This window comes from Hyperolius riggenbachi, chromosome 11 (genome assembly GCF_040937935.1).
Source record: "Hyperolius riggenbachi isolate aHypRig1 chromosome 11, aHypRig1.pri, whole genome shotgun sequence".
Classification (NCBI taxonomy): domain Eukaryota; kingdom Metazoa; phylum Chordata; class Amphibia; order Anura; family Hyperoliidae; genus Hyperolius; species Hyperolius riggenbachi.
In genome coordinates, this window is record NC_090656.1 from 231,841,761 (window position 1) to 231,985,939 (window position 144,179).

General features: G+C 46.8%; 2 protein-coding genes and 1 long non-coding RNA gene across 3 annotated transcripts in view; 2 read left to right on the forward strand and 1 right to left on the reverse strand.

Moving 5' to 3' along the window:
• Positions 1–16,488: 16,488 nt before the first annotated feature.
• LOC137537768 (uncharacterized) lies at positions 16,489–32,955 on the forward strand. The gene is made up of 3 exons (XR_011024669.1): positions 16,489–16,716; positions 18,277–18,405; positions 32,867–32,955. It is a non-coding gene; the product is annotated as an uncharacterized lncRNA (long non-coding RNA).
• An 8,893-nt stretch (positions 32,956–41,848) lies between these two features.
• PRDM11 (PR/SET domain 11) lies at positions 41,849–78,239 on the forward strand. Its single transcript, XM_068259692.1, has 8 exons — positions 41,849–42,055; positions 48,453–48,574; positions 51,539–51,642; positions 58,834–59,096; positions 61,947–62,014; positions 65,772–65,959; positions 74,596–75,234; positions 75,940–78,239. The coding sequence occupies exons 2-8, from the start codon at positions 48,459–48,461 to the stop codon at positions 78,102–78,104; spliced, it is 3,543 nt and encodes a 1,180-aa protein (XP_068115793.1). The 5' UTR covers positions 41,849–42,055; positions 48,453–48,458; the 3' UTR covers positions 78,105–78,239.
• Positions 78,240–107,208: 28,969 nt separating this feature from the next.
• SYT13 (synaptotagmin 13) overlaps positions 107,209–144,179 on the reverse strand; it is a 75,258-nt gene continuing 38,287 nt past the window's right edge. Inside the window, exons 3-6 of the mRNA XM_068259695.1 lie at positions 135,426–135,560; positions 124,447–124,760; positions 120,453–120,579; positions 107,209–111,791 (exon numbers count right to left, since the gene is read on the reverse strand). Coding sequence (XP_068115796.1) covers positions 111,484–111,791; positions 120,453–120,579; positions 124,447–124,760; positions 135,426–135,560 — 884 coding nt within the window. The 3' untranslated portion in view covers positions 107,209–111,483. The remainder of the gene's footprint in view (positions 111,792–120,452; positions 120,580–124,446; positions 124,761–135,425; positions 135,561–144,179) is intronic.

Genomic DNA, 144,179 nt, shown 5'->3' on the forward strand with positions numbered 1-144,179 from the left:
AAATTTGGTCTGAATTTTCTAAAGTCCCATCTCACAAAAATTGAGAAAAACTGAAAATTCAATCAGATTTTTGATAGAAAAAAACCAAAACAAACCCCTTTCAATCTCTCGGTACAACTCATTGTTTTAATCAAATTGTGGTAAAATTATAACCTGTGAGGCCACCTTTAGGCTAAGTTCAAAGTGGGATCTGCATTGCAACATGACCGCAATAGAGGGAAAAAAACTGCATTGCATGCTATGCACTCGTTGCTTTGCATACAGTGAAGCATACAGTCAATGAAAAGTATGCTTCACTGCCACTGTTAACGTTGGGGTTATGTGGTAATGCACTGCATGCCCTGTGCTGGGATACTGGAGTCCATTGGATTGGATTGCATCGGATGCTCTCTGTATGCTGCATAGATTAAGGTTCGGTCACAGTCTAGTCAACGCAGGAAGCAGATACTAACGTTAAAAGTAGAAAGCGCTTTGTTTGCCGCATTGCGGTAAGCGGAGCGCAGCGTCCGAACTTTGTACATTTTACCGGAACTGTACAGGGAAAATGTGTGCAATGAAAGCCTATGAGAAAGGACAGTGTACGTTCTCACTTGCCTATTCACCGCGCCTTCTTCTCTTGCTTCAATCACCGCCGTGACGTAAATACACGTGTCTCCCTGGTTCTGATGTCCTCGGCTGCTCCGCTTGGTCCCTCGAAGCAGATTGGTGTCGGGCAGAAACATAGGGATCCCGATAGGGTTGCAAAAGACCGATGGGAATCCTCAGGTTTGGAGGATTCTCATTGGTTCATGGTGGGCCAATGAAAATTGCCCCTGTTGCTAAGGAGTAAAGCCAGATCATCCACAAGGCAATCCAAGGCAGTTACCCAGGGCCTGGAGAGAGTCTAGGGGCCCCTACCAGCCTCCGGGCTGTGTACCGAGGGACTGAGCGTCCACAGGACACGTGAGTGGCTATCACGGGCAAAGCAGATGGGCGGACGCAGACAGACCAGACTGGTGCAAGCGGATGCAAGATGGACACAGCATGCGCTTACCTGCCCAATTTGTATCTGCTCTAGTGTAAACCGGCTCTTACTATTGCAGTGCGATACTGTGAGTTAATATGTCGCTGTTACAATGCACTGGAATCCCTCACTGTGTACTTAGCCTGATGAATAAACAAGAGACAGAGAATGAAAGCATTCCAGAACTCATCTTAGCATTGTCTAGAGAAATCACAAGAAACACTTGGAAAATTGCAAACAGACTGCTAAGCAATTGTAATCTAAGCATGACCTGAGTGCAGAGACAATCTAAAGGAGAGGAGAGAATCTGGGGAGAGAGAAGGAGGGGGGGGGGGGGGGGGGGGGAGGGTAGAAGAGGGGGGATGAGAAGGCTGTTCATTTGAGATGCAGAAATGAACAAGGCAACAGTGTCAGCTCATGATAAAAGCATAATAAATGTTAGGGCCCATACACACAATTTTGATTGGATCTTACCTCCATTTCATGTGAGGGTCAACAGATACTGAATACTATAAGCAGATTGCGTAGGTAAATTATCATAGGTACTTATGTATTGTACCGTCTACTCAATTTCTCTGCCCCATTTAAAAATGTGTACTATCCTTTGCATATTGTTGGAAAGTCGAGAGTTTTGGCTTTCGTTTGCACTATGCCCCGCGTCGGTGCGACACACCAATCCTGAGTTAGGGGGTGTTGAATGAGAAGTGTCCACTCCTTTCAAAGTAAAATTCCCTACTAGAATTATTGTGCCCTTGCCCGCTCGCTAGGGGCCCCTAGGGGGCGCTCTTACTGTGAGATGGAACGCAAGAACAGGAAGAAGTAAGGAAATGCAGGGCGTGGATCGCGGCGAAGTGAGTATTTGATAACTGCTCAGCCGCTGCTGGTCCTGCTGCAGCTCCCCCCTCGCCTGGCTACTTATACTGAGGTACCTATTCCTGACTATCTATACTGAGGTACCCATTCCTTACTATCTATACTGAGGTACCCATTCATGACTATCTATACTGAGGTACCCATTCCTTACTATCTATACTGAGGTACCCATTCCTGACTATCTATACTGAGGTACCTATTCCTGACTATCTATACTGAGGTACCCATTCCTTACTATCTATACTGAGGTACCTATTCCTGACTATCTATACTGAGGTACCTATTCCTTACTATCTATACTGAGGTACCTATTCCTGACTATCTATACTGAGGTACCCATTCCTTACTATCTATACTGAGGTACCCATTCCTTACTATCTATACTGAGGTACCCATTCCTTACTATCTATACTGAGGTACCCATTCCTGACTATCTATACTGAGGTACCTATTCCTGACTATCTATACTGAGGTACCCATTCCTTACTATCTATACTGAGGTACCTATTCCTGACTATCTATACTGAGGTACCCATTCCTTACTATCTATACTGAGGTACCCATTCCTGACTATCTATACTGAGGTACCCATTCCTGACTATCTATACTGAGGTACCTATTCCTGACTATCTATACTGAGGTACCCATTCCTTACTATCTATACTGAGGTACCTATTCCTGACTATCTATACTGAGGTACCCATTCCTTACTATCTATACTGAGGTACCTATTCCTGACTATCTATACTGAGGTACCCATTCCTTACTATCTATACTGAGGTACCCATTCCTTACTATCTATACTGAGGTACCCATTCCTGACTATCTATACTGAGGTACCTATTCCTGACTATCTATACTGAGGTACCCATTCCTTACTATCTATACTGAGGTACCTATTCCTGACTATCTATACTGAGGTACCCATTCCTTACTATCTATACTGAGGTACCCATTCCTGACTATCTATACTGAGGTACCCATTCCTTACTATCTATACTGAGGTACCTATTCCTGGCTATCTATACTGAGGTACCCATTCCTTACTATCTATACTGAGGCATCTATTCCTGGCTATCTATACTGAGTCACCTATTCCTGACTATCTATACTGAGGCATCTAATCCTGGCTATCTATACTGAGGCATCTATCCCTGGCTATCTATACTGAGGCACCTATTCCTGACTATCTATACTGAGGTACCCATTCCTTACTATCTATACTGAGGTACCTATTCCTGACTATCTATACTGAGGTACCCATTCCTTACTATCTATACTGAGGTACCCATTCCTTACTATCTATACTGAGGTACCCATTCCTGACTATCTATACTGAGGCATCTAATCCTGGCTATCTATACTGAGGCATCTATTCCTGGCTATCTATACTGAGTCACCTATTCCTGACTATCTATACTGAGGCATCTAATCCTGGCTATCTATACTGAGGCATCTAATCCTGGCTATCTATACTGAGGCATCTAATCCTGGCTATCTATACTGAGTCACCTATCCCTGGCTATCTATACTTAGGCCCCTATTCCTGGCTATCTATACTGAGGCATCTAATCCTGGCTATCTATACTGAGGCATCTAATCCTGGCTATCTATACCGAGGCACCTATCCCTGGCTATCTGTACTGAGGCATCTATCCCTGGCTATCTATACTGAGGTACCTATTCCTGACTATCTATACTGAGGTACCCATTCCTTACTATCTATACTGAGGTACCTATTCCTGACTATCTATACTGAGGTACCCATTCCTTACTATCTATACTGAGGTACCTATTCCTGACTATCTATACTGAGGTACCCATTCCTTACTATCTATACTGAGGTACCTATTCCTGACTATCTATACTGAGGTACCCATTCCCTACTATCTATACTGAGGTACCTATTCCTGACTATCTATACTGAGGTACCCATTCCTTACTATCTATACTGAGGTACCTATTCCTGACTATCTATACTGAGGTACCCATTCCTTACTATCTATACTGAGGTACCCATTCCTTACTATCTATACTGAGGTACCCATTCCTGACTATCTATACTGAGGTACCCATTCCTTACTATCTATACTGAGGTACCTATTCCTGGCTATCTATACTGAGGCATCTAATCCTGGCTATCTATACTGAGGTACCCATTCCTTACTATCTATACTGAGGCATCTATTCCTGGCTATCTATACTGAGTCACCTATTCCTGACTATCTATACTGAGGCATCTAATCCTGGCTATCTATACTGAGGCATCTAATCCTGGCTATCTATACTGAGGCACCTATCCCTGGCTATCTATACTGAGTCACCTATTCCTTGCTATCTATACTGAGGCATCTAATCCTGGCTATCTATACTGAGTCACCTATTCCTGGCTATCTATACTGAGGCATCTAATCCTGGCTATCTATACTGAGGCATCTAATCCTGGCTATCTATACCGAGGCACCTATCCCTGGCTATCTGTACTGAGGCATCTATCCCTGGCTATCTATACTAAGGCACCTATTCCTGGCTATCTATACTGAGGCACCTATTCCTGGCTATCTATACCGAGGCACCTATTCCTGGCTATTTGTACTGAGGCACCTATCCCTGGCTATCTATACCGAGGCACCTATCCCTGGCTATCTGTACTGAGGCATCTATCCCTGGCTATCTATACCGAGGCACCTATCCCTGGCTATCTATACTGAGGCATCTAATCCTGACTATCTATACTGAGGCACCTATCCCTGGCTATCTATACTTAGGCCCCTATCCCTGGCTATCTATACCGAGGCACCTATCCCTGGCTATCTATACTGAGGCACCTATCCCTGGCTATCTATACTGAGGCACCTATCCCTGGCTACTTATACTGAGGCACCTATCCCTGGCTATCTATACTTAGGCCCCTATCCCTGGCTATCTGTACCGAGGCGCCTATCCCTGGCTATCTGTACTGAGACACCTATCCCTGGCTATCTATACTGAGGCACCTATCCCTGGCTATCTATACTGAGGCACCTATCCTTGGCCACTTATACTGAGGCACCTATCCCTGGCTATCTATACTTAGGCCCCTATCCCTGGCTATCTGTACCGAGGCGCCTATCCCTGGCTATCTGTACTGAGACACCTATTCCTGGCTATCTATACTGAGGCATCTAATCCTGGCTATCTATACTGAGGCATCTAATCCTGGCTATCTATACTGAGGCATCTATTCCTGGCTATCTATACTGAGGCACCTATCCCTGGCTATCTGTACTGAGACACCTATTCCTGGCTATCTATACTGAGGCATCTAATCCTGGCTATCTATACTGAGGCATCTAATCCTGGCTATCTATACTGAGGCATCTATTCCTGGCTATCTGTACTGAGACACCTATTCCTGGCTATCTATACTGAGGCATCTAATCCTGGCTATCTATACTGAGGCATCTATTCCTGGCTATCTATACCGAGGCACCTATCCCTGGCTATCTGTACTGAGACACCTATTCCTGGCTATCTATACTGAGGCATCTAATCCTGGCTATCTATACTGAGGCATCTAATCCTGGCTATCTATACCGAGGCACCTATCCCTGGCTATCTGTACTGAGGCATCTATCCCTGGCTATCTATACCGAGGCACCTATCCCTGGCTATCTATACTGAGGCATCTAATCCTGACTATCTATACTGAGGCACCTATCCCTGGCTATCTATACTGAGGCACCTATCCCTGGCTACTTATACTGAGGCACCTATCCCTGGCTACTTATACTGAGGCACCTATCCCTGACTATCTATACCAAGGCACCTATCCCTGGCTATCTATACCGAGGCACCTATCCCTGGCTATCTATACTGAGGCACCTATCCCTGGCTATCTATACTGAGGTACCTATCCCTGGCTATCTATACTTAGGCCCCTATCCCTGGCTATCTATACCGAGGCACCTATCCCTGGCTATCTATACTGAGGCACCTATCCCTGGCTATCTATACTGAGGCACCTATCCCTGGCTACTTATACTGAGGCACCTATCCCTGGCTATCTATACTGAGGCACCTATCCCTGGCTACTTATACTGAGGCACCTATCCCTGGCTATCTATACTTAGGCCCCTATCCCTGGCTATCTATACTGAGGCATCTATCCCTGGCTACCTATACTGAGGCACCTATCCCTTTCTACCTATACTGAGGCACCTATCCCTGGCTATCTATACTGAGGCACTTATACCTGGCTATGTATACTGAGGCACCTATCTCTGGCTATGTATACTGAGGAACTTATCCCTGGCTATCTATACTGAGGCATCTATCCCTGGCTATCTATACTGAGGCACCTATCCCTGGCTATGTATACTGAGGCACCTATCCCTGGCTATCTATACTGAGGCACCTATCCCTGGCTATCTGTACTGAGACACCTATTCCTGGCTATCTATACTGAGGCATCTATCCCTGGCTACCTATACTGAGGCACCTATCCCTGGCTATCTATACTGAGGTACCTATCCCTGGCTATCTATACTGAGGCACCTATCCCTGGCTATCTATACTGAGGCATCTAATCCTGGCTATCTATACTGAGGCATCTAATCCTGGCTATCTATACCGAGGCACCTATTCCTGGCTATCTATACTGAGGTACCTATCCCTGGCTATCTATACTGAGGTACCTATCCCTGGCTACCTATACTGAGGCACCTATCCCTGGCTACCTATACTGAGGCACCTATCCCTGGCTATCTATACTGAGGCACCTATCCCTGGCTATCTATACTGAGGCACCTATCCCTGGCTATCTATACTGAGGTACCTATCCCTGGCTATCTATACTGAGGTACCTATCCCTGGCTATCTATACTTAGGCCCCTATCCCTGGCTATCTATACCGAGGCACCTATCCCTGGCTATCTATACTGAGGTACCTATCCCTGGCTATCTATACTGAGGTACCTATCCCTGGCTATCTATACTGAGGTACCTATTCCTGACTATCTATACAGAGGTACCTATCCCTGGCTATCTATACTTAGGCCCCTATCCCTGGCTATCTATACCGAGGCACCTATCCCTGGCTATCTATACTGAGGTACCTATCCCTGGCTATCTATACTGAGGTACCTATCCCTGGCTATCTATGCTCTGGGAAGAGAAATCCACATGGCTAAACAGCTTAGGCTGTGACATCACTGGGAGGGCGGGTTTACACACCAATATACAGCGATATTTAGATACAGGATGTGTTCCTGAAACCAGGAGAATGACTGTAAAAGTGCATATCCTGAATAATTTACTGCATGCTATTACGCTGAGTGGGCAAAAAGAGACACCCTCTAATAACGAGTTTTCCACCCTTAGCTCTGATTACAGCCGATATTCTTCTTGGCATGGATTGAACAAGATGCTGATACCGTTGCTGAGGAATGTCGGCCTATGCTGACCTAATGACAGCTCTAAGTTGGGTCGGATTGGATGGTGGCGTTTCCAAGCTTTGAAGTGATCTTTCGACTTCGTCCCACAAATGCTCAATAGGATTGAGGTGGCAAGGGCCCACAACAGGTGTCATTTCCTATTTTTCTGTGAAACCAAAGGCACTCTTGATGGTCTTCTGCTGCTAAAGCCCATCCTTTGCAAAGTCCCTCTAGTTGTGCGTTGGGATATGCTTTGTGATGCACTTGCATTGAATTCAGCTGTAATTTGTCATGTTGTTGCCCTTATGTTGCTGTGGACCACTGGCGTAACAACTGAATGAATTGTGTGCCCCCTCCTACACTGCGCCCTGAGGCTGGAGCCTCTCCAGCCTATGCCTCGGCCCTGGCAGGAGGGGTTGCAGCATGTGGGGAGAGCTTTGCACATCACCGGGGAGGGGGGACAGTCCCCCCCCCCCCCTCACCTCGGGCTCTCCCCTCTGCGCTCCCCTCCTGCATCTATATAAGTGTTAGCAGCGGCAGCAGCTATAATTATCTCCATTCACCACGGAGGTTGCCGATCTGCAAGGGCTTCAAATTACTTCCTGTTAAAACAGGAAGTAATGTGAAGCCCTTGCAGATTGGAGAACTCTGGCCATGAGCGGGCCCCAGGGGACTTATAGTTATGCCCCTGCTGTGGACTGTGTGTGTTTACTCGCCTTTCCCCTCTCTCGTTCACCAGCCTTTTATCAGAATAGTCCTTATTTCTTGAAGTTCTTCTTGAAACTGATACTTTCTAAACACCAGAGATACTGTTGGGAGAGAAAATCCTGAGAGTCATGGTTTCAGAGATGTTAGCACCTGCTCTTCTTCCACCAACCGTCATCCCTCATGCAAAGTCACTTAAATCTTTTGTCTTACCCACTTTGACATTAACTTTCCTGATAATGACGTCATCCAAAGTTGAGCGTTCCTTATATAAGCAACTCTGTGTTGTTACGTCACTCTACGTCACTGTTGGACTGGTTTACTTTCAAATAAGAGGTGTCTAATTTTTTTTAGCGAGTATATATGTTAATACAATGCATCGTTAATCAAATAATCGCCGTCTGCAGGTAAATAAACGATGATAGCAGAGCACCAATCACGCCCTCCGCTCCTCTGCCGAGATTTCATGGAAAATTAAAACCGTGCTTTGTGGTTCTGGAACTGCAGTTGCTTAGCTACATCCCTTGTCTACGAAACAGGCAGGGGGAAAAAAAGCAGAATATTCTGGAGGTCTGGGAACACTTTATTTTTAGAGTGCTGGATGCAGTCATCTGTTACATATTTTATGGAAACACTTTCTCGCCAGGCGCTTTTCATTTTAGGTGCCGTCAGAATAAAAAACAGCAGTTTACTTTCGCTGAACACATGTTTGTATCTGGCCACGGATCGGCAAACGTTTTCCTATGTAAAGCCGGCTGTACTTTGGATTCAGACAGTTCTGGAGCAAATCCGCCACATAGCTTAGCTGGGTCAGAACAAAGCGGGTCTTTCTGTGCTCTGAACAGATGCCAACGTAAACAGCAATCTTTACAGTGTACCCAACAAAAAGACGTGCCTAAGAAGAGAAAAGCCTCTGGATCCTATAGAGTAGGAGTGTCCAAAGTCTGTCCTGAGTACCAAATGCATCTCCGCCAAACCTTTTCCATAATTAAAGTTTTTTATTGAAATTTTGAACAATTGTTAACATACAGTACAACTGAACATATACCGTATTTTACAGACTATAAGACGCTCATGACCATAAGACGCACCTAGGTTTAGAGGACAAAACCAGGGGAAAAATATATATACTAAACCTGGTGCATCCATGGTGAAGGGGCATCTGGTGGATTATGCCCCCTTTGTGCCTCTTGTGTCTCCCTGTGTCCTCCTCTGTCCCCCTTCTGTCCTCCGGTGTCCCCCATGTGACCACCTCTGTCCTCCTTGTGTTCTCCTCTATGCCCCTTTGTGTCCTCCGTTTGTCCCCCTGTTTCCTCCTCTGCATGGGCACAGTACAGTGAGTCCCCGACATTGCGGCAGGTTGGAGGTTAATATTGTCAGGCGTTCACAAGTCAGGAACTCCCTGCATTGGGACTATAAGACGCAGTTACTCCCCCCCCCCCCCCCCCCCCACACACACACACACACTTTTGAGGGAGCAAAAGTGAGTCTTATAGTCAAATAATACAGTAATCAGTCATCATAGTCTTGATCAGTGATGGCCTTGGCACTCCAGCTGTGGTGGAACTACAAGTCCCATGAGGCATTGCAATACTCTGACAGCTCTAAGCATAACTCGGAGAGGCAGAGGCATGATGGGATTTGTAGTTTTGTCACAGCTGGAGTGCCAAGGTTAGCCATCACTGGTCTAGATAATCAGACATAGCTAGACTTATTTAGAAACATGGATGACTTATAATGACATTCATAGAAAGAATAAAAAAAACAGAAACAAAAACAAAGATCATCAAGTACCAGGCTTAATCAGTCATACATAAACTCCTTTGGGCTATGTCAACACCATAAGCACAATTAATACCTAGTCTTGATGCCGTGTTGCTACCTATCTCAACCATTGAAGAAGAGCAACATGTGACAATTTAACTGAGCATTAAACTAATGGTAACATTGAACAATAAGAAATATTACTGGGCAGCACGGTGGCGTAGTGGTTAGCTCTCTCGCCTTGCAGCGCTGGGTCCCCGGTTCGAATCCCAGCCAGGGCACTATCTGCAAAGAGTTTGTATGTTCTCTCCGTGTCTGCGTGGGTTTCCTCCGGGCACCCCGGTTTCCTCCCACATTCCAAAAACATACAGATAAGTTAATTGGCTCCCTCGAAAAATTGGCCCTAGACTACAGTACTTACACTACATAATATAGACATATGGCAATGGTAGGGATTACATTGTGAGCTCCTTTGAGGGACAGTTAGTGACAAGATATATATATATATACACTGTACAGCGCTGCGTAATATGTCGGTGCTATCTAAATAATAATAATAATAATAAAATATTATGTTGGTAGCTTAACCACTTCAGGACCACAGTCTTTTCGCCCCTTAAGGACCAGAGCCTTTTTCTCCATTCAGACCACTGCAGCTTTCACGGTTTAATGCTCGGTCATACAACCTACCACCTAAATGAATTTTACCTCCTTTTCTTGTCACTAATACAGCTTTCTTTTGATGCTATTTGATTGCTGCTGCGAGTTTTACTTTTTATTATATTCATCAAAAAAGACATGAATTTTGTCAAAAAAATGACTTTTTTAACTTTCTGTGCTGACATTTTTCAAATAAAGTAAAATTTCCTATACATTTGAGCGCGAAAGTTATTCTGCTACATGTCTTTGATAAAAAAAAAACCATTCAGTGTATATTTATTGGATTGGGTAAAAGTTATAGCGTTTACAAACTATGGTGCCAAAAGTGAATTTTCCCATTTTCAAGCATCTCTGACTTTTCTGCGCACCTGTCAGGTTTCATGAGGGGCTAAAATTCCAGGATAGTACAAATACCCCCCAAATGACCCCATTTTGGAAAGAAGACATCCCAAAGTATTCAGTGAGAGGCATGGTGAGTTCATAGAAGATTTTATTTTTTGTCACAAGTTAGCGGAAAATGACACTTTGTGACAACAACAACAAAAAAAAAAAGTTTCCATTTCTTCTAACTTGCGACAAAAAAAAAATGAAATCTGCCACGGACTCACTATGCTCCTCTCTGAATACCTTGAAGTGTCTACTTTCCAAAATGGGGTCATTTGTGGGGTGTGTTCACTGTCCTGGCATTTTGGGGGGTGCCTAATTGTAAGCACCCCTGTAAAGCCTAAAGATGCTCATTGGACTTTGGGCCCCTTAGCGCAGTTAGGCTGCAAAAAAGTGCCACACATGTGGTATTGCCGTACTCAGGAAAAGTAGTATAATGTGTTTTGGGGTGTATTTTTACACATACCCATGCTGGATGGGAGAAATATCTCCGTAAATGACAATTTTTTTATTTTTTTTACACACAATTGTCTATTTATAGAGATATTTCTCCCACTCAGCATGGGTATGTGGAAAAATACACCCCAAAACACATTATACTACTTCTCCTGAGTACGGCGATACCACATGTGTGGCACTTTTTTGCACCCTAACTGCGCTAAGGGGCCCAAAGTCCAATGAGTACCTTTAGGATTTCACAGGTCATTTTGAGAAATTTCGTTTCAAGACTACTCCTCACGGTTTAGGGCCCCTAAAATGCCAGGACAATATAGGAACCCCACAAATTACCCCATTTTAAAAAGAAGACACCCCAAGGTATTCCATTAGGAGTATGGTGAGTTCATAGAAGATTTTTTTTTTTTGTCACAAGTTAGCGGAAATTGATGTTAATTGTTTTTTTTCACAAAGTGTCATTTTCCGCTAACTTGTGACAAAAAATAAAATCTTCTATGAACTCACCATACTCCTAACGGAATACCTTGGGGTGTCTTCTTTCTAAAATGGGGTCATTTGTGGGGTTCCTATACTGCCCTGGCATTTTAGGGGCCCTAAACCGTGAGGAGTAGTCTTGAAACCAAATGTCGCAAAATGACCTGTGAAATCCTAAAGGTACTCATTGGACTTTGGGCCCCTTAGCGCACTTAGGGTGCAAAAAAGTGCCACACATGTGGTACCGCCGTACTCAGGAGAAGTAGTATAATGTGTTTTGGGGTGTATTTTTACACATACAGATGCTGGGTGGGAGAAATATCTCTGTAAATGACAATTATTTGATTTTTTTTACACACAATTGTCCATTTACAGAGAGATTTCTCCCACCCAGCATGGGTATGTATAAAAATACACCGCAAAACACATTATACTACTTCTTCTGAGTACGGCGATACCACATGTGTGACACTTTTTTGCAACCTAGGTGCGCTAAGGGGCCTAACGTCCTATTCACAGGTCATTTTGAGGCATTTGGATTCTAGACTACTCCTCACGGTTTAGGGCCCCTAAAATGCCAGGGCAGTATAGGAACCCCACAAGTGACCCCATTTTAGAAAGAAGACACCCCAAGGTATTCCGTTAGGGGTATGGTGAGTTCATAGAAGATTTTATTTTTTGTCACAAGTTAGTGAAAAATGACACTTTGTGAAAAAAACAATAAAAATCCAATTTCCTCTAACTTTTGACAAAAAATAAAATATTCTATGAACTCATCATACACCTAACAGAATACCTTGGGGTGTCTTCTTTCTAAAATGGGGTCACTTGTGGGGTTCCTATACTGCCCTGGCATTTTACGGGCCCAAAACTGTGAGTAGTCTGGAAACCAAATTTCTCAAAATGACTGTTCAGGGGTATAAGCATCTGCAAATTTTGATGACAGGTGGTCTATGAGGGGGCAAATTTTGTGGAAGCGGTCATAAGCAGGGTGGCCTCTTAGATGACAGGATGTATTGGGCCTGATCTGATGGATAGGAGTGCTAGGGGGGTGACAGGAGGTGATTGATGGGTGTCTCAGGGGGCGGTTAGAGGGGAAAATAGATGCAATAAATGCACTGGGGACGTGATCGGAAGGGGGTCTGAGGGGGATCTGAGGGTTTGGCCGAGTGATCAGGAGCCCACACGGGGCAAATTAGGGCCTGATCTGATGGGTAGGTGTGCTAGGGGGTGACAGGAGGTGATTGATGGGTGTCTCAAGGTGTGATTAGAGGGGGGAAATAGATGCAAGCAATGCACTGGCGAGGTGATCAGGGCTGGGGTCTGAGGGCGTTCTGAGGTGTGGGCGGGTGATTGGGTGCCCGCAAGGGGCAGATTAGGGTCTAATCTGATGGGTAACAGTGACAGGTGGTGATAGGGGGTGATTGATGGGTAATTAGTGGGTGTTTAGAGGAGAGAAGATCTGCGGGCGATCTATTGGTGTGGGTGGGTGATCAGATTGCCCGCAAGGGGCAGGTTAGGGGCTGTTTGATGGGTGGCAGTGACAGGGGGTGATTGATGGGTGGCAGTGACAGGGGGTGATTGATGGGTGATTGACAGGTGATCAGTGGGTTATTACAGGGAATAACAGATGTAAATATTGCACGGGCGAATTGATAAGGGGGGGTCTGAGGGCAATCTGAGCGTGTGGGCGGGTGATTGGGTGCCCGCAAGGGGCAGATTAGGGTCTAATCTGATGGGTAACAGTGACAGGTGGTGATAGGGGGTGATTGATGGGTAATTAGTGGGTGTTTAGAGGAGATAAGAGATGTAAACAATGGATTTGGGAGGTGATCTGATGTCGGATCTGCGGGCGATCTATTGGTGTGGGTGGGTGATCAGATTGCCCGCAAGGGGCAGGTTAGGGGCTGTTTGATGGGTGGCAGTGACAGGGGGTGATTGATGGGTGGCAGTGACAGGGGGTGATTGATGGGTGATTGACAGGTGATCAGTGGGTTATTACAGGGAATAACAGATGTAAATATTGCACGGGCGAATTGATAAGGGGGGGTCTGAGGGCAATCTGAGCGTGTGGGCGGGTGATTGGGTGCCCGCAAGGGGCAGATTAGGGTCTAATCTGATGGGTAACAGTGACAGGTGGTGATAGGGGGTGATTGATGGGTAATTAGTGGGTGTTTAGAGGAGATAAGAGATGTAAACAATGGATTTGGGAGGTGATCTGATGTCGGATCTGCGGGCGATCTATTGGTGTGGGTGGGTGATCAGATTGCCCGCAAGGGGCAGGTTAGGGGCTGATTGATGGGTGGCAGTGACAGGGGGTGATTGACGGGTGATTGACGGGTGATTGACAGGTGATTGACAGGTGATTGACAGGTGATCAGGGGGGATAGATGCATACAGTACACGGGGGGGGGGGGGTCTGGGGAGAATCTGAGGGGTGGGGGGGTGATCAGGAGGGAGTAGGGGGCAGATTAGGGACTTAAAAATAAAATAGCGTTGACAGATAGTGACAGGGAGTGATTGATGGGTGATTAGGGGGGTGACTGGGTGCAAACAGTGGTCTGGGGGGTGGGCAGGGGGGGGGTCTGAGGGGTGCTGTGGGCGATCAGGGGGCAGGGGAGGGGGAAATCAGTGTGCTTGGGTGCAGACTAGGGTGGCTGCAGCCTGCCCTGGTGGTCCCTCGGACACTGGGACCACCAGGGCAGGAGGCAGCCAGTATAATAGGCTTTGTATAAATTATACTTGTTACATGCGGCGATCCGGGTGCTAGTAACCCGCCGGCGCTTTCGAACGGCCGGCGGGTTACAACGAACGGTGGGCGGAGCCAGTCCCCGGCGGCTGATCGCGTCACGAATGACGCGATCGCCGCACAGCCACTCCCGCAGCCGCCCCCGCCGATGGGCGTATTGCGGTCGTTTGGGCCCGGTCTTTGCCGCCGCCCATCGGCTGGGGGCGGTCCTCAAGTGGTTAAAGAGAATCTGTACCTTAAAATTCTTACAATAAAAAGCATACCATTCTATTCATTATGTTCTCCTGGGCCCCTCTGTGCTGTTTCTGCCACTCCCTGCTGCAATCCTGGCTTGTAATTAACAGTTTTAGGCAGTGTTTACAAACAAAAGATTGGCTTCTAACCAGAGTATCATAGGCTGAGAACAGCTTACTGTGTGACTGATGCAGAGCTTGGAGAGGGTGTGTAAAGCTTCTGCCAATGACAAGCAGTGCTGCACATTCCACACATTCCAGCCTCAGCTCGATAGACACGACAGAGGAAAGGAGATAAGATTTATTACAGAGACAGTGCAAGTAGGAAAGGCTGCAGTAAGACAGACCACATTAGAACAGTAATAGGAACTTATAGGACAGAAGAAATAAGGCTAAAATTTTGTTACAGAGTCTCTTTAAAATACCAAACTTGAAAAAGGGCGAAGAATAGAGAAAAAAGTAAAGGGGGTGATCCTCTAATAGCACGAAGAGAAAGAAAGGACCAGTAGTGGTGGTCATTTTATTTTAGGACATATTAGGAAACCTAAACCGAAAAAAAAATGTGTTTCATTTACCTGGGGCATCTACCAGCCTCCTGCAGCCGTCCTGTGCCCTCGTAGTCACTCATGGCTCTTCTGGTCCCCCATTGCCAGCTCGTTTCGTTTTTTGCCGACTGGGAGTCGGACGGCTGCCATGTGTACCATTTTACGCATTCCCACGGGTGCAGAAAGCTATAGTGGACATTTACAAATACAATTACGCGTTAAGGGTGAAATGCGTAAATTTTACACATTGCTTCTGTAATATGTACGTGTTAATGTCAGCGATAGCTTCCTGTACCAGCAGGAATGCATAAAAAGGTACGCATGGCAGCCGTCCGACTCCCAGTCGGCAAAAACGAAACTAGCTGGCAGTGGGGGATAGGCCTGAACGATTTTAGGAAAAGATTGAATCGCACGATTTCTGTCAGAAATTGCGATTTCGATTCGATTCACGATTTTCTTCAAATCAAGCCTAAGCACTAAATTCACAATGTACACAGTACCATTTACAAACATGCGCTGACAAAAAATGACATCATACTATCAAATTGATGTTTGTAACTGTCACTGCATTATGTGAATTTATCAAAACAAATAGCTATTAATCTAAAATGCAGTGATGAAAATTAAAGCCAAGAATTGCTTTCAATGAGGTATTTATGAAACATGCAGGAGTGTGGGCGGAGTCTGCTGGCCATGTTACATAGTTTGATTGACATACATGCGGGTGGAGTCTGCCGCTCGCCCAGCAAATGATGTTAAAGCACTGGGAGGAGGGAGTTGCCAGGTGAGAGCCTGCTGCTCAGTTGATACCACAGCCAACAGTACACCTTAATGATGATACCCAAATCTGAGTCTCTGCTGTTCTTACCAGCAGCATCACACATTACAGTTGAAGACACACTGTGTAGAAGTTGAGCAAAGCATACCTTGGACAAGGCAAAAAGTTATTTATATTACTGGGGATTCTTCACCAGCTTATGATGTGGAGGGAATATTGAGCCGCCGGGCCGTGTGAGAGCCTGAGAGACTGCAGGTCGGGGTGGGCGGAGTCTGCCATACGTACTCTCGTAGCACTCAGCGATTGACAGCCATGCGGGCGGAGTCTGCCGCCCGCCCAGCTAATGTTGGGAGAAGGAGTGTGAGAGCCTGCGGGCGGAGCCTGCCGCCCGCTCCGCTGATTGGCTGCACAGTGGGAAGTTGTGGGAGAGAGTGTCCCGCCTCCACTCAGAGAACGAGTGTGTGCAAACTGCCACTGCACAGAGCGGTAGAGGGGACCGCTGGACGGGCTGCAGAGGGGGGGTGAATATCGTTGCCATGGCGATCCCGGAATCGGCATTTCCGGGATCGCGATTTCGATCCGAAAACGATATATCGTTCAGGCCTAGTGGGGGACCAGAGGAGCCATGAGTGACTGCAAGGGCACAGGATGGCTGCAGAGGGCTGGTAGATGCCCCAGGTAATTGAAACTCCTTTTTTTTTCGGTTTAGGTTTCATTAACAAGCAGAAATGGCACGAAGGCTATGATAATTACATATCCAAGTGAGTGACAGCAGTTTATACTTGAGGTGCAGGGTCAGAAGACGTCCAGGGTGGCTGGTAGACATTTATGTCATTTGAGCTATAGAATATGAATCTAATTAGTTTCTCCAATAATAGGTTGCTTTCTGCTTGGTGATGCATTTGAGTGATTGGAGGTACATCTTGTGATCTCCACAAACCAAGTCAGGCACGGATTTACATCACTGGAGCCTATAGGCACAGATGTCCTGGCACCCTAGACGCCACCCTCCATGAACCAGCAAACCCCCACTGAACCCACACTGCAAGTGTACTGGCTGGTCTAGCTGTCACTTCTCCTTTGCCAGTCATAGGTGTCCCTTAGTATTAGGTAGACAGAGGCATTATCCTTCATTATTAAAGGATACCCGAGGTGACAAGTGACATGATGAGATAGACATGTGTATGTACACTGCCTAGCACACAAGTAACTATGCTGTGTTCCTTTTTTTCTTTCTCTGTCTGAAAGAGTTAAATATCAGGTATGTAAGTGGCAGTTCCTGTCTGAGTCCGGACTGGGTCTGACTACAGTGAGACCCTCACTGATAAGAAATTACAACTATAAAACACTTTCCGTGCAGAAAATGGCTTAAGTTCTGAGAGCGGGAAAGAGATAAAAATGGTCAATAGTTCATAGATTTTAGCTCTGGTATACTTCATTGATTGTGTCATTGAGCAAAAACAATAAAATAGTAAAGACATAAAGTAGATTTAAATATAAAATAGAACTGTGGAATATCTTAAAAAGTAATTTTTAGGAGAAGGAGGATAGATACAAGTGTTTATTTCATTAGTTTATTTTCACCTCGGGTATCTTTTAAATAGCTAGAGATGCCCCTGACTGAAGGGAGATCTCGTCAGTGGAATGCAGAGAGCTGGCTGAGTAACCTCTCCTTTTAAATCTGCAAGGGACTCTGCAAAGAGGAGGCACTTGGTGAGCAGAATAAGCTGCCTTTCCATCATCAGGCGCCTGTAGGCACGTGCCTAAATTGCCTTATGGTAAATCCATTACCTGGCCATGCACATAGTATTGAGTGTCTTGCCGCCACTAAGATGTGAAAGGCCATAAGTCTAAATTTCATACGGATGTCATTAATGCCAACATTCAGTATAGTTGGTTGGTGTTAGAGTGAATGTGGGTATACCCAAATTTCTGATGCCGCCTTTTCCAGTGGGCCCCCCAACACTCCTGTGAGTGTTGGGGGGCCACTGTGCACAAAGCCACTCATGCTCGTCCGCAGGCGTGCACTGTACTTGCGCACGTGCAGTATGACCACGCTCTTACATGCACGGGAGCGTGACCACGAGAGCAAATCTGACAAGGCCTTGTCTGATATGCTTCACAGGGTCCCAGTGCTCAATGGGTGGGCTGCAGGAGGATGGGGAATGCCTCTGGACTATCCTGAGGCTTCTCCCTACTGAGATATCCATCTAACGTGTACTTTTTTTCTCCTAACAGGTTCACTTTGAGGCAGCGTTCACACTTATCCATGCAAGTTCCGCCTGCAATCTATCGCATATCGGATCAGGGATGGGACTAGCAACAATGGAACTCTGGGAAAAGTAAACAAAAATGGTCTTCAGAAAGGTTGCTGCAACTTTACTGAGAAGAATATGTTTTTTGTGTTTTTTTTTTGGGGGGGGGGGGGGGTACTCATACCTTAACCTCTTGACGACCAGCTAACGCCGATTGGCGTAAACTGGTCGTCTGCGGGTTACCATGGAAACGGCCGCTCGATCGAGCGGCCTTTCCATGTCAGTTCACGGAGGGTGTCTCCGTGAACTGCCGGAGAGCCGCCGCTCGCGGCTCGCCGGCAATATGTAAACAGGCGGGGAAGAAATCCCCGCTGTTTACATCATACGGCGCTGCTGCGCAGCAGCGCCGTAAGGCAGATCGGCGATCCCCGGCCTCTGATTGGCCGGGGATCGCCGCATTCTCATTCACCGGCATCTGTTGTAGGCGGCGCAGGACGGATCTCCGTCCTGCGCTGCCCATAGGAGGAAGGGAAACGCCGGAGGGGGACGGAGGCGGAAAATGGCTGCGGAAGGGGGCTTTGAGGAGCCCCCCCCGCCGAACGAACAGAGCCGGCGGCGATCAGACCCCCCCAGCAGGACATCCCCCTAGTGGGGAAAAAAGGGGGGTAGTCTGATCGCTCTGGCTCACTCCTGATCGGTGCTGCGGGCTGGAGAGCCCAAGCAGCACCGATCATTGCAGGAAGCCCTGGTCGGCAAGTGGTTAAAGAGGATCTGTAACATCAAAAGATCCCCTGGGGGGTACTCACCTCGGGTGGGGGAAGCCTCCGGATCCTAATAAGGCTTCCCACGCCATCCTCCGTCCCTCAGGGATCTCGCTGCAGCCCTCCGTACAGCCGTGACGTCAATATTTACCTTCCTGGCTCCTGCGCAGGCGCTCTGACGGCTGTCGGCTCCGAACTACACGGAAATACCCGATCGCCGTCGGGTCTGCTCTACTGCGCAGGCGCAAGTTTCCGGCGCCTGCGCAGTAGAGCGGACCCGACTGAGATCGGGTATTTCCATGTAGTTCGGAGCCGAAAGCAGCCACAGCGCCCCCCCCTGGAGCCTGCAAAGGTAAATATTGAACTGACAGTCGGCTCTGTCGCCAGCTGTTCGGAGGGCTGCAGCGAGACCCCCGTGGGACAGAGGACGGAGTGGGAAGCCTCATTAGGATCCGGAGGCTTCCCCCACCCGAGGTGAGTACCCCCCAGGGGATCTTTTTGACATTACAGAGTCTCTTTAAACCTGCAATTAGATAATGTTGTGCATAACTGTGCATTTGTTAGGTCCCCAGATGCTGCCTGGCCCTTTATTGTGCCCGATCTCCCCTCCTTGCTGCTGCTGTAGTTCCCATTCTTGGCTCCAATGCTCTGGCCACTCCCTGCGCGCACTATGTGCGTGCTGCTGCACGGCTGTGTTGTGCCGTTGCCCCCAAGAGTGATGTGTCCACATCAGAAAGGACACAGGCTCTCTGTTGAAATTAATAGTGAAGGCTTCTGCTTTCTACTCAACAGCGCCACCTAACAGTCAGTCGATTTGAAGTTGGATACTATCAGCAGTGACGTTTCATTGGGATTTTTATGCAGAACCAATCATCATCAAGTGCATTGGCGTCAATTCAGTTGAAATGTTCTGACCTGTCCAGTCAAGTTTGCAAATCGAACAGAGAAGAATTGATGGGACGTAATCGATCAGATTTATGGCAACACATATTTTTGACTCACCTAAGTCCACTTTTAGTAAACCTTACAAAATACAGCACTGGTGTCCATGACTTATACACTGCCGTATGATTATTTAGTATTTATATAGCGACAAGATTCCAAAAGCACTTTTACAGAATGCATAGTTGTGACACTAACTATCCCTCAGAAGGCCTCACAATCTAATCACTACCATAGTCACATGTCCTTCATAGTCTAGGGCCATTTTTTAACACTTTAGCAGCCATTTATTTAGAGGCCTGCAAGTGCTTAAAGGGAACCAAAACGGAGAAGGATATGGATTTTTCCTAATAAAATAATCCCAGTTGCCTGACTCCCCTGCTGATCCTGTGTCTCTAATACTTTTAGCCACAGCCCCTCAACAAGCATGCAGATCAGGTGCTCTGAATGAAGTCAGACTGGATTAGCTGCATGCCTGTTTCATGTGTGTGATTCAGATACTACTGCAGCAAATTGATCAGCAGGAGAGTCAGGCAACTGGTATTGTTTAAAAGGAAACATCCATATCCCTCTCAGTTTAAGTTCCCTTTAAAGTGAACCAGAGATGTAGCACCCTCATGTATTTTACCATATATATCAGTGGGAGCATTAGAGAAAACACCTACCCTGCTCACTGTTCCATCCTTCACTGCTCAGCCTGCTTGTTATCAGCCCTGATAAAATCTCTGACTGAGCATTCAGTCTGGCTTTGCTCAGGAATCATTATAGCTGAGTCATTATAGCAGAGCCAGAAGGGGGCAGGCTTGGGCTTGAAAAGACATCAGAGAAGACAGACTCAGCTATACTGATTCCTGAGAAAAGCCAGACTGAATGCTCAGTTGGGGATTTTATCAGGGCTGATAACAAGCAAGCTGAGCAGTGAAGGATGAAACAGCGCGCAGGGTAGGTGTTTTCTCTAATATTCCCACTGATATATATCGACTTCAGCCTAACTGGACGAAATTTCTCGTCCGATTAGGCTGCGCGCGCTCCCGCGCCAGAGCCCCCCCCCCCCCCCGTGCGCACTCCCGCTATCAGCCGTACAGTGAAAGGGATTATAGATCCCCTTCACTGATCGGACCTCCCCGGAGAAAAGCCGACAGCGTCTCTCCAGACGCTGCAGCTTTTCTGCGTTCCAAAAAGTTCCCCTGCTTTAACCTCCTTGGCGGTAATCCCGAGCTGAGCTCGGGGTATGCCGCCGGAGGTCGCCGCTCAGGCCCTGCTGGGCCGATTTCGTTTCTGAAAAAAGCAGCACACGCAGCCGGCACTTTGCCAGCCGCGTGTGCTGCCCGATCGCCGCCGCTCCGCGGCGATCCGCCGCGTGCAGCGGCGAAAGAGGGTCCCCCCAGCCGCCCGAGCCCAGCGCAGCCGGAACAAACAGTTCCGGCCGGCGCTAGGGGCTGGATCGGGCAGCTCTGACGTCAGGACGTCGACTGACGTCCATGACGTCACTCCGCTCGTCGCCATGGCGACGAGGAAAGCGAAACAAGATAGGCCGTTCATTGCGGCCTATCTTGTTACTTTCGATTGCCGGAGGCGATCGAAAGTACGCTTCCGGAGCGCCCTCTAGTGGGCTTTCATGCAGCCAACTTTCAGTTGGCTGCATGAAATATTTTTTTTTTAATTAAAAAAAAAACACATTGCAGCCTCCCTGGCAAAATAAATAAACCGCCAGGGAGGTTAATCTTCTTCCTGGGAGCGAGCGCAATCGCTCCCAGGACTATTTGACTGTGGCCATCTTGTGGCCAAATAGTAAATCTACACCCACATACATTTTACATTACACAAATACACTTTTTTACATTAAAAAATAACTGTTTACCTCCCACACCAAAAATTACCCACATACAATTTTTAATTAAAATTTTTTTTTTTTTTTACAATAATAATAATAAAAAAAACAAACATAAATAGTTACCTAAGGGTCTGAACTTTATAAATATGCATGTCAAAGGAGTGTATTAATATATTTTTAAAAAATTATGGGCTTGTAAATAGTGATGGACGCAAATTGAAAAATTACACCTTTACTTCCAAATAAAATATCGACGCCATACATTGTGATAGGGACATCATTTAAATGGTGTAATAAGCAGGACAAATTGGCAAATAAACTACATGGGTTTTAATTATGGTAGCATGTATGAATTTCAAACTATAATGGCCAAAAGCTGAGAAATAATGATTTTTTTTCCATTTCTTTCTTAATATTCCTGTTAAAATTGATTTAGAATAAATTAATTTTCAGCAAAATGTATCACCCACAGAAAGCCTAATTGGTGGCGGAAAAAACAAGATATAGATCCATTCATTGCGCCGAGTAGTGATAAAGTTATTGCCAAATGAATGGGAGGTGAAAGTTGCTCAGATGCAAAAAAATTTCAACCCTGTAGGCTGAAGTGGATATGGTAAAATACATGAGGGTGCTTCGTCTCTGGTTCACTTTAAGGGCAATATATTTTAGCCCTTTTTTGACATTTCTTTATTTGTTACATTTCCTAGCTACTAATAAGTACTGCTGTAATGTGTATTTATGGCCACTTGTCACTAGGGAGCAGTGTGAGACAATAACAGAGGACTTCTACTTTCAGTTTCTATATCCTCTGCTAGCAGAGAGACATCAAAGCATTCCAAGAATTTACAGCACAAGTTGTGCCGACTAATGTTAAAAGCAGTGCACTTATCTCAAACGGGATAACTCTATTGAAACTGCTAATGGGTTAAGGGAGAGGCTAATTAACTTATCTCTTTGTTTTTGAGATGTGAGAGGAAACTGGAGTGCCCGGATGAAACCTGCGCAGACACTGGAATATCATACAATTTCCGTGCAGATAGGGCCTTGGCTGGGAATCAAATAGGGGACCCAGTGCTGCAAAGCGAGAGTCAGTCCCGTAGCAATAGGCAGTGCAGAGGTTGTAACCACCCCGGGGCCCTTGGGCCAGAGGGGCCCCGTAGGGCCCTCCCTCAACTGCAGTATTAGCTCTTTATTGGTCCTGTGCTGGTAATAATCACTTCTATAGATGCTTTGAATAGTAGTAATCATTAACAAACTGCTCCCCACCCCCTTCTTGCACTTCTGACACTGGGGTTGCCATTGGCAGGTTTTGGTGCGCATATCAATTGTTATGTAGAGAGTGCTCGGGAAGGGGGGGGGGGGCATTGTAAAAGTTGCACCGGGGCCCAAAGCTCCTTAGGTACGCCACTGGTGAGATTGCTATCCACTACGCCACCGTGTCATACAGAACTACTTCTCGTTTATCCAGTGTAGTCCATAAAGTAAAAATTCTGTTTTGTGCGCCATATGCATTAGAATATCTGTGAAACCGCTTAATCCATCTGCTGATAAATCCTGCCTAGAATAACTACGTGGCGTGAGTTTGGGCCATAATTACCCGTCTCTTAATAAACACTTCAGACCCTATGGGCACCCAACAAGCAATACAATACTAAAATAAGGTGTAAAATGTATTCTTAAGGTCCGTACACACGCCGGACTGGAGGCAACGACGGGTCCGTCGTCACCTCCCGCTGAGTGGGCGTTCCAACGACAGTCCGGCGTGTGTACGCACTGTCGGTGGACTGATACGGCTGCTTCTGAGCGATCCGCCCGGCGGGAGGTGACGACGGACCCGTCGTTGCCTCCAGTCCGGCGTGTGTACGGACCTTTAGTGTCAAGTTAAAGGGAATCTGAAGTGAAAATAAACTAACAATATAATGAATTGTGTGTGTAGTGCAGTTAAGAAATAGACCATTAGTAGCACAGATATGAGTCTCATATTGTTTCCAGTACAGGAAGAGTTAAGAAACTCCAGTTGTTATCTATGCAAAAGAGCCACTGAGCTTCCCCTGACTTTCAAAGTGGCAGAGAGCTCTGTCTTCTGAACCTTATCTCAACTGTCAGTCACTGTATTTTTGTGAGGATCCGCGTAGCTGCCTGCGCAGGCAGGTAGCCTTTTGAACAACTGTTCAGGTCTGCATTCTGCAGGTCTCTGGAAGAGAGACCTTTTGTCAGTTGTGCAGCTTGCTGCTGAGGAATTTGCATACGTTTGTCATGCAGATTGCCTAGCCACATCCTTTGTGGGCTTGCTCTATAAAGAGCTATGTTTCCCGCAGTAAGTTGCTGGTCATAAGAGTTAGCTCCTGTGTAACACTCGCCTGGAGTGTCAGCCTTGCTCTTTGTTTGAAGATTAGCCTAGAGTCATTCCTGGAACTGTACTAGGCAGTTTCCCTAGTGCAGTTAGGATTGCATTATTTGTATTGCCTGTTCTGTCTGTCTGTGGGGTGCTAACCAGAGCAGCGGTTGTTACTGGTAGGCCCCTCTGTTCTGTTACGTATTCCTGTTTTCGTGTGTCTGTCTTGTCTGCTACGAACGCTTGCTGGAGGCTCGGTGAGGTAACCGTTAAGCAAGCGCTCGCGTCCCCTGTTTTATGTTTGTCTGTCGGTGGTTAGTTAGGCGTGCTTGTCTCTGTTGTGCTTATTACGCGGGGACCGCGCATAAACGCGTACACTGTTGCGAATGAGTGCGGTGTTCGCGTTTAGCTAGCATTTGTTATTTTCCTTATCTTCTCATTGTATGATTTGCTGTGCCTTTGCTACTCTCGTGCTCTGCCTTGCTAAAGCCTTGTGTCACCTCTGGCAATCGCCTCTCTCGCGATTGCGTTTCTACTTCATATCTGCTGTTGTGTATGCACCGTCGCGGGTTGGCGACTAGATTGGTGCACACACATACCATCTGTCGTTTTGCTTTCTCTCCTTCAGGGCTATCTTGCCCTGCGCTTCTTCCCTTCGTGCAATTCCTGTCTTGCGTCTGTGGCAGGGCAGAGGAGCTGTTCCTCTGCACTCCACAGCTCCACCTGCCGACAGGAATTTCCCTCTACAGATGCATTGCACCTTTTGCTGGGTTCCCTCAAATTACATGTTTGTGGAGGATTTCCGCAGTGTCAGCGCACGTCTTGTGCGCTGATCACGGAGAGAATTCCACAATCGTTACAGTATGACCAGCCAAACCGAAATTCCCAGTGTAGAGGGAATTTCCGATTTGTACGATTTGGTCAAAGATGGGTCCTGTACCTTTAAGAGGTTTAAGATACTGGACTCTGAAACCAGAAATAAGTTTATATCAGAATGTTCCAGATTCTTGGCAAATCCTGAATTTCAGGCCACTAATATTTCCACTTGGAGTGCTCAGATTGCTTACAATCTTTTCCAAGGGGATCTGTTTGTGTGGGCGGATGAGTGTGCTAGACACGTGAATCTGAGACATAACCCTCACAGATTGCTGAGTCATGTATTTTCTCGTAATCTTAGAATTCCCCTGCCAGGTTATTTCTTTGAGTTTTTTCCTGCAGAGCATGATGCTGATCAGATTAGGTTATGCAACATTTCAGTGTCATTACCATATGTTAATGAATTGGTGCTTGCAGGCCAATCTGCTGATTTGGCTTGTCAGTCAAAAGATTCGTTGCCCATAGCAACTACAAATAAAGTGGTTATTTCTGTCAAGTCTGAAATGTGCAAAACCATTCAGTATGACAATGATGTTTCTCAGTCTCCGGGTTTTTTGCCCCAATCCAAAGCTTATGTGGATCCTATTATAGGTAGGATCGCACACTATATTAAAGCAGTTAAAAAGTCTGTTCTTGTTCCTGAACTCCACCCATATGGAGATTATCTGGATACTGGCCTGTTTGAACCTCCATTTGCGTCATGGGACATTGGGGCCTTGATGGAGGAATTTGATTTTGATTGGAAAGCCTTTTACGATTTTTACATCGCAAAAAGCGAAGATGTCTTGAATGATTGTCTCAATTCCGTGTACACTTTGATAGATTCTGATGAGTGTGACAGGTGTTTTGTGGGTCCAGTGTTGTATGTGTGGCAGACGATTTTGGATGAGTTGCACACACACCAATCAATTGATTCCAATAAAGAGACATCGTTGTCGGATGATTGTTCCTGCCTTTCTGGGGTAAAGCATGTGAGTCATGACATTGTGCGATCTGAAGTGAGTGGGTGTGCCACTGTGGTTGATTCCTGTGCGAATCCTGGAGGATTCTCTCCTGACTGTGTGCAGTTTGAATCTGTGCGATCTGATGCCTGTTTCTCTGATGTTCCTGCGGATTGTGATCGCCATGGATGTGCCAGTTTTCTCAAGGATGTGTGGGACCCCTTGTCATTTAGAGACAGATCTTTAAGATCTTCCATCTGTGATCCTGCTATGGGGAAAATTCCTAAATTATGACATTGTTAGCCGAATCTAAAAGTGAGACAGCGTTTCGGTTTTGCGAATCTGACTCTGAAGCATCTTTGCTGGGTCCAGAGAAAGTTTCTCTGAGCCTGCCCTGTACCATGAATAACAATATGATTTCCAATCACATTGACATTTGTGAGTCCCTTTCTTGTTCTGAGGAAAATGCTGATTCTGCACCCTGTACTCTGGATGAGTTACTATGGCCTTCTTTAGAGACTCCTGCAGTGTCCCTAGAGGCTCGTCTAGGTATTGCTACTATACTCACCTGTTTTTCTGCAGTTTTGGAGTTGCAAGCTAGTTTGACTGCTATGCAGAATTCTGGGTGCAGTGAGATTAAAGTTAGGTAGTCAGTGTGTGTTCCAGTAAATATTCCTGTACATTCTGCTCATGATGACGAAATTCAGTCTCAGTTTATGGTGGAACCTTCCCTGGGACATCTGCCCTGTCCACAAAATAAAGTTCCAGTTTCGCCCTGTAACATGGATATTTCAGAATCCTTCTTAGAAAACTTGAAAAATGATGTTCCTGAGGTCTTGTCTGATGTCCTGGAGACCTCCGAGTTCCTCCCAAGGGGTGCAGAACTTGTAGGAGATGTCTCCTGCCCCCCAAGTCCTTCTGAGGTGTTGCCCGCTTCAGTAGGCATTGCTGCCTTGCTGGCTACATTTTCAGCTCTGGTGGAGCTTCAGTTATGCGTAGTCAATGATGAGTTTTTGTCAGATACCATTACAGTCACTGAGACTTCTAAGCCTGAGTCCGAGTTTTTTTTTGAGAGTCCAGTGCTTGAGACCACTGCTCATGATGATTCTCTGCCCGGTACTGGTTTTGGTCCTGTCGTGCCGGATTCTGAGGTTGGCAGTTCCCCGACATGTTCTGAGGTTTCTCCTGTGCAGATGTACCCCGATGTGCTCTGTGACCCAGAAAGCCCAAGTGTGCCTCGGTTACCAGCATGCTCAGATGCTTCCTCGGTGGAGACATGCTCTGATATGGCCTGCCTGCTTGCATGCCCAGAAGTGGTCCGTGAAAGTCTTGATCTTGATGGGTGTCCTCGTAATTCTGAATCCAGAATAGTCATTGGTTCCATAGGAGGGCTTGATAGTTCTCCGTGTGAGCCTGGTGATTGTTCTGCCCTCTTGGGATCTCTTTGTAGCTTCAAAAGGTTCTGGGAGATTCCGGGAAAAATTTTGCTTGGTACCCTGGATAACATCAACAGTGGCTTTTGTGTTGTAAGGGACACTTCGAACAGGTATTGTGGCAGATTTGGTATTTTCGGGCGCTCCTTGGAAGGTGGTGGGTATTGTCTGGAGGGTGTCGATGGCTTCTTCTCTGGCGTTCACAGTCCTGATGGGTGTTATACTGAGACTGGTAGTACTGATGGATATGTCTCGGTGGCGTTTGCTTCCGATGAGGTCGGTTTCGGCTGTACTGAATCTGGAATTGGGCCTTGTCGGGCTGCCCCGACCTTCATGAGTCTTCAGTTAGAGTCTTTTGTTAATATCAGTTTAGAGGCTCGTCTGGAATCCGACCCTAGAGGGGGGGGGGGGGGGTACTGTGAGGATCCGCGCGGCAGCCTTTTGACCACTGTTCAGGTCTGCATTCTGCAGGTCTCTGGAAGAGAGACCTTTTGTCAGTTGTGCAGCTTGCTGCTGAGGAATTTGCATACGTTTGTCATGCAGATTGCCTAGCCACATCCTTTGTGGGCTTGCTCTATAAAGAGCTATGTTTCCCACAGTAAGTTGCTGATCATAAGAGTTAGTTCCTGTGTAACACTCGCCTGGAGTGTCAGCCTTGCTCTTTGTTTGAAGATTAGCCTAGAGTAATTCCTGGAACTGCACTGGGCAGTTTCCCTAGTGCAGTTAGGATTGCATTATTTGTATTGCCTGTTCTGTCTGTCTGTGGGGTGCTAACCAGAGCAGCGGTTGTTACTGGTAGGCCCCTCTGTTCTGTTGTTGCCTTACTTGGATCGCACTCGCTCTGGCGGAAAGAGCAGTGGATCGTATCTCTTACGTATTCCTGTTTTCGTGTGTCTGTCTTGTCTGCTACGAACGCTTGCTGGAGGCTCGGTGAGGTAACCGTTAAGCAAGCGCTCACGTCCCCTGTTTTATGTTTGTCTGTCGGTGGTTAGTTAGGCGTGCTTGTCTCTGTTGTGCTTATCACGCGGGGACCGCGCAGAAAACGCGTACACTGTTGCGAATGAGTGCGATGTTGCGTTTAGCTAGCGTTTGTTATTTTCCTTATCTTCTCATTGTATGATTTGCTGTGCCTTTGCTACTCTCGTGCTCTGCCTTGCTGAAGCCTTGTGTCACCTCTGGCAATCGCCTCTCTCGCGATTGCGTTTCTACTTCATATCTGCTGTTGTGTATGCACCGTCGCGGGTTGGCGACTAGTTTGGTGCACACACATACAATCTGTCCCTGTGCTCATTCTCTTTCGCAATCGCTTCTCTTGCGATTGCGTTCTCACTTGGTTTCCTTTGTTGTATGTCCGCCGTCGCAGGGTGGCGGCTAGATTGGTGGACATACATACATTCCTCATCTGTGCTTATTCAGTCTTGTGTTGCTGTTAGCAATCGCCATCTCTGGCGATTGCCTTCTCTCCTGTCCTTCATGGTTGTGTGTGCACTGTCGCGGGTTGGCGACTAGATTGGTGCACACACATACCCTCTGTCGCTTTGCTTTCTCTCCTTCAGGGCTATCTTGCCCTGTGTTTCTTCCCTTTGTGCAATTCCTGTCTTGCGTCTGTGGCAGGGCAGAGGAGCTGTTCCTCTGCACTCCACAGCTCCACCTGTCGACAGGAATTTCCCTCTACAGGTGCATTGCACCTTTTGCTGGGTTCCCTCAAATTACACGTTTGTGGAGGATTTCCGCAGTGTCAAAGCACGTCTTGTGCGCTGATCACGGAGAGAATTCCACAATCGTTACAAATTCTTTTTCTCTGCAGAGGACAGTTCAAAAGTTTACTGGCCTGCTCTGTAAATTTTTTTGAATGCTGAGTAGTGTGTAAACTGCAAATATAAGAGAATTATGCAATGTTATAAAAAACACTATTTAACTGAAAATAAAAATATGAGAAGATTTTCTTTGCTACTAATGTTCTAGTAATTATCCGTACTACACAACCAATTCATTATATCATAATTGTTTTTGCTTCAGTGTCTCTTTAATCAAAGTGAGTTTATTTTTTTATTGGAATGTATTGAAGTTATAGGGCCTGATTCACAAAGCGGTGCTAACAGTTAGCACACTGGTGAAAAGCCCTTTATCACGCCTAAACTTAGTTTAGGTGTGATAAGTTTAGGTGTGATAAGCTTAGGCATGATAAGTTTAAGCACCAACTGGGTTAGCACAGCTGATCAAAAGTTTTGCGCTAGCAAAGTCTGGTGCACTTCGCATAGAGTTTAATGGCGCTGCTTTGCGTGCGAGTCTTTGCGCACGATCTAAATTTGCCTAAACTTATCACGCCTAAACTGGCTTTTCACCAGCGTGGTGCAATGGTTAAAATGCCTAAAGTCTCTAACTGGGTTAGCACCGCTTTGTGAACCATGCCCATAATATTGATAACATTAAAGATAAGTAAGGCAAGATAAATCCTGAGATAAGTTTTTTGAATCAGCCCCCTATGGCACTGTGCTGTACAAAGTGAATTGTGAACAAGGGCAATCATTCTCTCCCATAATGTTTGACTATTCCTCTGCACAAATACGTGTCACTCTCTTAACCACCACTAGGTGGCAGCTCATTAGCGTTTCATGACGGGGAAATGGCCTTTCTTCAGCCAACAATATAATTAAATAGGTAGGAATTTTGAGCTTTCAACTACAACTACTGGCTGAAGTTAATCTTTTTGGTTTTGACCTTTGTAGGGCTTTTACCTCCGACCTATGACCTGCTGGGGTGAGTTTTCTTTTCTGTGGGCTCTGAAGAAAGAATAGGAACAATAACTCCCAAGACATCAGGAAACTATCACATAAGAAAACAAAAAGAGTTATTCATTAGCAACCTGCCCCTTTAACTGTCTGACTGCCTTTTCCACCATCTCAGCACTGCAGGTACACACAAGTACAGGAGACAGCGGTCACCTAGCTACCAAAATGAAACTGGTGGTGACAGGGGGGGGGGGGGGGGGTGTGTGTAACTAGAAATCACTGGGCCCCCCGCGAAACTTTGGATGGGGCCCCCTCCCGCCAAACTGCACCCAGCCTCAGCTTATTACACTCACTCTGTCCATCTCTGAGGGAGCAGAACTAGCTCCGCAGACTTCTCCAGCCTCACTACAGTAGACAGCCCTTGGGGAGGGGTAGATAGCCTGGGGTTCGGGAACTGTACACAAGAGCCTGCTGCACACTGAATAGGGACTGTCTACAAATCTTTGTCTGCAAAACTTTGCACGATTGCTTATCAATGGCTGAGCAGATGCAGTCATTAGAACAATTGTGCAGAGAGCAGAAAGTTTTCTCTCCTTAGTTGTCAGTCTCTCCGGGCAGGGCCCGCTGTGGCTTCAGGGCCCCCCTGCGGCTGCATCCCTTGCAGGGTCTATTGTTATGCCCCTGGGTGGTGACCTGAGCTTCTTCAGGCCCATACACACATCAGATTTTTCCGAACGACGGGTTGTTAGAACGTCCCGTCGTCCGCACGCCAAATTGGGCGTGTGTACAGACTGTCGTTCGGGTGATAAGACTGGTCAGTCTTATCACCCGAACGACAGTCTGTACACACGCCCGATTTGGCGTGCGGACGACTGAACGACGGGATGTTCAAACGACCCGTCGTTCGGAAAAATCCGACGTGTGTATGGGCCTTTCTTGTCTCCATTCCCCATTGTCTTGTCTGCTGTTATTGCAGTTGTATTCACTCACCCAATCATAGATCAACAGATACTGAAGGATTTAACAGATCCAGGTGAAGAGGAATAAAGAAAAATGTTTGGGCAGGAGATAAGCTTCGACTGGGAACCTAGAAAGCGGCATTCCTGAATAACGCTTGTGCAGAAATATTAATCCAATAATAGCTTCAAACGAGATGCTTCACGTGAAAGCTGCTTGTGCGCTGAGAGCCTCTGGCGGCATATGTCGTTGCTAGTGCAGCCAAATGAGTGTGTGGCAGTAAGAAGTTATATGTACGTGTTCCGGACGGCTTCTTTGCCTCCTCCACCTACGGCTCTGGACTTCTGACAGGTCTTCTGGGTCCTGATCACATGATAGGACAGGTGGTCGGGATTCAGGAGACGGTGTCAGCGTTGACTCTTCCATCACCCCTCTTCCACCACAGGGTGGCGCTGTAACGCTGACATGGACCCCTGGATCCCGATAACATCATGTGATCAGAACCTGAGAAGACCTGTCGGGAGTACATCGCTGCCACGGTGGAGGAAGAAGTAGCCGATCCAGCTGTCCGGAAAGGTATGTACACTACAGAGCCGGGACAAGGTCCTCCAGCACCCAAGGCTGAGACACCAAAGTGCGCCCCTCCATCCCCTCCACCCCAGCCGTCACACACTGATTGCGATTAGACTAAGAAGCACCCCCCCCCCCAACACCTTAAAGTGAACCAGAGGCGAAGCAACCTCATGTATTTTACCACACGCACACACACACTCTTAGAGAAAACACCTACCCTGCACTCTGTTTTATTTTTCCTTGCTCAGCCTGCTTGTGTTATCAGCCTTGATAAAATCCCCCACTGAACATTCAGTCTGGCTTTTCTCAGGAATCATTACAGCAGAGCCAGAAGGGGGCAGGCTTGAAAAGACATCAGAGAAGACAGACTCGGCTATAAAGATTCCTGAGCAAAGCCAGACTGAATGCTCAGTAGGGGATTTTATCAGGGCTGATAACAAGCAGGTTGAGCAGTGAATGAAACCGAGAGCAAGGTAGATGTTTTGTCTAATGTTCCCACTGATATATATGGTAAAATACATGAGGGTGCTTCGTCTCTGGTTAACTTTAATCTCTAGTTATCTGGCTTGCAGTCACTGCCATGTATCCCCTTTTCTTATTTATCTCTGCTTCAAACACAATAGGGGAATGATAGCTGAGTGAGCTTTTGCGCCCTGCACCCTGAGACTGGAGCCTCTCTCGCCTCTGCCTCAGCCAGGCCCTGTGTGCGCCCCCTCCTACACTGCGCCCTGAGACTGGAGAATCCCTCGCCTCTGCCTCAGCCCGACCCTGTGTGCGCCCTCCTCCTACACTGCGCCCTGAGGCTGGAGCCTCTCTCGCCTCTGCCTCAGCCCTGTGTGCGCCCCCTCCTACACTGTGCCCTGAGACTGGAGAATCCCTCGCCTCTGCCTCAGCCCGACCCTGTGTGCACCCCTCCTACACTGCGCCCTGAGGCTGAAGCCTCTATCACCTCTGCCTCGGTCCGGCCCTGGGTATGTATGAGAGCTTTCTGCTGCCCACTGTGCATACCCTGCTGCCATATACTCTGCTGAGCCTGCCCTGCTAAGGGAAGCACACTTACCCAACAGCAGGAAAAATTCAGCCTTGCAGCTGCTAGAGGGTTAAAACGTTTTTTTTTTTTTTTCCTTTTTTTAGACAACTGAGAAATCTGATCAAATTTCCTGTTTTTTGTTGTTGTTGTTTTTTTCAGATTGAACATGTTGGAAAATTCAGACCAACTTTATCAAGAATTGTATGGTGTGCAAAAGACTGAAAAATGTATTCAACCTTAATAAAATTGTATGCAACTATTTAGCAAACTTCATTTATTGTTTGTATAAACAACAGATAGGATGGAGGATGGAAATAGTATGGTATGTATTGTGAAAATAATATACGGTATATGGAAAAGTGACTGTTTAAGAGAACCTGTAACAAAAAAAAAGTTCCCACCTCAGGAGCGGGAAGCCTCAGGGTCCCAATGAGGCTTCCCCCTCCCCTGTAGCTGCAGGCAATCCAATGCTGGCTGCCCCGAAGTGTCCCGGAATCCTCCCCCGACAAGCGCTGATTTATTTGCCTTCCCTGGCTCCAGCGGGGGCGCTGTTGCGGCTCTCAGCATGGAGATAGGCGGAAATAGCCGATCTCTGTCGGGTCTGCTCTACTACGCAGGTGCAGGAAACTTGAACCTGCGCAGTAGAGTGGCCCAACAGCGATCGGCTATTTCCGCCTATCTCCGAGCTGAGAGCCGATACTGCGCTGGAAGGTAAATATTTACATCCCCGCCGTTCGGGGAGCTTTATCGCCGCCACCGTGGGACCGAGGAGGACGGGGGAAGCCTCAATACGATCCGGAGGCTTCCCCCACCCGAGGCAAGTACCCCCTAGGGGAGGTTTTTTAGTTACAGGTTTTCTTTAAGTAGAATTATATGGGTAGAATTATAATAAAATGTAACAGTGTTGTACTTTATTTTAACCACCCTGGCGTTCTATTGCTTGCGCCAGGGTGGCTGCGCAGCACTATTTTAATCTTTTTTTTAAAATCATGTAGCTAGCCTAGCGCTGTGCAGCGGCATCCCCCCACCCCTTCTGATTGCCTCCAGCGATCAGAGCAAACAGGAAATCCCGAATGGAATTTCCTGTTTGGCTTCCCCCGTCGCCATGAAGTCATCGACGTTAGAGGAAGTCCCGATCCACCCCTCAGTGCTGCCTGGCACTGATTGGCCAGGCTGCGCACGGGATCTCAGGGGGGGCCCTTTTACGCGGCGGGTAGCAGCAGATCGGCGGCGATCGTCCCCAACACACAGCTAGCAAAGTGCTAGCTGCGTGTTTAAAAAAAAAATGAAAATCAGCCCACCAGGGCCAGAGCAATCCAGCGCGGCGGTCATGGACGAGCGGAGCTCGTCCATACTGCTAAGCAACAGAAATCAATGAGCAGTTACTGGGAATTAAAAAGATTCTAAATTAAGTTTTAAAGGACCTGAAAGCAGCAGATGATCAGTGGGACAACTGGTATTGTTTGAGGGTAGGAGCACACATAACATACCATAAAAGGCTGTGTTTTTTGTCGTGAATATTTTTTGTGTGCGTTTTTGCTGCTTTTTCTGTGCATTTTCGTTAGCGTGTTTTGTTTTTTTCCGCAGATGCATTTTTTCAAGCGTTTTAATGCGTTTGCGGTTCGCATATATAAAACGCATAGGCATAAAATCCTTCTTAGCATTCTCCCATTTTAACTTTGGCTATTTTGAAGCCAATCCTGATGTTATTTCCTCCCTTACTCTCCTTTGCCTGATTGTGTATGTATTGCCCGCCCTCTACTATAGAAAGTGCATTTGTCTCAGCATGAGAAATATTGGCCAATCAGAGAGGATCAGAGGTGTGGGAGGGGAAAACAGGAGGGAAAAAAGCTTCAGCCAATCAGGCTGCCTTAGTTAAGTCTGAGGGGAAGTAGAGAAGGAAAAAAGGACAACCCAGCATGCCCTGCAACTTCCTTTTTGCGTACCAAATTTTGTGTGTACCAAATAAGAGTCAAGCAAACTGGGGAATGATCATTTAACAACAAGAAAAGTAAGGGCCTTTTTCCACTAGCCTGCGATTTGCTTCTGATCGCAAATGGCAAGGTACATTAAACTAATGGAAACTGCAGCAGCATTTTCCATTAGTGCGATCCGATTGCGATGCGATTTTGGTCAAAGCGCAATCGTCGTCCTGCCGCGTTTTGTATGCGATTGAGCTGGACTATAATGAATATAGTAGCTCAATCGCATGGTGGAAATTGAAACGCGATTGCGGTCGCGATCGCATTTCATAGTGGAAAAAAACCCTAAGAGTGATTTTAGCTTTTGGATTGCCTGGTTAGCATCCTTATTACCAGATACAAATAAAGAATTGATTTTTTTATTTTATGCCTGACAGTTACACTCTGAAAGGAAATAAATACGGCAGCCTCCATAAACCTCTCACTTCAGTTGCCCTGGACCCTGAGCAGCGGCAAAGAAAGCAAATCTGGACTTACCTGGGGCTTCCTCCTGCCCCCTGTAGCCCGCGAGGTCCCCCTGGTTTCCCCTGGATCCCATCCATGGACCCGCTGGCAGCTCCTTAAACCTGGCAACTTTGGCTGAAGTCGTGCATGCATTGCCCATCCAGTCACCTGGCTCATCATCGCGCCCGTCGCCGTAAGGGTCCTGCGCATACACAGTACTCCAAAGACTGAACCGCGCATGCACAGGACCCTTACGGCAATGGGAGCTATGATGCGCCACGCATGCACAACTTCAGCTGAAGTCTCCAGGTTTATGGAGCCGCCAGCAGGACCACGGAGAAGACCAAGAGGACGCCGAGGGACCTCGCGGGCTACGAGGGGCTGGGAGAAACTTGCTGTTTTTTTTTACCTCTGTTCGGGGTCCCTTTAACAATAACACAAGCAGAAAAATACAGCCCTCACAGGAGCCAAGAGACCAAGCAAATGCATGGTCATCACGGAACCGAACATTTGCCTGCAAACATTACCCCAGCACTGGAAGGGTTAACAGAACCTTCCCAGCACTGTAAAGGTTAATACACAGCCATCATAAGTGTGACAGCAGGTGCCGGACAAGCCTCCCGCATGCAAAGGTTAATCCTGAGGCACGCAGCACCGTAACCTTCACAGGACAACATGTGGCTGGTCTGTCCGAGATCAAGAGCCACTGAATCAATATGGCAAGGGTTAATAATCTACCAGCAGAGAGCCAGAGTCCACAGGGCTAGTTTGGGGCCAGACTGAAAACAGATGCTGCCTGACACAGCGAGGGGGTAGGGCCCAGGACCACCATGACAGGGCCAATCAGCAGGCCACAGGACAACCATGACAGGGCCAATCACCAGGCCACAGTACCACATTGAGAGGGCTAATCAGCAAGGCACAGCATCACCATGACAGGGCATAGGACCAACATGACAGGTCTAATCAGCAGGGCCCAGGACCACCATGACAGGGCTAATCAGCAGGGCCCAGGAGCACCATGACAGGGCCAATCAGCAGGGCCTGGCATCAACATGAAAGGGCCAGTCACCAGGCCACAGGACCACCATGACAGGGCTAATCAGCAGGGCCCAGGACCAACATTACAGGGCTAATCAGAAGGGCCCAGGACCACCATGACAGGGCTAATCAGCAGGGCCCAGGAGCAACATGACAGGGCCAATCAGCAGGGCCTGGCACCAACATGACAGGGTCAATCACCAAGCCAAAGGACCACCATGACAAGGCCAATCAGCAGAGCCCAGGACCACCATGACAGGGGTAATCAGCAGGGCCCAGGACCACCATAACAGGGCCAATCAGCAGGGCCCAGGATCACCATGACAGGGACAATCAGCAGGGCCTGGGAGCACTATGAGGGGGACAATCAGCAGGGCCTTGGACCACCATGACAGGGCTAATCAGCAGGGCCTGGGACCACCAAGAGGGGGACAATCAGCAGGGCCTGGGACTACCATTAGGGGGACAATGAGCAGGGCCTGGGACCACCATGACAAGGCTAATCAACAGGGCCTGGGAACACCATGAGAGAGCCAATCAGCAGGGCTCAGGACCACAATGAAAGAGCCAATCAGCAGGGCCCAGGACCAACATGACAGGGCCCTAAATCCACCAATCTTAATTAAAAGGGGTGGGGCCAAAAGACGCCTCTCAGTGAATTTTGTACAGAACCCCACATTTTGTTAATGAATTTTGAATCAGAAAAATCAAATCACTCCCAATCAACTTCGAAAAAGAAAACTTTCGATTTTTCTGTACAAATGATTGCTTTAAACGCAATGGCATATATTGGAATATTTTTATTGTAACGTATGTGGCCAGCTTCAGGACTTGTTCCCGCTAGTTGCATTTCATCTTATTTGCATGAGGTTTGCGTTCTGCACTCGACAAAACAAGATTAGCGTCCTCACGGGTGATGTGTAGCGCGCGGCGCGTCCAGTGTAATGTGCATAAAAATCGACTCTGGAACGAGGTCACACGCGCGGTAGCAGGGCACTCCGGGCGAGAGGAGGTCAGCCAAGGGTCACATTGTGCAAGAGAGAGCATGTGACCGACCTGATGGCAGATATCACCTTGGCCCAATCGCCAGCATGTGTCATATGGGTGACAGACTCACAGCATGCAGCGAGTCACAGCTACAAATATTGATCAGCATATCGGGCCTTCAAGAGGAGATTAATGCGAACTTTAACCAAGGACTGAACTTCATCCCAATCAGTACCTGAAACCACCTTTTCCATGAGAAATATTCACCTTTTCCCTAATAGAGCATCAGGGGAGGCTTTATGGCTGATATTTTGGTAAAACCCCTCCCACATTGTGATGTCATGACCATGGTGCTGACAGTTTCCTGTCTGTGAGCCTTGCTGCATTGTGGGAAATAACAGCCTTTCCCAACTGCCAAGCAAGCAACGCAGCATAGAACTCTCAGCAACGAACATTCCGTACAGACCACCGGGCAGAACTAGAGATGTCACCACCAGTGATACATTTCAGAATGTATATCAGGGAGAGGAAAGATTTTACAATGAGCGAACGCTGGCTAAATAATGTATAAGTGAATACTGAGGCGCTAATCCTGTTATTACAGATATCCTGTTGTCCCCATTTTTGCCTGATGAAGCGGGCTCGACCCGCGAAACGCGTTGCATTCCTGTTTTGGGGTACCGTATAAATAAATGTGTTAATTTACATAAAAACAGGACTTCTCGTCTGCTTTTGGGAGGCAAGCTCACCACTTCCTCCAAGCACTTTTAAAGGTTTTACGAATTTTTATCCTACTGGCGCCTCTGTTCCACATTTAAATACATTGTGTCCACCTCTGGTGGAGGGGAGTACAACCCCCGTTTCTTGCTTCATTACTACAGAGAGCGACTTCTTAGCCCTGAGTGAGGACAGGCCTAATCTCCTCACCTGCCTTTATAGTGGTTGCCTGATCGGTAACCCATGTTTGTGAGTATTATTTCTCGCACCTAATCATTTGACCATATTATCTTAACATACTGCACCATATTGGGCTCTCGGTTTTCCTTTTATTTTATTTTCCTTACAGTTCCTCTTAACCTTCTTGGCGGTAACCCCGAACGTAGTTCGGGGTAAGCCGCCGGAGGGTGCCGCTCAGGCCCTGCTGGGCCGATTTGTTTAATTTTTTTTTTGCTGGACGCAGCTAGCACTTTGCTAGCTGCGCCAGCACCCTGATCGCCGCCGCCGCGCGCCCGATCGCCGCTATACGGTGCGGCACGCGCCCCCCCCCCCCCGACCCCGTGCGCTGCCTGGCCAATCAGTGCCAGGCAGCGCTGAGGGGTGGCCCGGGACTCCCAATGACGACCCGACGTCAGTGACGTCGGTGACGTCATTCCGCCCCGTCGCCATGGCGACGGGGGAAGCCCTCCAGGAAATCCCGTTCTTTGAACGGGATTTCCTGATCGGAGATCGCCGAAGGCGATCGAAGAGGGCGGGGGGATGCCGCTGAGCAGCGGCTATCATGTAGCGAGCCCTGGGCTCGCTACATGATATAGAAAAAAAAAAAAACTGCCGCGCTGCCTCCTGGCGTATTTTTTTATACCGCCAGGAGGGTTAACTACTGGATCTATCCAAGTTTGCAGCCAGATTTAAATTTACAAAACTGTCGGCAGCTGAAATTGTTCTTCCATGCAAAATTAAAATCTTCACTCTTCTGCTGGAGTACAGATGGCCCAGAAACTTAACATCTTGCCACAGAGTAGGAGCCCTTGTTACTCATTTTACACATCAGGGCTGAGGCCTCTTTTCCACAGGCAGTTGAACTGTGTGCTAAGCAGGCAGCAGCGAGCAGTTACCAGGCAGCAGCAAGCAGTTACCAGGCAGCAGTGAGCAGATACCAGGCAGCAGTGAGCAGATACCAGGCAGCAGTAAGGAGTTGCCAGGCAGCAGCGAGCAGTTGTGAGAGTTTGAGAGGCATTTCACTGCCTATCAACTGCCTGTGGAAACGAGGCCTAAGGGCCTTTTCCATGAGCAGTTGATAGGCAGTGAAAAGACTGTTTAAGGCCTCTTTTCCACAAACTGTTGAGCTGTGTGTTCGGCAAGCAGCTACCAGGCAGCAGTAGTGAGCAGTTACCAGGCAGCGACAAGCAGTTACCAGGCAGCAGCGAGCAGTTACCAGGCAGCTGCAAGCAGTTACCAGGCAGCTGCAAGCAGTTACCAGGCAGCTGCAAGCAGTTACCAGGCAGCTGCAAGCAGTTACCAGGCAGCAGTGAGCAGATACCAGGCAGCAACAAGCAGTTACCAGGCAGCAGTGAGCAGATACCAGGCAGCAACAAGCAGTTACCAGGCAGCAGTGAGCAGATACCAGGCAGCAACAAGCAGTTACCAGGCAGCAGTGAGCAGTTGTGAGAGTTTGAGAGGAATTTCACGGCCTATCAAGTTCGTGGAAAAGAGGCCTAATGGCCCATACTCACGGGCTACAATTGTCGCCCGTGAGTATGAGGCGTTGCACGGGCGCGCACCCCGAACCGTCGCTGCTGTCGCCAGACGATTGGCGCGGTCAATCGCCTGGCGACAGTTGCCGCCGCAACTGTCGCTAGTCCGCGTGAGTATGCGGACTAGCGACAGCAACCTCCATAAAGAACATGGAGCTTCTGGCGGGGGGAGGAGGAACGTCGGCGACAGCTTCCGTCGCACCGCTGGTCCCTCTTCCACGTGTGTACGCGGAGGGACGTGGGGACCAGCTGTCGCCGAACTGTCGTGCACACACTCCCGTGTGCTAGCGACAGCCCCAAAAAGTTGCCTGTAAGTATGGGCCATAACTCTCACAACTGTGTGCTACTGTCTGGTAACTGCTCACTGCTGCTTGGTAACTGCTGCAAACTGTGTGCAAGTTATAATGGGAGCAGTAAAAATCGCCAGGAAATGCATTTGGTTGGTGCGGTCCTAAGGCCTCTTTTCCAAGGACAGTTGATAAGCAGTGAAATGTGTCAAAATCTCACAACTCAACAAAATCACCCACAAAACACTTGTGCAATGAATGTCTATGAGAAGGTTCATATCAGTGTGCTGTGCGTTTAGCAAAGCGGTGCCTGGACCATTTTTGGGGCGATTTTGCCTCAATGGAAGGTATAGAAAACGCAAACACTCACAAAACCGCTTTGTGCAGCGATTGCATTCGCGTTTTTAAAAATAAATACATTGTATTTATTCTTTTCCGGGTCAAAGAGTTCTTCACTTCCTGAATTGTGTCAGGGAGTGAATCACAAAACTGCTCTGGAAAAGCGCTTACACCAGAGACGCAGCGTGCAGTGGAGCGCCGCGAGGGAGAACCCCCCCCACATACACACACACCCACCCACAAAAACGCTTGCTTTTTCAATTTTAAGTGAGAATGAGGCCTAAAACTGGGGTTAATGCGCTGCCAGGCTCTCCCCGGCACAGGAGGGGTTAATGCTCTGCCAGGCTCTCCCCAGCACAGGAGGGGTTAATGCTCTGCCAGGTTCTCCCCGACACAGGAGGAGTTAATGCGCTGCCAGGCTCTCCCGAGCACAGGAGGGGTTAATGCTCTGCCAGGCTCTCCCCAGCACAGGAGGGGTTAATGCTCTGCCAGGCTCTCCCCAGCACAGGAGGGGTTAATGCTCTGCCAGGTTCTCCCCGACACAGGAGGAGTTAATGCGCTGCCAGGCTCTCCCGAGCACAGGAGGGGTTAATGCGCTGCCAGGCTCTCCCCGACACAGGAGGGGTTAATGCGCTGCCAGGCTCTCCCCGGCACAGGAGGGGTTAATGCTCTGCCAGGCTCTCCCCAGCACAGGAGGGGTTAATGCTCTGCCAGGTTCTCCCCGACACAGGAGGAGTTAATGCGCTGCCAGGTTCTCCCCGACACAGGAGGGGTTAATGCGCTGCCAGGCTCTCCCCGACACAGAAGGAGTTAATGCGCTGCCAGGCTCTCCCGACACAGGAGGGGTTAATGCGCTGCCAGGCTCTCCCCGACACAGGAGGGGTTAATGCACTGCCAGGCTCTCCCCAGCACAGGAGAGGTTAATGCTCTGCCAGGCTCTCCCCAGCACAGGAGAGGTTAATGCTCTGCCAGGCTCTCCCCAGCACAGGAGAGGTTAATGCACTGCCAGGCTCTCCCCAGCACAGGAGAGGTTAATGCACTGCCAGGCTCTCCCCAGCACAGGAGAGGTTAATGCACTGCCAGGCTCTCCCTGGCACAGGAGGGGTTAATGCGCTGCCAGGCTCTCCCCGGCACAGGAGGGGTTAATGCTCTGCCAGGCTCTCCCCAGCACAGGAGGGGTTAATGCTCTGCCAGGCTCTCCCCAGCACAGGAGGGGTTAATGCGCTGCCAGGCTCTCCCCGACACAGGAGGGGTTAATGTGCTGCCAGGCTCTACCCGGCACAGTGACAGGAGGGGTTAATGCGCTGCCAGGCTCATCCGGCACAGGAGGGGTTAATGCTCTGCCACGCTCTCCCCGGCACAGGAGGGGTTAATGCTCTGCCACGCTCTCCCCGGCACAGGAGGGGTTAATGCTCTGCCACGCTCTCCCCGGCACAGGAGGGGTTAATGCTCTGCCACGCTCTCCCCGGCACAGGAGGGGTTAATGCTCTGCCAGGCTCTCCCCGGCACAGGAGGGGTTAGTGATGCCGGGAGGCGGCTGGCAGGGCGCACGGGTCGGAGGCAGGCAGCGGTGGGGCCGGTAGAGGGGCAGGCTGGGGCCGGTGCAGGAGACGGGGGTCTGCCCCGCGCGCCGGTGGAGTGACGTCACTTCCGGTGCTGGAGGAAGATGGTGGTCACAGCTGGCAGCAGTGGCGGAGGGGAGAGGAGGCGGCGGCGGGTCTGAGGGGAGCGCAGAGCGGCCGGAGGGGCTTCCCGGGACCCCCAGCCAGGGGTGGCCGCTCCCGCCCGCCTGGAGAGGTGAGTGGCCCGTGCTGGCTGGTGAGGAGGGTGACCCGGCGGACGGCTCCGGAGCGCACAGCTGCCTCTCCCGCAGCGGGGCCCGGACCTGGGGAGGGGGGCAGTGGAGGCTGCGGGTGTCGGGGGTCTCCGGGTGTGCGGGGTGAGGGTGGGCTTAGCTGCAGGCGGGAGCGCGCATCGCTTCTCACAAAGCGCGCTCCCGCCGCCGCTTCTCACTCTCTGGCTACATTGTATCTCCTGCAGGCCACGCCCCCAATGCAAGGACTGGCGGCTCGGGCGGCCAATGAGACGTCAGCGGGCGGGGACATTTCCGTTCATGTCCATTGCGTGGGGCGGTGACAGACTGAGGAAAGGGCGTGGCTACAGGACAGGTGGGGTCTGGGTGCAGCTGGAGAGGGCCTGTGAGGTCAGAGAGTCACCAAATCCCCGGGCCTCAGCCAGCTACAGCTGTGTGTACTACAAGAGCCTGCACTGCCAGCAGCACACTGCAGTGATCACTGCTAGAGCCTGAGCTGCCAGCAGCACACTGTAATTATTATTGCTAGAGCCTGCACTGCCAGCAGCACACTGTAATGATCACTGCCAGAGACTGCACTGACAGCAATACACTGTAATGGTCACTGCTAGAGCCTGTAATGATCACTGCTAGAGTCTGCACTGCCCCTAATACACTGCCATTATCACTTCTAGAGCCTGCACTGCCATTATTACTGCTAGAGCCTGCGTCGCCAATAATACACTGCCATTATCACTGCTAGAGCCTGCACTGCTACTAATACAATGCTATTATTATTGGTAGAGCTTGCACTGCCACTAATACGCTGTCATTATCACTGCTAGAGCCTGCACTGCCATTATCACTGCTAGAGCCTGCACTGCCATTATTACTGCTAGAGCCTGCCCTACCACTAATACACTGTCATTATCATTGCTAAAGCCAGCACTGCCACTAACACACTGTCATTATTACTGCTAGAGCCTGTACTGCCACAATACACTACCATTATCACTGCTAGAGCCTGCACTGCCATTATTACTGCAAGAGCCTGCATTGCCACTAACACACTGTCATTATTACTGCTAGAGCCTGTACTGCCACAATACACTACCATTATCACTGCTAGAGCCTGCACTGCCATTATTACTGCTAGAGCCTGCATTGCCACTAATACACTTCCATTATAATTGCTAGAGCCTGCACTGCCGTTATCATTGCTAGAGCCTGCACTGCCCCTAATACACTGCCATTTTCAATGCTAGAGCCTGCACTTCCACAATACACTACCATTATCACTGTCAGAGCCTGCACTGCCATTATCACTGTCAGAGCCTGCACTGCCATTATCACTGTCAGAGCCTGCACTGCCATTATCACTGTCAGAGCCTGCACTGCCATTATCACTGTCAGAGCCTGCACTGCCATTATCACTGCCAGAGCCTGCACTGCCATTATCACTGCCAGAGCCTGCACTGCCATTATCACTGCTAGAGCCTGCACTTCCACAATACACTACCATTATCACTGCCAGAGCCTGCACTGCCATTATCACTGTCAGAGCCTTCACTGCCACTAATACACTGCCATTTTCACTGCTAGAGCCTGCACTGCCACAATACACTGCCATTATCACTTCTAGAGCCTGCACTGCCACCTATGCACTGCCAGAGCCTGCACTGCCACTAATATACTGCTGTTATCACTGCTGGAGTCTGCACTGCCACTAAGATGTATATGCAAAAGATGGGTGCTGTGGCTCTCTGCCCAGGTGCTCCCAGCGGCTGCCAGTGCCCAGCAGATCCATGGGGCAGCTGGCGTGCAGCGGTCTATTTTGTGGGTGGTCCTGGGGGATCCTTTTTTTTTTACTTGTGGTTCTTCCACCAAAGGCTGAAATGCGGAGCAAACTTGTCCTTTCATTTTTGCAGGTGGTTTACGGCGCTTTGCGATAACGATTATTGCACTTGTTCACGATTTTTTTAGATCGTGGCAAAATACATTATCGCTGTAAACACACACAATGGGCTCTATTCTCAATGATTTACCGCATGCGGAAATGCACTTGCGGTAAATTCCTGACTGAAAAAAAAAACATCTTGACATTCACAAATGTTTACGCATGAAATTTACCGCATGCGTAAAATTTTACGCATTAATTACCCGCATGCGTAAAAATTGCGATAAAAGTCCGCAAAAGTCGGTAGTTTCCGCAAAAAAATCCAAATTCACAAAAAAAAAGAGGCGCCTTATTTCTGTCTTAACTACCGAACTTTTATCACCTACTAGTACTTGGTGATATATTTCGCTTCCCATTGACTTAAATGGAGTCTGGAGCCCTGAGTGCCGTGTTTGGTGGACTTTAATTTTTTTTTTTGGACAAGTTTTTTTTATGCAACTTTTTTTCCGCATGTTTACTATGTAATTACGCGTTTCCCAAATTTTTTACGCATTGTTCCCGCATGCGGGAAACATGCGGAACATTTTTAGTGAATGTGGAAATTTTTCGGTGCTTTCCGCAGGCGGTAAGTTTACGACCAAAAAAACATTACCGCACATGGTTTTGTGAATAGAGCCCATTGTGCGGAAATAAGCGGAATTCTGTCCTAAAAATGTGCAAAAGGAACACAGACGAATGCAAATAGAAATTTTCCTGAGCAGGCCAGCCATAGACTTCGCTGGCCAGTTTCGGTTTCGTTGTGCGCTGCAAATGCGCACAATTCAAACTAATGTGTTCCCTGCCTTAAAGGAATACTTAAGTCTAAAATAAAAAAATGATCTTTACTCACCCGGGGCATCCCTCAGCCTCCCGAAGCTGGATGGTGCCCTCGCAGCCCCGCTCCGATCCTCCTGTCCCCGCCGGCGGCCACTTCCGGGTTCGGCGACAGCCCCCGACAGGCTGGGAACGCGGCTGATTTTCCACGTTCCCAGCCGCTATATTATCCTCTATGCTGCTATAGCGTATAACATATACGCTATAGCAGCATACAGGGTGATATAGCGGCTGGGAACGCGGAAAATCAGCCCCGTTCCCAGCCTGTCGGCGGCTGTCGCCGAACCCGGAAGTAGCTGCCGGCGGGGACAGGATGATCGGAGCGGGGCTGCGAGGGCACCATCCAGCTTCGGGGGGCTGAGGGATGCCCCGGGTGAGTAAAGATCATTTTTTATTTTAGACTTAAGTTTTCCTTTAAGGCCTCTTTCACACCAAAATCCACATTCACATATAGTGGCTGTATAGTGTAATGGTTAAAGTAAATGGGAAAACGCACGCACACACCCCCCTACCTTACCTAAGGAGGGGGAGGGCTCTGGGGCCTATAGAGCCTTCCTCTCCTCTCATAGTCCCCGCATTCCAGCACTGGCCCCTCCATTTGGATCCCCCGCCACTGGCAGCTTCGGAAGTCTTTGGCTCTGTTCTGTGCCTGCATGAGCGTGCCCGAATACAGCTACGGGGGCAGCCAGTGCTGGAATGCGGGGATCATGAGGAGCGGGAAGCCGCTATAGGACACAGAGCCTTCCCTCTCCTTAGGTAAGTATCTGTTTTGATGATTTTTTTTTTCTGCTTCCCATTTACTTTAAGCGCTCTGCCTCTGACACAAGAGACCAGGTTTCAAATCTAGGCTCTATTCTGTAAAGAGTTCTTGGGCTAGAATCCCTAACACTGCTACTGCCTACTGAGCGTGCCCTAGTGGCTGCAGCTCTGGTGCTTTGAGTCCACCAGGAGAAAAGCGCAATATAAATGTTATTTGTCTTGTCATGTATTCGTTTAACCACACATACGGCACACTTCATGTGCAGTAAAACACACATGGCAACAGTATTATTCATTTTATGCAAAAATGTAGATGTGCATGCCTTCAAGTTTCTTTTTCTGCATGCACGAGTTCAGCTCCACTTTAAAGGACAACTGAAGCAAGAGTTATATGGAGGTTGCCATTTTTATTTCCTTTTAAAGTGGATCCGAGATAAACTTTTACTCATTGCATAATTGTGTTCCTTTCATATAGTTTATAGGGCATTCCTCAAGCCAAATACTTTTTTTGTTTTATTACTCTAATTCCCTATAAACTAAATAAGCCTCGCCCACAGCTTTTCAGAGTGCCTTGGCATTTTCAGACAGTAGCAAGGGCTTATGGGAGCTCAGTCTGGGCAGGAGGAGGAGGAGGTTACTAGCCATTGAGTTCAGAGGCAGAGGGGAGGAGGAGAGGGGACTGAATTTACACACAGGCAAGCTGATAGCATCTCCAGCCCTCAGCCTGTGACAATGTGACAAACAGAACATGGCTGCCCTCATTGTATCACAGGAATAAATAATCATAAAGTTTTGATGCTAGATATGCTGTGTAAACTATCTAAACTTTAGATAAGATGTATAGACAAGTTAATAAAACCTGTTGGTTCTGTCAGATTTTAACTGCTTACTTTTTTCACTGGAGTGGTCCTTTAACCTCCCTGGCGGTATTCTCGAGTGTAGCCCGGAAGCTCTATGCCGAGTATAGCGCCGCGGGTGTTTTCACTCACCTCCCGGGGGATCCAGACATCGCTAGCTGTTCTCCTTCCTGTCTCTGGTGAGATTGACGTCATCAATCTCACCACAGAGTTACAGCACCACCCGGAGGACGGAGGTAAAATTGCAGCGCTGGAGCCCAGGGAGGTGAGTGAGAGCAGGGGCTGCTGCAGGCATTCTGGCGGCATGATTTTGTCCTGATTTTAGGGTCTGAAACGTTTTAAAAGACCCTAAAATCCGGAAATGGAAGTTAACAGGAAATAAATATGGCAGCCTCGCTTTAGGTTCCCTTTAAAGGCTAAAAGCAGATTCTTGGTCGTTACCAGAAGCCTCTGTAGCACAAAACATTGTAGTGGCTAATCCATACACTAGCAGCTTGCGCCACTACGCCCGCGGCAGAGATCCGTACTCACAAGCCGACTGTCAGTGTAGTGATTGAGTCAGCGGTGTGGTTTGTGTTGTGACCGCCTCACCGGATGGCCAGCCATGACCTAGAGACCTGCCATGCGGTAAGCTCTACGAGGGTTAAATGGAGAAGCAGGTCAGATTCTGAAACAGGAAACCCTGTGTGGCTGAACGTGGACAGGCGCGCTAAAACAGGAAGTTTTACTTTTTTTTGTTTTTTTCACACTGGGGACTATCCAGAGAACTTTTCTGTAAAAAGCTGCTTTAGATTTCACAGCAGAACCTGTTGTTTCAGCTTCTGTACAGCACAGAGGCATCGAGTCCTGACCCTTGTGGGTAGCAGTAATTGTGTAAATGTACGCACCTTAAGGAGGAGGTTCTAGCAAATTGGAAAAAGAAAAAATGTACTTACCCAGAGCTTCATCCAGCCGCCACTTGCCGCAGCTCTGCTCCCAGATGGTGGCACGGGGTCCCCTCCGTCGCAGATGCCGTCCTCACCAGTAGTTCTGATCCTGCGCAGGACACTCCAGACCACGTCAGCACGACCCGAGCGGCTGTCACGCAGGCGCAGTAGCAATCTGCAACGGAGGGGTCCCCAGGCCACCGGCTGGGAGCGGAGGTGCGGCGTGGGCACAGGATGACTGCCAGGGACTGGAGGAAGCCCCAGGTAAGTAGATTTGTTTTTTTGTTGTTTTTTATTTGCTTGCATCTGTCCTTTAAGGCTGGTTTTACACTTCAAATGTGCGTTTGCTATGCCGTAACGTACCGCTGCGCACAAGAGGACTACCACATGACCCTGCGGCAGAGTGTGCTGACAGAATCATATGCATAGAATCAGGCTCCAAAAGTGCTTAGTAGGCCATCCTGCAGTGTTAGGGAGTATTGCCCAAGGCCTCCTTACTGAATGGGTATTGGCTTGAGCCAGGATACGAACTTTGTCTCCTTTGTCAGAAGTTTTAAATCTGTGTGTGTGTGTGTGTAGTGTGTGTGTGTAGTGTGTGTGTGTGTGTAGTGTGTGTGTGTAGTGTGTGTGTATGTGTAATGTGTGTGTGTGTGTGTGTGTGTGTGTGTATGTGTGTATTGCCTCTTTGGGATGTGCATTTCCTGTTAGCAGTGCCGCTTGTAGCAGAGGCTCGTTTTGTTGGCAGGGTCACTTGGTGTTCACCGGAGCTTCGGAGGACTTGGCGCTCAGTAGAGACAAGTTCAGAGCTGTCTCGCTCGGGAGAGAAGCAGAGGGCCACATTCCTGGGCTTTGTGGAGAGGAAAACTGGTCTTGCCGCTACTTGTCACATACCAAACTTTAGCGGTAACCGCTCTCCACGTCTGGTTCACTGACTGTACACAATGTCTGCGTTGTACAGCTAATCAGGGGGCCACCGCCGGCTGCTGCACCACCACCATGGCTAGTCATTCTCGTGGTGCTCGTTCTTTAGGACCTCTTGTTAAGTCTTATTCACTAAGGCTCTCATTTTTGTTTTTTCTGTTTATTTTAGGCCGTCATGACTGAAAGTGGCAAGGAGTGCCGGGTGGCGTTCAGCCCCAGCCTTGGGGACATCGTGAGGGTGAAGACAGAAGTGGGGACTGAAGTCGATGAGCGAACTTATAACCAACAATGGTGAGCATGGTGTAAAACAACAAAAGTCAAGTCTAGTTTAGAGGACCCAGCAGGAAACCTCATAGGGAACAGTTCTCCAATCACAGCCCCCTCCAGTGGCCTCACTAGGGAGGTGCGGTAGGTGACACCAGCAGATGGGGGGGGGGGGGGGGCACCAAGCTCCAGGCTAAAAGAGAGAGGAGTAAGTAATATAAATATAGATCTTTATAACTACAACAAAATATTATTGGTTTTACTTAGTCTGGTGAGGTTGGAGGGTCAAGGGGTTAAGAGAGGGGTGACACCATGAGTTTTTGCACCGAGTGACACCAACCCTAGTGACGCCTCTGGCACCCTCTACAGGACGAAGTGCTGTCATTCTCCAAATAGTATAGGTGTAGTTTACTACAACCTATCTGAAATCTAAAAGTGGCAAAAGGCGACAAGACCGCCAGAGAACGCATTGGCATGAGACCATCAAAGTTGACACAGGATTGTGTTTAGGGCAACTGGCGGAAATGGTACAAGATTGGACAGCATGGAGAGAGCTAACCCATAGAATCGCCAAGAGTTGGATACGACTGAATGGATAACATCATCATCATATCAAATCTAGCAGTTTGAGAGGCAGTGCTGTCCACCCAATCACGTTAGTAGAATTTTCCTTTCGAGGTTTCCTGCTGCATCCCCTAAACTAGGCTAGCACCTTAAAACGTATCACTGGATCAAAACAACACTCTTTAAAGAAGCCTCTTAAAATTACACTGTTTATCCCCTTCTACACTATCACCCCATGTAAAACGCTGCTATCCCGTCGCAGAATGCTGTTTTTAACCTCCCCAGCGTTTAATTTACCCAGGATTTCTGTGCAAACAGTGATAACATTTATTTTTAAAACTTTTTTTTTTCCTGTAACTTGCCAAAATGTGTCAAGCAAGGGTCTAGTATACAGTGCAGGAGAGTATTGATGTGTATGCATGTTTATACTGTTCACAGCATGTTTTTTTTGAACGGACATTTCTGTCCATACCGCTAGGGAGGTTAAAGCCCTCCCCCAAATCCCCGGGGCAATGTTGGGGGAGCGCTTCCTTGTAGAGGCAGAGCTTACCGCTGTGGCTCTGCCTCTACTCGCGTCAACCGCCGCCTCTCCCCGCCTCTCTCAGTCTTCTTTCACTGGTCAGTGGTGATTGGTGCTAATGGAGGCAGAGCTGCAGCTCAAAGCTCTACCTCCCTGGGCAGCAAAATCCACGACCAGGAAATCGTGGATGACTGGTCAGACTGGGAGAGGGGAGGGGGTGAAGGAATGGAAATGAATGAAGAGTGAATGTCCAGAGTGTAAAGTATACATGTGCTGAAGTGAGCAATCCAGAAACAAAAGAGTCACAGTCAGATCGCTCACTGGGTTCTTGCCTAAAATCAGAGCGGCAAGGATGAAGGACGTGAGGTGACTGTAAAGGTAGCCATACATTGAGCGATTTTGCATTGAGCGGTTAAGCGATTTACTTTATTGGGCGGTTAGTTTAATGGATTGAAATTTAATCGACTAGTGGCCCACCCACGTCAAGTGATACCCTATGTGGTTCACCTTCACGGATCAATATGAACAATGGTGTGCCTTTATGCTCTGACTCCAAAAATCGATTCTTTGTGGATCTAAATCATGCTCGATCGACAAATCAACGGGATACACCCAGATATTGTTAATTGGCAGGTTGCGCGTACCGGAACACACTTGATTCTCTCGTGATTGGACTGCCAAATCGCTAGATGTATGCCCCCCTTCATACTGTGACTCCTAGTTATCAGCTTAGCATAACAGAACCATCACACCGGGAGAGGGGAGGGGGTGAGGGAATGGAAATGAATGAAACGTGGATGTCCAGAATGGAAAGTATACATGTGCTGATGTGAGGAATCCAGCAGCAAAAGAGCTACAGCCAGTTCACATGTATGGCCTGAATCATATAGGTCAGCAGGATCATGTGATAATGCGCTGATCTTTGCAGTGTGGATGCAGCAGGGAAGAGTAACGCAGTGTGACGTGGCGTGCAAGGGCCCTTAACCATATTACATTTTAAAGAGAACCTGTAACAAAAACAAGTTCCCCTGGGAGGTACTTACCTTGGGAGGAGGAAGCCTCGGGTCCCAATGAGGCTTCCCTCTCCCCTGTAGCTGCAGGCAGTCCAGCGCTGGATCCCCCGGAGTGTCCTGGAAACCTCCCTCGACAAGCCTGATAAGCGCTGATTTATTTACCTTTCCTGGCTCCAGCGGGGGCGCTGTTGTGGCTCTCCCCACGGAGATAGGCGAAAGTAGCCGATCTCTGTCGGGTCCGCTCTACTGCACAGGCGCAGGAGAGCGGTCCGACAGTGATCAGCTATTTCTGCCTATCTCCGAGCGGAGATCCAATACTGCGCCTACGCTGGGGCCGGGAAGGTGAATATTTACATCCACGCTGTTCGGGGAGCTTTATCGCCGCCGCCGTGGGACCGAGGAGGACGAGGGAAGCCTCAATAGGATCCGGAGGCTTCCCCCACCCGAGGTGAGTACCCCCCAGGGGAGGTTTTATTTTTTTTTGGTTACAAATTTTCTTTAAAGGAGTACTGTAACCAAAAAAACAAAACAGAGAAATCGGTTAACTTACCTGGGGCTTCTACCGGCTCACCGCAGATGTCCTGTGCCCGTGCCAGGACAAAGAATCCACCAGTCACCTGCTGCGGCTCACTACATCGCAGATACCGGAAGTGAGCCGCGGTAGGTGACCGGAGGATCATTTTGTCCCGACACGAGCACAGGACGTTTGCAGGGGGCCGGTAGAAGGCCCAGGTAAGTTAAACTCTTTTTTTTTTTTTTACTCTTTTTTTTGGGGGGGTTACAGTACTTCTTTAAAGAGTTGTGCATCACCGCATATTTTTAAAAATAAAGATGGAATTTCAGATCCGTGCCAGTAACCCTTAAATGTTTGTCTTTGTCTTTATTGCCTTTTAGCTCTGCAGGCTCCAACTCCCGCTGCATGGACGTAGAACCCAAGAGAATGAAAGATAAGCGGGGGGCTGCAGTGACCAAGAGTCTCCAGCAGGTGGACTTCTGGTGTAAGTAGAACTATAGCTTCAAGGACCACTATCGCAAAACACTTTGTTTTTAAGTACCCCCATAGTAGTTACTGCAGAGACACGGAGCTGACTGACTCGGGGAGCTCTCTAAATAAACCATTGTTGTAACTGTGGCGATTGGACTTCCGTAAGGCTCCAGCTCTGGACTGGATTTAAGCCAAGGCCACATAGGCCATGGCCTAGGGCACAACAGGATCAAGGGCGGGTGGGCAGCAGGCTATACTGGGGGGGGGGGTCACCTGTCTACCTAACCAGGCTATCTATACGAAAATGCCGGAGGGTCTTCTGGCTTCTAATACTAGAGGGAAGGGGCTATCTAAACTTGAGGGGGGGAGGGTTATCTGGCTACCTATATTCGAGGGAAGGGTCAATGGGCTACCTATACTGGAGGGAGTGAGAAGGGGTCATTTAGCTACCTATACTGAAGTGTGACGGCTGCTGACAGTGGCCTTGGGCGGTAAAGAGTACAAATCCGGCCCTGCTCCAGCTGCAGAAAGCTGCCTTGAAGCAGCAACTACTGTAGAGAACTTAAAAACAAAGTGTTACGCAATTGTGGTCCCATAAAGCATACCAAAGCCTAAAAGTAGATGAGAAACGGGGGGAGCAGGCATGTATGGTAAGCTGTCCTGATGCTCCCCTCACTTCTCCTATCTGTCCCCTGCTTCACCTGTAATTGCCCTGGTGTCCCCGTCTTCCAGTCGGCTTGTTCGGGATCATTACGCGTTGGCTGGCAGGGCTGTGGGCGTACTACAGCACGCGTTCGCTGGCCGGGAGCGCTCTGAGCATGCGTATGATGTCTCAACGTCACGTATTTGGAAAGAAAGGTGCATTTTTCAGTTTTGCTTCCATGATTAATTAGAAGCCCATAATTTCAAAAGTAATAGTAATATACCCTCTTGACATACAAATAACATGTTAAAAAAAAAAGTTCAGTCCCTAAGGTAACTATTTATGTTTTTTTTTTTTTGTTTTTTTATTGTGTATTTTTATTTTTCCGCAAAAGTTTTATTTGTGTAACTTTTGAGGAGTGTGGAAGGTAAGGGGTTAATTTTAAAGGTAAATATAGGTCTTAAAAAAATAAATAAATAAATTGTGTAGCTGTAATTTTACTACGGTATTTGGCATACTATTATTATACAAACAGTAAGTAATGTCACTTCTAGCAAGTAGTAGAAATATGTCATTACCAACAGATTTTGGACTAGCCCATCTTCTCATAGGGGGGGTTCTCAGAGTTTTCTTTATTTTTAAAAGCGCTTAGTGAATGGCATTTGCTCTGTCCAGCTGCCAAAAGAGTGTGCAGCGAGCAAGGAGGCTGGCCAGCATCTTTTTATACATCTTTTTCAGGGAATGTCTTTATAAAAAATAAAGGTCATGCCACGGGCTGGAGGAAGCCCCAGGTAAGTGGAAATTGATTTTTATTTTTTTCTCCACCCTCCCTGAACCTTCCCTTTAAGAATTTCGCAACAGTTCCTCTTTAAAGAGAACCCGAGGTGTGTTTGAAGAATGTTATCTGCATACAGAGGCTGGATCTGCCTATACAGCCCAGCCTCTTTTGCTATCCCAAACCCCCCTAAGGTCCCCCTGCACTCTGCAATCCCTCATAAATCACAGGCTCGTTGTGCAGGCTGTGTTTACATCTGTAGTGTCAGTCTCGGCTGCTCCCCCGCCTCCTGCATAGCTCCGGTCTCTGCCCCCGTCCCTTCCCTCCAATCAGCAGGGAGGGAAGGGACGCAGGCGGGGACCGGAGTTCTGCAGGAGGCGGGGAGAGCAGCAGACTGACACTATAGAGATAAACACAGCCTGCTCTGACAAGCTGCTTGTCAGCAGCGCTGGCTGTGATTTATGAGGGATTGCAGAGTGCAGGGGGACCTTAGGGGGGTTTGGGATAGCAACAGAGGCTGGACTGTATAGGCAGATCCAGCCTCTGTATGCAGATAATATTCTTCAAACCCACCTCGGGTTCTCTTTAAGGCTAAAAAAAAAAAAAACAGTTTAACTCACCTGGAGCTTCTTGCAGCCCCCTGCCGTAATCCTGTACCCGCATCATTCTTCCACGAGTCTCCAGCAAGCAGCGGCGACCCCCTGACAGCTCGCTGGTTCCGGCCAGTTGGAGGCTGCTACGTATGCGTGGCCCCCAGCAGCGCGCACCCTTGCTGAGAGCGTTCTGTGCATGCGCAGTAGTGATTCCTCGTATTGCACATGCACAGAATGCTGCTGAGCATGGGGACGTGGTGAGGAGGCGCATGGCCAACCAGCTTTCAGGGGGCTCGCCGGAGGGTCTCGGAAGGATGACGTGGGCACAGGATGACTGCCGGGGAGCTGTGAGAAGACCCAGGTAAGTTAAACGTGTTTTTTTTATTCAGCTTTATATTTCCTTTAAAAGCGCTACAATTAGTTTCTTTGCCATCATTCTACAGACCGGACATCTACAGTGCTTCCGTAAAAGTATTATTTTTTTTCCACATTTTTTAAATTGTTACAGCCTTATTCCAATGTGAATTAAATTAATTTTTTCTCAGAATTCTACACAGAACACAACCTATAATGACAACGTGGAAAAAAAAAAAAGTTTACTTGATGCTTTAGGGCTCTTTCACATCAGAGCTTGCGTTGGAGAACGCTCAAAGCATACATTTTGTTGTATGCGTTTCAATGCGTTTTGATATGCGTTGCACTGCAGTGAGTGTGCGTTTTTAATCCGTTTTTAATGTGTTACAGCACATAGAAAAACGCAGGTAATTTTTTTTCTTTTAGTTTTCAACTTTCTACATTGTTCCTCTGTTGCATTCTGGGACTGATTGCCTGCGCTAACGGATTAAAAACGCGCATAGTGTGCGTTTTACATTGACTAACATTGTAACGCATAAAGCTAGCATCGGACGAAAAACTGCGCCTGGGTGCAGTGTAACGCAACACACAAAAAGGCTGCGTTATATGTGAAAGCTAAAATGAAAGTCTATGGACTTTCATTTCACCTTGGGTAACGCAAACTTTACCCTTTCCATTGAAACGCAGAAAATCTGCCCTAATGTGAAAGAGCCCTTAGCAAATTTATAAAAAAAAAGAAAAAAATATGAGAAATCACACATATTCACAGCCTTTGATCAATACTTTGTTGATGCACCTTTGGCAGTTATTCCAGCCTCAAGTCTTTCTGTATATGAAGCCACAAGCTTGGCACACCTATCCTTGGCCAGTTTCGCCCATTCCTCTTTGCAGCACCTCTCAAGCTCCATCAGGTTGGATGGGAAGCGTCGGTGCACAGCCATTTTCAGATCTCTCCAGAGATGTTCAATTAAATTCAAGTCTGTGCTCTGGCTGGGCCACTCAAGGACATTCACAGAGTTGTCCTGAAGCCACTCCTTTGATATCTTGGCTGTGTGCTGAGGTTCGTTGCCCTGCTGAAAGATGAACTGTCACCCCAGTCTGAGTTCAAAAGCGCTCTGAATCAGGTTTTCATCCAGGATGCCTCTGTACATTGCTGCAGTCATCTTTCCCATGATCCTGACTAGTCTCCCAGTTCCTGCCGCCAAAAAACATCCCTGCAACATGATGCTGCCACTACCATGCTTCACTGTAGGAATGGTATTAGCCTGGTGATCAGCAGTGCCTGGTTTCCTCCAAACATGATGCCTGCCATTCACACCAGAGAGTTCAATATTTGGCTCATCAGACCAGAGAATTTTGTTTCTTGTGGTCTGAGAGTCCTTCAGGTGCCTTTTGGCAAACTCCAGGAAGGCTGCCATGTGCCTTTTTACTAAGGAGTGGCTTCCGTCTGGCCACTCTACCATAAAGGCCTGATGGTGTATTGCCATGGTTGTCCTGGAAGGTTCTCCTCTCTCCACTGAGGATCTCTGGAGCTTTGAAAGAGTGACCATCGGATTGTTGGTCATGTCCTTGACTAAGGCCCGTCTATCACAATCGCTCAGTGTAGATGGCCAGCCAGCTCTAGGAAGAGTCCTGGTGGTTTTGAACTTCTTCCACTTACAGATGATGAAGGCCACTGTGCTCATTGGCACCTTCAAAGTAGCAGAAATGTTTCTGTAACCTTCCCCAGATTTGTGCCTTGAGACCATCCTGTCTTGGAAGTCTACAGACAATTCCTTCATGCTTGGTTTGTGCTTTGACATGAACTGTCAACTGTGGGACCTAGGTGGACTTCAGTTAAACTGCAGAAGGATGATCGGGGAAACCGGATGCACCTGAGCTCAATTTTAAAGGGGAACTGAAGAGAGAGGTATATGGAGGCTGTCATGTTTATTTCCTTTTAGACAATACCAGTTGCCTGGCAGCCCTGCTGATCCTCTGCCTCTAATACTATTAGCCATAGCCCCTGAACAAGCATGCAGCAGATCAGGTGTTTCAGTGGTTCAGATTTATGAGTCTGATCTGAGAAGACTAGCTGCATGCTTGTTTCTGGTTTTAATCAGATACTACTGCAAAGAAATAGACCAGCAGGGCTGCCAGGCAACTGGTATTGATTAAAAGGAAATAAACATGACAGCCTCCATATACCTCTCTCTTCAGTTCCCCTTTAAAGAGAAACTCCAACCTAGAATTGAACTTTATCCCAATCAGTAGCTGATATCCCCTTTTACATGAGAAATATAATGATTTTCACGAACAGCCCATCAGGGGGCGCTGTATGACTGATTTTGTGCTGAAACCCCTCCCACAAGAAGCTCTGAGTACCGCGGTACTTTGAGGAAACTGCCACAATATAACAATGTTCACAGACAGGAATTCGCTGTTTACAGCTGTCTCTAACAGCCAAAACAGCTAGGAGCAGCTACATAACCTGCCCACAGTAACAATGTCACCATGTAATACATGTCAGAATGTAAATCGGGGAGAGGAAAGATTTTACAATGCGCAAACACTGACTAAATCATTTATACATAATTATGGTAAAAAATGAAGCACTTTTTTTACTACATTATTTTCACTGGAGTTCCTCTTTAAGCTTTGTGGCAAAGGCTGTAAATACTTATGTACATGTGCTTTGTCAGTTTTTTATTTTTATTACATTTTCCAAAATCTCAAGTAAATTTTTTTTGTCATTATGGGGTGTGTAGAATTCTGAGCGAAAGAAAATGAATGTAATCCATTTTGGCTGTAACTTTACAAGGAGTGGAAAAAGTGATGTGCTGTGAATACTTTCTGGATGCTGTAACTTTAAAAATATTGGATAGTTTTTATTTCAGTTTTAAATCCATATAATTCCAAAGGGTTCCCATACTTTTTATTGCTACTGTATTTATTTCCTGAATAAATTGTATCAATGTGGTGTTCAGTAGTGTGATTGTAATGCTAAACAGAGAATGATGATGGCAGGAGATACTGATAGATGTACAGAGATGTTACATCCCCCTGTAAGTAGCAATGTGGTGATCAGTGGTGACTGTAATGCTATACAGAAAATGATGATGGCAGGAGATACTGATAGATGTACAGAGATGTTACATCCCCCTGTAAGCAGCAGTGTGGTAGTCAGTGGTAATTGTAATGCTAAACAGAGAATGATGATGGCAGGAGATACTGATAGATGCACAGAGATGTTACATCCCCCTGTAAGCAGCAATGTGGTGGTCAGTGGTGACTGTAATGCTATACAGAGAATGATGATGGCAGGAGATGGATAGATGCACAGAGATGTTACATTCCCCTGTAAGTAGCAATGTTGTCTTCAGTGGTAGTAATGCTAAACAGAGAATAATGATGGCAGGAGATACTGATAGATGTACAGAGATGTTACATCTCCCTGTAAGCAGCAATGTGGTCATGCAGTGGTGATTGTAATGCTAAACAGAGAATGATGATGGCAGGAGATACTGATGCATGCACAGAGATGTTACATTTCCCTGTAAGCAGCAATGTGGTGGTCAGTGGTGTAATTGTAATGCTAAGCAGAGAATGATGATGGCAGGAGAAACTGATAGATGCACAGAGATGTTACATCCCCCTGTAAGCAGCAATGTGGTGGTCAGTGGTGTAATTGTAATTCTAAACAGAGAATGATGATGGCAGGAGATACTGATAGATGTACAGAGATGTTACATCCCCCTGTAAGCAGCAATGTGGTGGTCAGTGGTGACTGTAATGCTAAACAGAGAATGATGATGGCAGGAGATATGGATAGATGTACAGAGATGTTACATTCCCCTGTAAGCAGCAATGTGGTGGTCAGTGGTAGTAATGCTAAACAGAGAATGATGATGGCAGGAGATATGGATAGATGTACAGAGATGTTACATCCCCCTGTAAGCAGCAATGTAGTGATCAGTGGTAATTGTAATGCTAAACAGAGAATGATGATGGCAGGAGATACTGATAGATGCACAGAGATGTTACATCTCCCTGTAAGCAGCAATGTGGTGGTCAGTGGTGTAATTGTAATGCTAAGCAGAGAATTATGAAGGCAGGAGATATGGATAGATGTACAGAGGTGTTACATTTCCCTGTAAGCAGCAATGTGGTGGTCAGTGGTGTAATTGTAATGCTAAGCAGAGAATTATGAAGGCAGGAGATATGGATAGATGTACAGAGGTGTTACATTTCCCTGTAAGCAGCAATGTGGTGGTCAGTGGTAATTGTAATGCTAAACAGAGAATGATGATGGCAGGATATATTGATAGATGTACAGAGATGTTATATCCCCCTGTAAGCAGCAATGTGGTGGTCAGTGGTAATTGTAATGCTAAACAGAGAATGATGATGGCAGGAGATACTGATAGATGTACAGAGATGTTACATCCCCCTGTAAGCAGCAATGTGGTCATGCAGTGGTGATTGTAATGCTAAGCAGAGAATTATGAAGGCAGGAGATATGGATAGATGTACAGAGGTGTTACATTTAAGAAATCAATATTACAAATCAAAAAGTTTTTTGAGTGAAATGTTTTTCAAACCAACCAACATTATTATTATTATTTTTTTTGTGAAATTTTGCGGCAATCTCTAACACCCATGTAGGTAATACCGCCAACAGCTTCCACAGGACTTTCAATCAACCAAAAAATTGGATTGGTTTAGTCGAATTGAATTTTTGAAAAAAATATTGTAATGTTTGTGGTCACCTTGATTATTGCAATAAATTTTTGTCAGCAGAACCGCTGAGGATTTTTCCTGTAGGCAGTGCCTCCAGTAACTCCTCTGTCTCCCCTGCAGTCTGCGAGTCCTGCCAGGAGTACTTTGTGGACCAGTGTCCTAACCATGGGCCACCTATCCTTGTTGTGGACACGGTCATCCCCATGGGAACACCGGACCGGGCGGCGCTGACGGCACCGAGAAGGATTGAGGTGGTGAAGGACAGCAGTGGAGAGAGTGAGGTTCGCTGCATCGACGAGGTCATTCCCCGAGGTCACATCTTCGGCCCATACGAAGGGCAAATCTCCCTGCAGGACAAATCATCCGGCTTCTTCTCCTGGCTGGTATGTGCTTGCTTAACCACTTCCCCACCACAGCTTATTTTCCCTTAAAAACCAGAGCAATTTTCACACATCATGCGCTTCCTATTCATTCACCAATAACTTTATCGCTACTTATCACACCAACATGATTTATATATTGTTTTTTATTGCCACAAATTAGGCTTTCTTTGGGCGGTACTTTTTGCTAAGAATTCTTTTATTTTATATGCATTTTAAAGGGAATAAAAGAAAAAAACATTGTTTCTTATTTTTCATTATAATTTTAAAATAAAATTTGCTGCTGTGGATAAAACCCACAACTTTTGTTTGTCTCGATTATTACAACGTTTAAATTGTGTCCCTAGTTCAGTGGATGGTGACAATATTTTTTTAAAGGTATTATTTTTCTGTTTGTGTTTAATATACTTTATCAATAATTGCAAGACCTAATTTGCAAGAATAACAGTGATATACTCTCATGTCATACATATTAAAAAATCCCTAAGCAAACGATTTATGATTTTTTTAATACTGTCACTTTTTTTTAAAAAAAACAACGTATCTATAGCGGAGGGGTAACTAGGGGGTTAAATTAATGAGGATTTTTTTATTTTAACATTTGTATGTGTATTTTTATTTTTGGCCACTAGATGTCCCCACATTATCCTGTGTACACAGGAAGTAGTGTAAAACTATGTCTTTTACTTTCATTTTGTAAATCACCACCGGCATCTCATTGATGCCAGATGATCATTCACTATTGGCACTCTGATCGGTGGAACCCATGTTCCTTTTCCCAGTTCAGTACTCTGCCACGGGCGCATGCACGGGGCGCACGCTGCTGTAAACTGAAGGATACGTGTATCTACGCCCTTGGTGCTGGAGTGAAGTCAGCAGGGTAGTAGATTCACGGTAGCTGTGTGATACCGTGTGAGCCGTGATACACGGCTGTACAACTTGAAGGGCCACCGTAGTGAAGATTCTACCACCCCTATAGCCATTTATGTAACAAAAGCAGAATAACATATTCAATACATTTTGTACAAAAACAAAAAAAAACAAAACACTCAACACACGTAGTCCCTGTATTATGAACGACTTACCAACGGCCTGAAAATGTGAAATTTTATTCTGTGGGAACAAGTGAAAACATTTTCATTCAAAAAGGCTGGATCCTAGGGAGGAGGATGCTGCAAAAAGTTACTGCGAGCTACACTCAGCTGAAGCTCGGGTTCAAAATCTAACACTTACTTCTTAGGGAGGGAAGCCTCAGGATCCTATTGAGGCTTCTCTCGTTTGTTCTAAGCTCCCTGTTGCTGAGCTTGAACCCCCCACCCCGTTGCTGAGCACGACCACCCTTCACATTCGGACCACGCAGCTCCTTTTTGTGGGTCAAGTGCGCGCAATGGCCATGTGAGCCCGCAGGCGCAGTAGCACCGAACCCATGGCTCTATGCTACTGCGCATGCATGGTCGCGCTCAGCCGGCCATTGCGCTCACTTGACCCAGGAAGAGGAGCTGCGTGGTCTCGATGCAATTAGCGACAGCGATGGGGGGTCCACGGAGTAGCGAGGGAAGCCTCAATAGGATCCTGAGGCTTCCTTCTCTTAAAGCGGTATTGTCACCATAAAAATTAAATTTCAGCAGCAACTGGTCTGAGTGTATTAAGTGATAAAGATGCTAATCCTGCACTCCAAACTTTCAAAACTTTTTCTGCTGTTATGGTTTGGAGTTATCACATATTAGCACTCTGATCAGTGGAGCACTGGCCCTTTAATAGTCAGTGCCAAACAGTTGCATGCTGGGAGTTCTTTTTATCTATAATTTATTCCTCCTCTTCTATTTATTTCCCTGCCTAGCTGCTTATCTGAAACACGGTCCTCTGCTCACTTGTGTTTACAAGGAAGGCTGAGGTGACTCAGAAATTAAAGGAGAAAAGAAAAAGAAGTTAAGGACAGAAATGACATCCGAATTTAGCCTCAAACTGTGGGCAAAAGACATGGTTCCCACCAGGAACAGAATTCTGTTCATTTACCATATAAAATTCATTGAAATCAAAACGTGGACAGTACAATACATGTGTTATGCAAGTAGATCAAGTACTTATCTACTTATGTGTTTTTTTTCCCTGGCATAGTATGCTTTAAAGAGAGTCTGAAGCGAGAATAAATTTCGCTTCAGACCTCATAAATAGCAGGGGCATGTGTGCCCCTGCTAAAACGCCGCTATCCCTCGGCTTAACGGGGGTCTTTGATCCCCCAAATCCCCTCGGTGCAGCGGGGAGCGCTTCCAGGTTGGGGCAGGGCTAACCGCCGCAGCCCTGCCCCACGCGCGTCTGTCAGCGCGTATCTCCGCCTCTCCCCCGCCCCTCTCAGTCTTCCTTCACTGAGAGGGACGGGGGAGAGCTGGCGATGCGCCGCTGATAGACGCAACTGGAGGCAGGGCTGCGGTGGTTAGCCCTGCCTCCAGGAGCGACCAAATGTACGACCAAGTCTTGCGGGGGGGATTTGGGGGTGAAGGGACCCCCGTTTAGCGGCACGATAGCGGCGGTTAACTTTGAGCTCTGAAGCGAGATTTATTCTCGCTTCAGAGTCTCTTTAAGGTAAGTATCTGATTTTGTGTACCTGAGCTTCAGCACTGGTACATTTAAATACTCAAGGGCTCTGCATACTCTCACTGATAACTAATTAGGGGTCATAAAACTCTGTGTGGCAGAAGGTGCATACACACACGCACACAATCACCTGCATGGACTGCGACACAATCCCTCGTGTAAAATACATTTCGAGATGACCTTTTAAATTTCTCTCTGTAACAATACTGGAGATTCCATTTCTGGCGTTTCAAAAATGTTATTCTTTTTCCCTCGCAGATAGTTGACAATGACAATCAATATAAATCCATTGATGGAACAGATGAGACCACTTCTAATTGGATGAGGTGAGTGCCTGATTATGTACTGTAGGTGGAAAGGGTCACCCATCAACCAATCAGAATACTTGTTTGTACGAGCTTCATCCAGATAGTAACGGCCCTTTGCTTTTATCTGTCACGCAAGCTATTCTTTCAGTGTCATGTTTCCTGCATCTGTCAGGCCGACCTCTTCTTTCTGTCAGGGGTCAACGTCTACACTCCCTGCACCACTTACCACATGACTGCAGAACACCAGTAACTGTTTGTTCAGCAGCATTAACAGGAAGCCCCACCCCCGATCCCTCCAACCCATAGGTGAGGAGTGTGAAAAAGCCTTGTTAAAAGATACGCTAAATGTTTAAATATAGGAGGTGATTATGTGGAGAAATAATCAAGAGATACAGTGGGCCTGATGCTCAAAGCAGCTGTGAATTTGTCATGCCCTGTGGGCCGGATCCAATTCAATTTTTCTCCAAAGTTTTTTTCCCAGGTGATATTTTCACACCTAATCAATAAAATGCCTTGTAAGCCACCAGCAAGCAAGAAAAATTATTTTAAACAGAAGATAAAAAATGATCTCCTAGGAGACAACTTAAGCTGGCCACTAACGCTCCAATTTCTAGCGAAAAATCGTTTGAGCGATCAGAAATTCTGATCGGACGAAAAATCGTTCACTACACCATCAACTAACCAAATCTTTGCTTCCTATCTATCACGACCAACAAGAAAATACAAATTTTGGTTCGACGAAAATTCATTCGGGCGACATTTTTTTCACTCGTTCATAATCGATTGTATCCACCAATGGAGATTATTTCAAACCAATCCGATCAGAATTTCTGATCGCTATAACGATTTTTCGCTAGAAATTGGACCGTTAGTGGCCAGCTTTCGGAGAAAAGTAAATTGGATGGTACGAACACTGGCTTACAGTGTTACATTGTTACAGAGATAAAGTACTCTTTAACACTAGTGTCCATACTTCATAATAACTAGCCAGGCCAAACTTGTTAGCGTGGCGCGTACTAACAAAGCCTTCAAAAATGTATTAAAGAGAACCAGAGATGAAGCACCCTCTTGTATTTTACCTTATAAATCAGTGGGAACATGACAGTAAACACCTAATCTGCTCTTTGTTTCATTGTTCTTTGTTTAATCTGACTGTTATCACCTCTGATAAGAATCCCCGACTGAGCACTCAGTCTAGCTTTGCTATGGAAATATTATAGCTGAGTCTGTCTTCTCTGGTGTCTTTTCAAGCCCAAGCCTGCCACCTACTGGCTCTGCTATAATTATTCCCTGCAAAGCCAGACTGAATGCTCAGTCCAGGATTCTTATCACAGCTGATAACAGACACTTTTAGCAGTGAGGATGAAACAGAGAGCATGATAAGTGTTCTCTCTAATGTTCCCACTGATCTATATGGTAAAATACACAAGGTTGCTTCGTCTCTGGTTCCCTTTAAATCTATAAATCAAAAATTAAAATCAATATGCATTCCTCTCAATTACAAGATGTTTAGACATATAGGGCTTGATTCACAAAAGAGTGCTAACTGTTAGCACGGCCTTTTTTCGTGTAAATTTTCTCGTTCGCGCGCAACATTTTCGGGCGAAATCGTTTTTTTTTCGTGCGAAAACGGTAATGATTTTGTGCGAAAATTCGGGTTTGCGCGTGAAAACGATAACGATTTCGCATGAAAACGTTTCATTGCACGCAAAAATTTGCGTGAAAAACGGCCGCGCTAACAGTTAGCACTCTTTTGTGAATCAAGCCCATAGACATAATATTTCCTAAAAATGAATATATATATATATATATATATATATATATATATATATATATATATATATATATATATATATATATATATATATATATATATATATATATATATATATATATATATATATATATATATTATATAAAAATATATATATTCTGAAACAATATAAAATAATCGTGCCTTTCATTGAATTACAAGTACGATAGTTCCTGATTAACAATAAACAATATGGGGACTGTGGGTTTGTTAACCTAAATCTGTCCATGAGTCGAAACACTGTGCTATCTCTGTCCCCTGTACCTCCTCCATGCCCCCCCCCCCATGCCTCCAGTGTGCCCCTTGTGTCACCTCTGTTCCCCTGTGCCTTCAGTGTCTCCCTATGTCCACCCCACTGTCCCTGTGTCCTTTGTGTTCTGCATTTTACTGGTTTGAAAACTATTTTTTTTTTATTGTTCCCTTAGAATAAAATTTTACATTTACAGGCTGTTTGTATAGGTAGGTTGTTCAGGTGTTAGTAAATTGGGGGCTACCTGTATAGCATACCATGATGTAATACTTTTCTGAGTACAAAAAAAGGTTTTAAAACAATTGAATTTTTAAAGCTAAAGCTGAGAAAACAAAAAGGAAAAAAAATACCTATCTTTAATTATAGGATTAAGACCTATAATTTTGTGATTAGACATATGATTTCTGATTGAATAACTTTTAAATACGAAAACTTTATGAATGTATAAAAAATTGCAGGGTGAAGGCTGATTAAATATTATGTATTTTCCTGGCAAAAAAAAAAACAAAACAGCGTTTTGGTGGCCACACGATACGATAAAATGATTCCATGTTACGTCAATTTGATTTAACCACTTGCCGACCGCACACTCATAACGTGCGTCGGCAAAGTGGCAGCTGCAGGACCAGCGACGCAGTACTGCGTCGCCAGCTGCAGCCTAATTAATCAGGAAGCAGCCGCTCGTATGAGCGGCTGCTTCCTGTCAAATCACGGCGGGGGGCTCCGTGAATAGCCTGCGGGCCGCCGATGGCGGCTCGCAGGCTAGATGTAAACACAAGCGGAAATAATCCGCTTTGTTTACATTTGTACGGCGCTGCTGCGCAGCAGCGCCGTAAGGCAGATCGGCGATCCCCGGCCAATCAGCGGCCGGGGATCGCCGCCATGTGACAGGAGACAGCCTGTCACTGGCTGCACAGGACGGATAGCGTCCTGTGCAGCCCGGCTTACCAAAGGGGGCCAGGTAGGAGAGGGAGGGGGAGCATTTCGCCGCGGAGGGGGGCTTTGAGGTGCCCCCCCCGCCAGCCACTCGCAGGCAGCAGAGATCAGACCCCCCCAGCACATCATCCCCATAGGGGGGAAAAAAGGGGGGCAATCTGATCTCCCTGCCTGCACCCTGATCTGTGCTGGGGGCTGCAGAGCCCACCCAGCACAGATCAATCAAACTAGCGCTGGTCCTTAAGGGGGGGTAAAGGGTGGGTCCTCAAGTGGTTAAAAAAAAAAACAGACAGGTTGTACAGAAAAATGTAAAACTTTTTTCATTTGACAAATCTGATCAAATTTCCCATTTTTTTTAAAGATACCGTAAAAGTCGATTGTGAGAGGCGGATGTTTCTGATCAATCTTTATGGAAATTGTACAGTGTAGGGTAGATTGTCAATTTCTTAATTTAATGGCTCAAGCAATTTTTTCAGCGTTTCTCAATACAGTAATTTATTTTCAGAACTGGAGAACTGGAGAAAAATTTAAGACGTGGCACATTGGTCTCATTTTTAAAATGTTACAGTAAATAAGAAAAAATGATTATTGATCTCAAACTGAAAAGAAATATAAAAAATTGCATGGTGTGTGACCCCCTTTAAAAAAAAAAATTCAGTTAAAATTATTCAGTTTAAATAAATAAAAGCCATCCCTGTTAATGAGATGAATGAGGCGGACCTCTCGTAGCATTGGCGTGGAGGCTGTTTTATGATGCGCCGTTTCCTCCCGATCAGATATGTGGTGATCTCCCGCGAGGAGCAGGAGCAGAACCTGATGGCCTTTCAGCACCGCGAGAAGATCTACTTCCGAGCTTGTCGGGACATCCAGCCAGGAGAGAAGCTGCGGGTCTGGTACAGCAACGAGTACATGAAGCGGCTCCATAGTATGTCTCAGGAGACAATCAACCGCAACCTCACCAGAGGTAATTCATTGACATACAACGCCGACTTCATTTCCAGACCCCCCCCCCTCCTCTCTCTTTCAGTGTCTGCTTTTTTTCCAATTTTTTTTTTATTGTTTTTTTTTTTTTTTTGTTGCAATTACCTTATATACTCGGCTATAAGTCGAGAAATTTAGGACTGACTCACAGTATAAAATTATACCAGTCGTCTTATCTGTGAGTCAGTCCTGCGGCACTTGATTCCAAGTGGGCTTGTTTTCTTAATGATCTGAGAGGGATCTATCTGTTGGCCACATTGGCCAGTGTATGGCCACCTTTACAGAAGTAGCTATTCAGTCAACTAAACGGATTCAGAGGAAGCAGCAAACAGATCAGTTTTCCCTGATTGGCCGGCTGTACAACTTGAGAACTGGCATTACTTGAACAGAAACTGAAAAATGAATTTTATCTTTTTTCCCCCTTGTGATTTTCTGATGATCAAATAGTGGGGTCCCTTTTTAACTTCTGAGCCTTTCATAACTGCCTCCCCCCACCCCCCCCCCCCCTCCTTTCTCATGTACATGCTTAGTTTTCGTTTTTGTCTGTTAGGTTATAGTAAAGGTCATTTCAAACCACATTTAACTGCACAATAATTTGTGTATCCCTATGTATTAGTAATATGCAATATTTATATTATTATCTGTAATATTAGTATGTTACATTATTGTTATTGATTAGTGTTTTTTTATAATCTTTATATTTTTGAATGTGCCTATAAGCTGAATTTTAAGGTCCTAGATTCACTGTTACGATTACAGAATAATAAGTCTATGTTGCCTTTCGCTGTTCCTTTTCTTGCTATTTATGCACCATGTGTTCCTAGTACAGTATTGTGTTGCCTAATGGTACCTATATATTCATAGAAACCATTCAATCTAAAAATGTTACTGTAAAGCAAACGGTACATAATATAAAGTTCTTTGATTTATTGATCTAAAGAGGTTTCTGAAGCAGGTAGTTGTTAATCGATTTATTTTAAAACATTGCAAATACATTTTTGTGGTTATGATCAGAAGATAACATAACTCGCATATCAAAATTCTGGCAATAAGCGATGACTGTAAAACATTGAACAGTATGGCCACTGCTCAAGTGATGTTCTGCTCTGTCATCCAATCGTATTGTGTACACTCAGATGGGTGTCTGTGTCATGCCAGCTTGTGGCTTCATTCACAAACATCATCCTTTTGACACTGAAGCGAAAAAAACGTATGATATAATGAATTGTATGTGTAGTTCGGATAATTAATAGAACATCAGTTGCAAAGAAAAGTCTCGTGTTTTTATTTTCAGTTTTATATAGTGTTTTTTTTTGTTTTTTTTTTATAACATTGCATCATTCTATAATATTTGCAGTTTATACACTACACTCTGCATTTCAAACTATGAAACAGAGCAGAGCTCGTGACCCTTTTAACTTCTCTGCCGTGAAATCTTATCTGAAGTTGTTAGGGCCTGTTTCCACTACACGCAGATTCTGCATGCAGAAAACTGACTCTAATGAATGCCTATGGGAAATCTTCATCAGAAAAATCGTGTTCAGTGGAAACAGGCCCATAGACATTTATTGGAGTCAGTTTTCTGCATGCAGAATCTGCGTGTAGTGGAAACAGGCCCTCACTGTTTCTATGATGTATAAGTGCTTCAGAAAATAGCACTGTAGCCAACCAAACTTGGTCTGAGAGTTAAAGAGATGGTTTCTTCAATTGAGACAGCACCAATGGATAATGATGTGCAGTGATCGCCCCTGAAGTGCACAGGGATATCTCAGCAAATAAGGTATCAGGATCCGCACTAGGCCTGAACCATTATAGGAAAAAAATTGAATTGAGCTATTTCTATCTGAAATTGCGATTTCGATTCACGATTTCCTTCAAATCAAGCTTTGTTCCCCCTCTTTGCCTATTTGTTCCCCCTCTGTCTCTCTTTGTGCCCCCTTTGCCTCCTCTGGGTCTTTCTCTTAGGGCTGTGGAGTCGGCACAAAAATCGTCCGACTCCTTAGTTTATTAAACCATGACTCTGACTCTGGGTACCCAAAATTGCTCCGACTCCGACTCCTTAGTCTAATACTTAACAGGGCTGTGGATTTTGTACAAAAATCATCCGACTCCGCGACTCCGACTCCTCAGTTTATGAAATCACTACTCCGACTCCGGGTACCCAAAATTACTCTGACTCAGACTCCACAGCCCTGCTTGCTCCCTTTGTGTCTCTGTGCCCGCTCTGTCTCTGTGCCCGCTCTATGTCTCTTAGCCACCTCTGTTCCATGATGCCATCTATCCACTTCGCCTCCTGCAGGCTCTAATGCACGGCATACTTCCTGTATGTCATGTGACATACAGGAACCCGGAGTTTTGCCAAGCACAAGAGCCGGCAGACGGTGATAGAGGGCGGACAGCTTTTCGACTCGTGCGGAAGGTATGTCCAACATTGCGGCCGCACGTGCCGGGGACTTTGGGGAAGTTTGAAGCCGCTTCTTCAAACTTTCCCCATGTGGAAATGATGTGATCGCGATAATCGACGATTTGACGATTCTGAAATTGTGATCTTGGTGATCTCGATTTTGATTTAAATTCGATTTATCTTTCAGGTCTAATCCGCACCATCTAAAATCTTCTTTTATTTATAGCTCATTAAAAGCATCACACAAGGCAATAAAAGTATGTGTATAACACCGTCATGATGCACGGCGTTTCAGAGTAGTGCTTTCCTCAGATAGTTGAAGAAGATTTTAGCTGGTGCAGATCTTGAATATTTATTTGCTATTTTTACCTTCTAGTTCTCTTCAGTACTCTCATTAGATGTAAACCGCTGCATCCCCACCGCAAAAAAGGGCTTTAGACCCCCCAAATCCCCGGGGGGCAATCCGGCCGGCGCTTCCTGAGAGAGGCAGAGCTTTCAGCTACAGTTCTGCCTCTACTGATGTCAATCGTGGCGGATCGCCGCCTCTCCCCACCTCTCTCACGCTTCCTTCACTGAGAGGGGCGGGGGGAGAGGCAGAGATCCGCACGGCGATTGACGTCAGTAGAGGCAGAGCTGCAGCTGAAAGCTCTGCCCCGGGATTTGGGGGGTCTAAAGCCCTCGTTATGCGGCGGTTTACATCTACTGAGACTACTGGAGCAAACTTCCAGGTAAAAATAGCCATTTTGTTCGCTGCAGAGTCTCTTTAAGAGACGCTCTATTGCAAAGATAACAACTGAAGATTCTTAACTCTTCCTGTACTGGAAACAATATGTATCTGTACTACTAATGTTCTATTTCTTAGCTGTACTACACATACAATTCATTATCTCACAAGTGTATTAGTTCTTCGGATCCCCTTTAAGCCTGTTTAGTGCCTCAGTTCTGCTCTAGTGGAAACTGAATGTAGAACTCTGCAGCTGCAAGTGGTTGTATATTTAATTGCTTTTCATAACCTAGGCCATTGTTTCTCAAACCTGTCCTCATGACTCCTCAACAGTGCATGGTTTGCAGGCAACCTCACCTATGCACAAGTGGGGTAATTAGTGTCTGAGCTAGGTGGATTCCATGTATCTGAGACACTAATTACCCCACCTGTGCATAGGTGAGGTTGCCTGCAAACCATCCACCGTTGGGGAGTCAAGAGGGCAGGTTTGAGAAACGCTGACCTAGGCCCTTCCTGGAATTCTCTTCTTACACAAGCTCCTCCCCACCGTGCTGCATGACCTAGCAAGCTTAGACAACCCAAACATACATCTTCCACATAGGATATATTATGTCTAGGCCCAAACCTTCCACGATTTCAAAAAGTTTTCTTTTTTAAAAAAAATTGCCTGCTGCACCAATTGGTGAGGCTTCAGGCTTACAGGGCAGCCTCCCACCCTTTCACCCCACATGGCTAGGTAGGTCACTGATAGAGGAGTGCTTCAAACCAATTGGGACTGAACAGAGAGACGTAGGCCACTTAGGATCTACAAATTAGTGTGTTGGCTGTTTTTCTGCAAAAACTACTTTTTTAATAACAATAATATATTATTGTTATTAATATTTTAACATAATGTATTTATATGTGCATAAACTGAGGTTTTAACTAAGAGGCATCGGTTTTTGAACTTGGCATTCAGCTGTCAGTGAATCATTTTATAAAGTCATATTCAGCGGGATTATGAAAGCCAAAATTAAGGTGATTTAATCTCCACATTTGCTAAATTGCTTCCGCCTATATTCACTGACCTAGAAAATACAAACGAGGAAAATGGTTCCCTCCGGGCAGAAAAGGTTGTGCTTTGTGATTTTGGTTAGTGGCCTGGGAGGAGTAGGCCACTTGAACCCTGTGAATTCATTTTCAACATTTCTGTATAAATAAGAACTAAAACATGATTTATTTATTTTTTCATGCAAGTCCTAAACACAGATTTAGAGAACATTATTAGACAAATAAGTTCCAAACATTACCCTTGTTTAATCTTTATCTTTGAAAACGGCTGAAATGTTTACTTAATTGTATTCTTTACTACTTTGTAACCTTTGGAGATTATTAAAGAGGAAATTAGTCGAGTTTCAGATAATGGGATGATCATCGGTTACGATTGGGGAACTTTATTTTAAGAACAGAAATTTGGGTCTTCTTAGCGTGAGATTGTGGAAACGTCTCAAGGCCCACATGGAGGTGACTGATGAGGACCTGTTATTGATGTTCACCGGACTGTGAAAGGTCACAAAACTATTACATTTTGGGACACCACCTGTCCACTGTGAGGCAGATCATAAACTAATGGAGGCAAATATCATGGTTACCATAATTTCAAGCACAATGTTGTTACCCAGGGAGTGGGCAACCAATAAATGATCATACCAAGATCAAGTCGTATAATATTCCAGGTGTGCCCAAACTACCTCAGGCTAAAATCTGAGGATCAAACAACCTCTCTTTCATAGGAAAATGTCAATGTGGATGAAATCACACTTGGTGGAAACAGTGGAGAAGGGTGGTATGTGTCATGGGTTTCCACAGAGAAGACTACTGTCATAAACCATTGATGTCCCTCTTCTGAAGGCCACTTCAGATCAATGTTTTGTGGAAAGATGTGACAAAAATGGGACTTCTTGGCTCGGATGTAAAGTTCTGAGTTTATTGAAAGGCACACACTGCAGTCCAGAAAAGGAACCTTATCCCATCTGTGAAACATGGTGGTGGTAATATCATGATTGTTTGCGCCCTGTTTTAAGGCCTCTGATCTAGGATGGCATACCATCATCTGTGGAATTGTGACCTTTGAAAATGTCAGAATTATCCATCCATTAAGTGAAGTTCAAGATAAATTAGTTTATGCAGCAAGATCATGACCCTAAACATCCTGGAAGATCTACCAAAGACTGGGTAAAGTAGAAGAAAGTTATTGGTTTGGAGTGGTTGAGTCAAAGTCCTAAACTTAATCCTATAAAGATGTTGTGAAAGAACTTTGGGAGCAGTTTTTTCAGGAAACTTCAACATTCCTGACTCTCTGTGGAGGACTGGGCCAAAAATCTTCTAAGTTCATGTGTAGGCCTGTTTGACTGTAATTGGTAATGTTTGGGCGCAGGTATTCCTACCCAAAGGGGGAATAATTTTACTCAATAAATAGATGGACAAGGGTAATGTTAAATCGTTTACTTAGGTGTTTACTCTTTCTTTGGATTTAGGACTTGCCTGAAAAGGGATGACTTCTTAGGTCACATTTATGCAGAAAAACTTAAAGCGGATCCGAGATGAAATACTAACTATAACAAGTAACTTGTCTATATATCTTAACTAAAGTTTAGATAGTTTACACAGCAAATCTAGCTGCAAACAGCTTTAATAGAATATGATTATTTCTTCCTGTGATACAATGACAGCAGCCATGTTGTTTGTAAACATTACACACAGTCAAGCTTATCTGAATCTTCAGCACTCAGCCTGTGAAAACCTAATCCCCCCTCCCTCCTCCCCTCTGCCTCTGAAATCTCTGGCTAGTAATACCTCCCCCTCCTCCTGCCCAGACTGAGCTCCCATGAGCCCTTGCTACTGTCTGAAAGTGCCTTGGCTATCTGAAAACTTGTGGGCGTGGCTTGTTTAGTTTATAGGGAATTGGAGTATTCAAACAAAAACAAAAAAGTATTTGGCTTGAGGAACGCCCTATAAACAATAGGAAAGGAACACAATTATGCAATGTGTAAAAGTTCACCTCAGATCCACTTTAAGAACCTTAAAAAAACAAAAAACCTTTTAAATACCACTGTTTGGATATGAAAAGCACACAACATGCTACGTGCATACCCTACTTTTTCCATCCTCAAAGCAGCCTGCAAAGTAGTTAAAATGGTACTGAATTCACCTTTTTATAGGCTTCTTGGAAGACAAGTTAAAGGGAACCTGAAGTGAAAGTGAGAGCAATATGGATTCAGCCATATTAATTCTCTAATAAGCAATGCCCGTTGCCTGACATCTGTAGTGATGCTCCGCCTCTAATAATATATACAACTAAAAGATAGAAAGTATCCCTATGGGCAAAAATAATGAATGCAGACTCTAAAATCCTAAAAATATAACACATTTATTGAAGGAACATATCCCAGAGTAAAAAAAAATCAAATATATTAAAATACACGGGGACAAGGTACGGAAAGGTGGACCTAATCAAATATCACTATCTGATCCAATCTGGGCAAGGTCACACACTACTCAACAAATTTTGAGGTCAGTTCCCCTTTAAATGATACCTGACCTGAGGTAAAGCTAGCTAAGATAAGCACAGACATATGTTCATGCTTGATTCACATAGCTCTGTACGTTGTCCGTTCCTCTCCTGGTTCCCCCCATCCCCCAGAAGCACGTCTTCAAAAATCTGACTTTTGGCTAGGTCAAATTTTCAGACAGAAAGAGGCAGGCTTGCTGTGATGTTCCTTCCTCCACCCTCCCCTTAAGAGGAAGCTGAGTGAATGGGTGGACACATCGCGGCATGCCTTCCACTTCTTGTCTGAAAATGTGACTTAGCCAAAAGTCAATTTGTTCAAGGAGTGGTTACAGGAACCATGGAAAGAGGAATGGACAATGCATAGAGATATGTGAATCCAGCATGAACATATGTCTGCGCTTACTTAATATAGCTTTGCTTTGGATCAGGTGTGCTTTAAGGGTTGTTGCTTCAACCACTTTGGCTTTATAGTTGAATGCTTCAAAAAATCAACACCGAGAATCTATGGTTTGGACATCAGATCTGAAGCTAAGGAAACAAATGAGGACAACGAAAGGTGAGTATTAACTAAGGATAGTGTAAGGGGAGCTTAGCCTTATTAGCTGGAGGTAAAAGGTTAAAGCGGAATATAACCCTGCATTTCAACTTTGCTCTAAAACATTATTTACAGCATATTATATGCAAAAAGCATTTTTTTTTTACTAGACCAGCATTGGAAGGGTTAAACACGGAGGTTTAAAGTTCCGTGGAGAGATATGCAGAAGTTCAGATTGTTACATTCTATTTAGTTAAATGTATCTATTGAGAAATGTTACACACACTTTGGCTGTCCTCCAGCGCCTTCTCAGTCAGAGAGAGTGTGTCACATTCAACACTTAGATACATTTATGTAAACAAAATGTATCTATGTCAGCTTCGGATGCGTCTGCAGAAATCTCCAGGAACTTTAAAGCCCTGTGTAACCCTTCCAATGCTGGTCTAGTAAAAAAAAAATGCTGGTTGCATATAATATACTGTAAATAATGTTTTAGAGCAAAGTTGAAATGCAGGGTTATATTCCGCTTTAAAGTTGGGCATGATGAAGGGAGGTTTTTTTAGGGGAGCTTGAGTGTCAGGGTTGTAGTCAAGGGAGGAGAAGGTTATGCATTGTAAAGGGGTTTTCCATTAATGGGAGGGGTCAGAATTAGGCAAACAATAGGGAGACCAAAACTGGTAACACAAATAACGTCACATCAGACTCAACATGCTAATCAATCCTGGATCTCCTTGTCAAAATGCAAAGTCCAAATGTACTGCCTTCAGCATCCCCACCATGTTCTAAAATTACCAATTTAAGAGTTACAGACTTTTGCCAACTAATACCAGAAACTTTTATTTACAAAATCTGATTAAAGAAACTCTGAAGGCTCCATAAAATGAGGTTTTTAGTTTAAAAACCTCATTACCGTTATTGTCCGACCTAAAACGCCGGAGCCCCGCGGCTGAAAACCCCCTCGATCACCCCAAACTCACGGGGGTACACGCAGGCAACTTCCGCATAGAGGCAGCGCGGCTCTGCCTCAATCGGCGCCGGATTGCCGCCTCCCCCCGCCCCTTTCAGTCTTCCTTCACGGAGAGGGGCGGGGGAGAGGCGGGCATACGCGCTGAATGACGCGCATAGAGGCGACAGCAAAATCCATGACCAAGAAAGTCGTGGATTTTGCTGCCCTGTACCCCCGTGAGTTTGGGGTGATCGAGGGGGTTTTCAGCCGCGGGGATGCTGCGATTTAGGTCGGACAATAATGGTAATGAGGTTTTTAAAATAAAAACCTAATTTTAGGGAGACTTCAGAGTCTCTTTAACTAGGTCACTTGTGTCTTCAGCTTTAGTAAGTAAATCCTTTTAAATGATTGACTTGGGAACATGTACCACACTGGTAACACAGCTAATTTTCCCTTCTAGGAGAAAAGGGTTTGTTGAGGGAAAGCAATGACAAACTCTTGGAAAACCAAGAAGATGTGAAAGGCCATTTTCCACTAACTGCCCTTAAACAAGGGAAGAGCCTCTACAAACGCAGCTGTGAGGAGGGGGACTTGAACCCTCACAGCAAGAAGAAAAAAATAGACCTCATCTTCAAGGATGTCCTTGAGGCGTCTCTGGAGTCTGCCAAAGTGGAGGAGCATTCTCCAACAACAAGCAGCCCACTACCAGGGAAAAAGATTTCCAGGTATCACTTAGAGGACAATGAGGATAGATGTAAAGCCAACCAAAAGTGTTCTCCTTCCAAAAACCAAACCAGAACATTGATGGAGTGGAAGGTGCCTCGTAGCTCCAGCAAGCATTTAGACAGGGAGACCAGCCTTCTGGAGAATGAAGTAGAAGATCAGTCCTCTATAAAGATAGAGAGCCCCGATGAATTCTGTGCCCTCGGAGACACCGAGGAAATCCCCACTACTTCCTTCTGTCCCAACTGTATCAGGTTAAAAAAGAAGATCAGAGAGCTTCAGGCTGAGGTGGAGATGCTGAGGTCTGGAAAGGTTCCTGAAGTCCCACAATTGCTGCCTCAGAAAATCGAGGTTCCTGAGTATTCTGATACCTCAGGTAAGAATAATAACGCAAAGTAGCCTTTATATTATGTTTGCTACAACTTAGCAGTCATGATTGTAGTCAACCACAGATAGTTAGTTGTATTGTCATCTAGAGTACACTTTGGGCCGTCTTCAATTCACATTTTCGCCTTAGTTTTCTCCTAGGAAATACTTTATCATCTTCTCTTTCAAATAACTTTTTAGTGCTCTGCAATTGAAAAAGTACCAAAAAGTAGGTGGAATAGTACTGTCAAAATTATGCTGAGTATTTTGTTGCTCGTTGGTGGCTTAAAGGGCATTTTGATGAAGTGTAAAAATAACTCCTAGGAGAAAACTTAGGAGACGTTGGGAATTGAATAAGGGTCTTTCTCTTTTAATCAGGTAGCACAGAAGAAATGTTAAAAATGTATTTTACGTTTCAAGTGCATATATATATATATATATATATATATATATATATATATATATATATATATATATATATATATATATATATGTATATGTATATATATATATATATATATATTATTTTTTCTCTGTTCTTAAAAACAGTACAATTTTTATGAGCTAGGGTCACATGGTGCATAATACATCCTAGCATGTTCCTTCCTTTCTTCACTTGTCCACTCTTCTTCCTCTTTTCTCCTCCAATGTTTTTTTGACTTTGCTGTAAACGTTCTCCATATGATGCTAATGTGCACATTTTTTATGCTTCTAGCCCCAGAGAACATGTCCATTGCTCCCACCATGATGGAAGACGATGACCAAGAAGTGGACTCTGCTGATGAATCTGTTTCCAATGACATGCTGGCAGCAACCGACGAACCCTCAAAGATGTCTGTTGCTGCTGGAAGGAGAATCCGTCGCTTTAAGCAAGAATGGCTGAAAAAGTTCTGGTTCCTGAGGTATTCCTCTACCCTGAACGAGATGTGGTGTCACGTTTGCAGGCAGTATACCGTTCAGTCCTCCAGGACTTCAGCCTTCATTATTGGCTCCAAACAGTTTAAGATTCACACAATAAAGCTTCACAGCCAAAGTAACCTCCACAAGAAATGCTTGCAGCTCTATAAGCTCAGGATGCACCCAGAAAAGACAGAGGAGATGTGCCGGAACATGACTCTTCTTTTCAACACCGCATACCACTTGGCTATGGAAGGCAGGCCTTATTATGACTTCCGTCCTCTAGCGGAACTACTGAGAAAGTGTGAACTTCGGGTTGTTGACCAGTACATGAACGAAGGCGATTGTCAAATTCTGATTCATCACATTGCCAGAGCACTTAGAGAAGATTTAGTGGAGCGGATTCGACAATCTCCTTTTTTGAGCATCATCTTGGATGGGCAAAGCGAAGAGCTTCTTGCCGATACTGTAGCAGTCTATGTCCAGTACACGAGCAATGATGGTCCGCCTGCCACAGAATTTCTCTCGCTCCAAGAGTTGGCTTTGCCTACAACTGAGAGTTATCTCCAAGGAATTGACCGGGCTTTCTCGGCACTTGGAATCAGGTTGCAGGATGAAAGGCCAACTGTTGGGTTGGGAGTTGACGGCGCCAACATCACAGCTGGGCTAAGAGCGAATATGTACATGACAATCAGGAAAACCTTGCCTTGGATACTGTGTTTACCATTCATGGTACACAGGCCGCACTTAGAAATTTTGGATGCAATTAGTGGGAAAGAACTTCCTTGCTTAGAAGAATTAGAGAACAACTTAAAGCAATTACTTAGTTTCTATCGGTACTCCCCCCGCCTGATGTGTGAGCTTCGGCTCACGGCTGCAACACTCTGCGAAGAAACTGAATTCTTGGGAGACATCCGGGCTGTAAAATGGATCATCGGTGAGCAGAATGTTCTTAATGCCCTAATTAAGGACTACTTAGAAGTTGTTGCACATTTGAAAGATGTCAGTGGGCAGACGCAAAGGGCTGATGCCTCAGCAATTGCATTGGCCCTTCTTCAGTTCTTAATGGACTATCAGTCAATTAAGCTGATCTATTTCCTGTTGGATGTGATCGCAGTATTGTCCCGCCTTGCGTACGTTTTCCAAGGGGAATATCTCTTGGTATCCCAGGTAGATGAGAAAATAGAGGAAGCCATTCAAGAAATCAGCCGATTGACCGACTCTCCTGGTGAATACCTTCAGGAATTTGAAGAAAACTTCCGGGAAAGCTTCAATGGTATCTCCTTGAAGAATTTACGTGTGGCGGAAGCAAAATTTCAGTCCATCAGGGAGAAAATTTGCCAGAAAACCCAACTTACCTTGGCCCAGAGGTTCGATTCCCGTACCCGGTTGTTTGTTAAAGCTTGTCAGGTCTTTGATCTCTCGTACTGGCCAAGGAGCACAGAGGAGCTCATAACTTACGGTGAGGATGACATGCTACACATATATGAACATCTAGGTAGCATTCCTTCTCTCCTTACCGATGTTTGCAGGGAAGGAGCTGATGCAAGGGGCAGTTTGCAGATGGAATGGAGAGAACTCAAGGCAGACTACTGTACCAAAAACGGTTTCAAGGACTTAATTGGCCATATCTGCAAGTACAAACAACGGTTTATTCTTTTAAACAAGGTGGTTCAAATCTTAAAAGTTCTTCCCACATCCACTGCCTGCTGTGAAAAAGGACGTAACGCACTTCAGAGACTACGCAAAAACAATCGCTCTCGACTGACATTGGATCAGTTGAGTGACCTCTTAACCGTAGCGGTGAACGGACCTCCCATCACCAATTTTGATGCCAAGAGAGCTTTGGACAGCTGGTTTGAGGAAAAATCAGGCAACAGCTACACGCTGTCGGCAGAGATGCTTAGTAAAATGTCCTCTCTAGACCAGAAGCCAATGCTTCACTCGATGGAAATTGGCTCAGAGTACTACCAAGATATTTAGGATTCTACAACCATGAAACTGTTGGGTCTGTTTTTTTTTCTATCTATACTCAAGTTTTGGTATATTATAAGAAAATATAAAAATAAATATATATATTATATATATAAATATATTAATAGAAAATCCCACTAAATATTTACAGAGGACTGAGCCTTTTTTTTTTTTTTTTGCCTTTTTATAAACCTCTCAAAAAAGTAACAAGTTATCACTTTATGGCAGCTGGGATTAAGGAGCATGGCTTCCTTATGGCCAGAATAGGACTTAACTCCTCATTCTCCAAACCTTCCCCCGTATCACCTAAAGCATGGTAGAAATCATCAGGTACCTATATATATTTTTTGTTTCCCCAGGGCAAAAAAATATGTTTTGCCCCCCCCCCCCCCCCCCCCCAAAAAAAAAACTCAGAAAAGAATATCGGAGAGGATTTTAATTTTTATTTAATCGCAATGGTTCTTTTTGTTTTATTTTGTTTTTGTAATTTGAATTATCACTCTTAAATACTTTTATTATGTTCAGTAAGAAATAAGATGTATAAACAATATCAGTTTAAAGCTAAGCATCACTGAATAACTATTTTACTGCCTCTGAATCCAGGGTACACTGAGGGTCTTTATGGCAAGGCTACGGGAGAGGGGTTTCCAAGTTTCCCCTTCCACCGCTAAAAGTTGCCCATAATCGATTGTGAAATCATTTGCTGCTGTTCAAAGCTAAGTGATGGCTTTAGTTGGCTGTTTGATGATGTTTTGCATCATAAAATATGTATATAAGGATATAGGGAAAAGAAAAAAAATCTATCTTTGGTGATTGTTTTCTTCCTTCAAAGAAGGCCAGCTGAGAAACCGTACAGACGTTCCCCCTGATCCAACCATAAATGTTAACATTGGATGTCAATCTGATCAGCTGGCAAAAATCCTGTAACTGTACATAGCTTAAAGGGAATGTATGTTTTTGTTTTTTTTGTTTGTTTATTGTGTTTATTTAGTTTTTTTATTTTTTGCTTATTTGTTTTACTATTCCCTCCCCCCCCCAAAAAAAAAAAAAAATACCCATACCTTTTCAAAGTTTTGTACGCTGAAGCGAGTGCTGCTTTATTGCAGTGGTAAAGGAGTCTCTCTGAATACAGAATCAGGGTCTCCAATATCCCAACCAGCTACATTTGAGAAAGAATTTGAACATATCAGAGCCCTTAACTGGCTCTCAACTAGTTAACTAGCAGTTGGTTTATTAACAAAAGTAGAGCACTTAATTGGCTGAATTTAATTAGAATTTAGACAGTAGAAACTTGCGCGAGAGGAGGATTTTTTGCTCATCACTGTGGATAAACAAGCCCATTTGAATATGTCTCTGTTTAGAACACATTTCGAACTCCAGGCCTGGAGGGCCAGATCCATGCTAGTGTTTAGGATGGACTGAGAAAGGCCTAGTGCACACCAGAGCGGTTCGGCAGCGTTTTGCGATCCACTTGTGGCTGCGGATCCGCTTGGGTAATGTATTTCAATGGGCTGGTGCACACCAGAGCGGGAGGCGTTTTGCAGAAACACATACTCCCGGGCTGCTGCAGATTTTGGATTGCAGAGGCGTTTCTGCCTCAATGTTAAGTATAGGAAAAACGCAAAGCGCTCTGAAAACGGCACTTCAGAGCGGTTTGCCAGGCGTTTTTTGTTACAGTAGCTGTTCAGTAACAGCTTTACTGTAACAATACATGAAATCTACTACACCAAAAACGCTTCACAAAACCGCAAAATGCTAGGCGAAACGCTACAGAAAAAGAAGAAAAAGCGTTCCAAAATCTGCTAGCATTTTGCGGATCTGCTAGCGGTTGTTGGTGTGCACCAGGCCAAAGAGAGGAATGTGTTCTACATGATGGACCGCACCTTTCCTGATTCAGACCCATCAATTCATTTGAGCTGTATCAAAAATGTGTGAGGATTTCGGCCCTCGTAGGACCGCTTTGACATACCTGGTTTAGAAGCATAATCTTTACTGCACAGCAGCCAAATGAGGCCTTTCTTCAATTTACAGAACTTGCCAGCCAAACCAGCCGCTCAGGCGCTAAACAAATATCACATATATATTTCTTATAGTTTAAATATTTTTTTAGATTTGAAAAAAAAAAAGTGAACAAAAACACACTTTAAAAAAAAAAGATCTAGTTTTTTAAACTAACCTACAAAATTCAACAAGAAAATAAAAAAGCACTATAAATTCCTTTTAAAGAGGAGCTGTCAGCCATACTATCTCAGGAAAAAAAAACAAATATAAGTAGATAAATACTTGCTCTACTTACATAACATATGTATTGTACTGTCCATGTTCTGATTCCTGTGAATTTTATAAAGGAAAAGTAGAGAATCCTATTCTAAACAGTTTCCATATTTACTGTGGCTATTCTGAAGCCAGTCGTGATGTAATATCCGCCCTTAGTCTCCTCTGCCTGATTTGCCCGCCCTTCACTATAGAAAGTGCATTGTTTCAGCCTGAGAAATATTGGCCAATCAGAGAGGAACAGAGGTGTGGGAGGGGAAAACAGGAGGGAAAGAGGCTTCAGCCAATCAGGCTGCATTAGTTAAGTCTGAGGGGAAGTAGAGAAGCAAAAAAAAAAACAACCCAGCATGCCCTGCAACTTCTCTTTTATGTACCAAATAAGAGTCATGTGAACTGGGGAATCATCATTTATCAACAAGAAAAGTAATAGTGATTTTAACTTTTGGATTGCCTGATTAGCATCCGTATTACGTGTTTACCAGATAAAAATAAAGAATTGATTTTTGATTTTATGCCCGACAGTTACTCTTTAAAGGAGTGCTCCCTAAAAAAATAAAAATGTAAAAATATTGGATTGATCGCTTTATGAAAAATTAACAGTATCTTTTTTTTTTTTTTTATTTATTTACATTTTTTTGTTCTGCAAAAATTGTGTGGTGCAACATTTTTTTTTTCAATATTCCAGAAAATTGTCTCTAAAAGTCTGTCTGCCTTTCTGGGAAGTTCTAGGCTGATATCTCAAATTCTAATTTGACGCCTATGAGCAAAACAGGTGTGCTTATGCTTTGCTGGGAAGCACAAAAGAGGCGCCCCAGTGTGAATAAAATTGGATTAAAAACAAGATAAAATAAAAAAAATGAGGTGGCTTACCTCAACGACGAGATCTTAGTATAAATAAAAAAATAAATAAATATATATATATATATATATATATATATATATATATATATATATATATATATATATATATATTATCATACATTCGTGCATGCATGTCAAATTTTACATTTTTTAGCAATAGTGCTTGTTTAGAGGAATTGCTGATTGATTTGCGCAGCCACAAATTGATGAAAAAACCATCTCAGCTTTTTAAAGGAATACTGTAGGGGCAAAGGGGGAAAAGAGTTGAACTTACCTGTGGCTTCTAATGGTCCCCCGCAGACATCCTGTGCCCGCGTAGCCACTCACTGATGATCTGGGCCTTGCCTCCGGTTCACTTCCGGAATTTGCGACTTTAAAGTCGCAAAACCACTGTGCCTTACTGCGCCTGTGCAGTACGCTCCTGTGCCATCAGCGGGAGCGAGGAGAAGGCCACGCAGCTGCAGTGGGATATTTCGGAAGGGGACCGGAGCATCGGTGAGTGGTTGGACAGGCACAGAACATCTGCGGGGGACCATTAGAAGCCCCGGGTAAGTTCAACTTTTTTTTCCCCCCTTTGCCTCCCTACAGTAGTGCTTTAAGGAGATCTGGTTACTTCCCAGAAGGTATTTTGACTATTTGAAATGTTTTATTTTTCAAATAAATGCACTACAGACTCCCTTCATAACAAACAACAACAAAAAAAAAAAAATAGAGAAAGAAAACAGCCTAGCAAGCAGACACATTTCACTTACAAAATCGGACCTTACCCTGAAGACAGGGGAGCCTCAGGATCCTATTAAGGTTTCCCTCGCTTGTCTGAAGCCCCCCGTTTCTGAGCACAGCCCCCTCCACATCAGGGCCACACAGCTTGTCTTCCTGTATCATGGCCACGCAAGCCCGTGTGTGCAGCAGCACGGAGCCCTCTGGCTTAGGCCTCGTTCACATCAGGGCCGTTTCTGTGCGCTTTCCACAGCGCACTGCCCTGTGCGATCAGCAAGGTATTGATTTTTCCATGTAACTAAATGTAGCTGGTTCACATCTATGCGCTGCGCTAAGCAGCGTTACAGAAACGTAGTGTTGCAGGCATTTCTGTGCGTTGAGCTGGAAAGCGCACAGCAATGCAAGTGAATGGGTCCGCTTTTTTAGCGCATAGAAGCGCATGCGTTTTTTACCCCTAATTGGAGAAAAAAATACATTTACATACAAAAACAAAGTTTTATTGACAACTGCTGCTGCTACAGTAAGCAAAACGTGCTTTAAAGAAGCGCAGCGCAACGCATAGAAACGTGGACTAAAGCGCGCACAAGCGCATGCGTTTTTTACCACGCGCTTTCACACGTTTTTCAGCGCAGCAGATGTGAACGAGGCCTTACTGCACGAGCTGTGCAGCCCCGATATGATTAGCGATACAATGCCTTGTCACTAATCTTTGGGGGGGGGGGAGGGGGGCGATGAGGGACATCAGGCCAATGAGGGAAGCCTCAATAGGCTCTGGAGGCATCCCTCTCTTTAGATAATGTCTCATTTTGTACCCGAGGCTTTGGCTTTCGGGAAATACTTTAAATCTTATCCAGGTTTGCCAGATCGTTTATGACATCCTCACTGTAAATACTTGTTGGTCCCTGCAGATGTCTTAAGGTGGCTACGCATGATACAATAAAATGATCTGATTTTATGGCAATTCCATACATATGATCGAATCTCCTGAAAAATCGAAAGCTTTTTTTTTTTTTTTTTCATTCGACTGAAACATCCGATCGGATTTCCAGTTTTTCCGATTTTTATCAATCCGGAATGCTGGAAAATTTTCTTCAATTTTTCTAAAGATTGTATGGTGTGTGTTGGATTGTCAATTTATTAATATACACACCCTGACAATTTTCTCAGAGTTTCCAATGCATATCCATATCCAGTTTCCAATCCATATTTTTGAAATGTTACAATCAGTCAGAAACATTGATTGCAATTCTTAAAGCGGATCTGAGATGACAAACTAACTGTAACAAGTAACTTGTCTATATATCTTATCCAATGGTGGCCTTACATGGTACCATTTTTTTATATATTCTTACCATTTCTATGTAGTATAAGGGTAAATTAGTCACCTCTCCTCCTCACCTCTGCCTCTGAAATTTCTGCTTAGTAACCTCCTCCTGCCCAGACTGAGCTCCCATAAGCCCTTGCTACAGTGCCAAAGCACAAAAGGAGCTGTGGGCTTGTTTAGTTTAGTTTATAGGGAATTTGAGTATTAAAACAAAACAAAAAAAGTATTTGGCTTGAGGAATTCCCTATAAACTATATGAAAGGAACACAATTATGCAATGAGTAAAAGTTTATCGGATCCACTTTAAATTGAACAGATATTTTAAAAATTGTATGGTGCGTGGCCACCTTTAAGATGGCCACACACCATACATTTTTTTTTTATTTCTTTTCAATTCATGGATCAATTTTTTCCTGATTGATTGTAACATTTGAATATTCTGACTAATTTACCACACACGTGTTACATTTTCCCCCAATTATGAAAAAAAAAATGATTGAAAAATGTCTTTGGTGTATATATTAAGAAATCGACAATCTACCATACACCACTCAATTTTCATACAAATTGATCAGAAAAATCCACCACTCCCGATCAACTTCTATTAACAAAAAAAGGGAAATCCTATCTGATTTTTTGCTCAGATAAAAAAAAATATATATATATATTTTTTTTTTTGTTTTGTTTTTTAGAATTGTCGTAAAATCAGAATTTATTGTATCGCGTGTGGCCACTTTTAGTAAATCGGGCTGTTTCAGACCCCCACTACAGGTGAACACTATGTTTTGGCGATTGAGCGCAGCGTTGCGAGATTGTGCACATTCGCTGGTGGGTACTTGTATACTAAATCTTATGAGCAGTCTTGGAGGCTCCCAGTCCCAGGTAACCACTTACCACGGCCATTCCAAAATCGATTGTGAGCAATTTTTACTTCAATGCCACCGAAAATCACACTTCTAGCCATGCCAGCAGGGGCCACACCTGATGTGACAGCATTGCATTTACAATATGAAGAACCAGGGCATACAGTACACTGAAGAGGTTACTCACTTTTAGCTAAATCACTTTTTTTTTTTGTTACACCGTTTAATAATCACATGTAATCTATACTTCTGATTTTTGTTTTTATTTTTTTTCTACGACTGTGGACAAATTTTTTGTTGCAGAATTATTATTATTATTTTTTTTTTTTTGGATACATATGGATATGTTTATTATGTCTGTCTCATTGCGTTATTATTCACAAGAGGAAAAAAAATATGTCTGTCTTATATTTTATTGCTAATATAATTACTGAAAAGAAAATAAGCTAGATTGGTGCTTTCTTGGGTGGAGAAATGTGAAATTGGGAGTTTTACGACCTCGAAAGATTGGCATTGCAGAATCCCAAGTCCATTCGCATTTGTTCAGTGACCAAGATGCTGTCACTCATGTTAATACTGAAGATTCTGATGTAACGGTGTTCTAGTTCATATAGATCAGGACATAATCCAGTGAACAGGGCTTAGGGCCCTTTCACACTTAATCAGTTGCTCTCAGTTATATCTGAAAGAAAACTGATTTTCAGAGTAATGCTCATGTTTTCCTATGGCCTCTTTTACACTTAACGCGTTTTCACTGAAATCTTCTTCCCAATACACTGCAATGGAAAAAACGCATACCAACGCGCACTAACGTATACTAACGCACACTAACGTGCACCAACTGATTAAGTGTAAAAGGGGCCTTAGTGTGTGTACAGCGGATGTAAGACTTTCATACCATTAGCTTAACCACTTCGCATCCGGACCTTGTTTCCCACTTATGGACCAGAACAGTTTTGACAGTTTAGCTATGTCCTTATTTAATAATAATATTATAATAATAATTAACTTTATCCCTACTTATGACACAAAATGAAATATATATTGTTTTTTTCAAGACAAACTAGGCTTTCATTATATGCCATTTTTTCCCTCTAACAATTTTGCTTTCTATGTATTCTAATGGGAAAACGAGGGAAAAAATAGAAAAAACACATTATTTCTCAGTTTTACCAATTCCAGTTTAAAATCAAAAATGCTACTGTAGATAAAAAACACAAATTTTGTTTGGCTATTCTTACCGCTTATCACAAAACTTAGATTATGTTCCTGTCACAATTTATGGTGAAGATATTTGATTCTGAAATAAGGCTACAGAGTGTATTTTTCACTATGAACTGAGAAAATAAAAGTATTTTTAATGGTAAAAATCAATCTCATTAGCTCAGGAAACATATATTCCCATTCACCAATTAGCGCTGCATCAGATAATGCCGGAAATGTGCACAGGAGCAAGCCCAATCCTGCACAGCACTGCTTCTGCTACAAGACGTATATCTACTGACTTGGGGCTTAGATGAAGTCACAGAGGACGTGGAAATGCTGTAGTGGTGGATAAAGTGGTTAAAGAATCAAAAAGTAGGTCAGCCATATTATCCCAGGTAAAAAAACAAAACACAGATGTAAGTAGATAAATACTTTTTACTTGTCTACTTACATAATATATGTATTGTACTGTCCACACTTTTATTTCAGTGACATTATATATAGTAAATAAAGAGAACTTTTTACAGGTATTTTCCATTTTTACTGCCTCTTGCTGAAGCCAATCCTGGTGTCACTTCCTCCTTTACTGGTTTTTTTTCCCCCCTCTTAGAAACTCCACTGACATATCTAGCTTGCTTTGTAAACATGTGAGCACAGCATAGACTGTATTTCAGCAGTTTCTGCAGAGGGGTGAGGTGTATTTCCCTTCTCAGCCTCGTGTCACACTGAACTGCCCTCAGCCAATCAGTGAGGAGCAGTAATGTGGGAGGGGAGATAACAAGCTTCCCTCTCCCTGGCAATGTACCAAAATAGAGCCAGGCTGACTGAGATAAGATTAATTACAGCAGAAACATTTATGATTATATTGGAATGCTTGCAGTGCAGGCTCAGGATGTAGACTGCATAATAAACACAGAGCAGTGGGTAACAGGAATTTGATTTTATGGCTGACCATCCCGCTTTAAAGTAAACTTGAGGTGAGAATTATATGGAGGCTGCCATATGTATTTCCTTTTAAGCAATAGCAGTGGCCTGGCTGTCCTGCTGATCCTCTGCCTCTAATACTTTCAGCCATAGACCCTGAACAAGCATGCAGCAGATCAGGTGTCTGTGACACTATTGTCAGATCTGACAAGATTTCCCTGCTTGCTTGTTTCTGGCGTGCTTCGGACGCTAGTGCAGCCACATAGACCAGCAAGGCTGCCAGGCAACTGGTATGGTTTAAAAGGAAATAAATATGGCAGCCCCCATATCACTATCACCTCGTTTTTCCTGGAAGCCTTTAAAACAGAGCTGAGATCTCTTTATTGAATTTACTTAAACTTTATCTCCTGCAGTAATGTAGCTGTAATTAAAAATCATTCCATATCCTATTTTCACCTCTATAGTCGACACACAGACGCCCGTGCAAGCGCTGCTATCCATTCAGTCTGTGTGCGCGTCCTGCAGGTGCCAGGAAGACATCAGCTGTTACCGTATCCACATTCTGTAATCCTTCCAGATTCCTCACACTGACCTCACTGGTATACAGGAAACACTGCGTGCACGGAATACACCTTGCTCAATACCTCTCGGTGCCTACCTCTGATCTGATATTTTCTAAAGGAGTAAAGCCAGAGAAAGTGGTGTCAGGAGGAGAGAGAGCTATCGATGCGGCCATATTTATTTCCTGTTGAACAATACCAGTTGCCTGGCAGTCCTTCTGATCTCTTTGGCTACAGTAGTGGATGAATCACACCCAAAACAAGTATGCAGCTAATCCAATCCCACTACAGTCAGAGCACCTGATCTGCATGCTTGTTCAGAGTCTATGGCTACAAGTATTAAGGTTCATACACATATGCAACTTTTCCATCCAACTATTGTCTAAACCTGGTCTGTTGGGCATGTTTACGTATGAGAAACGACTAGACTAACGACTTATAACCAACTCACACAACTGTTGGGGTGATATCGCGCAGTTGGCCGCGTGTGCCCAAGTCATTTGAACAACTAGTACTTCTTTATACGCAGCCATCTTGTGCAGTCCGTCGTTTCACTTGCATGCGCAGTATGCAAATGAGTTGGCCGTTCAGTGGGTTGGTGTACAAAAAATAAGTTGTGCAATCGCTTGGTCGTGCGGTCGGTCATGTCATCGGGTTGGTCGTGCGCTTTGGTTGCACGTGTGTACGAGCCTTTTAGAGGCAGAGTATCAGCAGGGCTGCCAGGCAACTGGTATTGTTTAAAAGGAAATAAATATGGAAGCCTCCATATACCTCTCACTACAGGTGTCCTTTAAATATGAACATTTCAAGATGTATCATAACAAATTTCTAAATACATGAGGTGACTGGACATACATTTTTAAGATTCGGGCTTGAATCTCCTCCCTGCCCATCCCTTTCCATAGAAACAGACGTGTTGCTAGCCTGGAGGCTAGCGATCCATCTGTAAAGAACTTTGCCCCGAATCTGAGTAATGCGCAATGCAACTTTTATGTAGCACCGTTGGGATCATATTGCAATGCAGCCTACACAATGTGAAAGGACTCAACAGTGTTAAGTGTAGCTTTTAGTCATATTAAAGCACCAAGGCAGCCATACTATCCCAGGAAAAACCCCACATATATAATTAGATAAATACTACTACTACTTACATAACATATGTATTGTACTGTCCACGTTTTGATATCAGTAAATTTTATATAGTAAGCAAAGAGAAAACTGTTTCATTCATTTTCCATCTTTACTACCTCACTGAAGCCAGTCCGGATGTCATTTCCTCCCTTACTCTTTTTTTTTTCTTATAGAAACTCCACTGTCATACCTAGCTTGCTTTGTAAACACATGTGAGCCCAGCATAGATTGTATTTCAGCAGTTTGTGCAGAGGGGTGAGGTGTATTTCCCTTCTCAGCCTCCTGTTACACTGAACTGCCCTCAGCCAATCTGTGAGGAGCAGGAATGTGCGAAGGGGAGATAACAAGCTTCCCTCTTCCTGGCAATGTACCAGACTAGAGCCAGGCTGACTGAGGAAAGATTAATTACAGCAGACACATTTATGTTATATTGGAATGCTTACAATGCAGACTGCGTAATAAACAAGTGGGTAAATGGAATTTGATTTTATGGCTCACAATCCCACTTTGAAGTGATTTTTTTGCCATCCCGGATGTGTCTGAAAATGGATATTTTAGCAGTTTCTCCCGCGCTGATCTTTCGCCACATCCGCCATATGAGACTCGAGTTTCTGCAATGCCGTATTTTGACCTGAGTTTGAGTTCGTGTTAGACTTGACACATGGAATAAGACATACCCCTGTACTTTTTATCCAATTCCTAATGCATTACAATTTATTGTACTATATTATCCCCACTGTATACTGTATCTTCATCCAAAATTGCTCTGTCTAGAAATGCAATATAAAAGGATTACGCTCTTTATTAAAAAATGAATTTACATTTTGAACTCTGGATGTCAGTTGTTTTTTTTTGTTTGTTTGTTTAACTCTTGGTCAGAAACTGTTGCTGGGAAGAGAATTGGTCTTTCCTGTGCGTGAAATAAAAACCCAGCTGCATGAGGTTTAAAGGACCACTCCAGCGATAAAAGTAAGCAGTTACAGAACTGACAAGCTTTGGACTAGTCCATCTTCTCGTGGGAGATTCTCAGGATTTTCTTTGTTTTCAAAAGCATTTACTGAAAGACAGCTTAAAGTGGACCCAAATTAAAAATACAAGATTTCAGAAATAAAATCTATTTTCTAAATTATAATAATAAATAGCAGACTTTTTTCAGCTGCATGATGACAAATATAAAATATTTAACATTTATTGGAGGAACCCCTCCCTTCCTTTCATATTGCCGGGACAGAATCCGGCAGACTGGGTGGAGTAGATGGTCTCCAGCAAAGGAGGAATTGCTAATGGCTGCCACCTGTATAACCCTAGTTATGAAAAGAGGAGGGTGAAAAGCATGCACTGAAATGCTCATAGGCATGAAGGAGTGTTTATTTATCTTTGTGTCAAAGTGGTGCAACTAAATGTTTTGAATTAAAAACAATTTTGGTTTGGGTCCGCTTTAACAAACACAACACAGAACATTTATATCGCGCTTTTCTCCTGGCGGACTCAAAGCGCCAGAGCTGCAGCCACTAGGACGCGCTCTATAGGCAGTAGTGGTGTTAGGGAGACTTGCCTAAGGTCTCCTACTGAATTAGTGCTGGCTTACTGAACAGGCAGAGCTGAGATTAGAACCCTGGTCTCCTGTGTCCGAGGCAGAGCCCTTATTTAACCATTACACCATCCAGCCACCACCACCAGTTTAACTGCCAAAGCAGTAAGATACCAGCCAGTCTCTATACTCCCTTGCTTACTATTTTGCCATTCAGGAAATGCTTATCAAAGCAAAGAAAATCCAGAGGATCCCACACGAGGAGATGAACAAGTCCAAAACCTGACGGCTCTGTCAGATTGTAACTGCTTATTTTTTCTTTTCCCTAGAGTGGTCCTTTAAGCTATGCACACACTGTCAGTCATTATTGGCTAATCACTGACCAATTTTACCCCCTCCATGTACTATGAGGGGCAACAGAGTGTGCAGAACACTATGAGCAGGTAAACCTTCATACTATATGGAGGTGGCAAAATTGACCAGTGATCGGACAATCATAATTAAAAGTGTGTACCAGGCCTTAGACTTGCTTGCAAATGTAATTCAGTTGGGGTCCGACCAATCTTCCTGCTGATTTTGACCTGCCCGTGTTTCTAACCTATATAATAATTTGCATACAAGTCAGAATGATTTGCATCGCAATGACCATCTCTAGTCAGTGAACACATTTCACGTCATCCAGTTGGAATTCAGCTGCCCCAAATGTGGTAAGAACACTGAAAACTAAACAATACCAGTTGCCTGTCAGATCTGCTGGTCTATTTGGCTGCAGTAGTGTCTGAATCACACCAGAAGCAAGCATGCAGCTAATCTTGTCAGATCTGACATATAATAATGTCAGAAACTATACAGTTCCCTGGTGTCTAGTAGCCCCCCTCCCTCCCCCATACAGTTTCCTAGTGTCTAGTGCCCCCCCTGCCCTATACAGTTCCCTGGTGTCTAGAGGCCCACCTCCCTCCCCTATACAGTTGCCTAGTGGCCCCCTCCCTCCCCTATACAGTTCCCTGGTGTCTAGTGCCCCCCTCCCCTATACAGTTCCCTGGAGTCTAGTGGCCCTTCTTCCTACACCATGTGGCTCCATAGCCGTATAGGCTTAGAGATCAGGTGCTCACAGCCAAATATGATGTAAAGTGGGGAAATCGGTATCGGTTGAAAAGGGCGCCTGAGATGCCTGTATGAAAAGGGTGCCTCCATAGACATCAATGTTATTTCTGGAAATATGGGCTACAAGGTGTAGAAAAGGGCGCCCAAGTTTTGATATAGGCTACAAGCGGGCTCCCCTTTGTAGCCCATATTTTTTCGGCTACAAGGTTTTCGGCTACAGTAGGGCGCCCCTTTGTAGCCCATATTATTGCCTTTTTTTGTAGCCGAAGTTTTTATATGGGCTATAAGCGCTGGAAGCCGAATTATTTCATTCCCCCACTATCCATGGCGGCCTGGAGGGGGAATAGTAATTAACACATCCAGGAGTTTTTTTGTAGCCGAAGTTTTTATATGGGCTACAGCAGGCGCCTTTTTTGTAGCCGAAGTTTATATGGGCCCCACCAGGCGCCCTTTTTTACCGGCGCCCTTTTCATATAAACCCGGGAAACCACTTGGGGCAAAATTTGATGTCACTTTGACCCATGCACCAGAGTTTGATATGTATGAGTTAGTGTAAGCTGTGGGCAGGTGTTAGGGGAAGTTACTGGGTAGGTTAGTTTTAGACATAAGAAGAGGGAAGGTTAGAGTTAGGCGTAGTTAGGGGGAGGTTAGTGCTAGGCCTGCATAGGGGTGAGACAAGACAAGACAAATAACATTTATATTGCGCTTTTCTCCTTGCGGACTCAAAGCGCCAGAGCAGAGCAGCAGCCACTAGGGCGTGCTCTATTGGCAGTAGCAGTGTAAGGGAGACTTGCCAAAGGTCTCCTGAATTAGTGCTGGCTTACTGAACAGGCAGAGCCGAGATTCGAACCCTGGTCTCCTGTGTCAGATGCAGAGCCCTTAACCATTACACCATCAGCCAACTGCGGGTTGGCCAACTGTGAGGTTAGTGTAAGGAGTAGTTAGTGTTAGGTGTAGGTACTGGGGATGTTAATGTTAGGTGTAGCTACTGGGTAGGTTAGTGTTAGGTGTAGGTAGTGGGGAGGTTAGTGTTAGGTGTAGGTAGGGGGGAGGTTAGTGTTGGGTATGAGTACTGGGGAGGTTAGTGTTAGGTGTAGGTAGAGGGGAGGTTAGTGTTAGGTGTAGGTAGGAGGAAGGTTAGTGTTAGGTGTAAGTAGAGGGGAGGTTAGTATTAGGTGTAGGTAGGGGGATGTTAATGTTAGGTGTAGCTACTGGGGAGGTTAGTGTTAGGTGTAGGTAGGGGGGAGGTTAGTGTTAGGTGCAGGTAGGGGGGAGGTTAGTGTTAGGTGTAGGTAGGGGGGAGGTTAGTGTTAGGTGTAGGTAGGGGGGAGGTTAGTGTTCGGTGTAGGTACTGGGGACATTAATGTTAGGTGTAGCTCCTGGGGAGGTTAGTGTTAGGTGTAGCTACTGGGAAGGTTAGTGTTAGGAGTAGCTACTGGGGAGGTTAATGTTAGGAGTAGATACTGGGGAGGTTAGTGTTAGGTGAAGGTAGGGGGGAGGTTAGTGTTAGGTGTAGCTACTGGGGAGGTTAGTGTTAGGTGAAGGTAGGGGGGAGGTTAGTGTTAGGTGTAGCTACTGGGGAGGTTAGTGTTAGGTGTAGGCAGGGGGGAGGTTAGTGTTAGGAGTAGGTACTGGGGAGGTTAGTGTTGGGTGTGAGAACTGGGGAGGTTAGTGTTAGGTGTAGGTAGGAGGAAGGTTAGTGTTAGGTGTATGTAGCAAAGAGTTAGGTGTAGGTACTGGGGAGGTTAGTGTTAGGTGTAGGTCGGGGGAGGTTAGTGTTAGGTGTAGGTCGGGGGAGGTTAGTGTTAGGTGTAGGTCGGGGGAGGTTAGTATTAGGTGAAGGTAGGGGGGAGGTTAGTATTAGGTGTTAGTAGCAGAGAGTTAGTGTTAGGTGCAGGTAGAGGGAAGGTTAGTGTTAGGTGTATGTAGCACAGGGTTAGTGTTAGGTGTAGGTACTGGGGAGGTTAGTGTTAGGTGTAGGTACTGGGGAGGTTAGTGTTCGGTGCAGGTAGGGGGGAGGTTAGTGTTAGGTGCAGGTAGGGGGGAGGTTAGTGTTAGGTGCAGGTAGGGGGGAGGTTAGTGTTAAGTGTAGGTAGGGGGGGTTAGTGTTAGGTGTAGGTAGGGAGGAGGTTAGTGTTAGGTGTAGGTAGGGAGGAGTTAGGTGGAGGGGAGGTTAGGTGTAGGTATGGGGAGTTTAGTGTTAGGTGTAGGTATGGGGAGGTTAGTGTTAGGTGTAGGTATGGGGAGGTTAGTGTTAGGTGTAGGTATGGAGAGGTTAGTGTTAGGTGTAGGTACTGGGGAGGTTAGTGTTAGGTGTAGGTATGGAGAGGTTAGTGTTAGGTGTAGGTACTGGGGAGGTTAGTGTTAGGTGCAGGTAGGGGGGAGGTTAGTGTTAGGTGCAGGTAGGGGGGAGGTTAGTGTTAGGTGTAGGTAGGGGGGAGGATAGTGTTAGGTGCAGGTAGGGGGGAGGTTAGTGTTAGGTGCAGGTAGGGGGGGGGGGGTTAGTGTTAGGTGTAGGTAGGGGGGAGGATAGTGTTAGGTGCAGGTAGAGGGAAGGTTAGTGTTAGGTGTATGTAGCACAGGGTTAGTGTTAGGTGTAGGTACTGGGGAGGTTAGTGTTAGGTGCAGGTAGGGGGGAGGTTAGTGTTAGGTGCAGGTAGGGGGGAGGTTAGTGTTAGGTGAAGGTAGGGGGGAGGTTAGTGTTAGGTGTAGGTACTGGGGAGGTTAGTGTTAGGTGCAGGTAGGGGGGAGGTTAGTGTTAGGTGCAGGTAGGGGGGAGGTTAGTGTTAGGTGAAGGTAGGGGGGAGGTTAGTGTTAGGTGTAGGTAGGGGGGAGGTTAGTGTTAGGTGTAGGTAGGGGGGAGGTTAGTGTTAGGTGTAGGTAGGGGGGAGGTAAGTGTTAGGTGTAGGTAGGGGGGAGGTTAGTGTTAGGTGTAGGTAGGGGGGAGGTTAGTGTTAGGTGTAGGTAGGGGGGAGGTTAGTGTTAGGTGTAGGTAGGGGGGGTTAGTGTTAGGTGTAGGTAGGGAGGAGGTAAGTGTTAGGTGTAGGTAGGGAGGAGTTAGGTGTAGGTGGAGGGGAGGTTAGTGTTAGGTGTAGGTATGGGGAGGTTAGTGTTAGGTGTAGGTATGGGGAGGTTAGTGTTAGGTGTAGGTATGGGGAGGTTAGTGTTAGGTGTAGGTATGGAGAGGTTAGTGTTAGGTGTAGGTACTGGGGAGGTTAGTGTTAGGTGTAGGTATGGAGAGGTTAGTGTTAGGTGTAGGTACTGGGGAGGTTAGTGTTAGGTGCAGGTAGGGGGGAGGTTAGTGTTAGGTGTAGGTAGGGGGGAGGTTAGTGTTAGGTGCAGGTAGGGGGGAGGTTAGTGTTAGGTGTAGCTACTGGGGAGGTTAGTGTTAGGTGCAGGTAGGGGGGAGGTTAGTGTTAGGTGCAGGTAGGGGGGAGGTTAGTGTTAGGTGTAGGTAGGGGGGAGGTTAGTGTTAGGTGTAGCTACTGGGGAGGTTAGTGTTAGGTGTAGGTAGGGGGGAGGTTAGTGTTAGGTGTAGGTAGGGGGGAGGTTAGTGTTAGGTGTAGGTAGGGGGGAGGTTAGTGTTAGGTAGGGGGGAGGTAAGTGTTAGGTGTAGGTAGGGGGGAGGTTAGTGTTAGGTGTAGGTAGGGGGGAGGTTAGTGTTAGGTGTAGGTAGGGGGGAGGTTAGTATTAGGTGTAGGTAGGGGGAGGTTAGTGTTAGGTGTAAGTAGTAGAGAGTTAGTGTGGGAGATAACTTGAGGAAGAAAATAATAGAATATCCATAATATTACCAATATTCTATAAGCTTCACCCAGCGGCCAAGTCCCCGGAGCGCTATTCTCCATGTATGCACAGGTAAGGCAATGTATGTGAGCTTGATATCAGCTCTCCAGGGCGAGTGTTATTTACACATTTTAGTGCTGCTTCAGGTTTGCTGTAAGTATAAGTACAGTGGTATGCATGGACTAATGCACTTGGATGGGGATTCCTGACATCGATCAGCAGGTTTGAAGCATCTTAAGTGCAGCGTTTGAATTTTGAATGAGATCTTGTAAAGCAGCAATAAACTGTATAAGCTGCACTATAAGCTGTATTTAGGTTGCATTATGTTTTTGCAACCACAGCCTGTGTTATTCAGCTGTATCTTTAGTGCGGTTAGGTGGCCGTCTATACAATGTGTAGGCACCGGATATGGCTAAACACAAGTGTATGCAGTGCGGACCATAGATCGGGCATGTCAGTCTGCACATGGCACCTATTGCTTCCCTACTCACAGCAGACTGGCCCATGGACTCTGCACACCTGTATCTATTGCAATGGCACCTATTGGTCGTGTCTCTGGTGGTGGTGACGCTGTGACCTCCTTTAACTTCTTCCCCCCCTTGCGGCAGTATACGCCCCGCAGGACTTCATCTAAAGTCCCAGGGGTGTAGATATAAGTCTCTCACTGCGATTGCCCTCCACATGCACTCATGCACGCTCCCGTGCGCGTTCCTGCCTGTTAGTACACAAATCAGTGTTCCCATTCACGGATCTAAGCACCTGTGATCAATGGTATCAAAGAGACTGTAATAAAAAAAAAAAGTACCCGGGGGGGGGTACTTACCTCGGGAGGGGTAAGCCTCTGGATCCTATCGAGGCTTCCCCCATCCTCCTCTGTCCTAAGGTGGTCTCGCTGGGTCCCTCAGAAGCCACAGCCGACAATTTGTCAGGCTGTTGTGCAGGTGCAGTAGCGTCTGCAATATTTATCTTCCCCGGCTTCAGCGCAGTAGCGGCTCGGCTCAATCAGGAGGAAATAGCCGATCCCAGTTAGGTCCGCTCTACTGTGCAGGTGACTTGGAAGGTAAATATTTACATGGTTGCCATTCGGAGTGGCCCAGTGAGACCACAGTGGGATAGTGTAATGGTTAAGGGCTCTGCCTCTGACACAGGAGACCAGGGTTCGAATCTCAGCTCTGTCTGTTCAGTAAGCCAACACCTATTCAGTAGGAGACCTTAGGCAAGTCTCCCTAACACTGCTACTGCCTATAGAGCGCGTCCTAGTGGCTGCAGCTCTGGCGCTTTGAGTCCGCCAGGAGAAAAGCGCGATATAAATGTTCTGTGTTTGTTGTCATTTGTTTGCTCATTAGGATCAGGAGGCTTCCCCCTTCTGACGTAAGTACCAACTACAACACAAAAAAGAAATTAAATTAATATTTAGTAGATCCTCCTTTTGCAGAAATTACAGCCTCTAAACGCTTCCTGTAGGTTCCAATGAGAGTCTGGATTCTGGTTGAAGGTATTTTGGACCATTCCTCTTTACAAAACATCTCTAGTTCATTCAGGTTTGATGGCTTCAGAGCATGGACAGTTCTCTTTAACTCACACCACAGATTTTCAATTATATTCAGGTCTGGGGACTGATATGGCCATTCCAGAACGTTGTACTTGTTCCTCTGCATGAATGCCTTAGTGGATTTTGACAAGTGTTTAGGGTCGTTGTCTTGTTGAAAGATCTAGCCCCGGCGCAGCTTCAGCTTTGTCACTGATTCCTGGACATTGGTCTCCAGAATCTGCTGATACTGAGTGGAATCCATGTGTCCCTCAACTCTGCCAAGATTCCCAGTCCCTGCACTGGCCACACAGCCCCATAGCATGATGGAACCACCACCATATGTTACTGTAGGTAGCAAGTGTTTTTCTTTGAATGCTGTGTTTTTCCTCCATGCATGACGCCCCTAGTTATGCCCAAATAACTCAGTTTTAGTTTCATAAGTCCACAGCACCTTATTCCAAAATGAAGCTGGCTTGTCCAAATGTGCTTTATACCTCAAGCGGCTCTGTTTGTGCTGTGGGCGGAGAAAATGCTTCCTCTGCATCACTCTCGCATACAGCATCTCTTGGTGTAAAGTGCACCGAATGTTTGAACGACGCACAGTGACTCCATCTGCAGCAAGATGATGTTGTAGGTCTTAGGTGCTGGTCTGGACTGCCTAAAACTGTTAATTACAAACCAGGATTGCAGCAGGGAGTGGCAGAAACAGCACAGAGGGGCACAGGAGAGCATAAGGAATAGAATGGTATGCTTTTTATTCTAAGAATTTTAGAGTACAGATTCTCTTTAAATATTCTTTCTCATAATTGGATTTACCTGTGTATGTAGGTCAGGGGTCACTGAGCTTACCAAGCCAATTTGAGTTCCAATAATTAGTTGTAAAGGTTATGGAATCCATAAACTGACAATAGTGCCCAAATGTATGCACCTGCCTAATTTTATTTAAACAATTATTGCGCACTTTCTGTGAAACCAATAAACTTAATTTCACTTCTCAAATATCACGGTGTGTGTCTCCTATATGATATATTTAACTGACATTTTTTGTCGTAACAACCAACGTTTTATACTGGAAAATCATGACAATTAACAAGGTTGCCCAAACTTTTACATCCCACTATATGTCATGAGGGTATATTACTGTTATTTTTGGAAACAACGGCCTGTAATTAGTGATGGACAAAAAACTGAAAAAAATACACCTTTATTTCCAAATAAAATATTGTCGCCATACATTGTGATAGGGACATAATTTAAATGTTGTAAAAAATAGGACAAATGGGCAATAAAAAGATGTGTGACGAGGAGAACGCCAGCGCATACCACTAAGGCTGCATCTGAAATGACCACCAGCTCAGTGTGCAGCACCTAAATAGATTTTCTGCACACTTTGCATTCAATTCAGATGCAAATCATGCATGCCTGCGCGATTAACCATTCAATTGCAACATGTGTTTAGGGATGCGCAGCCTTTCCCCCACCTTTTCTTAACTTTGTAACTATGTAACTATCAGGTTAGCTGCTCCCAGCCCCTCCTCCTGAGTTTCCTGTTTGCATAATAAGTAGTAGCAGATTTGCATATGATTTGAATCTAAATTAAATGCGAAGTGTGCAGAAAATCTATTTAGGTGCTGCACACTGAGCTGGTGGTCATTTCAGATGCAGCCTTAGTGGTATGCGCTGGCGTTCTCCTCGCTGTTCAATAAAATGTAAGTTACACATTTTTTTTTTTTGCTTAGCTGCTCCCAAGGTTTTAAATTTAGGTTTGCCTGTCTTGTATAATATACTTTGCATGCAAACCATATTGGAAGCTAAAGTTCCTCCTAGCTTAATAAATGTTAGCACTTGTCTTGGATGCAGGGCATGCATTTTTCAGTCTGGCAGAGGCGGTGTATGCCTGTGCGATTAACCATTCAATTGCAACATGTGTTTAGGGATGCGCAGCCTTTCCCCCCACCTTTCCTTAAATAAAAAGATGTGGGTTTTAATTACAGTAGCATGTATTATTTTAAAACTATAATGGCTGAAAACTGAGAAATAATTTTATCAATTTTTTTTCTTATGATTCCCATTAAAATGCATTTTCAAATAAAATAATTCTTAACAAAATGTACCACCCAAAGAAAGCCTAATTGGTGGCGAAAAAAAACCTAAGATATAGATTGTTTCGTTGTGATAAGTAGTGATAACGTTGTTGGCGAATGAAAGGGAGGAGCACTGAAATGTGAAAATTGCTCGGGTCAATAAGGGAAAAACCTTAGTGAACTAACTAACGCACTAGTTGATCTGCACTTGTCAACAGTCAATGAGATGCAAATAATTATGTCCAGCATGCTAAGGTCATAGGAAAACTGGTGTGATGTGGGCTCAGGAACCTCACAGTCAGACATCTGATGAGTAGAAAAAGGGAATTTTGGTCTGCACCATGCTGATGGCAGGATCAGAATATGGGGAAAGCATCGCAAATCCACGGACTTGCCTCGCCAAGTGAGAACTTTACAACTGGGTGGTGCTTAAATAATGGCCTGAGGAATCTTCTTCTGGGACACACTTGGACCCCTAGTAGGCCTGGAAACATCTAATGCCACAAGCTATGTAGAATTTGATGCCAACCCAGTGACCACATTTGTGGTTGCCATCACAAGTAGCCACTTCATTGGTCTCAGTCTCAGATAGGTTAAGTGAACATGACTTGCTTCATTGGCCGGCTGAGTCACCTGATTTCAAACTTATCATGCATTTGTGGGAAGGTAGTAAGATCCTTTTGTGCCCTAGAAAGATGCAACCATCATATTCCAACCAATTAAATGTTGATATTATATCAATAAAGGGTGAAATTTCTGTGCAATGGCTCTAACTACTGGTAGACTTTAGCCCTACAAGAATGTTGGCTTTGATCAAAGCTGAAGGAGGACCAACTCAATTCCTTATGAATGTGGTGTCACTAAATTCCTGAGGAGTCGAAGTCAAGGAGTCAGAGTCGGAGCAATTTTGGGTCCCTGGGGTCGAAGTCGGTGGTTTTATAAAACAGAGGAGTCGGAGTTGGATGATTTTTGTACCAACTTCACAGCCCTGGAGTGGGATTCTGAACGATTTTGGGTACCTGGAGTCAGAGGCAGAGTCAGTGCTTTCATAAACTGAGGAGTCATAGTTGGATGATTTTTGCACCAACTACACATCCCTGGTTACAGTGACTATACGTCCCGCTTTACCCAAGACAGGTCCCGGATTCGGGGTCCCCTGTCCCAGGCTGCATGAGGTCCCAGGAAACGTCCCGCTTTTAGCCGCGGGACATCCCGGCCTTGGGACTCTGGCCACTCTGGCCACTGTACGATTGCATGCACTGGTCGCGGCGTCTAATAGACGCCGCGCCAGTTCATAGCCCACAGCCCCGCTCCAGCCTGCATAGTATTCTGGCAGGTAGAGCAGGGCTATGGGAAGATGGTGTCCGAAGCCCTGTACTGGAGACTATTTGTGTCTCCAGTACAGGGCTTCGGGCGCCATCTTCCCGTAGCCCTGCTATTCAATTCACCGCGGTAGACAGGAGGAGGAAGAGGGAGCTGCGCACCAGAGGCCGGCCGGCAGAGGAGACTTCTGCCAGGTGAGTAAATTCCTTTTTTTTGCAGGTGAAATGTTGCCCACATTGTGTTATTTTCTGCTGAAATGTTGCCCACTGCGTTATTTTCTGCTGAAATGTTGCCCACTGCGTTATTTGCTGCTAAAATGTTGCCCACATTGCGTTTTATTTGCAGGTAAAATGTTGCCCACATTGCGTTATATTTTCTGGTGAAATGGTGCCCACATTGCGTTATATTTTCTGGTGAAATGGTGCCCACATTGTGTTTGTTTTCTGCTGAAATGTTGCCCACATTGCACTATTTTCTGCTGAACTTTTGCCCACATTGCGTTTATTTTGTGGTGTCTGGGGTAACTGTTGCTGCATTTATTATTTAATGGTCATAGTTGGCTATATTTGCTGCTTTGGGGTTGCGGTTACGCTCCCTGAATACAATGTCATGGCCACGGCCATTTTCGGCACGGCTTGCTACGTGCGCCGCGAACACCCCCTCCACGATTGCCCCCCCCCCCCCCCCATCCCAGGTTGGACCCAGAAAAATCGGGTCACTGTATCCCTGGTAAGTATTAGACTACGGAGTTGGAATCGAGGAATCTAAGTCTGAGCAATTTTGGGTACCTGGAGCCGGAGTCGGATGGTTTTTGTACCGACTCCACAGCCCTGGGCACTAATACTTTGACCACTCAGTGCAGATGAGTTCTGTGGACAAATGACACCTAAAACTGTTGTACTTAAAACTAACCACTAGATGGTGAGCTAACATTACATGCGTGTGAATAAAAGCAGCAGTGGTTATGCTGTATATTGTATTTTTCAAAGCGTTTCATTCAATTTTTTTTTACACTAATACATCTTTTCCTGAGAAGTTCTCATTCTCTGGCATGGATACTAGTCCATGATGACCCAAGCATACCCTATAATAATACTCGAGAAAGGTAGCTGGTCGGGGCAGTCTCTGCCAAACAGAGCCGGGACAAGGTCCTCCAGCAGCCAAGGCTGAGACACCAAAGTGCGCCCCTCCATCCCTCCCACCTCAGCCGTCACACACTGATTACTATTAGACTAAGAGACTCCCCAGGGCCCCCAACACCTTAATCTCTAGTTATCTGGCTTGCAGTCACTGCCATGCATCCCCTTTTCTTATTTCTCTCTGCTTCAAACACAATAGGGGAATGATAGCTGAGTGAGTTGTGTGCCCCCTGCTACACTGCGCCCTGAGGCTGGAGCCTCTATCATCTCTGCCTTGGCCTGGCCCTGCTGCCAAGCATCGAGTGTCACCACCGTCACCATCGTGTGCCACTGTCACACCGTTTTTTCTCCGCACAGGAGTGCCTTGTTCTAATGGGCATGCACGGACCTTACTTATACATAGTTATAAAGGGACCCTGCGCTGTCATGATGAGCTCTATAAGGAGGGATCCGGGAAGCCTATGAACCAAAGTCTTCTTAATACTGGGGTAACGATCTAACTTCAGGTTCCATTATAGTCTGCAGGCCATTTGTGTCCTTCCTACTTTCCCCACAAGGAGAGGCACTAAAATTGACTGGACAGGTGTTTAAAGAGAACCGAGGTGGGTTCTAAGAATCCTAATTGCACACAGAGGCTGGGTCTGCATATACCGCCCAGCCTCTGTTGCTATACTGCTCCCCCCACAGGCCCCCTGCGCTCTGCTTGCCCCCATAAATCATACGCCGTGCTAGCGACACACAGTTTGTCTCTAGCAGGCTGTTTACATGCAGACTGTCACTCTCGCCCGCCTCCTCTATAACGCCGCTCACCGCCTGCGTCCCTTCCCTCCCCCTCCCCGCTGATTGGAGAGAAGGGATGCAAGCGGGAGGGGAGATATAGAGGAGGCGGGGGGAGCGGTGAGAGTGACAGTGTAAATGTAAACAGCCTGCTAGGGACAGCTGTGTGTCGCTAGCACGGCGTTTGATTTATGGGGGCACAGCAGAGCGCAGAGGGGGCCTGGGGGGAAACAGTATAGAAACAGAGGCTGGGCATTATGTGCAGACCCAGCCTCTGTGTCCTAATAGCATTCTTAGAACCCACCTCAGGTTCTCTTTAAAGTAAACTTGAAGCAAAAATAATATTATGATATACTGTAATGATTTGTATGTATAGTACACAGAGCCGGTTCTCTCTTGCATCAGGCTCAGAGATTACAGGGGCAGCATGTTTGTACTGTGTGTTTACACTAACAGCATGCAGTCAGAGTAGGAGGAGAGCGAGGTGAAGAGGTCATCATTGGGGAAAAGCAGCTTGTTGTGCAGTGTGAGGAGTCTGACAGTGAGTGAAGAGGAGGAGGCAGGAGAGCAGCATTGGGGAAAAGCAGCTTGTTGTGCTGTGTGAGGACAGTGAGTGAGGAGGGGGAGGCAGGAGAGCACCGTTGGGGAAAAGCAGCTTGTTGTGCTGTGTGAGGAGTCTGACAGTGAGTGAGAAGGGGGGAGGCAGGAGAGCAGCATTGGGGAGAAGCAGCTTGTTGTGCTGTGTGAGGAGCCTGACAGTGAGTGAGGAGGGGGGAGGCAGGAGAGCACCATTGGGGAAAAGCAGCTTGTTGTGCTGTGTGAGGAGTCTGACAGTGAGTGAGGAGGGGGAGGCAGGAGAGCATCATTGGGGAAAAGCAGCTTGTTGTGCAGTGTGATGAGTCTGACAGTGAGTGAAGAGGAGGAGGCAGGAGAGCAGCATTGGGGAAAAGCAGCTTGTTGTGCTGTGTGAGGAGTCTGACAGTGAGTGAGGAGGGGGAGGCAGGAGAGCACCGTTGGGGAAAAGCAGCTTGTTGTGCTGTGTGAGGAGTCTGACAGTGAGTGAGGAGGGGAGAGGCAGGAGAGCATCATTGGGGAAAAGCAGCTTGTTGTGCTGTGTGAGGAGTCTGACAGTGAGTGAGGAGGGAGGAGGCAGGTGAGCAGCATTGGGGAAAAGCAGTTTGTTGCGCTGTGTGAGGAGTCTGACAGTGAGTGAGGAGGGAGGAGGCAGGAGAGCAGCATTGGGGAGAAGCAGCTTGTTGTGCTGTGTGAGGAGCCTGACAGTGAGTGAGGAGGGGGGAGGCAGGAGAGCACCATTGGGGAAAAGCAGCTTGTTGTGCTGTGTGAGGAGTCTGACAGTGAGTGAGGAGGGGGAGGCAGGAGAGCATCATTGGGGAAAAGCAGCTTGTTGTGCTGTGTGAGGAGTCTGACAGTGAGTGAGGAGGGAGGAGGCAGGTGAGCAGCATTGGGGAAAAGCAGTTTGTTGCGCTGTGTGAGGAGTCTGACAGTGAGTGAGAAGGGGGGAGGCAGGAGAGCAGCATTGGGGAGAAGCAGCTTGTTGTGCTGTGTGAGGAGCCTGACAGTGAGTGAGGAGGGGGGAGGCAGGAGAGCACCATTGGGGAAAAGCAGCTTGTTGTGCTGTGTGAGGAGTCTGACAGTGAGTGAGGAGGGGGAGGCAGGAGAGCATCATTGGGGAAAAGCAGCTTGTTGTGCAGTGTGAGGAGTCTGACAGTGAGTGAAGAGGAGGAGGCAGGAGAGCAGCATTGGGGAAAAGCAGCTTGTTGTGCTGTGTGAGGAGTCTGACAGTGAGTGAGGAGGGGGAGGCAGGAGAGCACCGTTGGGGAAAAGCAGCTTGTTGTGCTGTGTGAGGAGTCTGACAGTGAGTGAGGAGGGGAGAGGCAGGAGAGCATCATTGGGGAAAAGCAGCTTGTTGTGCTGTGTGAGGAGTCTGACAGTGAGTGAGGAGGGAGGAGGCAGGTGAGCAGCATTGGGGAAAAGCAGTTTGTTGCGCTGTGTGAGGAGTCTGACAGTGAGTGAGGAGGGAGGAGGCAGGTGAGCAGCATTGGGGAAAAGCAGCTTGTTGCGCTGTCAGAGGAGTCTGACAGTGACAGGAGGGGGGAGGCAGGAGAGCACCATTGGGGAAAAGCAGCTTGTTGTGCTGTGTGAGGAGTCTGACAGTGAGTAAGGAGGGGGAAGGCAGGAGAGCAGCAGTGTTTCATTTGACTTGCACAGCAGAAGGGAGAAGGTGGCACTGCTGTCCTGAATGAGGAGGAATGGACTGGAGGACGACCGACTGGTTTAGGGGTGAGCAGTTTGTTTGTCGCAGACTCGCAGCCAGCCAGCTAGCCTGTTGATAGGCAGTGAAATGCCTCCCAAACTCTCACTGCTGCCTGGTAACTTCTCACTGCTGCCTGGTAACTGCTTGTTTCTGCCTGGTAACTGCTCACTGCTGCCTGGTAACTGCTCACTGCTGCCTGGTTACTGCTTGTTTCAGCCTGGTAACTGCTTGCTGAGCACACAGCACAACAGTCCGTGGAAAAAAGGGCCTTATTGTGTTTAGCTGCAGCATGTCATGTCGCAAGTTGTTGCAGATGCTCCCTTGCTGCCGCTGACTGAGAACATCAAATGAAGCAGAGCAAATTGTCAGGTGCTGTGCGATCATTCCAAATTAGGGGGGGGGGGGGGGGGGGTCATCCTCCCAAGTAGAACTGGCCCTGGTACTACAGCTAAGAAACAGAACATTAGTAACACAGATATGAGTCTCATATTGTTTCCAGTACAGGAAGAGTTAAGAAACTTCAGTTGTTATCTATCTGGAGCAAACAGACGTTGTTGTTCGGCAGCGATAAGAGTATTCAATCCGATTGATAGTCGATCGTTCAGGAGATTGTACCGTTAATGGGCTGGTGGTATTTCACTGGTGATATTTCCGGCGCAAGCGATTGCCAGGCATCATTCCCAGTGATTTACGATCACTGACAGATAAGGAGTTTAATCGCCCCTGTTTAACCTGTACGCCTGCATATAAAAGCGCCTTTTCTTGATACAGGTTCCCTTTGATCCGGCATAAATGAACGCATGCCTGGTGATGTCTCGATTGGGCTGACCCAGTTTCCTGAGCGAACGTTGCATTATTCATGGCAGCTCGTCGCTATTAACGGCACTCGGCACAGCGCGGCGAATAAACGACAGCAGCGCCTCTAATGAGTTCTCCCGCTCATTGGGCACAGGCGAGCGCCGCTCGTGCTTACGCCTCTAAAACCGTTTCTTAATAAGCTGCTGCTTGCATCATGGTTACCACGGCAACACGTCCTCTCTTCTCTTCGCACGGCAATCAGATTCTCAATGCCAGAGCCGGCTGGCATTGTGTGTGTGCTGCCCACTGGCTGGGAGGGGAGGTCAGGCACCGCAAAACCCCGCTCATCCCTGCTAATGGGCCTTTAACTCCTTCATGCCTGGTAATTTTGTTCTTTTCTTTCCTTTTTTACATATACACAGCAAAGTCCCTGTTATCAGGAATTCATGCAACCGGAAGTCTCAACTAACCAGCATGCCTGAGGGGATATTGGGGACAGTGCTTGGGGAGAGGGGGCTTAACTTCCTTAGCAGTAATCACAAGTTCAGCTCGGGGTAGGTAAAACATGCCAGGAGCGGTAACCCCGAGCTGGAGCCGGTGGAAGGTCTGTGCAGAGCAATGCGCGCATCGGGCGTTTTTCACTCACCTCCCGGGGGATCCCGACATCGGCCGCCATTCTTCTTCTTCTCCTCCGAGCCTCTGCTTCCCGCTGGTGAGATTGCTGGCTGTTGTCATGATGACAGCCAGCAATCTCACTATATAGTGGCTGGGTGTGCACTGGTTAAGTGCTCTGCCTTTGACATGGGAGACCAGGGTTTTAATCCTGGCTAGGGTCAGTACCTATTCAGTAAGGAGTTCAAGGCAAGTCTCCCTAACACTGCAGGGTGGCCTCTTGAGCGCGCCCCAGTGGCTGCAGCTCTTGAATGCTTTGAGTCCAACAGGAGAAAAGCGCTATATAAATGTTCAGATTATTATAAGGTTACAGCGGCACCTAGAGGACAGAGGGAAAACTGCAGCGCTGGATCCCAGGGAGGTGAGTGAGTGCTGGGCTGCTGCAGAGCTCCCTGGCAGCATGATTTTTTCCAGGTTTTAGGATCTAAAAGCATGCAAACCAAATGCACTGCTTTTTGATCCTAAAATTCGGAAATAATCATAACGCCAAGGGGGTTAAAATACTTACGGAGCCTCCAGTGCCTTCTTCTAACCTTCCTGTAGCTCCTAGTGGCTTTCCGACTTCCTCCGGGCACAGCTCCCGGCGTGTCGTATGACCGGACGTGGGTCAGCAGGTGACACGCCGGAAGCCGTACGCGAAGGATGCCAGAAAGCCGCTTGAAACTACAGGAAGGTTAGAAGGCATTGCTGGAGGCTCGGTGAGTATTTCATGCTGCATGGGGGGCAGGTTTGTACTTTTTTTGGCCGGATGCTTAAAGAACAACTGTAGCAAGAGAGCTATGGAAGCTGCCATATTTAATTCATTTTAAGCAATACCAGTTGCCTAGCTGTCCTGCTGATCCTCTGCATCTAATACTTTTGGCCACAACCCCTGAACAAGCATGCAGCAGATTTGGTGTTTCTGACATTACTGTCAGATCATCTGACAACATTAGCTGCATGCTTGTTTCTGGTGTGATTCAGACACTACTGCAGTCAAATAGATCATCGGGACGGCCAGGCAACTGGTATTGCTTAAAAGGAAATAAATATGGCAGCCTGCATAGCGCTCTTACTACAGTCGTCCTTCAAGTAACCGGCAGGCACATGTATCCAACATCAGGCGATCCCCTCTGCTGTATATATAATATCGCGGTCTTAAAGTGTACCTGAGCTGAAGCTCGGGTAGAAAATGAGATACTTACCTAAAGAGAGGGAAGCCTCAGGATCCTATTGAGGCTTCCCTCGTTATTCCGATGTCCCCCCGTCGCTGAGCGTGGCCCCCTGAAGATTAGCGACAAGGCATTGTTGCTAGTCATATCGGGGCCGCCCACCTTCTCTTCCTTCAGCGTGGCTGTGTGAGGAGGTGGCGGTTCCCCCTCCTCTCTTCCCGCCCTTAGGAACGCCTCCTCCGCTCCACTCACCGCTTATGGTTCCAATATGCTATACAGCAAACAGTGCGCAGGAGAGCTGGGACCAGTGCCGACATGTGGAGATTCCTATACTATTACTATTATTAATGTACTATAATGTATTGTCCTTCCGAGCTCAATCTCCACAAGCTCGCACACATCACAGCTCTCCTGCTGCACACTGTTTGTAGTAAGTATAGCATATTGGAACCATAAACGGCGGGTGTATGTGTGGGGGGCGTTCCTAAGGACAGGCAGAGAGGAGGGGGAACTGCCACTTACTCTCCGCCCATAGTTGACGTTCTGCTCAGTCGAATTTTACAGCTAAGCAGAGCCGGGGGCCAAAGGGGGAGCTGGAGTGTGAGGATGGGGCTGTGACATATGTCAAATCAAAATTAAAAGTATGTTGAGAAAAACCCAGTTTAGGACTACTTTAACTTTTCTTCTTTTTTTTCTCACAGATTTACTTTAAGCTTTGTGCAGTTCCTTCAAGCATGACAGTTTTGGAGAACAAGCACTGTACAGACATGCTGTTTGGCAATAGAAGAACAGTATCCATGTTCTATAGAGCGAAGGGGAGTGATGATGGGGTAGTGAACGCGCAAGCGACGCCGACCCTCGTTCCTTGTTTGGTGATTGGCCACAGCAGATTACTATACGGCACAGTGATCCTAGATGGCCTCAAACGATTGTACGGGCCGTGGATCATCTAGCATGTGTACAGGGCTTCAATCTTCAATCTTACGGGGCTTCAATCTTACGGGACTGGGCGGGGCAAACCACTAATCCAAGCGTTAGTTTTAGCTTTACAGAATGGTTATCGAGTCGTGTTTTTTGCTTGGAGATACTCTTTAATTCACACACAGTTACAATAAAATTTGGCATACATTTTTTATATATATATATTCTGTATATACAATGCAATAACCAGAAAGAGGCAGGCAAGGCGACTGTGCCAGCGGAGGAGTGTACAGATACTGATAGACACGGCTGGTATTGTGTGACTGTGCTTCAGAATAAATAGGAGTCAGATGTGTGTGATGAGACAAGGCCCGCCTCCAGGTAAGTTTCTCTTATTGTTTATAATGTGAGGCTCCGCCCCAGTGCTCACTTAGGTCAGAGTGTAACTGCATGATACAGGGAGCCTTATTTACTTACTTTTATTGAAAGTATCAACAGGAATATTACCTAAACTGCAGAATAGTAAAACAAACACAAGACGTCACTGTGTGTAAAATGTGATGATGATCTCTATGGCATTGTTATTTCCTGTATTATCTGTGATCCTCGCTGTTCTAAGGGAGCTGCATTTCCTGATGGTGGTGTATGGTATATCTCTACACATTTTCTTTAGTAAAGAGTTCTAACTTATCTGCATGTACAGAACACTCTGCTCCACTAGCCTTGTTGTGGCTTGTTTTTTACTTTGACTTGAACTTGGCCTGCCCTGACCTTTGGCCTGTCTCCTGACTTTGTTTCAGGGGTGTCAAACTCAAATACAAAGTGGGCCGAAATTGTACACTGGGACCTAGTCACGGGCCAACCTCAATGTCTACTGGCCACCTTCCTCCTTCATAAGGTTATATGGTGTCTAATGGCCCCACTCCAACCCCTATACAGTTCCCTGGTGTCTAGAGGCCCCCACCCTCTCCTATACAGTTCCCTGGTGTCTAGTGCTTTCCTTACCCTCTTCCATATGGCTTCCCAGGTTTTCTAAGGGCTTCAACTCCAATATAGCTTCCCTGGTGGTCTAGAGTGGGCCAAACCTAATGCAAAGTGGGGAACCCACTTGAGGGCCAAATGTAATGGCTCTAAGGGCCAGATATGGCTCGTGGGCCGGAGTTTGACATGTATGCTTTGTTTGCAAGCTGCCTACTCTGAGTGCTACCACAAGATACCGTCCTGCTCTCTGCATCTGATCTCCTTGCAGTTCTGTTCTTTCCGTTACCAGTAGGGCAATACCAGAGGTCAAGACTTAGTGACTTAGTGGCTACCTGTCGGTAAAGTAGTCTGTCACCCACCGGGATAGGACCCATAATCCCTTGCGGAGTACTCTGGTGAAGAGACCAATAGGCACTTAGACATGGCACCTTGGGAGAGTCCACACCTACCACTAGCGCCAGCCAGGATCAGCTGTCCCTGAGTCCATAGCATAGCCTATAGTAGTCCCAGACAGAGGCATACAGAATCCCAGGAGTGCCAGAGGTGCTGATAGCCAACAGGAGGGGTGAGTGAATCACAAAGTGGGAACCGGGGACAGGTAAGAATGGGTCAGTATATACCAGAATGTGGCCAATTACAGGGAATACTTTTGCAAAATTAGATAATAGCTGCGCCTCCTCATAAGTTCTAAGTGACCCCCGGCTGTTTGCTCACTCTTATTTCGTCTGAGGCCAGTTTCACACAGTAATTTGGCGTCAGCATTTTGGCGCACCCGCCGCACCACACCGCCAAAAATAGGCCTTCATGGAATACTGCGTTACTATGCAGTATTCCCTGTTGGTATCCAGCCAAGCAGGAAGTGATACTCACTTCCTGCTGGCCTACCGATGACGTGCGCAGAAGCTTATTGCAAAAAATACGCTTCTGCACATGTAAAACCTTCGGGGGATTTTCACACTGACATGTGTCGCCATAGACTTACATGACTTTCGGTTCCGCCGCACATCAACACACGTAGTCTTGGAAGCGTGTCAATTTGAGGACTTCCGGCGCAACGCATCGGTCCGCGGGTAATATGAATTTACCCATAGACTTTCATTAGGCAAATTGCCGCAACGCCACAGTGGGAAAGTGCCCTAAAGGTGGCCACACACAATACAATGAAAAGATCCGATTTTATGGCAATTCGATCAAATTTCCCATTTTCGACCAATAAAACTCAATTGGGAGTGGCAACAATTTGTGTAGTTTTTCAGAAGAATGAATGCTGTAGGATAGATTGTCAATTTATTGATTTATAGAATCAATAATTTTTTCTTCATAATTGGGGAAAAATTTTACATGTGTGATACATTGGTCATCTTAAAGGTGCACCAACAGCAATAAGACACCTGAAATATTTTTTAACCTTTCGTCTCAGTACCAAAATAAAAAGTATTTTATTGCTATGGAAGTCCTCTTTGAAGAAAATGACCCTACTTTCTTTTGGCGGTGACCCCATCCTGGAGACGTGGACAAAATTCTTTCCAAAACTCAAATACCAACATAAATGCAAAAGTAAAATTATAATAATGAGTTCAAGTAACTTTTAAAATATAAATATTTACAGCATACAGATATATTGATTCCCCACCCCCATCAGAGGAGATGGGAGGAGCTTCTTGGACGCCCATCGTTTGCTGACGCTTTCCCTCTGCACCAGCCTGTACATTAGGAACACTGTACACTGACTTTGATATCTTTGAAGTGTATTGGTTTCTCTTTCCTTTAAGTTCCCCACTGTTTCCCATTTCTGGATGAAAACTGTTTTTGTGTATCTGTGATCTGCAGTCAGGTCTGAGCATGGTTCTCTGCATGCTGTTTTCTGTTCCTGTCTGTGCCCAGGAAACACAACAAAACACAGGAACAGGAAATTGTTAACAGAACCGTGATCCACAGTCAGGTCTGAACATTGTTCTCTGCAAACTGTTTCCTCTTCCTGTCTGTGACCAGGAAACAGGAAGAACAGTCACGGAAACAGGAAATACTTCACAGAGCTGTGATCAGCTCTTATCTACTAATCATGGCAAGACGGTATATAACACATCAGCAGAGATACTACATCTGGGGGGCTTTTGAGGGAATCCTCACGTCACTTCTGGGTAGCAATGCAGCATTCTATTGTAACTAGGATGACCAGACTTGCTCCAAAAGGAGGATATGGTTTCTACCATCCTCCAGACATTCAAAAATGTGTTAAAATGCCCTCCTTTTTCAGAATCAAGAACAGAGTTGACCGTTTTTGACTAATTACATAAGATATCTACTGAAATTAAGTATCCTTCGGCCATTTTCAATTCATCTGCGTGATGTTACGTTATTAATAATTATAACAGCAGGTAGTTGGTATAGCAACACAATTTCATATTCTAGTTCCATCTAGTTCCAGCGCAACTAGTCCATCTAGTTCCAGCACAACAGACAGCAGATAGCAGTTGATTGTCTAAAAAAAGTAATCACTTCTAAGTTTTTGAAAAATGTGAAATTCAAAAGAAGCAGAAAAGTCTAAAACTGAAAGGAGAAAATGCAAGTCTTCTGATCGTCACAAGACGAAATATCCGTATTTTGAGGCAAGTTCAAAAGAAATCAAAGCGAAATGCATTGTATGTAAATCCTACGTTTTGGACTGTTTGTATCTTCCTTTTTAGTTGAACCCATCTTGTCACCCTAATTAAAAATACAATATTGATCAGGGAGATGTTTGTGCCCAATTATGTTAGAAGTGCACATTCCCTTTAAAGGTACCTTATGATCACACTGATGGCCAGGGCCGGGCCGAGGCATAGGCTGGAGAGGCTCTAGCCTCAGGGCGCAGTGTAGGAGGGGGGCGCACAATTCATTCAGCTGTCATTCCTAATTGTGTATGAAGCAGAAAGAAATAAGAAAAGCGGATACATGGCAGTGACTGCAAGCCAGATAACTAGATATTAAGGTGTTGGGGAGGTTGTGGGCCCTGTGGCGCCTCTTAGTCTAATAGCAATTACTGTGTGACTGCTGGGGTTGTAGGGATGGAGGGGCGCACTTTGGTGTCTCAGCCTTGGGTGCTGGAGGACCTTGTCCCGGCTCTGCTGATGGCCATTTTGCATGTCTGATATTTGACCCACATTAGCTGCCCCGTACATGCTCCTGCTCCCTTGTGGCCTACCGGTACTTTTGGCAGTCGAGAGCTGTGGTAGGGCCTTTATTACCTAGGTCTCTCTAGTTGGATGATATGTTGACGGTGGACAGGTGTGACCTGACTTTGCTGTTGGGGGGGGGGATTGGAAGTCTCTTAGATTGGATAAGATGTTGACGGTGGACAGGTGTGATCTGACTTTGGTGTTGGGGGGACATTGGAAGCTTCTTAATTTGGAAGAGATGTTGACGTTGGAAAAGTGTGGCCTGACTTTGGCGTTGGGAGGGCATTTGAGAGTGTCTCACGGAAGTAAGCGGTGCCACATGGCTATCTGTCTCCGGGGGTTGCACATCATCTCTTGCCAGTGGTTCTTTCCTGTGGCAGTCTGATGTGAGCCCAGAGAGCAGGATCCCAGTGCCAGACTCGGGCCACCACCAGGCTCCTGGCACATCATCTGTGCCACCACGCTGACGTCTTCCAGCAGCTCCGGGGGAACCTCAAACATGATCATCTCATTCCACACCGGATTGATCTTGTGCTTTGCCCGTTTGCTCTGCTTCTTCTTCAGCCTTTGAGATTGGTGCATGAGGGAGACCTTTACGAAGAGATCTGCGGAAACAGACAATTACTGAGCTATGCTCCATACAGAGGTCCACTCACAGAGACCAGGAGGAATTTACATTGATAATGACCTTGGCCCTGCTGTCTGAGTTTTACATTTCTCTGAAATTAAAAAGGTTTCAAGGGTTTGTAGAATTCTGTAGGCCAAACTTTCTCCAGAGGTCTCTAGAGTTGGTCAACAAGATAACGTAGACCACAACACGCACGTTCAGTTCCCCAAAAGTAAGTGGTCCAATCCCAGCAGTCATGGCACTCGCAGATAGGTCACTGCTACTCAGCGAGTGTTGTGATTGGCCCTAATGATGAGCCGTGGTTCTGCCCTTGAGACCATCGGCTCCAATCAACAACCGGAGCAGAGGGTGGATGTAATTTAGCTTATAGTGAGGCGCCAGCTACGGCAGCATTCTACTTCACGGAGGTGCGAAACCTCCTGAGAACTTAAATGTATTGGCTCAGGGATTACATTTTTACCGAACTGCTGCTCTGCAGATGCTACTCCCCTCGGCAGGGAATAGCGGGACAGCTGAGGGTACAGTGGAAGGATGCAGGGGGACAGAGAGATGAAGCAGGGGGGTAGAGGAAGGATGCAGGGGACAAAGGAAGGACACAGGAAGGCAGAAAGATGACGCAGGGGGACAGAGGAAGGACTTAGGGAGACAAAGGATTGATGCAGGGGGACAGAGAGAGGATGCAGGGGGACAGGCAGAGGACACAGGGACAAAGGAAGAATGCAGAGGGACAGAGAGATGATGCAGGGGGGAGGGGGGGCAGAGGAAGGATGCAGGGAAACAGACAGGATGCAGGGGGACAGATGGAGGACACAGGGACAGGTGACACAGATGAGGACCCAGGGGGACAGAGGAAGGACACGGGGACAAAGAGAGGATGTAGTGGATAGAGGAGGACACAGGAGGGACAGAGGAGGGCACAGGGGGACACAAAAGGTACAAGAGGGGACACACAAGAGGTACAAGGGGGACATAATTGGGGAGGAGGTCCAAAAAAGATGCCCCTGCATCATGAACACAACTGTTTTTTGTCCTCTAAACCTAGGTGCGTTATTGTGACCTACATGCAAAATGTAAGCAATTTCTATGCAGCTTGGCATTGGGACAATTCTGATTGGCCCTAATTCCAAACTGAATACAATTTACATGCAAGCCGAATTTCTTATCGTCTCACTGACCATCTCCTGAGGTCTTAGAGGATCTTCACTGGAGGCATCATAAGCCATGGGGCAAAACTTGGAGTGGATTTGTTAAAATTTCTGGCCTCATCTGGGTAATATTGGAAGTTAACCACTTCACCACTGAAGGGTATTTCCCCTTAAGGACAAGAGGAATTTTCACCTTTCTGCGGTTAATTTTAATGGGGAATTAATGTATTTTTATTTAATACAATGCATGTAGGGTGTAATTTTACTATTTGGCCACTAGATGCCCCCACCCTCCAGTTTATTCCTGTGTACTGTGAGAACAGGTCATACAGGCACTGTGTGCTATCTGGGGAACTTAAAGTGTACCAGAGCTGTAACATTAAACATATTTTATACCTACCTGGGGCTTCCTCCAGCCCCATCCTCCGATCGCTTCTACGCGGCCGTCCTCCTCTGTCTGCAGCTTCGGAACCGGTTCCCCGCACTTCGTCAGTCGGAGCCAGTCTGGCATAAGAGAAGTGCACCCTCTACATATCTCTCCAGCAGCTGCAAAGACTGGACTTCTCCTGCGTAGCTGGCCACGACTGACGTCAGTGATGGGACTTGGTTCCCGGAGCTGCAGGCAGCAGAGGATGATGGCGTGGGATCGATCAGAGCGGATGGGGCTGGAGGAAGCCCCAGGTATGTATAAAATATATTTAACGTTACAGCTCTGAGCCCCTTTAAAGCGGAACTGAAAACTACTTGAAAAATAAGAGTTTCACTTATCTGGGGCTACTGCCAGCCCCCTGCAGCCGACCTGTGCCCTCGCAGTCCTGTACCAAACGGTTCGAATGCGAACTTGTTTGTGCAAACTGCAAACAACACAGGGTTGCGTCAAAACGCGAACTTTATGCGAGTTGAACACATGGCAGCCAATTAGGCTGCACTCCCTCCTGGAGCCCCCCCCCCCCCCCCCCCCTATATAAGGCAGCAGCATTGGCTATGTTCTCACTCTGTGTGCTGCTGTATTCATGAGAGAAGGGAGAGAGGTTGCTGCAGACAAGGGGAAAGCTTAATTAGGCTCTTGTTAGCTTGCTCCTTGCTGATATTTGTTGCTGAAAAGCACCACCAAAACAGCTCTTTTGAGAGGTAATGTCCTTGTGATGTTTTTTTTTTTTGTGTGTGGCCCACTGACACTGCATATACAGACCTGTCTGTTGCAGCTGGCCCTTGCTAATTGCTATACTGTGCCAGATCCAGCACATTCAGTGGCTAGTGTGACTGCTGCACATATAATACCAGTCCGTGCATACCTTTCACTGCACCTGTGTGACTGCACGCTGTTTTATATACCAGTCCGCGCATACCTTTTCACTGCACCTGTGTGATTAGTCAAGTCAGTGCATACCTTTTCACGTCATCCCCAATATGGACAAAACAAAAGGCAGAGCCAGAGGCAGGCCACCCGGAAAGCCTGTTCGAGGTCGTGCTGGCGTTATTTTGTGCGGCCCTGGACCAAAGTACAGTGTTTATAAGGCACGTGCCATCAACTCCCCAGATTGTCAGGACGTACTTGACTATTTAACACAGAACACCTCATCTTCCGCAGCAACCAGCGCTACTACTAGCACCACATCAGCTCCATTTGACACTTTGCAGGAGTTATTTGGTGGGGAATTAACTGATTCACAGCCATTATTGTTACAACAAGATGAAGGCGCTAAGCAAGTTACACCACCTCATATGTCTCAGTTAGGCGTCAGTATGGTATGGACATAAGGTGTGAGGATGATGAAGTACCTGTTGTTGGTACAGTTTTGGAGGTGTCTGATACAAGCAAGGGTGTGGAGGATGATTATGATGATGACGATGATGATTATACTGCCATGGATGTCACGTGGGATCCCAATAGACATGGCTACCAGGGGGACAGTTCAGAGGGGGAGTCAGAGAGGAGTAGGAGGAGGCGAGTTGCTGAAAGTAGCAGGGGGAGCTCGTCGTCAGAAACAGCTGATGGCAGTGTCCGGCGGCATGTATCGCCACCTATGGACAGCCAGTCAACATGCCCTCCAAGGTCAGCTGCTGCCGCCACCACCACAGTGCCATCATCCCAGGGCTAAGCGGTGTGGACATTTTTTGTGTGTCTGCCTCAAATGACAGAGATGCTATCTGTACTCTCTGCCACCAAAAATTGAGCCGTGGATGAAGACCCGCGTAGGGACAACTGCCTTACGAAGGCACATGATGAAAAAGCATAAATGGCAATAAGATGACCACCTGAGGAAAAGCAGCACACAACAGCAAAGCCACCCTATGCCTCCTCTTCCTCCTTCAGTTGCAGCATCTTCAGCCACTTTCTCCCTTGCACCTTCACAGCCACCCTCCTCCACTCCGCCTCTCACCTTGAGCGCTTCCTGCTCTTCTGCCCACAGCAGAAGCCAGGTGTCCATGAAGGAAATCTTTGAGCAGAAGAAGCCAATGTCTGCCAGTCACCTCCTTGCCCGGCGTCTGACAGCTGGTTTGGCGGAACTGATAGCTCGCCAGCTGTTACCATACCAGCTGGTGGACTCTGAGGCCTTCTGTAAATTTGTGGCGATTGGGACACCACAGTTATACCCAAACTGTACCGTGATGTTGAAAGGCAAGTGGTGTCATCTCTGGTAGAGATGTCCCGAACGGTTCGCCGGCGAATGGTTCCAGGCGAACTTCGGTGGTTCACGTTCGCCTACCAATGGCGAACTTTCCCGCAAGTTCGATTCGCCCCATAATGCTCTATTAAACAAAACTTTGACCCTCTACATCACAGTCAGCAGGCACATTGTTGCCAATCAGACTGCACTCAGGCCTGGAGCCCCACCTCCCTTATACAAGTCAAGGTCCTTGAGACATTTGACTCACTCGTCTGCCTATACTAATTAATTAAGGGACAGCTGCTACACACTTCTGCTAAGGAAATTTTAATTAGCCTCTTCCACCCTCCTACCCTCCTACTGGAGGGAGGAGGGTCTCATCTGCCAGGGAATTCCAGTATTTCAAAAACCAGCTTACATACTGTGACTGGGATTTGAACCCAGGTCTCAGTGTATGGTAGGTAACTAACATATCCATTATACCACCAACACTACTAGCTGAAAGTAGCTGAAAGTAGCTGAAAGTAGCTGAAAGTAGCCTAGCATGTACCATTTATGCTCAATGCAAGAGAAAAATTAGACAAGACAAATAACATTTATATCACACTTTTCTCCTGGCAGACTCAAAGCACCAGAGCTGCAGCCACTAGGGCACACTCTATAGGCAGTAGCAGTGTTAGGAAGACTTGCCTAAGGTCTCCTACTGCATAGGTGCTGGCTTACTGAGCAGACAGAGCCAAGATTCAAACCCTGGTCTCCTGTGTCAGAGGCAGAGCCCTTAACCATTACACCATGCAGCCACTGTTACAGATATGTAGCCAGACATGGCCTTGTCTTTTGTGTTCAACAGTTGTCAAGAGAAAAATTAGACAAGATAGCAGTGTTAGGAAGACTTCCCTAAGGTCTCTTACTGAATAGGTGCTGGCTTACTGAATAGACAGAGATGAGATTCGAACAAACAGGTGGATCAGTGGCTGACCCTGCACCAACTGGATATCGGCAACGTGGTGTGTGACAATGGCAGCAATCTCATTTCGGCTTTGAGTTTAGGAAAGTTGACACATGTACCCTGCATGGCACATGTGCTCAATCTAATAATCCAAAGATTTGTGTGTAAGTACCCAGGCTTACAGCAGGTCCTGAAGCAGTCCAGGAAGGTGTGTGGGCATTTCAGGCGTTCCGACGCGGCCATGGCGTGCTGGGGAAACAACTTGCCGGTGAGGCGCTTGATTTGCAATAGCCTGACTGGCTGGAATTAAATGCTCCTCATGTTTGACCGCCTGCTACAACAGGAAAAAGCCATCAACGACTATCTGTACACCTATGGTCAAAGGTCAGGCTCTAGGGAGCTGAAGATTTTGTTGCCAAGGTACTGGACACTCATGCATAATGCCTGCAGGCTCGTGCGCCCGTTTGAGGAGGTGACAAACCTGGTGAGTCGCAGTGAAGGCGCCATCGGCGACTTGATCCCATATACTTTCTTCCTGGAGCGTGCCATGCATAGAGTGGTGGATCAAGCTGTAGAGGAGCGTGAACAGGAAGAGGAGGAATAGTTGTGGGAGCCATCACGACCTGAACCGGATGTTTCATCAACACCTGCAGGAGCACAGAGGAGGGGGGAGGAGGAGTCATCTGGGGAAGTGGAGTCAGATGAGGGAGGAGTTTTTTTTTTGAGGAGGAGGTGGAAGATCAACCTAAGCAGGGGGCTTGTGCTGCTCAACGTTCCCGTGGTATTGGTCGTGGCTCGGAGGAGAACTTACCTGACATCACTGAGGAAGAGCAAGAGGAGATGAATAGTACGTCGGCATCCCACTTTGTGCAGATGGGATCTTTTATGCTGTCCAGTTTGTTGAGGGGCCCCCGTATACAAAAGTTCAAGGGGAATGACCTTTACTGGGTGGCAATGCTACTAGACCTTCGGCATAGGCACAAAGTGGCGGAGATGTTTCCAAATTTAAAGAAGGCAGAAAGGATGCAGCACTTGCAGAACAAGCTGGCAACTATGCTTTACAGTGCGTTTAAGGGTGATGTCAGTCAGCACAGTGGAATAAAGGTGCCACTGCCAGTAATCTTCCTCCTCCTCCCATGTCCACGCAGGCAAGGACAGGGCGCTCCAGCGATCTCATGGTGATGTCGGACATGCGGACATGCTTTAGTCTAACGCCTCGCCTTAGCCTACCGGATCCACCCTCTACCAACGCCTGGACCGGCACGTAGCCGACTACCTGGCCTTAAGTGTGGATGTAGACACTGTGAGCAGCGATGAACCCTTGGACTACTGGGTGCGCAGGCTTGACCTGTGGCCAGAGCTCTCCCAATTTGCCATCCAACTTCTGTCTTGCCCTGCCTCAAGGGTCCTGTCAGAAAGGACCTTTAGCGCAGCTGGAGACACTGTCACTGAGAAGAGAAGTTGCCTAGGTCAAAAAAGTGTTCAGTACCTCACCTTTATCAAAATGAATGAGGCATGGATCCCGGAGGGCTACTGCTCACCCGAAGACTAAGTCAGTCCCCACACAGCATCTCTGCCTGCCTGCCGGCCGCTGCTGCCTGCCCCAAGACTAAGTCAGTCCCTCCACACAGCATCTCTGCCTGCAGGCCACTTGACTGCCTTCTCCGCCACCACCAACAGGGTCCAGGACTCCAGGTGGATTCAGGCATTTTTAAGGCCGCTGTTAGCAATAATTTTTTCTGGTGCATGTACATAGTTACATAGTTATTTGGGTTGAAAAAAGACATACGTCCATCAAGTTCAACCGGTACATGCCTGATTAATTTTTCTAACTGCACTACGGCTACAACAAAAAAACAAAAGGCATGTACATGTGCATGGCCGGCCTTTGACCTGAGCGACCAGAGCGGTCGCTCAGGGTGCCGGCTTCCAGGGGGGGCGCATGTGATGTGCATTCAACTGGCCCTGGTGCCACTGGGGGCGAAGATTCCAGGAACCTATTGCTGAGTCTGTGTGAGCTGTGTGTGCCAGTAGCTCCTCCCCTCGCTCACAGGCGATGTCTGCGCTGCGCACTAATCAGAGAGAGAACTGCTTGTCACTCCTGACTCCTGGCCATCTTCTGTCCCCAGCTACAAGCAGAAAAGTAAGATTCCCCAACTGCCTTCCGGTTGGGGGAAGTGTGTGTGTGTGTGTGGGGGGGGGGGGGGGGGGGGGGGGGGGGGGGGGGGGGGGGGGTAGGTGCCTATATGCGCTAAAGGGGGATCTGCTTGTATACTATATCTGCCTAGCTATATACACTAAAAGGGGATCTGTTTATATAAAACCAAAGGGGATCTGCCTATATACACTAAAGGGGGGACCTGCCTATATACACTAAAGGGGGTTCTTCCTATATATACTAAACGGGGGATCTTCCAATATATACTAAAGGGGAGATCTGCTTATATACACTAAAGGGGGGGAGGGTAATCTGCCTCTATATATTAAAGGGGGGAATCTGCCTATATACACTAAAAGGAGGGGGGAATATGCCTATATAGACCAAAGGGGGGGATCTGCCTATATACACTAAAGGGGATCTTGCACATGGGCGTGTGTGTCTGTATGCACGCGCGCAAACAGGATAAATGGGGGGGGGGGGTAACCAAAATCTGGTTACGCTCAGGGCGCTGTGAAACCTAAGGCCGGCCCTATACATGTGTCAATTCCCCTTCGTGATCATTACCTTGCCGCGGTGAAGGGGCTTGCATATCACAAAAGCAATGACCGGCTATATAAGTGTGTAGGGGGGGCACACCTGACCCAAGATAATAAGGTTGTTGCTTCATTGTGGACAGGCCAAATTCGATCAGCTGGACACTCTGTCACTGTTGTTTTGTCATTGAGCTATCTCAGCCCGGCCATATGGGCTTGAAAACCGCCACGGCCTACACTCTTGCCATGTTGCGCACCAGTCCAGCATTGCCGTTACTACACAAACAGCTGTTTGCTGTGCGTTACACAGTAAGTTTGGTGTGTCAGTGTGAAGCAGTACTCTAATTACACTCCCTGATTGATGTATACACATGTAAGATGTTTTAAAGCACTTCAGGTCTCCAATTTAGAATAAAATGTAATTACTGCCCTTAAAACCCTGCTGTGCGCCAAATCTGGATTTTTCCCCGGGACTTTTAACATGTATCCCACTCCGCCATGCCCCCCTCCAGGTGTTACACCCCTTAAAAACATCTTTTCCGTCACTTTTGTGGCCAGAATTAGTGTTTGTAGTTTTGAAAGTTCGCCCGCCCATTGAAGTCTATTGCGGTTCGTGCGAATTGCAAACTTTTGAGGAAGTTAGCGTTCGATGTTCGCGAACCTAAAATCAAAGGTTTGAGCCATCTTCATCCTCCATTCCCCCGACACGGCTCACTTTTTTTCTCATACTGGAAGCAGATTTCTAAGTTGACCTCCATTGTGCCCTGACCGCACGTATCCTAGTACGTGTTCCTGTAGCCAGGAGTGCTCTGTGTAGGCACAGTACAAGAAAATCTCTACTGCACCTGCGCAGTGCGCATCCGGCTACGGGAGTGTGAATGAGGACGCACGTGGCCAGGGCCACTCAAACTGCGCAAAGTGAAATTAAGCCGCGGCGTGGGAGCAGAGCACCGGTGAGTGGCTGCGTGGGAACAGGTCGGCTGCAAGGGGCTGGCAGAAGCCCCATGTAAGTTGTTATTTTTTTAAGCCGTTTTCAGTTCTGCTTTAACTAATTTTAGCAGTGTTTTAACTGTCTGTGGAAGTATCATATGCATGTATTTTTTTCGGTTGCACAAAAAATAAATGTGGCTTTATTGGTTGATGAATACAGAAGTGGAGTGTCCAGTCTCAGTATTTGCATTGTATTGTTTTCCTGCGGCATTTCAGTGGGTTTATCTGCTCCTCTGCGCACAACGTACCTTTCCCCAGGAGATTGTTGTTGTGGTTGGAATGTATGTTCCTGGCTTTGATGAGGACCACGATGAGGCGATTGGCTGCTGGAAGATAACTCATAGAGAGGAGGACCTCACTGGCAGAATCCACGTCCTGCAGACACAAAGAGATCGCATGAAGCAAAGGCAAACCCCCATCCAACCAGTACCAGTGCCACGTGACATGTGACATGTGCCATGTGACACGTGCCAAGTGCCACGTGACAGTCAGACAGCAGAGGAGAAGACACTAGTGCACACTAACTGTCACACTGGCACTGCTCACAGCACAGCAGTTCTGTAGAAAGCTAACACAGTAGTACTACTACTCTAACAACTACTAGCACACTGACTGCAGTACTACAGTACTAACTAAACAATAACACAGTAATCCTCCTATCCCCTAATCCCTAATCTAACCTATACCTAAGGCTAATAGCTGGCCAGCAGGCCTGCAGCAAACACTCTGACTGTCACACAAATGACATCAAGCTAATTAATGATTTACAATAGTGTAGTGATAGTGAAGGGTTAATCACTGAACGGCTTATCACTGTGTACAGCCCTTACTAGGCCCAGCAGCACTGGAGCACACACTCTGACTGTCACACTATGACATCAATCAAGCTAATTCACGATTTAACAATAGTGTAGTGATAGTAGTGAAGGGGTTAATCAATGAAACAGCTTTAGGTTTATAACTGTGTACAGCCCTTGCTAGGCCACCAGCACTGGAACATGTCTCTCAGTGAGCAGTCAGCAAGCTAAGACGATATGTCTCATCACGGCAGCACTCCTTATTATACAGGGGGGCAGGCCCAGGGCTGGGCCGAGGCATAGGCTGGAGAGGCTCCAGCCTCAGGGCACAGTGTAGGAGGGGGCGCACAATTCATTCAGCTGTCATTCCTAATTGTGTTTAAAGCAGAAAGAAATAAGAAAAGGGGATACATAGCAGTGACTGCAAGCCAGATAACTAGATATTAAGGTGTTGGGGAGGTTGTGGGCCCTGTGGCCCTCTTAGTCTAATAGCAATCAGTGTGTGACAGCTGAGGTGGGAGGGATGGAGGGGCGCACTTTGGTGTCTCAGCCTTGGGTGCTGGAGGACCTTGTCCCGGCTCTGGGCAGGCCAGTGTTCCTTTCTGTGATTGGGTGCCAGGGTTTAGGCTGGGAGCCCTCTGATTGGCTCAATGAGGTCAGGTGGGGCTGGTGGTCAGGGTTCCCCTCTGTGATTGGTTGCTAGGGCTTCTGCTGGGAGCCCTCTGATTGGCTCCAGGAAGTCATCTCCTAAAGGCCCATACACACGTCGGATTTCCGCGAACGACGGGTCGGCGGATCGCTCAAATTCACTCTTATCAAGCGAACGACAGTCTGTACACACGCCCGATTTAGCGGGCGAACGACGGGACGTTCAAACGACCCGTCGTTCGCGGAAATCCGACGTGTGTATGGGCCTTTAGTTACAGTATTTCGGATCCGAATATCCGCAGTATCCGCGGATATCCGGATTATGTGGCCAAATATCCGCAGATAGCTAGCCGGATTTAAAAAAAAATCTGGAATCCGAATCGGATAGCGTAAAAAAGTTCGGATATCCGGGTTACCTGGCTATCCGGAATCCTGATGAGCAGCACTGCCCAGCAGGGAGGGGGTTAAATTGGACCTGAACTCTTGCACGGGACAGAAAGAAAACATAGAGAAATGCACGCTGTATGTATTTAGAGAGTTTAGCCTGTCTAATTCACCTCCATCTGTGACTAATCACAGGTGTAATTGGATCTCTCAGCTGTGTCAGCTGGCTGCCTCGGCAGATCAGCTAATTTGTAAACACAGGATATTAACCCTATGTCTGCTTCCATAAAAGCAGAAAATAGACACACTGCGGATTTATTGCAGGATTTTTATCAGTTGTAACAAAGAAATGCTGTTCTTTAAAGGATATTATGCTGTTGCTTATTGTCTAGAGCAGAGAGGAAGTTCTGAGTTTAGGTCCGCTTTAAGAGCCCCTGTTACAAGTTCATAAGGGTCATTTGCCTATTGCCTTTTTGATCTAATAACATTGATCAAACCAACATACACCACTGGAAATATTGCTGGATTATATAACAAAGATTTCTGGACTTTTTTTTTTTACAAAGATAGAACTTTGAACTTAAAAAACCTCAGCAGATGCACAGTAATTACACAACCTCAGCACAGAGGCGTAACAATAGACCCTGCAAGGGATGCAGCCACAGGGGGGCCCAGAAGTCTCTCGGGAGTCGGGACAGCTAAGGACAAGGAGAGAAAAAACTTTCTGCTCTCTGCACAATTGTTCTAATGACCGCACTTGCTCAGCCACTGATAAGGAGTCATACAAAGTTCTTCAGACAAAGATTTGTATGAATCCTTGCGTCAGGATGTGAAAAAAAATCGCTCTGCAAAAGCGCTTAGAAAAGCGCTTCACAAAAAAATCGCAACGCGCAGGTAAGTGCCGGGAGGTGCTTAAAATAATTGCGCACAAAATCACAGAACGCTGGGGTCAGCGATTGCGATTTTAGATGTGAACAAGGCCTAAGTAGGCGTAGAGAGCTGTATATACCAGGTTTGCTGTCCTCCGATCAGCAGAATCTTTCTGTTCCAGGTGGATATTACAGTTGGTGAGGGATGGAGATGCTGGAGATTGCAATTTATGAGCTGATCTATAAATAGCTCCCCCCCCCACCTCCCCTCCGCTATGAGTGATTCAGGAATGATCCGCTGCAGCCCTTTCCTCCTGGGTCCTCGATGACGCAAGCAGGCAGTGCGCCATAATCTAGGCCAGATGCTACTCCTGCCGGGAGCTCTGCACTCTGTAACCGCAGCTAACTCAGAACGCACCTGCTGCCTGTCCGAAGGTGCTAACGCCATTAAAGTGAGACGCCGCCCTCATTAAATATCAGTACCGCACAAATCTTTCTGTCATTTAAAGTGTGCCTGAGATGGTTCACTAGCGCTTATTTATACTTACCCGGACTTCCTGCAACCCCATGAGCAGTGCTGAGTCCCTCGCCATCTTCTTGCGGCCCTCCGTTCTGCCGCTACGTCTTCCAGTAATACATGCGTAGGCCTCTGCGCACGCACCCCTCGTCGCGCTCCCGTCCCCTAGAACATTCTGCGGCACAGAATGCGCAACTGCCCAACTGCGCAAATTACCTGGAGTCGTAGCGGCTGAACAAAGGCCCGTAAGAGGACGGCGAGGGACTCAGCGCTGCTCATGGGGCTGGAGGAAGCCCCAGGTAAGTATACATTAGCAAAAGTCCATAGCTCCCAACTGTCCCTCTTTTGGAGGGACAGTCCCTCTTTGGGAGCCCAGTCCCTCTTTCCTCCTCATTTGTCCCTCTTTCAGGACTTTGTCCCTCTTTTTATGTAAATATATATATTTCTCTAATAAAAATGTGTTTGTTTGACTCTAAACTTTATTCCCATCCTTTATATTGGTATATTACTAATTTTAAAATGTTACAATGAAGGAAAATGAACCAGGATAGAAAGGACCAGTGTGGTTTGAATGATAAAACAACATATTTTCCTTATGAAATCTTTATTGTATGAGTGACTAGGGGTATGATGGGGGCGTGGTCAGGGGTGTGGCAGGGGCATGGCTTAAGTGTCCCTCTTTCTCATCTCAAAAAGTTGGGAGGTATGATAGTGTACCATCTGTACTTGTGCTGTACATGTTTTGGAACAGAACTCTGGACTCAGAACAGTGTAAATTCAGAATTTGCCTGTGGAACATGGAGTTCCGACAAAATCAGAATTTGGCTCTTCCCATCAACCCTAGTTAATAGTAGGGCCATTTTTTAAGTAAAGATGCGGGCCTTGGGTTATACTTGAGTGTCTATACAAGTAGATGACTGAAGAGAGATGACCATGATGACATACATTCTATAAATTATTGCGCCAAAGTGGAATTTTCTTTGAATAACATTACTCTAGGGGTTGTGCCGCTGGTATACACGCTTACCTTTTCCGGGGCGCGGAGATCCACCCAGCGAGCAGTGCCGAAGGGTATGCCGACGTTGGCCAGGCTCAGGGTGATCTCCCCGGCCACCAGGTGTCGGGAGAAGCGGTCACAGCTCCGCAGGGTGAGGGACAGCGTGGCCTGGGCTCTGTCCTCCTCCTGCAGGGGGAACAGGAGGGCTTCTTCCCACACTATGTGCGGAGATCGTTTCATCAACGCCGTCTGTGCCTCTGTGGGACCCTTCTGGGTGTTCAGTGTGCCCAAGACATAGCAGTGACTCCCAGAATCCTCCTCTCCTGGCAGCAGCACCCCAACAGCTTAAACACAAGGAAGCCTCATCACTTTATAGAAAGCTCACGCTCACTTTGCTATATACATTTAAAGGACAAAAAATTGCAACGTTTAACCACTTGACCTCTGAGGGGTTTTTACCTCTTTAAGACCAGAGCAATTTTCACATGCCAGCGCTCCTCCCATTCTGTCGCCAATAACTTCATCACTACTAATCACAACAAAATGAACTATTTCTTTTTTTTCGCCACCAACTAGGCTTTCTTTGGGAGGTACAGTATGCCAAAACCTATTTTATTCTAAATGCATTTTAATTAGAATAATACGAAAAAAAAATTAAAAATATTATTTCTCGGTTTTCTCCCATTATAGTGTTAAAATAAATTGCTCTACTGTGGATAAAACCCACACATTTTATTTGCCCATTTGTCCCGGTTATTGCAACATTTAAAATATATCCCTAGTACAATGTATGGCGCCAATATTTTATTTGGAAATAAAGGTGTATTTTTTTCAGTTTTGCATCCATTACTAATTACAAACCTGTGAATTAAAAAATAACAGTAATATACCCTCTTGACATACATATTAAAAAAAGTTCAGTCCCTAAGGTAACTATTTATGTATTTTTTTATGTATTTTTTTTGTGTGTGTTGGGATTTTTATTTAATAAAATGCATTTTGATTTAGTTTTGCAATTTGGCCACAAGATGTCCTCACACATTTTTCCAGATTCACGTATGTAATTACGTGAATCGTAAGTAATACGGGGCACTGTAACTCCAGGAAGATACAATGAAGCAGGCATCTAATAGATGCCGGCGTTCATTGACTCGGGGACGTAGATTAATAATTGGAAACTGACCCTCTCTTCCAGAGCCCCCCCCCCCCCCCCACCACCACCACACGGGCTGGTATAGCTCTGGCCCACACAGTACAGGATCTGCACTAAGGGGTTAAAGAGGCTTGGGGGGGGGGAGGGGGGCATTGTGTCCATTTTTTTTTTAAAAAAAGTGTGTATACAAAGCTCAAAAAAAGTATACGTAAAAGTTGCATTTTCCTGTGTTTAAAAAACCTTGAAAAAAAGCCTCTGTGTAAAATACATATTTTGTGGGGGACATTTGCCCATTGACCCCTCTCTGCCATGGCACTGCCTGGGGTCAGGGATGCTCGGATGTGCCTCATCCACGAATTCGGAAATCCGCGTGGTTGCAAAAAAAAATCCGCATTCGGCCCCGCCGCATGCGGATTTTCATTCGCGTCCACGCAACCACGCGGATTTTTTGCCGTGAATGGCGTAATCACGCGTGGATTCCCGCCCGGAGGCGGATTTTCTTTTAACGTTAATAACAAAGCCCCCATACACGCTACAATCCCCCAAATTGCATGGATTATGGAGGTGATAAGGGGCAACATAACTTCAACATAAAAAATTCCCAAAACATTTTTTTTTCTAGAGAAAATGGATTTTAAAGTGAAATCAACACTTTAAATGGGGCTATTAATTGGTAATAAGTGGTTTTAAAAAGGGATATACGCGTTAAGCAGTCAAAGAGGTGAAGGCGAGTTCCAATGGCACTTGGCGGCGAAGGTACCGCTGGAGGAGGATGAGTGGCTGACGCCAAAAAGGCCCCAGAGAGGTTTTTGTAATTTTTTTTGTTTTTTTTTTGCAGCAATTAGCAATGACATCGCAGCAGAGTTGTCAGTGGACACGGGCAGTGTGAACGCAGAGTGCAGTGGTGGAAGCGAGTGAGTCAGGAGGAGGAGGACAATGCCGGCGGTCAATTCAGCAGCACAGAAGGACCATGGCAACATACTGGTGCTAGTAGTAGCAGCACAGCGTCATAGTGCTGGCCAAAAAATTAAATGCACCCGGTGACCCGGGCAGTGTGAACGCAGACAGAGTACATTGGTGGAAGCGACTGAGTCAGGAGGAGGAGGACAATGCGGGCGGTCAGATCAGCAGCAGCAGCACAGAAGGACCATGGCAACATACTGGTGGTAGTAGTAGTAGTAGCACAGTGTCATAGTGCTGGCCAAAAAATTAAATGCACCCGGGTGACCCGGGCCGTGATAACGCAGACAGAGTGCATTGGTGGTACCGTGGTAGCGACAGCTGAGTCAGGAGGAGGAGGAGGACAAAGTGGGCGTTCAGTTCAGCAGCAGCAGCAGCACAGAAGGACCATGGCAACATACTGGTGCTAGTAGTAGCAGCACAGAGTCATAGTGCTGGCCAAAAAATTAAATGCACCCGGTGACCCGGGCAGTGATAACGCAGACAGAGTGCATTGGTGGTACCGTGGTAGCGACTGAGTCAGGAGGAGGAGGAGGACAAAGCGGGCGTTCAGTTCAGCAGCAGCACAGAAGGACCATGGCAACATACTGGTGGTAGTAGTAGCAGTAGCAGCACAGCGTCATAGTGCTGGCCAAAAAATTAAATGCACCCGGTGACCCGGGCAGTGATAACGCAGACAGAGTACATTGGTGGTACCGTGGTAGCGACTGAGTCAGGAGGAGAAGGAGGACAAAGCGGGCGTTCAGTTCAGCAGCAGCAGCAGCAGCACAGAAGGACCATGGCAACATACTGGTGGTAGTAGTAGCAGCACAGCGTCATAGTTCTGGCCAAAAAATTAAATGCACCCGGTGACCCGGGCAGTGTGAACGCAGAGTGCAGCAGCGGGAAGCGACTGAGTCAGGAGGAGGAGGACAATGCGGGCAGTCAGTTCAGCAGCAGCAGCAGCACAGAAGGACCATGCCAACATACTGGTGGTAGTAGTAGCAGTAGCAGCACAGCGTCATAGTGCTGGCCAAAAAATGAAATGCACCCGGTGACCCGGGCAGTGATAACGCAGACAGAGTACATTGGTGGTACCGTGGTAGCGACTGAGTCAGGAGGAGGAGGAGGACAAAGCGGGCGTTCAGTTCAGCAGCAGCAGCAGCACAGAAGGACCATGGCAACATACTGGTGGTAGTAGTAGCAGTAGCAGCACAGCGTCATAGTGCTGGCCAAAAAATTAAATGCACCCGGTGACCCGGGCAGTGTGAACGCAGAGTGTAGTAGCGACTGAGTCAGGAGGACAAAGCGGGCGGTCAGTTCAGCAGCTCAGAAGGAGGACCATGGCAACTTACTGGTAGTAGTACCATAACACCAAAAAATTAACCAAGGTAGGCACTAGGCAGGTAGTAACTGTCTTTATAAAGGCAGGCATAGTTAACAACAGCACATGCAGCAGCCACTTCATGTCCCTTTGTGTCCGACAATAGGGGCCAGGAACTCACCTTCCACCCAAGCCTGGTTGATTTTCAGGAAGGTGAGTTTGTCCACAGAGGCGTGGGAGAGCCGAGAGCGCTTCTCTGTGACCACGCCACCGGCCGCACTAAAGCATCTCTCTGAGAGGACACTGGAAGGAGGGCAGGATAGGAGTTCCAGGGCGTACTGGGAAAGCTCGCTCCAGATGTCCAGTCTCTTGACCCAGTACTCCAAGGGGTCCACGGGGCTGTCGGTGTCATTGAGCCCGCTGGATGACCCCATATAGTCAGACACCATGGTGGTCAGTCGTTGCTTGTGCTGGTTGGTGGTGGATGCTGTGGCGGGCACCTCTGTTCTGGGCTGCTGCACTGCATACAGGCTCTTGCTTAGGCTCTTCAGGTCTCCGGGGCGCCAGTTGCTGCTGCTGCTGCTGGTGGTTGTTGTTGTGCTGCTAGTGGCAATGGCAGGCACCTCTTGCTGGCTTGGGAGAGCAGTTACAGTGGGGGTGGAAGGCTGGGGGAATGCTTCCAGTAGTCTGCGCACAAGGGCCTCCTTCAACTCCCTTGTGCGTTGCTCGGTGGTGGATGGCGTCATTAAGTCTCCCAGCTTCCCTTTCAGACGGGGATCAAGCATCAAGGTAATCCAGATGTCCTCCCTTGAACGCATCTGGATCACCCGGGGGTCCCTGCGAAGGCAGCGCAACATGTGCACAGCCATGGGAAACAAGTGGGCCCTGCCAGCAAGATCTTCCTCGTCCTCGCCATTGTCCCATAACGCATGCCTGTCCTCTTCCTGTGCCATGTCGTTGTCCTCCTCAAACTGCCATCCACATACAACGCCTGCTGCACTCTGCTCCTCCTCCTCCTCCTCATTCAGGTTAGGGACCTCCAACTCTTCCACTACCTGCTGTGAGCCCTCCTCTGAGCTGGACTGTGCTGACATCTGCTCCTGTTCTTCCAACTGCCTCAGGGCTTCATCCCCACGCTCAATTAAATTGTCCATTGCCTGCTCCAGTAGCCAAACCAAGGGCACCCACTGGCACACAGAGGCCCGCTCCTCACTGACCATCTTGGTTGCCTCCAGGAAGGGACTCAGCACCAGGCATACTTGCTGCATCAGTGTCCACTGAGTGGCAGTATTCATGGGGACTTGCTGGTTGCTGGGGACACTTGGGTCTAGCATGTAGGCCCTAAGAGCCAGCCTGTGCTGACACAGCCGCTCCAACATGGCCAGAGTCGAATTCCAGCGAACTGGCATGTCGATGATCATCCGGTGTTGTGGCCTTCCATACTGCTGCTGTAAGGTGGACAAGAGTGCAGAGGCAGTGGCTGACAGGCGGAAAAAGCGTACCACCGCCCGGGCATCATGCAGCAGCTCGCTCATCCCCTGGTAGGTGCGCAAGAAGCGCTGCACCACAAGATTGAGCATGTGGGCCAAGCAGGGGATGTGCTGGAGGTTTCCCTGCTGCACTGCTGCCACCAGGTTGGCCCCGTTATCGGCTGCCACATACCCCACTTCCAGGCCTCTGGGGGTCAGCCACCTCCGCTCCTGCTTCCTGAGGGCGGCCAGGACGTTGGTGGCCGTAAGCCTCTCCTTCCCCAGGGTCACCAATTTTAAAAGGGCTTGGCAGTGCCGAGGCTTGGCGCGGCTGCTGCCGAGGCGGGCTTGCTTTCCGGGTGCAGAGGGAGTGTCGTGACAGGACCCTTCTGCATCCCCCCTGATCCCGCGTGGTGGCACCACTAGCTGGGCTGATGCGCTCTTGTCCTCCCTCCCTTCCATCAGTGTCACCCAGTGGGCCGTAAAGGACAGGTAGCGACCTGTCCCAAATCTGCTACTCCACGAGTCCATGGTCACGTGGACCCGCTTGCCCACAGAGTAGTCCAGGGAACGGGCCACGTTTTCCACCGCAAACTTGTGGAGTACTGGGATCGCGCTCCTGCTGAAATAGTGGCGACTGGGGACTTGCCACTCGGGGATGCCAAATTGGAGCAGCGTCCGCATGGCGCTCCCCTCCTGCACCAGGGAGTAGGGAAGCAGCTGTGATGCCATGGCCCGGGCCAGCAAGCCATTTAGTTTGCGGATCCGCCTGTGGCTTGGAGGCAGAGGCTTGGTCAGACCCTGAAAGGTGTCGCTCAGCAGGGTCTGACGACGCTGGGATGCAGGGGAGACAGAGGAGAGAGACGAACACTGGCTGCCAGCCTCAATGTCTGTGTCCTGAGTAGCCGAGGTGGAAGAGCGCTTGCGTGCTACTACTGCTGCTGCTGTGGGGGATTCACGACCCTGAGGGAGGGATGATGCTGCTGCGCTGGTGGGCCTTCTGCTCTCAGGAACCCCTGCCAGCAGTGCCTGCTTCCTCTTAAACTCCGCATACTCGCGGCAGTGGCGGCTTCTCAGGTGGCCCTGGAGGGATGAGGTACCCATCTTGCTCAGACTTTTCCCATGGCTCAATCTTTTGCTGCATAACCTGCACACCGCATACCTTTTGTCATCAGTACATTCCTCAAAGCAATCCCACACTGGTGACTTTAATTTACTGCGGCCCCCACTAGCAGAGGGTGCAGCGGAACAATGTGTGGTAGTAGTTGCCGGGGGTTGCATGGTGGTGGTGCCGGCTGAAGCAGTGTCCTGTCTACTTCCTCCATGCCCACTGCTGCCGATGCCCCTGCCCCTGCCTGACATATGGCGATATCCTTGCCTAGGCCGAGGTGACTCGTCATCCTGCTCTGCCTCTGACCATTCTTCCACGGACTCAGCAGGCTGCACATAGTTAGGGTCCACAACGTCGTCATCATCAGCAGCATCTTCATAATCCAGCTCTTCCTCTGACTCCACCGCCTCCTCTTCTGTCCCTACATCCCCAGACACAGACCCCTCTTCTTCATCACCAGAACTCAACAACGCTTGTGATTGTGGCCCGATCTCAATCTCTGCCACATCAGTCCTCAGTAAGTCCTGAGCTTCTTGCATCAGCAGGTTCCCAGAAGCCGGACTGAGGGACAGAACGTTGTCATCCTGGGAGGGCTGCTGACCAGTGGGTGCTGGGGTGGATGTCACAACAAGCGTGGGACGTTGGCTGCTGCTGCTGCTGCTGCTTGGAGTGGTGCTCACAGTAGAGGTCTGGGAGGAAGTCATGATGTCCATGAGTACGTCAGGTTCCATTTGCTCAACCACCACACGGGGACCAGAAACTTTAAAATATTTGGACAATGGCGTCCGCTGACTCGGCCCAGGCTTTGCTGCCCCCCTTTCTGCTGCATCACGACCACGTACAGCTGGGCATCCTCTCCCTGGACGTGGAGCAGTCCCAGAAGTGGCTGAGGCAATTGAACTCCCTTTCCTCTCACCCCGCAAAACCCTGCCAGACATGTTGCTAGTAATGAATCACTGGATGCAGTGGGCACAGTACAAGGTCACTGAAGGATTCACCAGGCACAGTACAACGGCACTGAAGGATGCAGTGGGCACAGTACAAGGTCACTGAAGGATGCAGTGGGCACTGGATATACAACTAGGTCACTGAAGGATGCAGTGGGCACAGTACAAGGTCACTGAAGGATGCAGTGGGCACAGCAGTGGGCACTGGATATACAACTAGGTCACTGAAGGATGCAGTGGGCACAGTACAAGGTCACTGAAGGATGCAGTGTGCACAGCAGTGGGCACTGGATATACACCTAGGTCACTGAAGGATGCAGTGGGCACAGTACAAGGTCACTGAAGGATGCAGTGGGCACAGCAGTGGGCACTGGATATACAACTAGGTCACTGAAGGATGCAGTGGGCACAGTACAAGGTCACTGAAGGATGCAGTGGGCACAGTACAAGGTCACTGAAGGATGCAGTGGGCACAGCAGTGGGCACTGGATATACACCTAGGTCACTGAAGGATGCAGTGGGCACAGTACAAGGTCACTGAAGGATGCAGTGGGCACAGTACAAGGTCACTGAAGGATGCAGTGGGCACAGTACAAGGTCACTGAAGGATGCAGTGGGCACAGCAGTGGGCACTGGATATACACCTAGGTCACTGAAGGATGCAGTGGGCACAGTACAAGGTCACTGAAGGATGCAGTGGGCACAGCAGTGGGCAATGGATATACAACTAGGTCACTGAAGGATGCAGTGGGCACAGTACAAGGTCACTGAAGGATGCAGTGGGCACAGTACAAGGTCACTGAAGGATGCAGTGGGCACAGCAGTGGGCACTGGATATACACCTAGGTCACTGAATGATGCAGTGGGCACAGTACAAGGTCACTGAAGGATGCAGTGGGCACAGCAGTGGGCACTGGATATACAACTAGGTCACTGAAGGATGCAGTGGGCACAGTACAAGGTCACTGAAGGATGCAGTGGGCACAGTACAAGGTCACTGAAGGATGCAGTGGGCACAGCAGTGGGCACTGGATATACACCTAGGTCACTGAAGGATGCAGTGGGCACAGTACAAGGTCACTGAAGGATGCAGTGGGCACAGTACAAGGTCACTGAAGGATGCAGTGGGCACAGCAGTGGGCACTGGATATACACCTAGGTCACTGAAGGATACAGTGGGCACAGTACAAGGTCACTGAAGGATGCAGTGGGCACTGGATATACAACTAGGTCACTGAAGGATGCAGTGGGCACAGTACAAGGTCACTGAAGGATGCAGTGGGCACAGTATAAGGTCACTGAAGGATGCAGTGGGCACAGCAGTGGGCACTGGATATACACCTAGGTCACTGAAGGATGCAGTGGGCACAGTACAAGGTCACTGAAGGATGCAGTGGGCACAGTACAAGGTCACTGAAGGATGCAGTGGGCACTGCAGTGGGCACTGGATATACAACTAGGTCACTGAAGGATGCAGTGGGCACAGTACAAGGTCACTGAAGGATGCAGTGGGCACAGTACAAGGTCACTGAAGGATGCAGTGGGCACTGGATATACAACTAGGTCACTGAAGGATGCAGTGGGCACAGTACAAGGTCACTGAAGGATGCAGTGGGCACAGCAGTGGGCACTGGATATACAACTAGGTCACTAAAGGATGCAGTGGGCACACAAGGATGTCACACTGTGTAATGAGATGCTCATATGCCAGCGAGCGAGCAGTGGGCACTGGGCACGACACAAGGTCACTGACAGAATGAATGAACAGCGCTGGCAGAGAGTGGCGGCGCCGGCGGTGTGACTGGCTGCCTGCAAATAGTACAAGTGTATAACTGTCACTGGAATATGCAAGTGAACACTGCAGTTGCACTAACCTGCCTGCCTGCACTACACACAGATAATCCCCACTCCCACTACACTGACTACACTGCAGCACTGAACCTGCCTGCACTACACACAGTTAAATAATCACTAGACTCCCACACTCCCACTACACTACACTGACTACAACTAACTACAGCAATCACTCACTGACTAGCTAACTGTGTACAGTATAAGAGCAGTGTTAGCAAAAAAAATGCTTTGTTTTTAACACAATAAATGCACTTGCTCAAACAACAATGGCCTGGAGATAATCCTCTCAGCACCACAGTCTAGCAAGGACAGAGCTTTTCCATCATGGCCGCCGCTTTATATTCAGGAGGGGAGGGCATAGCTCCCCTCCTGTGATTGGTTGCTAGGGCCTGGCTGGGGCACTCTGATTGGCCTGCAATGTGTCACTTCCGCATAGTTTGACGCATTTCCGCAAACCACGACTTCAGCGCCGGGTTTCACGAGCGTGAATGCGGATTTCTGTTCGCATTCACGCGAAGCCGAAGTAGATTTTCGTGGTTGAAAATCTATTCACGGATTTTCGTGTCCGAGGCGGAATGCGTCAAAATGGTCGTGAATCCACGCGTAAGCGTGATCACGACCAGGCGGTGAGCACCACTGCCTGGGGTTTTTGGGCAATTTTTACACTTTTTTTAAATAAATTATGGCAGCAAATATGCCCTGAAGGTTTTAGATGTTTGTCTGTCCTTTAAAGTCTATATGGTCCGTTGTGAACGTTTGATTTGCAAACTTTCGCGATGTTCATCTATTACTACCCAGTAACAGGTCAAGGACACAGGAAATTCACCCACACATTAAAAATCTGTGTGCGAGGAGCAAAGATTGGTTCCTGAAGTGCAGGGGCGTAGCAATAGGGGTGCAGAAGTAGCGACCGCATCGGGGCCCCATAGGGCCCTCCCTCAACCATAGTATTAGCTCTTCATTGGTCCTGTGCTTGTTATAATCACTTCTGTAAATACTTTGAATAGTAGTAATCATTAAGAAGCTGTTCCCCATCCCCTTCTTTCACCTCTGGCACTGTGGTTGTCCTTGGCAGATTTTGGTGCATCAATTGTTATGTTTAGAGTGCTTGGGGGGGGATTGTAAAACTCACACTTGAGCCCATAGCTCCCTATTTAGGCCACTGCCTAGTAGTGTCTCCCGGTGTGCTATTACATGAAGGCCACACCCTGAAAGCAGTTTACAATTAGTTTGAAAAGCTAAGCACATATGACAGAGATGCCAAGCAACTTCTAGACTACACGCTGTGTATTGCTCCTGTCCCTTATTGCCTGAAGAAGCGGGTCCATGCCCGCGAAACGCGTTGCGACTTTTTCATTGGGAGTATTTGAATAAATTGCATAATTTTTGAATTCGACAGCATTTTGTCTGTTTATGGTTGGCTGGTCCACCACCACAACCGAAACAATTTAAAACTTTTTAGCAACTTTTATCCTACCGGCGCCTCTGTACACCTTCGCACATCCAGAAGTCCATCCTTGGTGGAAGGGTGATCTACCATACAATTTCCTCCTATGGGTGGGGACAGGCTTGTTCTCCCCACCTGCCTGAACAGTGGTTGCTTTGGAGGCAACCCGGGTTTGTGAGTATAATACTTACACTTCATACTACACCCCACTCCCGTTTAATACATACTACACTATATTGGGCTCTCGGTCTTCTACTTTTCAAGCACATATGACGTTACTAGGAGGTTGGCATTAAAAATGTTATGGGGCGGGGCAAAGTGTTTGGAAAACTGTTAGCAAAGAGTTACAGCAACATCAAGGTGGACACACACCATACCATTTTTTTAAATATCTGTTCAATTTAAGAATTGCAATCAATTTTTCTGACTGATTGTAACATTTCAAAAAATATGACCAATGTACCACACACCTATGTTAAATTTTTCCTCAGTTATGATAAAACTGATTGGAAACGCTGAGAACATTGCTAAGGTGTGTATATTATTAAACTAACAATCTAACCCACACCATACAATCTTTAGAAAAATTGAAGAAAAATGTTTCCAGCATTCAGGATCGATAAAAATCGAAAAAATCCGATCGGATTTTTCAGTCGAATGAAAAAAAAAAAAATTTTTTTCGGGAGATCCTATCATATTTATCGAAAATTGTATCGTGTGTGTCCACCTTGAGACAGACAGAAGAGATTACACAGAGGGACTCACCTTCCAGGAAAGACACACAGAGCTCGGCGGTCTGACGATCGTATCCAAGCGAATAACGCAGCTTTGGTGCGTGGTGCAAACCATTCAGCCTCTCCGCATCCTCACTTTCAGAGGGAGACCCAGTCAAACAGGAATCTGATAGGAGGAGATCAATAAAGAGTATATAGATAGATCAATCAGATAGCAGAAAGGCCGCAGATAGATAGCACATGGTCTGAGCACACATCTCTTTTTTTCTTCTGTGTAGATAGATAGATAGATAGATAGATAGATAGATAGATAGATAGATAGATAGATAGATAGATAGACTAGAGATAGATAGATAGTATTTTTATAGGACAGCCCACATTGATCGGGTTATTATTTACTCTTTCCTGCTTTCACTCACATGCACACTGATACATCCAAGTAGAGATGTAGCGAACGGTTCGCCGGCGAACGGTTCCAGGCGTTCAATTCGCCCCATAATGCACTATGAGGGTCAACTTTGCCATTCAGGCTACACTAAGCCCTGGAGCCCCCCCCCTTATATAAGACAGGCTCGCTGGCCATTACACTCACTCATGTGCCTGCTAGAGACAGACTAGGGACAGCTGCTGCAGACTTGTTCTTCTAGGGAAAGATTAGTTAGGCTCTTGGCTTGCTCTTGGTTGATTGTTATTGCTAAAATAGCACCCCCAACAGCTCTTTTGAGAGCTAATGTTTTCCTGATGTGTTTTTTTTTTGTGTGTGTTGCTCACTGACACTGACATTATACAGCCCTATCTGTTGCAGCTGGATCTTGGTAATTGTTATAACTGTGCCAGCCAGGCCCTGCCTAACTATCTATACTGGGACACTTACCTATGCCTACCTAACTACTGGGGCACCTACTTACCTATACGGGGACACCTACCTACCTACCTACCTATACTAGGGGACCTACCTATGCCTACCTACCTATACTAGGGGACCTACCTATGCCTACCTACCTATACTGGGTCTCCTACCTATGTCTAGCTAACTACTGAGGCACCTACCTATGCCTACCTACCTATACTGGGACTCCTACCTATGCCTACCTACCTATACTGGGTTTCCTACCTATGCCTAGCTAACTACTGGGACACCTACCTATGCCTACCTACCTATACTGGGTCTCCTACCTATGCCTAGCTAACTACTGAGGCACCTACCTATGCCTACCTACCTATACTGGGACTCCTACCTATGCCTAGCTAACTACTGAGGCACCTACCTATGCCTACCTACCTATACTGGGACTCCTACCTATGCCTACCTACCTATACTGGGTCTCCTACCTATGCCTAGCTAAATACTGGGACACCTACCTATGCCTACCTACCTATACTGGGTCTCCTACCTATGCCTAGCTAACTACTGAGGCACCTACCTATGCCTACCTACCTATACTGGGACTCCTACCTATGCCTACCTACCTACCTACCTACCTATACTGGGTCTCCTACCTATGCCTAGCTAACTACTGGGACACCTACCTATGCCTACCTACCTATACTGGGTCTCCTACCTATGCCTAGCTAACTACTGAGGCACCTACCTATGCCTACCTACCTATACTGGGACTCCTACCTATGCCTAGCTAACTACTGAGGCACCTACCTATGCCTACCTACCTATACTGGGACTCCTACCTATGCCTAGCTAACTACTGGGACACCTACCTATGCCTACCTACCTATACTGGCAGGGACGGATCTAGGGGGGGGGGGGGGGGCAAGCGGGTATCTTGCCCCAGGCGCAGTTTGTAGAATTCTTAAAAGGGCGGCAAAATGAATGGCAGTTTAGGCGCCAAAACCTGACCTTTAGGCGCCAAAACCTGACCTTGCCCCAGGCGCAACTTGGTCTTGATCCGTCCCTGTATACTGGGTCTCCTACCTATGCCTAGCTAACTACTGAGGCACCTACCTATGCCTACCTACCTATACTGGGACTCCTACCTATGCCTACCTACATACAAGAAGATAATAAGGTCGTTGCTTCATTGTGGACAGACCAAATTTGATCAGCTGGACAGTCACTGTTGTTCTATCATTGAGCTACCACAACCCGGCGACCATATGGGCTGGAAAACTGCCACGGCCTGCACTCTGGCCACGGTGCGCACCAGTCCAGCACGGCCGTCACTACGCAAACAGCTGTTTGCGGTGCGTTACACAGTGAGTTTGGTGTGTCAGTGTGAAGCAGTACTCTAATTACACTCCCTGATTGATGTATACACATGCAAGATGTTTGAAAGCACTTTAGGCCTGCAATTTAGCATTCAATGTGATTTCAGCCCTTAAAACGCTGCTTTGAGTCAAATCCAGATTTTTCCCCGGGACTTTTGGTGTCTATCCCACTCCGCCACTTGGGGGTCCAGGTGTTAGACCCCTTGAAACATGTTTTCCATCACTTTTCTGGCCAGCATAATTTTTTCTATTTTTCAAAGTTCGCCTCCCCATTGAAGTCTATTGCGGTTCGCGAACTTTTCCGCGAACCGAACCTTCCGCGGAAGTTCGCAAACGGGGTTCGTGAACAGAAAATCGGAGGTTCGCGACATCACTGCATCCAAGTGCATCTAGAGGGAGTTTATTGAACACAGCATTATTGCTGTATAATTGGTCTCTCGGAACTCTGCTCAGTGTCCATAGCAGACAGAGAGGCTGACTGTGGAGGAGCTGTAACTGGATTATCTGCTGCATCTAGTCTATGTCTATGTATCATTTCCAGAAGGAGTCCCCTGCTGGACACACACACTGCGCACACACATTGCGCACACACAGACACACACACATTGTGCACACACACACATATACACAGACACACACTGTACACACTGTACAAACACATTGCGCACACACATTGCGCACACACACACACTGAGTACACACACACACACACACACACACACACACACACCCCTAGATATTAGTATTAGACAGCACTTGTACCCCCCGGGTTCCCCCAGATATTAGGATTAGGCAGCACTTGTACCCCCAGAGTTCCCCTAGAAATTAGTATTAGGCAGCGCTTGTACCCCCCCCCCCCCCAGGGTTCCCCAGATATTAGTATTAGGCAGCACTTGTTCCCCCCAGGGCTCCCCCAGATATTAGTATTAGGCAGCACTTGTACCCCCCAGGGCTCCCCCAGATATTAGTATTAGGCAGTACTTGTACCCCCCAGGATTCCCTCAAATATTAGTATTAGGCAGCACTTGTACCCCCCAGGGCTCCCCCAGATATTAGTATTAGGCAGCGCTTGTACCCCCCAGGGCTCCCCCAGATATTAGTATTAGGCAGCGCTTGTTCCCCCCAGGGCTCCCCCAGATATTAGTATTAGGCAGTACTTGTACCCCCCAGGGTTCCCCCAGATATTAGTATTAGGCAGCACTTGTACCCTCCAGGGTTCCCCCAGATATTAGTATTAGGCAGCACTTGTACCCCCCAGGGTTCCCCCAGATATTAGTATTAGGCAGCACTTGTACCCTCCAGGGTTCCCCCAGATATTAGTATTAGGCAGCACTTGTACCCCCCAGGGCTCCCCCAGATATTAGTATTAGGCAGCGCTTGTACCCCCCAGGGCTCCCCCAGATATTAGTATTAGGCAGCACTTGTACCCCCCAGGGCTTCCCCAGATATTAGTATATTAGGCAGCACTTGTACCCCCCAGGGCTCCCCCAGATATTAGTATTAGGCAGCACTTGTACCCCCCAGGGCTCCCCCAGATATTAGTATTAGGCAGCACTTGTACCATCCAGGGTTCCCCAGATATTAGTATATTAGGCAGCACTTGTACCCCCCAGGGCTCCCCCAGATATTAGTATTAGGCAGCACTTGTACCCCCCAGGGCTCCCCCAGATATTAGTATTAGGCAGCATTTGTACCATCCAGGGTTCCCCAGATATTAGTATTAGGCAGCACTTGTACCCCCCAGGGTTCCCCCAGATATTAGTATTAGGCAGCACTTGTACCCTCCAGGGTTCCCCCAGATATTAGTATTAGGCAGCACTTGTACCCCCCAGGGCTCCCCCAGATATTAGTATTAGGCAGCACTTGTACCCCCCAGGGCTTCCCCAGATATTAGTATATTAGGCAGCACTTGTACCCCCCAGGGCTCCCCCAGATATTAGTATTAGGCAGCACTTGTACCCCCCAGGGTTCCCCCAGATATTAGTATTAGGCAGCACTTGTACCCTCCAGGGTTCCCCCAGATATTAGTATTAGGCAGCACTTGTACCCCCCAGGGCTCCCCCAGATATTAGTATTAGGCAGCACTTGTACCCCCCAGGGCTTCCCCAGATATTAGTATATTAGGCAGCACTTGTACCCCCCAGGGCTCCCCCAGATATTAGTATTAGGCAGCACTTGTACCCTCCAGGGTCCCCCAGATATTAGTATTAGGCAGCATTTGTACCATCCAGGGTTCCCCAGATATTAGTATTAGGCAGCACTTGTACCCCCCAGGGTTCCCCCAGATATTAGTATTAGGCAGCACTTGTACCCTCCAGGGTTCCCCCAGATATTAGTATTAGGCAGCACTTGTACCCCCCAGGGCTCCCCCAGATATTAGTATTAGGCAGCACTTGTACCCCCCAGGTTCCCCCAGATATTAGTATTAGGCATCACTTGTACCCCCCAGGGTTCCCCCAGATATTAGTATTAGGCAGCACTTGTACCCCCCAGGATTCCCCCAGATATTAGTATTAGGCAGCACTTGTACCCCCCAGGGTTCCCCCAGATATTAGTATTAGGCAGCACTTGTACCCCCCAGGGCTCCCCCAGATATTAGTATTAGGCAGCACTTGTACCCCCCAGGGCTTCCCCAGATATTAGTATATTAGGCAGCACTTGTACCCCCCAGGGCTCCCCCAGATATTAGTATTAGGCAGCACTTGTACCCCCAGGATTCCCCCAGATATTAGTATTAGGCAGCACTTGTACCCCCCAGGGTTCCCCCAGATATTAGTATTAGGCAGCACTTATACCCTCCAGGGTTTCCCAGATATTAGTATTAGGCAGCACTTGTACCCCCAGGATTCCCCCAGATATTAGTATTAGGCAGCACTTGTACCCTCCAGGGTTCCCCAGATATTAGTATTAGGCAGCATTTGTACCCTCCAGGGTTCCCCAGATATTAGTATTAGGCAGCACTTGTACCCCCCAGGGCTCCCCCAGATATTAGTATTAGGCAGCACTTGTACCCCCCAGGGCTTCCCCAGATATTAGTATATTAGGCAGCACTTGTACCCCCCAGGGCTCCCCCAGATATTAGTATTAGGCAGCACTTGTACCCCCCAGGGCTCCCCCAGATATTAGTATTAGGCAGCATTTGTACCATCCAGGGTTCCCCAGATATTAGTATTAGGCAGCACTTGTACCCCCCAGGGCTCCCCCAGATATTAGTATTAGGCAGCACTTGTACCCCCCAGGGTTCCCCCAGATATTAGTATTAGGCAGCACTTGTACCCCCCAGGGTTCCCCCCAGATATTAGTATTAGGCAGCGCTTGTAACTCCCCCCCCCACCAGGGTTTCCCAGATATTAGTATTATGCAGCACTTGTACCCCCCAGGATTCCCCCAGATATTAGTATTAGGCAGCACTTGTACCCCCAGGGTTTCCCAGATATTAGCATTAGGCAGCGCTTGTACCCCCCAGGGCTCCCCCAGATATTAGTATTAGGCAGCACTTGTACCCCCCAGGGTTCCCCCAGATATTAGTATTAGGCAGCACTTGTACCCCCCAGGGTTCCCCCAGATATTAGTATTAGGCAGCACTTGTACCCCCCAGGGTTCCCCCAGATATTAGTATTAGGCAGCACTTGTACCCCCCAGGATTCCCCCAGATATTAGTATTAGGCAGCACTTGTACCCCCCAGGATTCCCCCAGATATTAGTATTAGGCAGCACTTGTACCCTCCAGGGTTCCCCCAGATATTAGTATTAGGCAGCACTTGTACCCCCCAGGGTTCCCCCAGATATTAGTATTAGGCAGCATTTGTACCCTCCAGGGTTCCCCAGATATTAGTATTAGGCAGCACTTGTACCCCCAGGGTTCCCCCAGATATTAGTATTAGGCAGCACTTGTACCCTCCAGGGTTCCCCCAGATATTAGTATTAGGCAGCACTTGTACCCCCCAGGGCTCCCCCAGATATTAGTATTAGGCAGCACTTGTACCCTCCAGGGTTCCCCCAGATATTAGTATTAGGCAGCACTTGTACCCCCCCCAGGGTTCCCCCAGATATTAGTATTAGGCAGCACTTGTACCCCCCAGGGTTCCCCCAGATATTAGTATTAGGCAGCACTTGTACCCCCCAGGGTTCCCCAGATATTAGTATTAGGCAGCACTTGTACCCCCCAGGGTTCCCCCAGATATTAGTATTAGGCAGCACTTGTACCCTCCAGGGTTCCCCAGATAATAGTATTAGGGAGCACTTGTACCCCCCAGGGTTTCCCAGATATTAGTATTAGGCAGCACTTGTACCCCCAGGGTTCCCCAGATATTAGTATTAGGGAGCACTTGTACCCCCTGGGTTCCCCCAGATATTAGTATTAGGCAGCACTTGTACCCCCCAGGGTTCCCCCAGATATTAGTATTAGGCAGCACTTGTACCCTCCAGGGTTCCCCCAGATATTAGTATTAGGCAGCACTTGTACCCTCCAGGGTTCCCCCAGATATTAGTATTAGGCAGCACTTGTACCCCCCAGGGTTCCCCCAGATATTAGTATTAGGCAGCATTTGTACCCTCCAGGATTTCCCCAGATATTAGTATTAGGAAGCACTTGTACCCCCAGGGTTCCCCAGATATTAGTATTATGAAGCACTTGTACCCCCAGGGTTCCCCAGATATTAGTATTATGCAGCACTTGTACCCCCCAGGGTTCCCCCAGATATTAGTATTAGGCAGCATTTGTACCCTCCAGGGTTCCCCCAGATATTAGTATTAGGCAGCATTTGTACCCTCCAGGGTTCCCCAGATATTAGTATTAGGCAGCATTTGTACCCTCCAGGGTTCCCCAGATATTAGTATTAGGCAGCACTTGTACCCCCAGGGTTCCCCAGATATTAGTATTAGGCAGCACTTGTACCCCCCAGGATTCCCCCAGATATTAGTATTAGGCAGCACTTGTACCCTCCAGGGTTCCCCCAGATATTAGTATTAGGCAGCTCTTGTACCCCCCAGGGTTCCCCCAGATATTAGTATTAGGCAGCATTTGTACAGCCCCAGAGTTCCCCAGATATTAGTATTAGGCAGCACTTGTACCCCCCAGGGTTCCTCCAGATATTAGTATTAGGCAGCACTTGTACCCCCCAGGGTTCCTCCAGATATTAGTATTAGGCAGCACTTGTACCCCCCAGGATTCCCCCAGATATTAGTATTAGGCAGCACTTGTACCCTCCAGGGTTCCCCCAGATATTAGTATTAGGCAGCTCTTGTACCCCCCAGGGTTCCCCCAGATATTAGTATTAGGCAGCACTTGAACCCCCTAGGGTTCCCCCCGATATTTGTATTAGGCAGCACTTGTACCCCCCAGGGTTCCCCCAGATATTAGTATTAGGCAGCACTTGTACCCCCCAGGGTTCCCCCAGATATTAGTATTAGGCAGCACTTGTACCCCCAGGGTTCCCCAGATATTAGTATTAGGAAGCACTTGTACCCCCCAGGGTTCCCCAGATATTAGTATTAGGAAGCACTTGTACTCCCCAGGGTTCCCCCAGATATTAGTATTAGGCAGCATTTGTACCCTCCAGGATTCCCGAAGATATTAGTATTAGGAAGCACTTGTACCCCCAGGGTTCCCCAGATATTAGTATTAGGCAGCACTTGTACCCCCCAGGGTTCCCCCAGATATTAGTATTAGGCAGCATTTGTACCCTCCAGGGTTCCCCCAGATATTAGTATTAGGCAGCACTTGTACCCCCCAGGGTTCCCCCAGATATTAGTATTAGGCAGCATTTGTACCCTCCAGGGTTCCCCAGATATTAGTATTAGGCAGCACTTGTACCCCCCAGGGTTCCCCCAGATATTAGTATTAGGCAGCACTTGTACCCCCAGGGTTCTCCCCGATATTTGTATTAGGCAGCACTTGTACCCCCCAGGGTTCCCCAGATATTAGTATTAGGCAGCACTTGTACCCCCCAGGATTCCCCCAGATATTAGTATTAGGCAGCACTTGTACCCTCCAGGGTTCCCCCAGATATTAGTATTAGGCAGCTCTTGTACCCCCCAGGGTTCCCCCAGATATTAGTATTAGGCAGCATTTGTACAGCCCCAGAGTTCCCCAGATATTAGTATTAGGCAGTACTTGTACCCCCCAGGGTTCCTCCAGATATTAGTATTAGGCAGCACTTGTACCCCCCAGGGTTCCTCCAGATATTAGTATTAGGCAGCACTTGTACCCCCCAGGATTCCCCCAGATATTAGTATTAGGCAGCACTTGTACCCTCCAGGGTTCCCCCAGATATTAGTATTAGGCAGCTCTTGTACCCCCCAGGGTTCCCCCAGATATTAGTATTAGGCAGCACTTGAACCCCCCAGGGTTCCCCCCGATATTTGTATTAGGCAGCACTTGTACCCCCCAGGGTTCCCCCAGATATTAGTATTAGGCAGCACTTGTACCCCCCAGGGTTCCCCTAGATATTAGTATTAGGCAGCACTTGTACCCCCCAGGATTCCCCCAGATATTAGTATTAGGGAGCACTTGTACCCCCCAGGATTCCCCCAGATATTAGTATTAGGGAGCACTTGTACC

Bases quoted from the DNA above. Each gene is read 5' to 3' on its own strand.
- PRDM11 (XM_068259692.1), top strand. From the start codon at position 48,459: ATGACTGAAAGTGGCAAGGAGTGCCGGGTGGCGTTCAGCCCCAGCCTT. The intron at 59,097-61,946 runs GTATGTGCTTGC...TTTCCCTCGCAG, and splicing joins CCGGCTTCTTCTCCTGGCTG to ATAGTTGACAATGACAATCA. The intron at 62,015-65,771 runs GTGAGTGCCTGA...CCTCCCGATCAG, and splicing joins ACCACTTCTAATTGGATGAG to ATATGTGGTGATCTCCCGCG.